The sequence below is a fragment of the Ixodes scapularis genome, unplaced genomic scaffold (assembly GCF_016920785.2).
Source record: "Ixodes scapularis isolate PalLabHiFi unplaced genomic scaffold, ASM1692078v2 PGA_scaffold1__304_contigs__length_218370807, whole genome shotgun sequence".
In the NCBI taxonomy this organism is placed as follows: domain Eukaryota; kingdom Metazoa; phylum Arthropoda; class Arachnida; order Ixodida; family Ixodidae; genus Ixodes; species Ixodes scapularis.
In genome coordinates this window covers 155,277,404-155,421,582 of record NW_024609846.1, presented here as the reverse complement: position 1 = coordinate 155,421,582, position 144,179 = coordinate 155,277,404, and the positions used below count along the sequence as shown (strand labels likewise).

Genomic DNA, 144,179 nt, shown 5'->3' with positions numbered 1-144,179 from the left:
CAGCCTCGCTATGGCACCTGGGCGCACCGTAGCCTCGGTGCGATTGCTGGATGCCATGAGACCAGAAACGGCGGAGCGGAAACGACGGAAGCGAAGCCATCGTTGACAGACTGTTCCCGCGTCCTCGTTGCGTATTCAAGAAAAAAACAGAAACGCCTAAAAAATCTCGTACTGATTTTAAATTATGTACGTGTTGCTTAACACGTGCTTCACAGCGAAAGCAATCGCGATGGTGGCTGAAACATGCGAAATCAATCCTCGCGATGAGCGTCAGTGTGCCGAATCTCGGACAAAAGCTAACGACAAAAGTTCGTTACCTTTTTCTGGTATCCGGACAAATAAACTCACCACTTTAGGAGTGTACCTGAACTAAGGCTTAGTGTGAGGAACGTCGTATTTTATCATTGATTTTGATATAAAGATCGAATTTTTGTTTCCAGGGACCGAAAAGTCAGATCAGAAATGTTTTGAGCTTTGACCTTTGATTGGTAGTTCCTATAAAAGATAACTGGAATGCAAAATTAGTGGTTGACTTCGAAAAGGTCACCTTAAAGGCCGACGACCAGACTCAAAATTCTGCAAGGCAGAAGATCCTCTTCACCATGGGGAAGGAGGAAACAGGCAAGTGTGGACAGGGTAGAAGGAGGGAGAGGAGGAAGCGGGGGAAAAGTGGAAAGCGCGAACTGGTCGTCGGTCTTTAAGAGCAGAAGCAATGACCCTACGACACCTGCGCGGTTTTATTATAAAATTGGTCGGCGCACGAACAAAAAAAAAAGAGTTAAAAATTTAAAAGTAAACATTTGACAGAGATCTGTCTGGTTGGGAGTAATTGGCCTTGAAACGTTGGGTCCCTACAGAAGGGCTTGGTTGGTGTTCGAATTTTTTAATATTAAAAAAAAGGGTAATTATATGGACCGCTACATTATGTTGAACTGTCACAATACCCAGCATAATGTTAATTTTATTTGGGGGACTTGACAAAGGCAACGTCACTGGGACAAGCTCAACGGCGCACGAAATTAGCCCAGCATTGAAAAGCCCGGTACCAAAAGGACCACGTACCAAAAGATTCAGAGCCTGAATATCCAACAAGTCAAAAGATCCACTAGTGGATATTCAGGATCGTTGGATATTCAGACACGTTGGACTTTCAGGCCGGGTTGGATCTTTCGTCTCGTTGGACATTCAGACTCGTTGGACATTCAGTCTCAATTGGATATTCCGTCTTAATGGATGTTCAGTCACGGTGGACATTCCGGCCTCGTTGGATCTTTCGTCTCGTTGGATATTCAGACCCGTTGGACACTCCACCTCAGTTGGACATTATTTTTCGATGGATATTCGTCTCGCCCGCAACGTAACCAAATGGACACCTGATTTGAGAAATGCGTTTCTTATTGTATGCGTATATCTAGCTAGTAGATCTTCAAATTTCTTTAAAAGAATGCTGGTTACTCTGGCAGATTCAGGTTGGTTAAACTTGGCTGTTAAGATCGACACATTTTTGATATTGCCTAACGGCTTATAAATGATTGTGCTTCTATTTAACTTGTTCACTCTTATGTGGACCATCCTATTTGAAGGGACCGCTGGCCATTGTTCGTTTTGGAGAGGGATGCGTGTGGCCTTCGCTGGCTTACGCGCGGCTCGGGGGGGGGGGGGGGGGGGGGGGTGCATGAAAGCACACAATCTTAAAAATCCCGTATCATATATGCCCTGCGACTAATGCCCCGGACTGTTTTCCCCGCTTTCAATAACCCCAGTTTCCGAAGCCCATGACGCGAATCCCCCGTGTAAGGTGGCCGGGTCCTCACCGCAAGGGCGGAGCATTCTGTCCTTAACTAAGAGACAGCAAGTGTGGTCGCGAGCTTGTGTAACAATTATGCTGTACCCGGGACTCAAGTAACGAATAATTAGATAAAGCTGCCCGTTCTTCAGGCGCACCCTTACACATCCACGTCTTGTAATGTTAAGAGTAAGCGAAATTGTTGTGTGTTTGTTTATACACCCGGAAGGTAGTCTGCCTCAGTGGGCTAAATTGCTCAGCTGTAGATGAACAATTTAGCCAGTGCGGTACAACCGCTAGCCTGGGGTCTTTAACGTGCACCACGCAGTAGTGATACACGACCGCACGACGGTACGATGGTCATCCAGATCGAAACGGGCAGGGGTGGGAATTAAACCCAGGATCCTGGATTCTGCAGCGCGATTACGAGTGAGAACAAACAGGAAATATCAGTGACTTGAAAAACATTTACAGTTAGAGTTTTTATGGATAAGCATTAAACCAAAGCTTTCGCTGACTCTGCAGCACACGCGGATTGACGGTTCCGACGTTTCTGTCAAAACTGTTAACCCGCAGCTTATGGCGCCGTACTTACTACACATACAGCACCAAACACCAATTCCACTCTTCCGTCGTGCTAAAAATATTTGTATCCATCTAAGTAGATTAAGTCTATAATTCTACGTCTGAGTATACTTCTATGACAGCAGGGCGCATCACTGGTTATGCAGATTTATTCAATTGGCCACTTGTAGTAGGTCATTCTAAGTTTTCCCGCGGTTCCTGATAACCTTATTTTCTTGTTTATTTCACATAAAAGATATTTTGTAGACCCTGAACTGATTAGGTAAACACATAGAACAATGCTGATTGAAGCGCGAAGAAGGTGGAACGGGGGCGGTGAGGACGGGGCTTTTGGCACTCGGGGAATACGGGATGGGGTAATTGAACGTGGCGTTTTCAAAACGTAGGGATAAGGGCGCCGGACTTTTGCGACAGGGATTCTCCACGAGAGGCAATCGTACGTGCTACACCCCTCGGGGGGCACACGGCTTTCTCCCGCCACGGTCTGCTTTTTGGGGTTATCGAAGGAATTCCGGTGGTCGTTGTTCCCCGGTGTCTCCTCTATGAACCCTTTTCAGCCTTTCCTGAGGCACCCTGGTTGGGTGCTTGGTTGAAACGGCGGCTGAGACTGCAGTGGGAGCTACGTACCTGCCGGACCAATCAACCGCCTCCCTATTATCACCTGAACTGGCTCTCTGCGTGGGTATGAGCAGAAGCGTGATGATGGGGTAAAAGAGGGGCGTAGGACATAGCTTCCACCGCAGTCTCAAGTTTGGGGTGGATAGAGTGTAGGGCCTAGACTGTACACTTCCCGGTTTAAACCGAAAAACACCGATATACATCCTCGGGTGTAAAAAATACAAACTCGGTTAAAACCGAAAATCCCCGCTTTCTTATATTTTTTCGAGCAAGCGCTGGTGTTTTCACCGGAAAGGTTCCGTAGATTTCACCGACAAACAGCGATAAACGTCCGCCGGTGACGGTAATAATAATCGTTCAAAACGAAAAAAAAAACACCGGTTTCTAAATATTTTGTGCTTGCAATGTTTCCTATTTTCACTGAAAAGGTCCTATGCGAATTTTAGTCAAAGGCATTATCTTGCCCGAGATTATGCACTTTGCATGTATTTATTTCTGACCTACGTCTAGGGTTTGAACCCACTAAGAAAGTGTTGTACCATTGTTATATCGAACCAAGAACAGGAGTGAACCTTTCTAACCTGGCAACTGATTTGAGGTCACTAGGATGCAAAACAACTTTGGTCCAAAACCGGAAAGGGAGTGACATGGGACGTGTATGTGTAGAAGATCAAGTTTTGAAGACCTCCTTGTTGTAGGCCTACTTTCTTTTGTTATTTTTAATCTTTATTATTTATTCATTTTGAGCCTGCGGCACCTGTATCAGTCATTATCACAAAAAGCAAAGAAACATAAAAAAAAAAAAAAATTCCCGCATTTGCGGCAGAAACAGTTTCAATAGGCAGCGCATTCCATTTCTTGGTCGACTAACAAAAAAAAAAAAAAAACTCTTTCCCCATTCTGTTTTAGCACGGAAATCACGTATCTTATGTGATTTTTACGTTGTCAATTATGATTTGGAGCATTCCAGCAAGCCCTTTTACATAGGATACAAAAATGTGCAACGGAAAAAAGGTCCTGGTTTAACATTATTTATTTGGGAGCAGTATGCTCCATAAATTACAGGAATAAAAGAAACATAACACATTCGATATCCAGCCTCAGTGGACATTTAGACCTGGTGGGGCGATTCACAGCCAGAATATCCAACGAGTCGAAAGGTCCAACGAGACGAAAGATCCACTAGTGGATATTTAGGCTCGTTGGATATTCAGACACGTTGGACATTCAGACCCAGTGGGATCTTTCGTCTCGTTGGACATTCAGACTCGTTGGACATTCAGTCCCAATTGGATATTGCGCCTCAATTGATGTTCAGTCACGGTGGACATTCCGGCCTGGTTGGATCTTCCGTCTCGTTGGATATTCAGACTCGTTAGACTTTGCGTCTCATGACTGGTAAGTGGATGGTTTAGTTTGTCTGCAGTCTGGGGTTTGAACCCACTCAGGAGATTTTGTACCATTCTTATATCAAACTAAGCACAAGAGTGAACCTTTCTAACCTGGCAAGTGATTTGAGGTCACTAGAATACAAAAGAACTTTTGTCCAAAACCGGAAAAGGGGTGACATGGGACATGTATGCGTAGGAGATAAAGTTTCGAAGACTCCTTTGTTGTACACCTACTTTTTGGTTTCGGAGCGATGAGTCGCTTTTATTTTCTAGACTCCATGTTGAACCTGTAACGGCAGAGCCAGTAACATGGTCTGGCAACTCAGCCACCCCATACAGGGACTCGAGGCACGAGCGCCCAATCCGTCAATAAAGGGTCGATGTTCGTGCGGTTCACAACGTCGTCTTGGTTCCTCGCTGGTTTCCGATACATGGTGAAGGAAGCACTGGGAAGCACGTTTGGTTGTGAGTGGTTTCACGATTTCATTTATGGAAGCCCCATAACCTTAGAAACGGACCACCAACCCCTTATCGCTATTGCAAAAAAGAATGTAGGGGACATGCCCCCTCGCCTCCAGCGATTTTTTCTCAGACTGATGAAGTATAACTACAAGTTTCAATTCGTTCCGGGCAAGCAGCTAGTACTTGCAGATGCGTTGTCACGCGCACCGGCCCCAAGAGACTCGCAACCAGTGCCTAAGGAACATGATGCCGAAGTGCCTGCGGTCGAAACACTATCAGACTTGGTGAGCGACACCACAATGACCAAGCTCGCTGCAGCGATAGCCCAGGAAAAGGTATTGTCGGAAGTCATCAACGGCCTCCAGGATCACCGACCGCTTCCTCGGTCATCCCACTACAGCTCATGCGCCGGAGAAATATCCGTCGTTCAAGGAGTGCTTCTTAAAGGACTAAAGGTGGTTATTCCGAAGAGCCTCAGAGGAGAGAGGCTTAAAAGGTTACATGATGGTCATTTGGGAGTGAACAAACGCAAAGCAAGAGCCCGTCTCCTAATGTTTTGGCCTGGAATTTCAGCGGACATTGCACAAATGGTTAACAACTGTTCAACGTGCAAGCATCATGCATATCAACAACCAGAAGAACCACTGTCGATGAGAGCAGCGCCACTTCGCCCATGGGCGCACGTTGGTGTGGACGTATTTCAGTATGGCGGGCAGACATACCTAGTTGCTTTTGATGCCTACTCGAATTTCCCGCAGGTTGAGCACCTTACACATACCACGACAGATGCAGTGGTCAATGCGTTGTCGGCGATCTTCGCAAGGCATGAACTACCAATCGAAGTGTGCTCCGACAATGGGCCCCAGTTTAGTTCTAGCGATTTTAAGGTTTTCGCGCTCAAATACGACTTTTGGCACGTCACTTCGAGTCCATACTTCCCGTGCTCAAAGGGTCTAGCCGAGAAAGGCGTTCAGATAGTCAAGAGGATCATGAAAAAATCAGAGCATGCACAAGAAGATTACTGGCTAGGACTTCTCAACTACAGATCTTCGCTTCTGGAAGACGGCCGATCACCAAGTGAACTTTTGATGGGAAGAAGAATCGGGTCACGCCTGCCCGACTTCACTGGACCGGCTCCAAATTCAGTGCACAAGCATCAGCAGAGCAGCTGGGGCAGAAGACCGCTTCAGCCACGTCCTCCAGGGAAGGTGGTCCGCCTCAGGGAAAAAGAATTCCTGGGCAACGAAGGCTAAAGTCCAGGACTCGGTGGCCCCAAGATCGTACCAGGTCATCCCGAAAGCGGGCAGAACACTGCGAAAAAACCGACGACACCTTCCTCCAACCCCGGAGGACTTTTTTACCTCTGAAGGGGAAGACAGCGAAGTGGAGGACTACACATGCTTGGCTCCAACAACCAGACCCTCATTTGGGGACCAGCCTACTGGGATGGACACGGCGTCTACAGCCCCAGGGCCAGCAACTCGGTCATCGGCCCCAGTGTCAACGACTGTGCCTCCAGCTCTAATGGGAGTTACTGTGCCGCCCGCGGACTAGTAGAAGGACGCTACGACGCCTGCGTCGTCCACCTCATAGGCTGACGTACGATGAAGCTTTTCGTCAACAGCCTTGACAATAGTGTTGTTGTTCTGCCCTAAGAGAAGGGGGGTGTAACGACAGAGCCAGCAACATGGTCTGGAAACTCAGCCACCCCATAATGGGACGCGAGGCACGAGCGCCCAATCCGCTATTAAAGGGTCGACGTTCGTTCGGTTCACACTGTCGTCTTGGTTCCTCGCTGGTTTCCGATACAGGACCCTGTTTAGAAAGTTCACCACGCTTCACTGCGTTGAAGGCTCTTTGTTTCTCGCATCCTTTTGGTTTCTGTCTCCATCGTTTTTTTTTTTATAAAATACTTTCTCGGTTGCATATGACTGCTAAGCTTCGGTGTTGACTTTGGTCGCTTTTGTTATTTTTAATATTTATTATTTATTTATTTTGAGCCTGCGGCGCCTATATCAGTAATTTTCGCAGAGGGCGAACAGACATTAAAAAAAAAAACATTTCCGCATTTGCGGCACAAACAATTTCACTAGACAGCGCATTCCAGTCCTTTATAATCTAAAAAAAAACACCTCTTTTCTTATTTTGTTTTGGCACGGAGATCACGTATCTTATGTGATCTTAACGTTGTTAAATATAATTTGGAGCATACCAGCAAGCCCTTTCACATATGATACAAAAATGTGCACTAAAAAAAAGGTCCTGGCTTATCATTATTTATTTGGGAGCAGTGTGCTCGATAAATTACAGGAATGAAATAAACATAATACATTGAATATCCAGCCTCAGCGGACATTTAAACCTGCTTGGATCTTCCGTCTCGTTGGACATTCGGACTCGTTGGACATTCCGTCCCAATTGGACATTTCGTCGCGATGGATATTCCGTCTCGCCTGTCACGTGACCAATTGGATCTTTCGACTCGTTTTTTATTCCGTCTCGATGAATATTCAGGCCGCAAGCCGTGCCAAAACGACCACCACAACTATCACTAATTAACTATTAAAAAAACTCCTAAGTTTTATGCAAGGTTCATTTCATGTCCTTTGGATCTTCCGTCTCGTTGTATATTTAGACGCGTTGGACATTCAATCTCGTTGGACATTTAGGCTTGTTGGATATTCCCAGTCGGTTGGATCTTTCGTCTCTTTGGACATTCAGGCACGTTGGACATTCCCTCTCGATTGGACCTTTCGTCCCCCTGGACATTGAGGCTCAATAAACATTCCGTTTCGATTGTATCTTTATTCTCGTTGGGCATTTAGGCTTGCCTGTCACGTGACCGATTGGACATTCAGGCTTGTTGGACATTCAGGCTCGTTGGACATTCAGTCTCGTTAGACATTCACGCTCGTTGGACATTCAGTCTCGCTAGACATTTAGGCTCGTTGGACATTCAGGCTCATTGGAGATTTCCTCTCGGTTTTATCTATCGTCTCGTTGGACATTCCGTCTCACCTGTCACATGACCGATTGGACATTCAGGATCGTTGGATATTCAGTCTCCCTAGTCATTCAGGCTCGTTGGACGTTCAGTCTCGCTGGACATCAGGTTTGTTGGACATTCCGTCTTGATGGAACCTTCGTTCTACTGGACATTGAGGATCGATGGACATTCCGTCTCGATTGGATCATTTGTCTCGTTGTGCACTAAGGCTAGCCTGTCACGTGACCGATTGGACATTCAAGCTCATTGGACATTTAGTCTCGTTGGATATTGAGGCTCGTTATACATTCCCTGTCGGTCGGATCTTTCGCCTCGTTGGACATTCAGGCACGTTGGACATTCCGTCTCTAATGGAACTTTCGTCCCGTTGGACATCGAGGCTCGATCGACATTCCGTCTCGAATGGATCTTTCGTCTGGTTGGACATTTAGGCTGCCTGTCACGTAATCGATTCGACATTCAGTCTTTTTAGACATTCAGGATCGTTGGGTATTCCCTCTCGGTTGAACCTTCCATTTCATTGGACATTGTGGATCGATGGACGTTCCGTCTCGATTGAATCTTTCGTCCCGTTGTACATTTTGGCTCGCCTGTCACATGACCGATTGAATATTCAGGCTTGTTGGACATTCACTCTCGTTGACTCAGGATTGTTGAACATTCCGTCTCGTCTCAGGATCGTTGCATCATTGGACATTCAGGCACGTTGGACATTCCGTCTGTATTGGTCCTTTTGTCCCGTTGGACATTGATGCTCGATGGACATTCCGTCTCGATTGAAACTTTCGTCTCGTTGGACATTTATGCTTGCTTGTTACGCGACGGATTGACATCCAGGCTTGTTAGACATTCAGTCTTGTTGGAAATTTAGTCTCGTTGGATATTCCCTCTTGGTTGGATCTTTCGTCTCGTTGGACATTCAGGCACGTTAGACATTCCGACTTCACTGGATCTTTAGTCTCGTTGTACATTCCGTCTTGTCTGTCACGTGACCGATTGGACATTGAGGCTCGTTGGACATTCAGGCTTGTTGGACACTATGTCTTGATTGGACCTTTCACCCCCGTTAGACATTGAAGCTCGATGGACATTCCGTCTCGATTAGATTTTTCGTGGCGTTGTACATTCCGTCTCGCCTGTCACGTGGCAGATTGGACATTCAGGTCCTTTGGACATTCAGTATCGTTGGACATTCAGGCTCACTGGACATTTAGGCTCGTTGGACATTCCGTCTCGATTGAATCTTTCGTCTCGATGTACATTCCGTCTCGCCTGTCACGTGACAGATTGGTCATTCAAGCTCGTTGAACATTCCGTCTCGATTTGATCTTTCGTTTTGTTGGATATTTAGGCTCGCCTGTCACGTGATCGATAGGACATTCAGGCTCGTTGAACATTGAGTCTCGTTGTACTTTTAGGCTCGTTGGACATTCTCTCTCAGTTGGATCTTTCGTCTCGTTGGACATTCAGGCGCGTTGGACATTCCGCCTCGATTGGACCTTACGTCCCGTTGGACAGTGATGCTGGATGGACAATCCGTCTCGATTGGATCTTTCGTCTAGTTGTACATTCCGTCTCGCCTGTCACGTGACCAATTGGACATTCAGGCTTCTTGGACATTCATTCTCATTGGAAATTCAAGTCATAAGCGCTTCGGGAACATTTTCGATATATGCGTGGAATCAGACGGTAAACTCAGTGCTTATGCCCTGAATATTCATCGAGACAGAAGATCCAAAGAGTCGAAATGTCCGATATGTCACGTGGCAGGTGACACAGCATATCCAGAGAGACGAAATGTTCAATTGAGACGGAATATCCAACGGGTTTTAATATCAAATAAGACGGAAAATCCATTCGAGCCTGAATGTCCAACGTGCCTGAATATCCATGGAGGTGGAAGATCCAACCAGGCCTGAATATTCACCGTGACTGAATAACCAACGAGACGGAAGGTCCAACCAGGTGCCAATGTCCACTGAGACTGGATACCCAATGCGGCAAACATGGAAACGAATGTGCTAAGCAATGTGACAAGGTAGAACCTAAAGTAACAGTATGGTAAAAAATAGGTTTACGATTCGCAGTTGAGTAGAATGTTTCTAATAGGACTTTTCTCTTTGTGAATAAAGGGGCGGCGAGGAAAATCATCCCTGAAACAGAGTTGAAAGCTGGGCTAGTAGGTGTAGGCACATCCTGTTTGATCCTTCCTTTCAGTATTTGTCGTTCTGCGCTGTTTTACCTACTTTATGTTCATCCTTGAAAGAAAGTTCACCTGAGCGATTCTCGCAATTTTAGGACGGATTTAAAATAAATGCCCCTGATGTGTTCGCCTCTCAAAGAAAATGAGTGGCTTCGGCAAATATATACAGGATGTCCCATATAAAACGAGCCTAACATCCAGCTTAATACACGAAAACGATGTGGTGTTGGGGCGAACAGCAGCAGATCGAGTTTGCAACTCTTTCTAAGGCTGTGACAGACAACGTGTGCCTGCATCTCCAAGACTTGAATTGTCCGTTCACTTTGCAAATCTACGCAAGCCATTACGACTTGGGGGCAGTTCTCTTACATGAATACGACACCCTCATTCGACCGGTAGCATTCGCCAGCCATACGCTTACCGGAGCAGAACGGAATTATTCTACCACCGAGAAAGGGTGTCCGGCGATTATCTTTTCCCTAAAGAAGTTTACATGTACTATCACGATCAATATAAGTGCGAACACCGCTCCGCGTGGCCCGCGGTACAATGAGTGCCCCCTGGCGATTTCTCTATGAAGCATAAGTGCACCTTATGGTCAAGACATATCGTTCCTAGCGATCGCGGCACCACTCTGCATTTCCGGGTCGTCTGCCAGCGAAAAACGGTCGGCGAAACTGCGAAACTGTTCACCAATGACAAAGCGCAATTTTCGCTAGCAATGTGCGCCAGGAGAAATTACTTATATAAATATTTTTAGCGTCATCTTTTTTATTATGAAGTTTTCGTTTTAGTTTTTAGTTATCGGAGTCATGACTCCGATACAATACCCGATACTTCGCCGACGCCTTTAAGCATATTGTCACGGGTGGTGAGTCGTGACCAATAAACAAGAAATAAACAAAAATAAATAAACGTTTAATGTGGCGAACTTGTGCCAAAAATAAAGAAGGAAACAGAAGAAAGCAGAGCGTCGCGGGCGTCGAAGTCGGCGTGTCAGCAGAATCGAGCGCTGGGGCGAGACTGACTCGACAAGGTCGCGGGCGGCCTCTTATCTAGAGTGCGTCGCTATCTCGAAGATTCGGCGAAAGCGGCTCGAGCGTCGCGTGATCGGGCGAGAATGAACACGCACTTTCTAGAAAACAAAAGCAGGAATAAATGATAGAAGTTACATGCGGTACATGAATAAACGAGAACTTTCTGGAGGTCCGTGACCGAGCGTTGCTTTCTCAGCCCTGGGCGCGGCAATATATTATTATCGGAGGTATCGAAACAATCAACTAAGACTGTCTATTATTTACTTCCCGTAAGTTTTACGACAGCAAAGGACCACCAATGCGCATAGGCAAGAAGTTAGCGTGGTGCCCGACCGTGGGTAATATCCTTCATCATAGAAAACAGCGCTATAAAAACTGAGGGGACGAAGACACACATGGACGTCCTTGTCGTTTTTTTCGCGCTGCTTTCTTTCGCTAGCAGACAACCCGGAAGTGCAGAGTGGTGCGGCGGTCGCTAGAGACGATGTGTCTAGACTGCAAGCTGCACTGATGCTTCAAATAGCAACCGCCAGGGGGCACTGATAGTACCGCGGGCCACGCGGAGCGGTGTTCGCACTCATATTGGTTGTGCTAGTACCTGGGTGGAGCGTCATTTTGTATTCAAACTGACCACATGGCTCTTTCTTGGCTGAAAGGACTTCAAAACCCAGCAGGCCGCCTCGCCCGATGAGCACTAACACTCCAGCGCTACAAGTACACCATCCAGTACAAGCGCGGTGTGACTAACCACGTGACAGATGCGCTTTCCCGTGCTCCCCTTCTCGGGCAGGAGATGCAGGTGGATTTCGACTTGGTGGCGGTGGCTATCTCCGTGCCTATCACCATGGATTCAAGATGGGAAACACTGGTGAGCAGAGAGGAGCTCCAGACGGCCCAGCGAGTCGTTTGGCTCTGCCAGCGGGTGACGCAGGCCAGGCAGAGCGGAGCCCAACCGACGCCCAGGGTCCTGGAGAGTTCGACTCGTACCTGCTGAGCAGCGACAATATCCTGCTGAGGTATATCCACCAGGAAGAAGACGAGGCCTGTGATTCGCCGTTCCGGTCCGTGATACCAAGCAAACTGCGTAAGTCCTCCATGAGATATATGCCTGACTCCGTATTGGCCGGACACAGCGGTGGGAGCAACACTTACGAAAAGTTAGCCCAAATTGCGACGTGGCATGGTATGAGACAGGACGTTATGAGGTACACGCACAGTTGTACGGCGTGCCAGAAGGCAAAACCCCGAGGGGAACAACCACCAGGCCTAATGAGATCGGTCGAAAGTAGATACTCTTGGGAATTCGTTGCATGCGACATGGTCGGAACTTTACCCCGTAGTCCGCAAGGAAACCAGTATTTGCTTGTAGTTACGGACCACTTCACAAAAGGGGTTGAACTGTTTCCTCTGTGCAAACTTGACTCCAGGAGAATCTGGGATTGCCTTCTCGAGACATTCACTTGGTTCGGCTTTCCTGCAACACTCATTGCGGACAACGCTTCTTATTTTATTAACAGGGTGTTCGTGGACGCATGCAAGGCATTGTGGGGATACGGCACAAAAAAATGTCGCCGTACCACCCACAGGCGAATATTACGGAAAGAGTAAACCGAAACCTCAAAATGATGCTGGTCACGCACACAAAGCAGCACAAGGATTGGGACACAAAACTGGCGGAAATGGCATTCGCCACACGCACAACAGTGAAGCGGTCTACGGGTTTAACCCCAGCCCTACTGAACTTTGGAAAAGAGCTCGTGTTTCCCCTGGAAAATGGTCGTTTTTGCACAGATCAAGCACGCGTGCAGCGCACCACTACGCAGTTCGCAGCAGATCTCCAGCAGCGCGTTTTTGGGAACCTATGTGAGGCTCGAGAGAACCTGGACATCTCGAGACTCCAGCAAGAGGACCAGTACAACGAAGGGAGACAGAATTTGAGGTTCAATGTAGGAGATATGGTGCTGAGGCGAACTCATCCGCTGAGTGACGCAGCTAGGGGCTTCACGGCATCCTTGGCCAATAGGTGGGAAGACCCCTACCGCATTAGTAAAGCACTATCCGACGTCACTTACAACCTGGTGCATTGCGAGTCCGGTGAAGTGTGCGGGTCCATTCATGTTACCCACATAAAACCTTTCAATAAGCCCGAAGAGTTAGAAGTGCTCCAGGATCCAGCTGAAAGTGATCCTGATTACTGCCCACAGGTTCCTACCCCACCCCGCCATGGTACGACATGAAGCGGCGGTGAGGACAGCGAAAGAAGGCATACAAGCTCCTACAGTTTTAGTGGGAGACCTTTTTACGTTAGGGAGGGGAGGAGCATAGAGAGGGGGCACCTTGCGGGAGGGTCCTTGCCGCTGCAGTTGGAAAGACACCATTATGTGGCGCGGCCACTTATTTCGGCTGAATAAGTTCTCATTGGGTTCTTAGAGGGCAAGGTGACGGGTAGGTTGCCTGTCAGTGTTCCGTCCTCGTAGACATATCTTCCATAACGGATAACATATCTCACTTCATTAGAGGCGAGGCGACGGGTAGGTCGCCTGTCAGTGTTCCGTCCTCGTACACATCTCTTCCCTAACGGATAACATATCTCACTTTATTAGAGGTGCCCGTATGACTTGTCTTGTCTCATATGGTTCAAAACTACCGCCGAAAAAACCCGCCAAACCAGCCTTCCCCCCCCCCCCCCCCCCCCCCCCCAAGGAGGCGCACAGCGGAGCAACAGGCAAAGCCAGGCGCCCCCGGCGCCCCGGACGGTAACGGCCTCCGTCCGTGCCGCGGGCATGGTGGTTCCTGGGACGGCGACCCGGGTCGTCTGGCCCAAACGTTCCGCAGGCCCCGTGGGCTATGTGTCGAGGGCTCCCTGGGTGGAGCAGCCTACGGCCGCTGGTGGGCGAGCCCTCCGATTCTACCCCTCCACCCCCCCCCCCCCCCCCCCCACCCCTCCATTCCGCGGACGGACCCTGGCGCAGCGCCATGACGACAACCCTCCGGCGCCCTTCACCGAGGAGGAGCGCGCCGCTCTCTGCTCGATGTGCAGCGTGCTAATTGTCCACTGGGAACACGCCCGACATGGCGCCCTGCACGCTGCGCGCCTAACGGTGAGAGACGCGGCCTTGGCCGCGGCGTTTCGCTCGCTTCCGGAGGACGACGCCGCGGCCGCGCTGGTTATTCTGCGCTGTATTCGCCCGGAGGCACTCCGGGGCGCGGAAAACGATCCGGACCCCGCGCTGCTCCTGGACCAGCTGGACCTGGGCCCCTGGGCCCGGGCTCCCTCTGAAGGAGGGAGGAGTGTGGTGGCTGCCGCCACACTATTCCGGCAGAGGGCAAGATGCCTGACGGCCCGCGACGGCAGGGCGTAGCTGGGGGCAGGCGCAGGGGCATTCGGGGTAGAGACGGAGAATAAACAAGACGTAAGAAACCCTTCCTTGTGACTACGTGTTCTTCCGGGGTGGACCGCACGGACGAGAACCCGGAGCTTCCAAGGTGTGAGCAGGGAAACCTACAACGTGAACCAGAAGTGTGCCGGGGCTACCCAATGATTAACTTCATTGGATTTGTTGATAAACAAAAAAAAAAGGCGAATTTCGCTCTACAGGCTTCGTCTCCGTAGTGGTTTTGTGCAAGCAGTTTGCCCAGTGTGCACCAATCACTCATTGTGGTATATGTTTTATATTTTATTCTTGAAGCCTAATTACTGCCCTAGCGTCTTTAGGTTTTGTCGAAATATTTAAAAATACGACAATAACCCACATAAAACTTCTTTTTAAAATAAATATTTGGTTTTGTGCAGTTAGGACTCCGCGAAGTTGTACGCATGTTTTAAAATAGTTTTCAACGACTGCAGATATCTCGCAAAATGAGAAAACTTTGACCTGTTTCCTAGAATTCAATTGAGCAACCAACATTATTTTTAATAAATTTGAAGATCTATCGGCTCGAAATACGTAAAACTTGCGAAACGCATTACTCAAATCAGGTAAGCCGCCTCGGTGGCTCCGAGGCGAGAGCGCTGGCCTACGGATCCCCATGTGGCGGGTTCGAATCCCGGCCGAGGTGCCCGCAATCTGACGGAGGCTTATTGCGGAGGAGGCGCCGTGTAACCGAACTTTCGGTTGCACGTCAAAAGATCCCCAGGTGGTCCGAATTAATCCTCAGCCCTCCACTGGGGCGTGCCAGATGCCCGTCGTTGGTTTGGCACGTAAAACCCCCAAATTTGACTTTTGACTCAAAGCAGGTAGCCAAAGGAATGATACTGTACGCCACTCCGCGTACAATCTCCACTTGGCATCATGGCAGGCGAGACGGAACATCCATCGAGAAAGGATATCCAATTTGTTACGTCGACGTACTGCACTGTCATACCACGATATCTGATTATTCGTGCGCATGTGTGCCGTCGCGTTTGCTCTGCCTAGACAAACCAGAGCAATGCCCCTGTTTGTTCGCTTCGTTCACTGCTTTTTTATCCTGATGATTGACTATGTGCCAATGAAGTACTAAGCTCTGCGGCCCGGCTGACGTCTGTTGTATTTGGCACCAAGTTATAACAATGGCGACGAAGATGTGGGACTGCAACTCAGTTTGGACATGCACCAGGGTCGTGTAATAGAGCGGCAAGACTTCTTAAAATTAATCCGCACCTACGAAGGACTACTAAATGGCGAGTTCAAGGCACCCAATTGCGACAATGACCAGCGAACAAGAGGCTAAGATGCAGAGCCGTTCTGTCTTCGGGCACCTTCAGGATTTATCTCCGGAAAAGGGCAATTTCTAAGTCTACGTGGAAGGCTTCACAGCATTCGCAGCCAAGATTGACAAGGATGCCAGGCAGCAGGTGTTCCTCACACTTATTGGAGACGCCGCGTACTACATTCCCTTCGGAATTTGTTATTTCCGAAGACACCCGCTGAAGCCAGCTACAACTCGTGAAGATCCTCTAAAAACACTTTGCTCCCAAACGTTCAGTGCTGGTAGAATTATACCAGTTCTACCGGAGGGATCAACGGCAAGGTGAAACCATCAGCGGCTTTGTCGTCAAAATCAAGATGTTTGCAGCTACCTGTGATTTCGGCACTTTTCTGAAAGACCCGCTGCAAGATCTTCTCATCGTGGGACTACAGAACGACGCCATCCGCTGCAAGCCACTTTCGACGTAAGATGGCAAAGACCTCAGCTTCGACCGGGCCTACACCTTATCCTTGGGAATGGAGACTGCGCAAGGACAAAGCAAGAAAGTGCGGTGCACAAATGAAGAGGTAGCCAGTACCAGTGTCCTGGCAGACGCCAACTGGCAGCGGAAGTCCGTACCGAGACAAGGTAAAAAGAACTTTCCTGCTTCAATGACCTATATTGCGTGTACTAGATGTGGTAGCGCACATGACCCAAAGAAGGGTCCACATTTCAAATGGTATATTAAATGTTCTAAAGTGGGTCACATTGCAAAAATGCGCGAAACTATTAAAGCCAAACCTTTAACAGCGGTAAAACAAGTTTTTGAAAACATTGTTTTTTTTTTCTTTTTGTGGGGGGGGGGGGGGGGGGGGTTCATAGTACGCCAAAGGCGAATGCTTACTTTCTGAACTTAAGGATTTACGACAAACAAGTCAAAATGCAGGTAGGCACAGGATCTGCTGTTCTGATATTCAGCGAAAGTTTTTAAAAAAGTTTTGAAATAAACACTGAAGAACAGACGTGAGGTTTAAAGCCTACAACGGAAGCTTAATTCCGGTGAAAGGACGCGTTGACGTTTGAGTAACGCGCAGAGGAAGACACTACACTTTGCCGTTGATCATTGTGCAGAACGCAAAAGGCATAGTCACGCCAAACCTGCTGGGCCGTGACCTGTTATCCAAAGTGCGTCTGAACGGGCAGCAGATAGTACCAGTAAACTCGGTCAATGCTGTAGTGTCACTGAAGCAAAAGCACAATGACGTGTTTGAAAAGGGATACGGCGTAATCAACGACTTCAAGGGAAGTTTGCTTCTCAAGACTGCGGCCAAGCCTATCTTTTGTAAAACGAGGCTCGTGCCTTACGTTCTTCGCAATAGCGTCGAAAAGGAGTTAAAGGCGTTGGAAGAAAACAAGACTATCTACCGAGTACAACACAGTAATTGGGTGACGCCTTTAGTTGTTGTTCCAAAAGAGGCAAAAGTGTGAGACTCTGTGGGCATTATCGTGTCAAGGTTAACCCGTATCTGAAGGTAGATCACTAAGGAGTTTCGTAGAACGTTTTTCCCCTCCGCTAAGCACTCCGCAGGGTTGCGGAGGGCGTTGCGGGGCGGCGAAAGCGATTTAGGTACGAAAACTCCCTATTATCTACCATTTTTGCATGAAGATGTTTTTGCAACGGTAGCGGGTGGGGAAGAAATCAATGTCTTTGACTTTTCGAAAGCCTATTTGCAACAACATCTCGAAGAGAATTCGCAACAGGTTCTAACTCTGAGTACACACATCGGATTGCTTCGGTTCAAACGACTTCCTATGGTGCGGCGAGCGTACCTGCTTTATTTCAGTCGATTATGGATCAAATCCTTCAAGAAATTCTGAGTACCATTTGTTACCTTGATGATTCTCTAATATCTGGTACAACACAAAAAGCGCGTGAAAAGAAGAAGTGTGTTTTAGAACTGCCACAAAAGCACGGAATTCAAGTTATTCTGAAAAGTGCAAGCTTTTTCAAAGCAGTGTCAGTTCTATCGTGCACGAGATAAGCAGGAAAAGACTGTAGCCGACTAAAGAAACAAATAAAGCCGCTTTGAACCAGAACAACAAAACGAGAAAGAACTAAGGGCTTTTTGGGGGTTACTGAACTTTTATGCAGTCTTGCCATGCCTAGCCTCAACACTAGAGCCAATGCACAGACTGCCAAGAAAAGAGGGAGCAGGGGCATGGTCACAAGATTGTAAAGAAAGTTTCGAGTGTTCCAAGAAGCTTCTCTGTAGCGACGTGGTACTTCGGTTCAACGTGTGAGACTGTGAGACTTGTGAGACTTCCTGATATGGCGTAGACGCCGTTATCTCTCATGTTGAAATGGAGAAGAGAAACCAGTTGCATACTTGTCAAGAACGTTAAGTGCCGCTGAGAGAAACTACGCAGACATCGAAAGACAAGCGCTAGGGTTTGGCATACAGGAATTTCACAAGTATATGTGTGTCTGTCTGTTTACCATCGTAACAGACCACCGATTACTCACGTACATCTCTGATCCAAAAAATGCATGCCGGTTCCATGACAGCAGCAGGAATGCACTGTGATCAAAGTCGCTTGTTAGTTACCAGTACACCACAGCATCAAAGGCGTCGGTCGATCGGAAATGCTGACGGGTTGTCAAGGTTGCCGTTACCTTGTTCGCGTAAGGAGAAATCCGTGCATTACATTTCAGCGATGCCAGACATGCTGATGACTGCTAATGAAGTTGAGAAAAAAAAAGACTGCAAAAGATGAGCAGCTGAGAGCAGTACGTGAGATGACTTAGCATGGTTGGCCCCAAGCCGTTGATAAAGAACTAGAGCCGTACTTTATCAGCCGATATGAACTTTCGTTTGACATGAACAGCCTACTGTGGAATGATCGTGTGGTGATTCCCAGTTCTTTGAGACAAAATTTGGTGTATAATCTACCGGGTGTCCCAAATAACGACCAGGCTCTTTAAATCGACCGCAAAATTCTATTTCTTAACCTATCGCGCTACAATTTTGTGAAGCGTTGCCCACAGGTAGTGAATTGTTTTTTTCTAAAATCTGCGAAGAACGATCTACCAAGGGAAAAAAAATGAAAGCCTGTTTACAACTCCCTGTAACGCCGAATTAGAGCGCAGCTCTTGAGGAAGAGTAGGGAAGGGTACCGAGGGGGGAGGGGGGTCACGTGACCTGGGGGGGTGTCACGTAACCTTGGGGGCATCATGTGACTAGGGGGTCATGTGACCTGGGGGGTCACGGAACCTGGGGGTCATGTAACCTGGGGGGTCCCGGGGCCTGGGGGTCACGTGACCTCGGGGGGGGGGGGGGGGGGTTGCGTGACCACGGGGGCATCACGTGACCTGGGGAGATCACGTGACTTCGGGGGGGGGGTCACGTGACCCCCTCCCCCGAGGTCACCGAAGGTACCCGAGGTCCTCCCGAAGGAACCCGAGGTCCTCCCGAGGTCCTCGGAAAGAGGTGGAGGCCGCGGTTACGCCGACGGCGACGGCGGCGGCAACGCCGCTCAAGCCGGAAACGAGCGCTTAAGAGCTGCGCTCTAAAAGTAAACAAAATATTAATGCGTATCTTCTATGGAAACGCAGCAAACCCACCGGTCTTCAAACAATAGTGCGCCCTATGGTTTGAAGGCCGGTGGCTTCGCTGCATTTTCATAGGAGTGAAGCCTTTTTCTTTCCTTAATTTTTCTCAAATAAATTCGCTCTTTGCAAATTTTACAAAAAAGCAATTCACCATCTGTGGGCAACGCTCCACAAAATCATAGCGCGATAAGTTAAGAAAGCGAATTTTGCGGTCGATTTAAAGAACTTGGCCTCTATTTGGAACCCCCGGTACTATGCGAAAAACATCCAGGCATTAACAAGATGAAAATGACAGCACGTGGGATTGTGTGCTGGCCTAATATTAAAAAAAGACCTCGAGGAGTTTGTCAAGAGATGTGGCATTTATGAGAGCGTACAATCGTCAGTGCCTGCAGCACAGCTAAAAGAATAAATGTGGCGTTCCAACAACTGGGGACGTAAGCACTTGAACTTCGCTGAAAAAGTATAACGTACGCTAAAGGCATTTAAGACTGCTTACGAGTAGGAATGCGAAAGCATTTCTACATGCAGCGCATTCCTACAAGCAGCGCGCCACGTCTCCCTTTGTCACACAGCGCTAAAGCTTTTACTTCGCGTTCCCCCACTGCGCAGGCGCGGCGAACTCCGCTGGATCCACGACTTTCGTGACGATGCTTCAGGATTATTGTGCTTTTGGCCATTGGGAATTTAGCTGCCATTTTGTTGCTACAGACGGTCACAGTCAACGCCGGCTTCACTCCATCGGGCAGTTAATGCTTTCGCATTAAAAGATGGCACGATCTTTCTGGTCATGGTCGAATCGCACTCAAAGTGGGTAGAAGTCAAACTGATGAAGAGCAGAACCGCAAGAGGAGAAAATTGAGGTTGCACGGTCGGTATTTGTATTCGGTGGACTACCAGTCGAATTCGTAGCGGACAATGGTCCAGACTTTTCTAGTCACGAGTTTCAGGGCTTTCTACGCAAAAACGCAGTCAAGCACACACTAACACCACCATGACATCGCAATCAAATGGGGCCACTGAACGTGCTGTTCAGACTGTAAAAACGGCTGTCCTAAAGTCACTCTTGACTGATCAAAAGACTGACTGCACAAGAAGTATGAATCACAAGGTTGACAATTTTCTTGTTTCGTACAGAATGACACCACATTCGTTCACGGCATAGACACCCAGTGAACTTTTTCTAGGGAGAAAACGTAGAACGCGCTAATCGCTTTTGAAGCCAAACATAACGCAATCAATGCAAACAAAAAAAAGGAAAACTAAATGTTGAACCTGAGCGAGAGGAGCTCGAACGAACGTCGTGGCATTGCTCGCCAGTTTTCGGTGGGGGATGCAGTAATGGTGAAATATGTCAGAAGCGAAATTATAGGGCTGGGCGTCGATTAAAAATTTTAACCCGATTAATCTCCACCCTTTAATCGATTAATTAATCGATTAATCGGTTGATTTTAGTAAACAGCAAAAGTAGACATTTTGTCATTACAATTTGTTTTATTTATAATAAACGGCGCATATATACAAACTTAATTGAGAATAAATGTTGATGTAACACACTCACAGATCACAACCCCAGCTGCGGAGGCAAAGAAGTTTGTTGACATTTTCCGGCAGGAGCGAGTTTCTTTGTCTGTTGACGATCATCCCTGCTGCGCTGAACAGACGCTCGCAGGGCGTTGAGGTGACTGGGACACACATCACACTCTTCACAAACGGCACAATTTGAGGAAACAGGGAGCCCTGAGCTCGCCACCACTGTAGTGGGTCCAGTTCATCGTCCGTCACTTCGGCCATCGATCGATAAAGCGACACTTGGCAGGAGATGGTGGGCTCTTCATTTTCCTCCGAGAAAACGTATTTTCTTTTTTTCCTGGGCGTGAGATCAGAAGAATCGTCCGAAGACGCACGTGTAAGCTGGGAAAGCCTTTCCCACACAAGTTAGCGGCGATCTTTTTCAATGCATGCGAGGCTCTTGAAACGAGGATCGAGACACGTTGCCAGTTCATAGTCGTTGTACCGCGGCCACGCGCGAAGCCTCTCATCGATAGAGTCCACCAGCTTGGCCTTGAAGCGGCAGATGAAGGCAGGGTCACAGTCATTTGTCTTCATTTTATTCTTAAGCAGTTTTAAGGCTAAAATAAGTACAGACCGAGTAACTTACTTGTCCCCTCTAAGGAGCTCTGTAATGTCGAGCAGGGGCTTCAAAACTTCCCGAAGCTGCTCTAACATGTCCCAATCGACGTCTGTGAGGCGGGGAATCGAAGATCTAATGGTACTGCTGTCCTCCATGGAGAGGCGCAAAGGCTCCTTCAGTTCAAGCAGGCTGGTTATCATTATGTACGTGCTGTTCCATCGTGTTGCGATGTCCTGCTGAAACTTCTTCTTAGGTGCTCCGAGTTGAGCGGCCTGTTTTGAAAGGACGGCCTGGTTGTTCGAACTGTGTTTAAAGTGACCCAAAGTACGACGACAGGCGGCTAGCAGTCGCTCCACGCCCGTCACGCTGAGCGCCTAGTGGATGCACAGCTGAAGCGTGTGAGCTGCGCACTTCAGACTCTGAAAGTTTGCTCTCTCCACCCCAAGGCAGATGTTACGGGCGTTATCGGTACAGACAGCTTCTACCTTTTCAACGATTCCCCAATCTGTAGCAGTCTCCAATACCTCACTGGCACATTGTTCTGCTGTATGGCGCTCAGGTACGTGTCTCACCTGAAATGTTGTCGATCGAAGCATCCAGTCGTCGTCGATCCAGTGCGCCGTTATCCCGAGGTAGGCGTCAATGGCGATGGAGGTCCAGATGTCCGCTATTAAGCTGATGAAGCTGGCTGCCCAGAGTTCGGCTTGAAGACCCTCCCGTTTCGAGGTATACAGGGCATCCACCTTGGCACTCACTGCATGACGGGACGGCGGCTGGTAAGACGGAGAATCCAAGGCAATCTGAAGAACTTTCGCTAGTCCGTGATCTTCCACAATGTTGAGAGGCCGGCTAGAAGAAACAAGCCAAGATGTAAGGGCTTGTGCAATAGTTTCTTCTTTCTTCAGAGAAAGGGGCCTCGAAGAGAAAACGTCGATGATCGTCTGCTTTTTTGCAGATGATTCTTGTTGCAGCGAGATGCTTGGGTGCTTAGCTCTGAGATGGTATTGAAGCGAGCTTACACTTCCGCTATATGCGAAAGCTTTCTTGCGGATGAGGCAGTGAACTTTCTTTAAGTCAAAAACTTCGCCCGCGGAGTTTACTTTAAACCCGAATTTTCCTCAAAGGTTGCCCTTCATACTCCTGTATTCGTCCATGCCTGCGCAGGGTGTTGTGATGAGATACTTCTCAAACAAGTGACTGCGGCGCGACATGAAGGGAAAGGGCAAGGGAGACGGGGATAATTGGGGAGCGTCGATCCGTCGAAAACGCCCCTGAAGGTGTTATAGCAGTTGTACACGAAGGACAAAAACAGGATGAAACATCCTCGTCGTTCATGTACCTTTACCAGCACGCTGTAATTCCACGACGTCCTTGAAGCTTTCAACAAACAGAAAATCCCCGGCGAAGGGAAGGCCCCTTTTTACGAGGAAAAGGGAAACGAGCCCATCCGGCTGCGCGCGGCGCCAACTCGTCAAAGACGACGAGAGAACGGGGGAACATCTGGGAGCACTTTGCCACGGGCAGTGCGGATCCGACTAGGTCGTTGCGTCAAGAGACAAAAGCGAAGTCGAGACAGAAATTCCAACCACACAGATAAAACACAGGGTCGAATACTGAAGCAAGCCACGACCACGGCCGGCTTTGCACCACGCTGAACGAGCGGAGAGACGAGCGAGGTCACGTTGTAGTGACCTCAAGGACGGAGCATAACCCGCAATGGGGACAAAGGCAGCCTTCGGAAGAGCTCTAGCTTTGTCGCTGCAAACCCGTAAGCCAACATGCTTGCGTGCCTTAAAAAAAAAACTGCTGCGTGTGCTCAAAAAGAGCGCGTAGCTATAACGTCCAAATTCATGACCGAGGTCACCGGACTTCCGTAAAGCCTGCTTTCATTCTGATTCTGTTTTCGCTTTTTTCTTCCAATCCCGCGTGACTCACGACGAATGATTTGTTTGTTGGGTGTTACCTACGAGTGAACAAGGAGCAAGTTTATATGTTCGTTTTAGACGGAACGGCAACAAGAGAAAGTAAAAAAAAACCGTATATTTACTCATTTTTGTTCGCCTCATTTTAACCGATTAACTGGTTAAAAAAATTGACCACGATTAAAGCATTAATCGATTAATCGGAAGGTTAATCGATCAATTGCCCAGCCCTAGAAATTATCAAATGGTTTCGTGGTAAAGTGATTAAAGTGTTGCGGAGTGTCGGATCTTTGGTACGCGTGCAACAGCGCATCAGATTTGTGCATGCAGTTGCTGGAACGTGTCGCAGTGTACTGGCCGGCTCTGCCTAATAGCGCTCCTACGAAGGACACGCGTGCGGAACCAGCCAGTGACACAGGTAGTGCAGAAACAAATCGGGCTTGTCCCGTGCGTTGAAACGTCTCGCCTCAACACAGCAGTCGTGCCAGAAAACCACCTGATAGACTGACGTATCACTGATTACAAAAGGGGTTGTAGAGTAATGATTGTTTTCTTGTTAATTGACTCTTTGCGTTTGTGCTTTGCAACTGCTTATAATTGTGCAACTGGGATGTACACTAAAAAGGGAAGGGATGTTGTATTGGCGTACTGCACTGTTACATCGCGATATATGATTGTTCTGGCTCATGGGCGCCTGTTTTTTATCGCTTGTGTTCTGTTTAGATACACCAGAGCACCGTCCCTGTTTGTTCACCTTGTTCACTGCTTTTGTGACCTTACGATTGACTATGTTTTAATAAAGCAATAAGCTCTGCAGCCCGGCTTACGTCTGTTGTATTTCGCACCAGGCTATAAAAAAATTGAGACGGAATGTCCAACCAGTCTGTATATCCAACCAGACGGAATATCCAGACAGGCCTGAATGTAAAACGAACGCGTCCGAGTATTTAACGAGCATGAATATCCACTAGTGTATCCTTCGACTCCTTGGATCTTTTGACTCGTTGGATCTTTCGACTCCTTCCCCACTGAAAAACCCAGTATAACTTTTTCTATCTGGATTATTGAACAGGAAATCTCTCTGGATTCTATATGAATAGAATCCAGATGGATTTTCATTTTTTCAGAAATTATTTCTTTGTCTGGGATCTACATTTCAGGTTTCCAAAAACAATTCCAGTTAGATTTGCATTTCCATAATCCAGATAGTGAAAATTTATATTGGGTTTTTGGGTAAGGTTGGATCTTTCGGCTCGTTGGATATTCAGGCTCTGAACCTAAACACAGCAACGAAAGACGCTTTCCAGACACCGTAGAGGAACTCCGGGGTTTTGAGGAGGTTTTTGAAATGAATCTTATTAACTCCTTAAAGTTGCAGCCCTAGTTTAGCTTGTGGGAGCCGGGGGTGAAAGACGAGGCAGAGGGCACGTGACAGGCGGTCGGCGGTGAAGGCACAAGCTGGGGCGAGACATTTGCGCGCTGAGCGAGGTTGGTAGCTGGACAAGGAACGTCGAAGCCAAGCTGCCTGGCCTAGGCCTGGCCTGGCCCATAACGAACCCCGGAGCGGTCCACCAGCGAGGTCTGGAGCAAGACCGGTGGAAACGGCGAGCCCGGGCCATATTGCCGCGCCCAGGGCTGAGAAAGCAACGCTCGGTCACGGACCTCCAGAAAGTTCTCGTTTATTCATGTACCGCTCGTAACTTCTATCATTTATTCCTGCTTTTGTTTTCTAGAAAGTGCGTGTTCATTCTCGCCCGATCACGCGACGCTCGAGCCGCTTTCGCCGAATCTTCGAGATAGCGACGCACTCTAGATAAGAGGCCGCCCGCGACCTTGTCGAGTCAGTTTCGCCCCAGCGTTCGACTCTGCTGACACGCCCACTTCGACGCCCGCGACGCTCTGCTTTCTTCTGTTTCCTTCTTTATTTTTGGCACAAGTTCGCCACATTAAACGTTTATTTATTTCTGTTTATTTTTTGTTTATTCGTCACCACCCGTGACATTCTGGTGGAGGTGCGGGGTAATCACATGTCCGTACGGCGCAGCCCTCCAAGTTCCCGCAGTACAAGTCCAAACCCCAGCTCCGGAGGACCCGACGAAGACCAGATCGAGACCCGGTCAAGTCGCCGCATCCGAGGTCTACCCCCGGAACACGGACTTCTGCCACCCACGACCAAGCCGAAGACGACGATGGCCAACCAGGCGCAGACCCCGGCCGCTTCTGCCGTTGTGTACCTGCCGATCGCACCCAGGACTCCAACGCCTTTCCACGGAGACGTCCACGAGGACGTTGAAGACTGGCTGCAACACTACGAACGTGTAGCCCGCCACAACGGATGGACGACTGAACAATGCCTCCACAATCTCTACTTCGCGCTTGAAGGAACTGCGAGGCATTGGTTTGAAAACCACGAAGCGTCCTTCACTACGTGGGAGTCCTGCGCCGCGGAGTTGAAGCGAACGTTCCTCAACCACCACCGTCGGCAGCGAGCGGAGGACCTTCTCCAAACAAGGGTGCAGGGCCCCAACGAAAGCGTGACCAGCTTCGTAGAGGATGTCATGCGCCTATTTGCCCGAGCCGATCCGGAGGCAGCCGATGAGAAGAAGCTTCGCGTCCTCATGCGTGGCGTGAAGGCTGAAATTTTTGGGGGCCTTGTCCGCCATCCCCCGACAACCGTCGACGGTTTTGTGGCTGAAGCCACTAACATCGAGCGAGCGCTGTCGGCCCGAGCAAGCCATAACCATCGACTCGCCGGCGTGCCTGCTCCTCGAACCGCCGCATCTTGCCGACTAGACCTGAACGCCACCGGTGTCGACGGCCTTCGGGAAATCGTCCGCCACATCGTCCGGGAGGAGCTCCACAAGCTGCTGCCTGCTGCCAACCAGCCGGCTGAGCTGTCGATCGCCGAATTGGTGCGCGAAGAAGTCCAGCGAGCAATTCAACCGGAGGCTCCTGCCTGCGTAGCACCACCCGAAGAGCCCGCCCTGACCTACGCCGCAGTGGCCCGACGGCCACCGCCTCCTCGCCGCACCTATGTCACGCCGCCCCGACGTCAGTCTCCTGCGCCGCAGCACGACCGACGCCACGACGACCAGGTCCAGTACGCCTGCCCGGAGCCTCGCGCACCCCGCAAGACCGACGTGTGGCGAACGCCCGACCGACGCCCTCTGTGCTTCCATTGCGGGGAAGCAGACCACACCTACCACCGATGCCCATACCGACGACTCGGGCTACGCGGGTTCCACCCGAACGACCCGCGCCCCCGTCATGGTGAACGCCCTATCGAGATCGACGAGTACCTGCGACGACCTCAGTCCCCCGAGCCTGCGTCCCGCCGAGAGTTCCGGTTGCCGTCACCGCGACGTCCAGCTTCGCCGATGCACCGACCGCGACGTGAAAGCCTGTCCCCCCTCGCTCCTCGCCGGGGAAACTAGGCGCGGCAACCCCTGGAGGTGGAGTTGCCGAAGACGACCGACGCCAAGATCCTCCACGAACGTCGGGGGGCCCCCACTCGAACGCTACCAGAGACCAAAACGACGCCGCTGCAGTGGTGTCCAATAACCTAAACGTCGTCATCGACGGCCACGACGCATCTGCACTCGTGGACACCGGAGCAGACTACTCAGTCTTGAGTGGGAGGCTCTCTCGCCGCCTTCGAAAAGTCATGACGCCGTGGGATGGACCACAAATAAGAACCGCCGGAGGACACCTGATTACACCAGTCGGGAGGTGCACCGCTCGTGTCGAGATTCACGGCGAAACATGCCCTGTGAAGTTCGTCGTTTTGCAAGACTGTTCGAGGGACGTCATTCTCGGAATGGACTTCCTGTGTGAATACGGCGCCATCATCGACCTTGCGGAGAACAAGCTGACGCTTCGGAAGCCTGCCCCATCGGTGGAAAATACCAAACCGACGTTAGCTGCAGTGCGAGTCCTCGCCAGCCACGTAAACCTGCCGCCGCTGTCGAGTGTCTTTGTGCCCGTCGGGACCGAAGGAGCCACCTGCGGTGTAGCACTGCTGGAAGGAAGCGTCCAACTTCTCCTCGGACGAGGGATTGGCATTGCAAGAGGCGTAACCGAGCTCCAGGACGGGCGTACAGTAGCCCTTGTCACCAATTTCCGGCAAGAGTCGCAGCACCTTACAAAGGGTACAACTGTGGGCTACGTCGAGGAAATTGAAGACTCAGCCGCGATCGCCGTGATCTCAGAAGACGCCTCTCCGACGCAGAACAAGACAATCACGTCCTTAGAGCTCGACATCGACCCATCCCTCCCAGCCCCACAACGACGACAACTTCGTGACCTTCTCGCCGAGTTCAGTGAGTGCTTCTCCACGTCGTCGAAAGTGCGCCAAACGACGGTTGCGAAACATCGGATAATTACTGATGACGACGCACTCCCTGTGCATCGGCCGCCGTACAGGGTCTCCGTGAAAGAAAGGGAAGCCATCCAGCAGCAGGTACAAGAAATGCTTGACGACGACATTATCCAGCCCTCAAGGAGTCCGTGGGCTTCGCCGGTAGTCCTGGTGAAAAAGGAAGACGGGACTCTTCGGTTCTGCGTGGACTATCGCCGACTGAACGCCGTAACAAAAAAGGACGTCTACCCACTGCCACGCATCGACGACACCCTGGACCGACTACGCCACGCCCGATACTTTTCGTCGATGGACTTGAAGAGCGGGTACTGGCAGATTGAGGTCGACGAACGAGATCGTGAGAAGACGGCCTTCGTCACGCCGGACGGACTGTATGAGTTTAAAGTAATGCCGTTCGGGCTGTGCGCAGCGCCGGCAACCTTCCAGCGCGTTATGGACACCGTCCTTGCCGGCTTGAAATGGCAAAGCTGTCTCGTCTACCTCGACGATGTTGTGGTCTTCGCAAGCGAATTCGACGAGCACCTGAGACGACTGCGAGCCGTGCTACAGGCCTTCAAAGCTGCTGGGCTGACCCTCAAGCCTTCCAAGTGTCGGTTCGCCTATGGTGAGCTCAAATTCTTGGGTCACGTCGTGAGTGCTCAGGGTGTAAGCCCTGATCCCGCCAAGACGTCCGCTGTCGCCGATTTCCCGAAGCCATCAGACAAGAAGACCGTTCGAAGATTCCTTGGGCTGTGCGCCTATTACAGACGTTTCGTTCGTGACTTTGCGCAAATTTCTGCACCGCTGACGCATCTGACGAAAGACGACGTGCAGTTCCAGTGGGGAGAGGAGCAAGAGCAAGCTTTCGACGAACTCAAGCGAAGGCTCCAGTCACCCCCTATCCTCGGACATTTTGACCAGTCGGCGGAGACTGAAATCCACACGGACGCCAGCAATACCGGTCTCAGTGCGGTACTCGTTCAGCGACAAGAAGGGGCAGAGAGAGTAATCGCTTACGCAAGCCGGGCGCTGTCTAAGGCAGAACAAAATTATTCAACGACCGACAAAGAATGTCTTGCTGTCGTCTGGGCGATAACCAAGTTCTGCCCGTACTTGTACGGGATCCCGTTTCGCGTGGTCACAGACCACCACGCCCTCTGCTGGCTCGCAAACCTCAAGGATCCGTCCGGACGCCTCGCCCGCTGGAGCCTTCGACTGCAGGAATTCGACGTAACCATTGTGCATAAGTCCGGCCGCAAGCATAATGACGCTGACTGTTTGTCTAGGGCTCCAGTCGAACCTCCAATCTCCGGCGCGGACGACGATGACGACGCCCGTTTTCTAGGCGCAGTTGACGCTACCGACATGAGGGCACTGCAACGCGACGACGCGGAACTTAGCTCCGTGATCGACAGCCTCGAAGGTCGAGGAGGCTCTGTCCCACGGGTCTTTTCTCGGGACCTACCGAGCTTTGTCCTGCGGCGAGGCGTGCTCTTCAGAAAGAATTTCGGAACCAGCGAAACCCCCTGGCTACTGGTTGTCCCCACCAGCCTCCGAGAAGAAATTTTTCAAGCGTGCCACGACGACCCAACGGCCGGACATCTCGGCTACAGCAGGACCCTTGCCCGGATTCGTGACAAGTACTACTGGCCAAAGCTTGCGAAGACCGTCCATCTCTACACACGATCGTGCCATGAGTGCCAGCGACGCAAGAAACCACCGTCAAAGCCAGCAGGTCTCCTTCAGCCGATTACCCCGCCAACCAAGCCCTTCCAGCAAATTGGAATGGATTTGCTGGGTCCTTTTCCACCGTCGACGATGGGGAACCGCTGGATAATCGTCGCCACCGATTATCTTACTCGTTACGCCGAGACAAAAGCCCTTCCTTCGGGGACTGCTGTCGAAGTCGCCAAGTTCTTCATCGAGTCCATCGTCCTCCGCCATGGCGCCCCCGAAGTACTGATCACAGACCGAGGGTCATCGTTTATGGCACAGTTGACCCAAGAGATTCTGCGTCTAAGCCACACGGAACACCGTCGAACAACGGCATACCATCCGCAGACCAACGGGTTGACGGAGCGGCTCAACAAAACAATCGCCGACATGGTCTCTATGTACGTCGACGTGGAGCACAAGACGGGGGACGAAGTGCTGCCCTACGTCACGTTCGCCTACAACACAGCAGTGCAAGAGACCACAGGAGTGACGCCCTTCCAGCTGGTGTATGGCCGGGCGGTGACGACTATGCTAGACTCTATGTTGCCGCACGAGTCAGTCAACGACGGGAGCGATGACGCCCAGGTGGTTGCTCAACGGGCAGAAGAGGTCCGCCAGCTAGTCAGACTACGAATTCAAGACCAGCAACATGTCGACGCTCGCCGGTATAATCTTCGTCGCCGCGACGTCCACTTCCAGCCCGGAGACAGAGTTTGGGTGTGGACGCCGATTCGTCGTCGCGGTCTCAGCGAAAAACTCCTGAAGCGCTACTTTGGGCCGTACAAGATCATCCGACGCCTCGGCGATCTGAACTACGAAGTTCTACCCGACGGAACGCGCCCATCTGCAAGACGTCAGCCGCGACCCGAGGTGGTGCATGTCGTCCGGCTGAAGCCGTATTACGAACGATAGGACTCTCCACTCTCGTCGACGAGTGAACTGTGGACTGTGAACTCCGGCTAGCAATTCTGCTGTCCTTTTGTTTTTTTGTTTTCCGTTTTTGTGCTGCATCGGGACGATGCACTTTTAAAGGGGGGGATAATGCCGCGCCCAGGGCTGAGAAAGCAACGCTCGGTCACGGACCTCCAGAAAGTTCTCGTTTATTCATGTACCGCTCGTAACTTCTATCATTTATTCCTGCTTTTGTTTTCTAGAAAGTGCGTGTTCATTCTCGCCCGATCACGCGACGCTCGAGCCGCTTTCGCCGAATCTTCGAGATAGCGACGCACTCTAGATAAGAGGCCGCCCGCGACCTTGTCGAGTCAGTTTCGCCCCAGCGTTCGACTCTGCTGACACGCCCACTTCGACGCCCGCGACGCTCTGCTTTCTTCTGTTTCCTTCTTTATTTTTGGCACAAGTTCGCCACATTAAACGTTTATTTATTTCTGTTTATTTCTTGTTTATTTGTCACCACCCGTGACAATATGACCTGGGCTATGACGATCCCGGGGCGGTTCCGCAGCGAGACTCGGGCATTGATAGCCCGGGACAGCCAGCCTACGCAGTGCTGGCGTGGGAAAGGCGATCCGCAGGCCTGGACACGGACCCCGACTGTGAGCTCTGATCGACGGGCGACAACAAGGGTCGACGGGCCCGGACTACCGGCTCTCGACGACGGGCAACCGAGAGGTATAGTAAACCCATTCGCTGTCTTCTCGTTGCAGTGTGTAACTCCCTGGGTGACGGGCGGAGCGCATACCGATCGGGCGACGATTATTAGTAGAGGGAGCTCCGAAAAGAAACCCACATTAAAATGGCACCCAACGTGGGGCCCGTTCGGTATGCCTCTGCTTCTAGTCGTCCCCAGAGAGTCCCATGGATTCGTTAGGCGGGTTGTTCACTAGCGCTAACGATGCCCGTTGAGACAAAGTATGTTGGAATTTTGGTGACTTGTCTCACAGCAGAGCTCAGCAGGTGTCTCCTGGAATCGAGTACTTAAAGGTCTCGAAGGTCGAGGTTGCGACGCGCTTTCTCGGGTACCCCAGAATAGTGGTTGGCAGAAGGTGACGCAACCGGGGGGAACACGAGGAGCGCGGTTAAGATGTAAGAAAGCCGTCTTCGGAGGCAGAGGAGAGGCACGGCAGGCTCGCTGGAAGGCAGGATAGCGACTGGCAGGAGGGAAAACAGGCAGGACTTATTGCGTATTTAGGATTTGGGCTTGGAGTGATGCGGTGAGCCAGTAAGCGCTTGTCGAGGCCCGGGGTGCAGATGGGTTTTTGTAAGTGGGTGTCGGAAAGATTGCGGGAATTGCAGTCGACACCGGGAACACTGGCGGACGAGACTGTCAGCGGGTGTTGGGTAAACTGGCGTAAATTGCAGTTGACACCGCGAAGGCTGGCAGGCGAGTTAGGGAGCAGGATGATTTGTAACCGCTGGGGCTAAGACGGGTAGTTGCTTCACGTCACTCCAAGAACCGACGAAGGGCAGAGGGACAACTCTCCCTTGACGGGGGTCGTTCCAAGAAAGCTATGAAATGTTTTAGAGCGCAGCTCTAAGGGGCCCGTTCCCGGCTTGAGCGGCGTCGGCGTCGCCGTCGGCGTAACCAAGGTCATCCCAAGGTCACTTGACCCCCAAGGTCATCCCAAGGTCACGTGACCCCTCCCCAAGGGTCGCCGGGGACCACGTGGCTCCCCAAGGTCACCCCAAGGTCACGTGACCCCTTCCCCAAGGTCACGTGGCTCCCCAAGTCACGTGGCTCCCCAAGTCACGTGACCCCCGGGGTCACGTGACCCCCGATGACGTCATCAGTGACGTCACTCATAACGTCACCGGCATCCGCATCGTCATCGTCATCGCCACTGATGACGTCACCGGCATCCGCATCGTCATTGTCATCATCACTGATGACGTCATCAGTGACGTCACTGGTGACGTCACTGGCATCCGCATCGTCATCGTCATCATCACTGATGACGTCACCGGCATTCGCATTGTCATCGTCATCATCGCTGATGACGTCATCAGTGACGTCACTGATGACGTCACCGGCATCCGCATCGTCATCGTTATCATCACTGATGACGTCATCAGTGACGTCACTGATGACGTCACCGGCATCCGCATCGTCATCATCCCTGATGACGTCACCGACATCCGCATCGTCATTGTCATCATCACTGATGACGTCATCGGTGACGTCACTGATGACGTCACCGGCATCCGCATCGTCATCGTCATCATCACTGATGACGTCACTGGCATTCGCATCGTCATCGTCATCATCGCTGATGACGTCATCAGTGACGTCACTGATGACGTCACCGGCATCCGCATCGTCATCGTCGCTGATGATGTCATCAGTGACGTCACTGATGACGTCACCGGCATCCGCATCGTAATCGTCATCATCACTGATGACGTCATCGGTATCCGCATCGTCATTGTCATCATCACTGATGACGTCATCGGTATCCGCATCGTCATCGTTACTGATGACGTCATCAGCATCGTCATCGTCACGTGACCCCCCTAGGTCACGCGACCCCCCCCCCCCAAGGTCACTTGATCCCCCCAGTACCCTTCCCTCCTCCTCCTCAAGAGCTGCGCTCTAATTCGGCGTTACAGGGAGTTGTAAACAGCTTTCACTTTTATAAGATACTTTTTCGGCTTCACTCTGGCCCGTCGTGGCAGTGACAGCAAGACTTTTAATAAGTTATGTCGCTTCACGACCTGGCCGGGGATGAGGCGGTAGACATTGGGGTGGCTTGCAGCTGTCTAGCTTGCCTTGAGGCGTGAACGATTCAAGTGGGCTTGTTCGCTGAGCTGCCGCCCCCTCCGAGGACCGAGCAGTCCCTAGAGCTCGTATGCACGTGGACGGAATGGGACGCTGACGCTTACATCGAGTAGCACATGGTATATCTAGCCGTTGCGGAATTGCGGGTATGGTATTTGGTCATCACGCCACAGGCTTTGGATCCCTTCGCTTGCGCAAAAGATGGACTAGGTTTACGCCATCGTTACCTGTTCTGAAGGAAACTCACGCTTTGAGCAACGCAGCTAGTGGTTTTGCCGCATCGCTTGCTCCGAGGTGAGAAGGGCACCCGAGGTATAAAGACGCGTGCGTCGTGTCTTACTTCTAGGCTTACTCGGCGAGATACAAACGAGGAGGCTTGCCCGGTTCACATCGCTGACTTAAAAGGATAGGACCGTTGTCGCGATGCGGAAGACGTATAACATGAGGTTGCGGTAGGACACAAGAAATCCCCTGTTCTTGGCGACCCTCGGGCGAGCTCTGGAATGCAGACTTGCTGAGTTGGCCGCATGGTACACGAACCCGTCGGAAAGCTATGTGGCGGTAGAGGCTATGGCCACTGCCACAATCTGCGGCAGAGTATTTGTTCGCTGTGTGTTGTTTTTACAATTTGTTCTGCGCAGAATAGCTTCTTGGAAAGACGGCCGTATACAGACGGCGTAACCCAGGAAGCCCACCGGGAGGGAAGACGGGACCATTCGTTTTCCCAAGTGCTCAGGGTGGCTGACAGTTGTTCGGCCGGACGAACGGTTCAGGCGGGCAGTTCTAAGCCCGCTGTGACCCCTAAGCGGAACGGGGCAAGTCCGTCTGCGTCGGCCGGACCAGCTTAGAACAAGCCCCCTGCTGCATCGCGGTGAGTGGGACAGCGAGCGACAGACAGGTCGGCATTGACTGCCGGCTTCGCTAGCCACCACCACCTACGCCGCTTTCGGACGCTGCAACGTGGCCACTCCGGCAACAGCAACAGCGGCCGCCCATGAAGCCTAGCGGCTCCCTGAGGCTCATGAAGTCCCCCGAAGTCCGGGCCTTGAGGGGGGGGGGGGGAGAGTGTGGGAGCCGGGGGTGAAAGACGAGGCAGAGGGAACGTGGCAGGCGGTCGGCGGTGAAGACACGAGCTGGGGCGAGACATTTGCGCGCTGAGCGAGGTTAGTAGCTGGACAAGAAACGTCGGAGCCAAGCTGCCTGGCCTAGGCCTGGCCTGGCCCATAACGAACCCCGGAGCGGTCCACCAGTGAGGTCTGGAGCAAGACCGGTGGAAACGGCGAGCCCGGGCCATATGACCTGGGCTATGACGATCCCGGGGCGGTTCCGCAGCGAGACTCGGGCATTGATAGCCCGGGACAGCCAGCCTACGCAGCGCTGGCGTGGGAAAGGCGATCCGCAGGCCTGTACACGGACCCCGACTGTGAGCTCTGATCGACGGGCGACAACAAGGGTCGACGGGCCCGGACTACCGGCTCTCGACGACGGGCAACCGAGAGGTACAGTAAACCCATTCGCTGTCTTCTCGTTGCAGTGTGTAACTCCCTGGGTGACGGGCGGAGCGCATACCGATAGGGCGACGATTATTAGTAGAGGGAGCTACGAAAAGAAACCCACAAGCTCAAGTGCTTGGCTTCTTGAAAACAATACCTTTGCATTAGGTAATAATTAAAAAAAAAACTGCTTTATAATTTTAAGTTGTTTTTGAAAATGTGATGAATGTTAAGACAGATTTAGAGCTAAAATCTCCGTACTTGGGGTTTTCAATTGTTCAACAAGCTGCGTATAGGGTCTAAGCTGCTCGCTTTGATGACTGTCACCAATACGTTTTCTTCAATGTATTCTATACTTGCTCAATACATTCTAGGATTACTATTAAAATGATAAGGCACTCCTCTCCGCAACTCTAAGTGTTGATAATATATGACTTAATTATACATTTTTGGAGATTTGAAACGCTCTGGCGTGAAGTAATATATTTTTACATGGGACAGAGAGGAACGCAGTGGTGTCGTTAAAACTACGTATATAAAAATATGGTGAGTGATCAAAATAAAAATAAACAGAAATAATCTTTTTCAATATTTTTCACTTGTACAGTGAGTGCTCGTAAGCAGTATAACGAACAAATAGCCACATATTTTACGGAACTTATATATCATAATGTGAAGCATTGTGCTTGCCTATTGGTTCTTGAAAGCAGCTTCATGACGGATGGGTAGTACTCTAGATCTTTAATTAGGATGTCCTCTTCTTCGCCGACCGTTATATTGACTCTTGAAAAGTCAGCATTGAGGAGCTTAGTCCAATTAATATTCTGGAACGTGAAACGTATAATTTATTAGAAAACCATTCCACAATGTTTTGAAGTTTTTTTTTTTTTAAAGACAGACTGCAAACACTTTTACTTAATCAGTTGTTGCATTTTCTTAAATGCCTATACTTGATGTACGTCGACTGTCCCCACTCATTCAAAAGCAGCGATGAAATGTGGGTGCACCTTATACATTTATTAATGTTGTTTGAGAGAAGACGACGAAGCTGAAAAAGGAGGACCAAGCTTCGCTCGCCTTTAGCTTGTGAACAACGATCTCGTCGCTCTTAAAGTAACTGGATCCTGGGAAAGTACTGCCATTGCCTTCCCTACCTGCTAGCCAGACAGAAATGGATGCTAACATACAGACGACCAAGCTGCCATAGAAATCACTCTCTCGGTCCATTCAAATCTTGGAAGCTTCCAGAGGGTCGTTCTAAACCAGTCGTACCAAGATCACCATGGTGCATCATCGTACTGGAAACGTTCATCGCCAGTATAAGCGTATTTGGCACTATGTATCCATTCAACCTATCAATCATGCCCATTTCCACGGATCTCTTATAATTATATTGTTCATCTGGCGCATTTCAAAACAGCAAAGTCATTTTTCAGTGCCTCCAAGCACCGACACAGCATGTGGTGGTGGTACGAAGATGTATGCTTGTTTCGCCGGTGTGCGGATAGAAAAATCTCGGTATACAAGAAGCGTCTCAATAAAGCTACCCGTCATCAAAACATTTAGATCGGCTCACTAAGAACGTAGGGGTCAAGAAGAATATGCCATTTCACGGACCAAGACCTCACGGGAAGCTTGGTGCTACTTTCCCAGGATCCAGTGACTTTAGTCGCTCTAAGACGTCAAACCGTTGCTCATTAAATTTCCCCTTTAACATCCTCGGAGGCAATGGAGGTCAGTACGTTTACCAAACTCTCGGCTGACCCTCATTCTGGAGTTGCGTAGAGCGCCCGCCACTAAAATCATGTCCCAAGGAGCGAATACTTAAAACGGCCCTACCACCTCGGGTCCCACTTCATCGCCACCGGCTGTCAAGAACCGGCAACGGGAACCTTCTATTTTCTCTGGCTGTCCTGAGGCCGACGCTCACGATTAAATGAAACGGTATGATTGCTCAAGCGACAACAACCGATGGGACGACAGCTTCAGGTTGGTTAACGTATAGTTCTTTCTGAAAGACGCTGCATTGCAATGGTTTGACAACCATGAGGAGGAAATCACTTCATGGGACGTCTCTACAGTCGCATTTTGAGAGGCGTTCTGAAAACCAGAACGACGTAAATAGCAAGCGAAAGACAAGCTGGCTCGCCGATTTCTTTAAGACACCGCTGAGTCTTCCATCAGCTAGATTAATCACGTCTATCATCTCTCCACCAGAGTGGATGCCGACAAGACTGAAGAATATTGTATGCGGCATTTGTTCATGGGGCTGTCCCAACACCTTTTCGCTGTTGTCGCAGCCAGGTCACCCACGAAAGTCTAGCAAATGGTCGGTAAGTGCAAAAAATACAATGAACTGCAAAAGTGCACGGATCTCCAAGGCACCTTTTGAACGCCTTTCAGAGTATATGTTGCATCTCTTGCCAGTGTTGACATTGCCGGAATCGATGCGCAGTATCATTCCCGAAGAGCTGCGTCACTTTCCTGATCAGTTCTGTCTACGCTCCTAACCGACCCTCAGGCAGAGTGTCCAGAAAGTTGTCCAGAACGAACTTCATTCTGCGCTTGAACCACTAATAACATCATAGCATCGACTCCGGCATATGCTTCACCACCTCCCGCACCACCGCCCTTCTGTATTATGCCACGTGGCGCGCAACACTTCTACCCGAGCTCTCGTTTCAATGAGCCACTCCCCCCCCCCCCCCCCTTCCCCCAGCGTCACGAACTTACGTGCTCCGCCGAAGAGGTCACATTTTGGTTCAAGAAGACCAGCGACCCATCTGTTTTAATTATTGTTTACCCGGTCACATCGCGCGCTAATGCCGCCGTCGCCTGAATCCCAGTGAGTCTCGCCGTTTCCCTCAACCTCATCCACGTCACTTCTTCGATGACGATAGAGGTCCCTTCGACCAACAGACCCCAGCTCTAATTTCACAGCGTGACAACCGCAGAGGCCTATGACTGTCTGCTTAGGCTCGACGCCAACGCTCCGTGTCGGCTCTCAACGTCTCCGCCGTCGCAAATCCAACATCAAATTGAAGCCCGCAGCCTACTTTGCTACAGGAGGCCAAATTGCACTAGGAAACTGCGATAGAAACCCTCCTGTATACGTCCCAACTATTGCTGTTTTAAAAATCGATGGATAAAAACTTAAAGCCCTCGGAGAGACCGGTACCGCCATATCACGTATTTCTGACAGTTTCCGACGGTGTTTGCGAAAAGTATTGACGCCAGCACCTCACCGATTTTTACGTATGGGAAATGGAGATTTGATTCGTCCTCTCTGCTGTTCAAAACTGCCACCTTGGGCTCCAATCGCTACGTTGTTGTCTTCACAGTCCTCTCGAACTCTCTGGCTGACGTGACCCTGGTGTGGGATTTCTTGTCGTGAACCGATGCCGTAATTGACTGCGGAGGACGTCAACTGCATTTAAACAATTTTAATACAAACAAACCACCCGATTGTGATCCTGTTGTCCTTTGCGCTAAAGCCGATTTATTTATCCGTCCAATAACGGCTGTCAAAGTAATACTGGAGCCTGACTTCAGCTTCCAAGGAGTTTACGGTCTTGTCGAGCCACTGCTTACCACATTCGTGCAAAAGGGCTTGCTTGTGCATACTCAACTGCTGCCGTAACAGCAAGCGATGTTAATTTATACGCCACCAACGCTTCTGCGCAGCCGCTTATATTACCTCTAAGAGCTGGTCTTGCAATCATCCGGTCGTGCGACCATGACATCCTAGCCCTTTTGGCTCAAAACGCGTGCCATGTCCACTTACCGCCAATTCCCCAAACCGGGTGTTCCACCAAATATACAACGCAGATAATCAATAGCAGTTTAACAACAGACCAATGGTAAGCTCTTTCCAGTCTTCTCGGAGCTTATAGAAACTTATTGGTATTCAACCGGTCCGACCTCCTACAGACCTCTGTGGTGCACCTCTAGATTAAACCCAAAAATGGAAGTCCGCTTAAGAGCGATCCTATCGTATTTCAGTTGAGGAAAGTAGTGATTCGAGGCAGGCCATGTGACCGATATGCTGAAGCACAATGTTATACAGCCGCCATCCAGCCCTTGGTCTTCGCCCGTGATTCTTGTAAAGAAAAAATACGGCTCGTGGAGTTTTTGCGTGAATTACCGGCGTCTCAACAGGGTAACTAAAAATACGTGTATCCGCTCCCTCGCTTCGATGACATGCTAAAGGAACCTCAAGGGTCATCTTTTTTTTCATCTGTTGACTTCCTTAGCGTCTTCTGGCAAATCCTTTTGCGATGGGGTCGAACCGAGAACTGCATTTGTCACTCCAGAGGGTTTCTTTCAGTTTAACCTGATGCCTTTTGGCGTGTGCAACGCACCCGTGAAGTCCGAGCGAATGATGGGCAGTGTTCTACGCGGGCTGACATGGAACATGTGCCTCTGCTATCTCGACGATGTCATTGCTTTTTCCTGCACCTTTGAAGATTATGTACAATGGCTCCAACAGGTTATGTATGCGAAGCACCATTTTGTCTGCTTATTTTGCATTTGTTGTGGTCAGAGAGCTGGCAGTAGTGATATTACTGTTATGAAATTACAGTCATAAAATTACTTTCTGGAGTAATGAGTAATGTAATGAATTACTTCTACAGGCTAGTTATTTATTAATGTAATAAATTACTTTCAGGCAGTAATTTTGGTAAAATTACTCATTACTTTTTAAATTACTTTTGTCCTAAATTAGAAAGTTCGTTCGCAAGCTCTGAAAAAGAAGAGAAAAATTATTTTGCATGGTGAGGTGTTGTGAAAGAACATCAAAGAAAATAATTCACGGAAACCTGAGCGCAAAGCCTTGTCCAAAAAGCTGAACAGGCGCACAAAGGAGGGCTGCAAAGGCAAATGAGAAAAGCTCACGTGTAGACATCGCCGGAAGGCAACGGCTTACGAACTCCAGGCACGACAGAGTCACGGCGTCGCGTCATCACGACGATACTATACTTCGTTCGTCCCTAAGCTGACAGTGCGGTGGGAGCTGCAAGCTAACCAGAATCAATCAAACACCTTCCTTTAGTCACCTGCCCCGTCCCTTTTTCTGCGCGTAAGTATGAACGAGAGCGTGGTTACGTGGCGAAAGATGACTGCTCCAACAAACACGTAGCTTCCACCGTTCATCCCTAAGGTGACAGTGCGTCAGCGTAGGGATGAACGGATCCTCGGCTACAAGGCGACGGGCACATCACCAGAGACTTAAACATAGTTTAAAACCTGAGAGGACAGGACAAACATACCTCCAGCCTTGTACTTTCGTCAAGCAATGTCAAACCGTAAGCTTCGACTATTGTGAACAGCGAACGACCGGAATAAGCACTCAATTCCAAATGCCTTGCCAAAGGACCAAAACGTTTCGTGTGTCCTCGAGCGAAGCAGGTTCCGCTCGCGATATGCCTCGCTGCCTTCCCTCGGGAAGTTTATTCGGGAATAAGCCTACAAGCAGATATCGCGCCCCCCGTTTTTTGGGAAAGTCCACAATTTAGGAATCTCGCGCCATTCCTTAACTGGCAACGCTTCTGCTTAGCAATTATCCGGGTCCTTTGTGTGGCAATGCGCAAAAACTTGGGCTCTTCGAGTGTTTGGGAAGAATGCTCCTTGAAAGGAATGACTGAGAATAGGTCAATTATACTCGGCGACAGTCTTTCTTGGCAATGCAGTGGAGGTTAGAGACACGTGTTCCGTCTCCCATTTTGAGCGCTGAATAGAGCTGTGCGCGGGCTCTCCTCCACTCCAATGCATTGGCAAGAAAAGTTCTCACCGAGTGTAGTGCTCTCGGGAAAACAGAATTAGATTACGTCCGAGGCGAAAGGGAAACGTTTCACGTGACAACTCCTTGTAAGAAAGAGCTGCCATTGCCCGATTTAACAAGCTGACACGGACTAGAACTTTTATATCAGGAAGACGGAAACATATCACCCTTTTACTAAGAACCTTCACCGTTGAGTGAACAGTGTTACCGGTGAGTCGACTGTGTTTCTGATTCACATCTAAAGAAGCTATTCGTCATGTTTAGGGGCCCTGCAATCATATTTAAGTGTCTATTTTTTTGCGGTTCCCCGTCTTTTGCGGTTCGAGCAAGCCAGCGGACACAGAGAGAGTAACTAAATATTAGTGCGTCATATTTTAACCGGACGACGCGGAAACCTCCTCCACCTACGGGGGTGACCCGCGGTGCAGAAAGCGCGCGATATGTGACGTCTTTGGTCCTGGGCTTACTCCTGGTCAGAGCTGGTAAAAGCTTCTTTTTAGTCAAAATACGAAATATAGGTGGCGCAATCCGTTTCAATTATCTATAAAGGTAGTTTGTTTTCAGTATTATAGATCAGAAAAGAAACAAATGCAGTTTAGAAAGTACGGAAACAAGAAATGACCCGTCGACATACCTGCCACCAAGCGGTGGAAAAGGCGGCGCATACTCGAAAGGTGTAGTGGGATCAGGCACCGAGGAGCGGCGAGCGTAGAATGGTCCCGGATGTACGCGGCGGCGCTGCAGTCTTATGGACTGGAGGATCCGACCGGTTCCGAGCATTCGGAAGGCTTTCGGCGAGCAGCTTTGTCTTGCGGTTTGGCCTTTTGGCAGTATGGCAGCGCGAAGTGGCTCCCGCTCTGAACTGATCTTTACCCCCCGTTTGCTATCGTTTGTGGCCAATGAAGTGTCATGCCGATTTAGTGTTTAATCACGCAGCAAATGCAGTACGAGTCGCCGTGAATGCCGGCCGCATACCGCCTATCCAGAACATGCTTTAGTGGCGCCCTCTCGAGCCGTCGACACGGAGTGCGGCAGCCGTGAGCACTCGCCTAGCTCACTACCACTCCTCTAGTTCACGGCCACTCAAGCGACCAAGGACGTCACGAAGCAGGTTATTTTTTGCTTGTTTTTGAAATTTCATTTGCCCATATCTTTTAAAATAAAGCGGAATTCGAGTAAAGAAAAGTTCCATTAAGTTACTACGTTCAGTCCACTCAGGTTGGGTGCAAATAAAAACCAGTAAAATGTCCTTGCAAGGCCTCTTTAACTGTTAAGTCGTGTGCGCCAGCAAAATCACTGGCCAGTATGGTTCACTTTGAGGCACAGAAGGTTGTTGCGGTGTGAACAGGAAGATCTGAGTTTTGGTACATATAGAACAACTCAGCTCTTTGACGTCACATCTTTGCGGTGGCGCTTCTGTTGGCACTGCGCTTGCGCAGCGCCTCGTTTCTCCCGTAATGTTTTCCGTGTATCCCTAACTCACTACCCTTATGCCGAATTCAATACCTCTAAACTTTCTGGGTTGGCTTTGAACTTCACGTAAACTAGCAAAAGATCTTTCCTCATTCTGCCACCATGATGAAAATGGGTGCGCACACAGAGGCATCCGAAGCCGGAAAAGATTCTTTAGATGTGGTGCAATTACAGGCAGCAGTGTGGTTGTTAAAGCCGCTCAAAGGCGAGAAACAGTCAATGACATTCTTGCCAGCGAAGGGGTGTGGTTTGGGCGGTGGGGCTTCGTATTGTATTATTAAAACACGTTTCATAGACACCTGTTTTGCCAGCACTGCCGTTTTGTTGAAACTTACATCGTGAACCCCAGGTCGATTTACTTCGCTTGTTGCCATGGTTGTGCCTGTGATTGGGGGTTCTCGCGGCCGTGAGTTACATCTTTGAAGCGCCCATGGATCGCGGCGCTCGTCCTAGACCAGAACCGCGGATGTTCTAAGTTCGGCTTACAGCAGAGCGCCGTTACCCCTTACTTCGCCACGCTCGGAAAGTTTTATTATAACATCGCGCTCCAGCTTATAGGAAACAGTCGAAACCCTCAGAGTTCGGCAAGCGATCATTTGGAAAAAGGGAGTTGATGAAACGTCGCAGGGTTTCTGGCTGGAAGACATTGTTTTCTCCTGTCTACGTTAAATGCAGAACAACCTTACACCTTTAGAAATTCCTAGTGTGGTCCAAATAGACGTGCTTTCAATTATTTCAACTCACATTTACACAAGGAGCAGACTCGGCGACGGGCAGTATGTTACTTGCCCCAGTCGTCGCTCGCTCTTCACGGAGTAGTATGTTGTGACCTTGGGGTGAGTATGGTTATCTTAGGGCACCCCAAAAAGAACTTCCGTAGTTTCTTTCGCGCACGCCGAAACTACTATGGTGGCGGTTTAGGCCTAGGCAATAATGACTACCATAGTGTTTATGACGGAGCAGTTGGATCAGCGTTATACACCTAGAAGGTTAGCGTTTGGGTTATCTCGTAACCAGTAGCTTTTAGGACTAAACACAATAAACTAGAAGTCAGGTTTTGTGTCTATACTTCGTATAACCTGACGTCTAGAGCACCCGACGCTACGAGCCGATGGAACCAATCAGAAAGCACCAAAATCGCATTATCATGGTGTTTCTTCTGTACGTACACTGCTTGATTGGTTCATCCGAGCACATTTCTCATGTTTCTGTTTTTCAGAACAAAAATAGGTAAAAATGACCCAGGCTGGTTCTATTCTATCTTAAGGCAGCAAGTCCGTGCAGATTATAAACAACAAACCCAATTTAGGGGCCCGCAATTAAAGCACATTTTTAGAAAATGTTAATAATTTAGTAAAGCAAAAGACAGCATTAATATCGCCCTACTGATTATACAAAGTATACACTATTCAGAACGGACAACCAGCTAGAATGCATGATCACTATAAACATTAAAGTTTATTTCGCTGCCTACAAAAATATTTGAAGGCACCTGGTGAACCGCTGCGTGATTCTGATGGCGCGATTGTCCATAGAATGGACCGCATAAATGGGCATTTAAAAAATTCCGATGAAATTTAACGCAGATGTGTAATTATATGCTGCATTTTTAGTCAAAGACCAAGCAATGAGTTCACCCGAGTAAAAAATGGCAAATAAAAAACTTGTTTTATTAAGAGACAAACAAAACATATAATCTACGTGAAACAATGAAATGGAACAATGGGCCTCTGTGGCGGTTATTTTAAAAAATAAAGGGGAAAATCGAAAGCCCATTTTATTTACTTCTTGTACCCGTCTTTCTGTGCAGCTCATATCTAAATTCTTCCGTATATTCAATGCACCACCTAGGGGTGCCTCTCAAATAAAGCTAAAGCGATATCTTAAAAAAGAACTGATTTCGGCGGTCTGTTCAAAAGACCTGCATAAATGGCGCCACCAGAATCATGCTGTAGAATAGAAAAGAAAAATAAACTCAGAATGCAAGCCTTCGGTCTAGCTAAATAGAACTATTTTCTATTGCCAGCACATAAACGCAAAATACAAAATTGTGCTTATGGCTAAACATACATCACTGTTAAGGCATCCGATATTTGATCTGCCCTGAGTCTTGCGTGCTGCAGACGGTGGTACTACTACGGTCATGTTTGTGCCGTCGAATTAGGACAACTTTCTTCCTAATATGTGATATGCAAAATATTATTGAGGATCAATAAATGCCAAGGAATTACGTTGGTCTAGAGTGTATTAATGATTTCTGGTCAAGTGATTCCTACAGGAATCGTAACAAATCGCAATTTTTTGGTTGTGAACAGGAAAACCGAAAGCTAACTTTCCCGACCAATGATTCCTGGAGTATTGGAGTACTAAACTTGGTCACTAGATGGCGCCATTAGTGGGCCGTTCTCGTTCAGTAGCACATCCATCCGCAAGTATGCGTTTGCATGAATTTGGGTCCACGTGGAGTGGAGAACTTTTCGACCTCACTGCAAAGGTAAGCGACATCGCAGAGATCTGTAAAATTACAAGCTTACGTTTAACCTATTTAAGATACAGTATGTACTCTAAAAATATTTAGAACAAATATTGCGCTACACAGGCTGTATTGTTTCAATGATTCCTGCAGGAATCATGGGCCTTCGCCATGGTGGACTCGACCACGTTTTGTGGCTCGGCACCAAGACTGAGTTCGTTGAGATTTATCGAGACAAACGTTGACAACATCTTTACCGCCGATACTTCAGATGATGAGCCAGACGACTCTGAACCTTCAAAAGCCCAAGCCTTGTTACGAGATACTCATCATCACTCCGAATCCGACAGTGATGATGAAAATTTCCTTCCAAGCGCTGCTAGCGACGAGGAGACTGGCCTCGGCGATTTATCCGACTGTTCTGACAGACCAAGATCAACTCGAGATGTACAAGTAGAGAGGACAGCAGGCCACAAGAGGACGAAAAGAACATCTACAAGGAAACTAAAAAAGAGGGCACGACAATTCTTGTGGCAGAAGAGGTTAATCTCTGATGTTGAAACTTAGTGGAAAAGTTCGCTTCCACACCCACCACCCGAGGTACTGACTCCCTTTCAGTATTTCAGACAGTTCTTTGATCGGGAGATGCTTGAGGACTTGGCCAGAGCAGACTAACCTCTGCTCTGTGAAGAAGAGTGGGAAGTCTACGAACACAGACGCAGATGAGATGGAGCAATTTGTCGGGATATTTTTGATGACAGGACTGATTCCCTTCCCGCAGTACAACTTCTGTTAGAGTGGGAAGCTGCAGTTTACACTGGTGTCTCAGACGATGTCAAATAACAGACAACAGGAAGATCTTGCCAAAAGGAGACCCTGGCTTTGACAGTCTTTTCAAGCTGCGTCCTTTTCTGGATGCACCGCAGAGAAAATGCTTGGCTGTGGCAGCAGAAGAAGCGCAAAGTGTTGGTGAACAGATGGTACCATTCAAGGGAAGATCAAGCCTTCGCCAGTATATAAAATATAAACCCCATAAGTGGAATTTAATATTTTTGTTCGGGCTGGTATTTCAGGTATTGTATACTAGTTTTAGATGTACACTGGATCAGACACTCTGAAAAAAACAAAAAAACAAAAAAAAACAAGACCATCAGCTCGGCTTTAGTGGCAATATCGTCAAAGCATTGTGTGATGGCTTGCCTAACGCCAGCAACTTCAAGGTAACCTTTGATAACTGGTTTTGTTCTATTGCGCTTATCGAAGCTTTGAAGAGAAGAGGGATCTTTCCCTGTGGTAGAATCCGTGCCAGTCGAATGAGGAACTGCGTTTTGGAGTCCGAAAAAGACCTCCAAAAGAGAGGAAGAGGCTCCTTCGACTATGAAATCGGGAACTCGGAGAATGTTGCTGGTGGTTCGATAGCTACACAATAAAGCTGTCCAGCTTGCATCCTCCTACACATGAGTTGAGCCGGAAGATCAAGTCAAAAGGTGGAGTGTTTCGGAAAAGAAGCACACCCTGGTTGCTCGCCCAGCAATTGTGAAGACCTACAACGAAACAATGGGGGCGTTAACCTTGGAGATCAGCTGATCGAACACTACAAGATACCAACACGTTTTTCAAAATGGTACATGAAGCTGTTTGTGCATTTCCTCAACTTGATTGCCGTCAATTCGTGGCTCGTCTACAGGCGACACGCGCAGCAACTTCAGCTCTCGAAGCAGATGACACTGTTTGAGTTCATCTTGGATGTGTCAGACGCCCTTCGACGGTCAGGGAAGACAGAAGGAAAAGAGGAAGGCCTATCAGTAGTACTGGGAACCTTTAAAAAAGAAACTGGACGACCAGCAACCCCCGCCCATCGATTGACACGAGGTATGACCAAACAGTTCCAGAATCAAAAGCAGCGTTGCAAAAACTGCATCCCCTCCTACATGAAGTGGACCTGCACAAAATGCAACGTCAGGATCTGCCTCAGCAACAACAAGAACTGCTTTGTCAACGTTCACAGAAGTAGAAGACTACTCGAGGTTGACCACAACCGTCCAACGATTCCTGTGGGAGTCATAACCTTCCCCAGCTAAAATGTCGCAAAATAATGCATGAATAATTTTTGCTTTATTTTTCGCCTTTTCGTACACAGAAATGCACAAATAAAAATTATGTAGTGCGAATTGGAAAGTTTTGAGCAGAAAGGGTTAACAGCAACTCTTTAAAAATAGAATACCTTATTGGGCTATTATTATGAAAAAAATATAAACATAAAAAAACCGATATTAAAAAGCCACACAAAAGTGACGTACTTAGCGTCAGGTGACCACGGTGGTCTCGTGACTAACGTCTGACTTATTTGGCGGGCGATATTTCGATCGCCAACTTTAGTAGACATGCTTGACTCGGGGCATCTCGAACTTTTGTGGCCATTGCGTGTCAACACTGTAGCACAGCTTCCTAGCGAGTGGCGCCTCACTCCTATTGGCTGAAGTTTGGAGTCGGCTATCATGGGTCCATAGCGACAACCAATTGCGTTCTTATCAGAATTCGCGGTATGAGCCGTAGTACATAAGGGAGTGGACCGAAATTTACCTTCCCAAAAACGTATCATGACTTTGTCACGTATCGAAAAGGAGCACGCCGGCGGCGTCTGTTCTGTCGCCTATTGTTCCATTAGAGCCCAGATTGTAGGGAGGGTCCAACTCAAACCATGGGGAGCGTTTTCAGTTTAATGGCGCACGCCTTCAACGGAGATTGGTCACAGTGCGCATGCGCTGCCTTATCGCGTGGTTAGGAGGAATGCGGGCGGAAAGGCGGAGACGCTTGCGGATGATCGACACGTTCGTCTCCTGTAGCTCGTATTGTAAACACGGCCCATACACCCCGTGACCTCGATCGAGCAGTTGGAAATGCTCTGTAACAGAGGCTCTCTAATTGTTCGCTGCCACCTAGCGGTTGTCGCCGCCTACTCGTAGGGAAGCAAATGTGACGAATTGCGCGGGCCTTGTGTGCCCTTCATTATTACGACAAGATTTAATGTTCCTACAAATTCCGCAAGCTTTTTCCATGGCGCAAACCTTGAGCGAACCCAATCTGCATGTACCGACTAAAAAGGACGTACCGATGAAAATTATATTGAAATAATTGTCAAAACGCAGGCGAGCTGGTGAACCATCATAATTAAGAATTAAAATCTTCAAACAAGGAAACAAAAAGGGGATGTACACACCACCGCCTCAAAATGACGGTGGTGTGTATGTTCCCTTCCTGCTTCCTTGTCTGAAGGCTTTAATTGTTAATTATGAAAATGATATGTTTGCCACTAGGGGTGCCCTAGTCAGGGCTTGAGTTATGCCCGCTCCTTTCTCATGACCAAAATACTGGCGCAACGTTTTACGTTAAAAATGTTAATCTAGCACAGACTTGGTAATTTCCACCGCAATAAACTACTAATCTAATTGTTTGAAACTTTCTATAACATGTGCATTTATAATAAAACCTTTCGAAATTCATTATGGCATCTTTGATTACTATCATAATCTCAGTGAATGGCATCTATGCTAAACTAATGCGAAATCATGCACGTAGCCAGGGTGCGGGGCATGACGCCCCCCCCCCCCCCCCCCCCAAATATTCAATTTCGCTGGGGCCTCGTCTCCCCCCTCCCCCTCATACAGCCTTTGCCATGTGCAGAATCTTCCCCCCGAAACAAAATCTTGGCTACGTGCCTGGGCGAAATTGTTGAGGCCGAAGAAGAAAGAAGTTGAGCACCCTACCAAGTAAGATATAGTCGAACCCGGATATATCGAATTCAAAGGTGATCGTAAAATAGTTCGATATATCGATAATTGATATACAAGAATATGTTACCTTAAGCTCGAGTTGAAATTTCCGCGCGTCTCTGCTAATACCGAAGGCTGCAACAAATGGGACTTTACCAAATAGAGCACCTAAGAGCCTCTAAATGCAGTAGATCTTAGTTGATGAAGATCACAAACACCGCGTTTACGCGACACTGGGGAATTGTATAGACCGTTTCCGCTGCCTGCTAAGGCCCCGGATAGCGCTCCGTAATCCACCACAAAACCTCGAACTATGCAGACAAGGCTGGAGGCGCGCATGCGCAGCTGCGGCGTTTTCTTCACGGATACCGTAGCGGAGGAGAAAAACGGTCTACTACAATTCCCTATTGTTTGTGACTTCCACACAGTCCCGGCAACAAAACGCGAAAATAATAAAAAAAAAAAAATAGAAAAACGGAAAAAGCGAACCGCTTAAAAAATCTCTCCATCCATAGAATACAGTTAAGCAAGCAACAAAAAAGAAACCTCACTAAATTCAGGGAGCAAAAAAAAGAAAATAACGGGCAAAGCAAATATGGCGAAAAAAAGGTAAGCAAAGATAAGGCGTTCAAAGTGCGATTGCTCAACAACAGTTGAGCAATCGCACTCGACTTGAAAAAGATTTTTTTTTATTTGCTTATTTTATTTTGGGTAGGGGTGTGCGAGCATTGAAATTTTCGAATGCGAATCGAATACGAATAAGATAAAGAACAGGCTTCGAATATCGAATCGAATATCGACTACGTGTCTAGTAATAAAAACTTGCAAAACAAGAGGTAAAAGCAGGTTTTATTGCCTTTTTTAAATAAATCAATGCACCTGCATTTTACTGTGCAGCAGCAGGCTAAAGATACTTCTAGTAATGCACTCATTACAAATCATCCTGTAGGATAATTAACTGCTCAACGTGTTCAGAAAGCAAGCGCTTCCTACGCGCCGTGACAACGTTTCCGCCAGTAGAAAGACCCTTTCACTCGGAAAACCTGCGAAATTTCACGAAAGTTCGCAAAAGTTTGACTTGTGGACAGTGTTGCCCGGCTGCTACACGAATATTTCGAATTTCGGGAAACCAAAAATTTCGAAAGTAGTTTATTTTATATTTATAAAATGGTTACCAATGTTTACGACATATAAAAGCGAAAATATGCGCTTTTAACGCTTTCATTAGTTATTAATGTGAACCAGTGATGCCAATAAAGCCAACAATTATTGCATTTTTCCTCCGCCAGTTAAAGTCAACTAGTTCTTTTTTTTTTAATTTCTGCGCATGCTCACAAATGTCGAACTATAGTCGAACATTTTTTGAACATCACGTTGAAAGTTCGAAAAAGTCGAACTTAATCGAACTCGAACCCGGTTAGGTTTGCGACATCCCTAGTTTTGACAGCGCGGGAGTGGCAAGAGTTGTTTTCAATGGCGCTGCAAAGTTCTGCTCGCACCTAGCTTTTCTTTCTCTTTTTTTAGTTAGAAACATTTGTATTAGTTAACACACTGGAGATTTATTTTATATTTATATTGCACTCTCGACGTCAATTTTATTGTATCAGAATATTGAACCCGCAATTACATCAATATCGCTATAAAAGTGCCACACAGCAAAGGACTTGGTGAAAAATAAACCCCAACTGATCCTGTGTTGCTGCCATCGGACAGCTAGAAACGGAGCAGACCGATAACACACGCATCACACACCTTTCTCAGTGAATAAACATATTCATAGGGGAATGCGTGGCAGGCAGATTATTCGTTACTTGCTCGAATATTCGCAGTTTGTGCGAATATTCGTACAAACTGCGAATTGCATATTTGGATGTTTGTGCGAATATTCGCACAAACATCCGAATATGAATTTTTCGAATCGAATACATTTCGAATAAGGAAAATAATTTATTCGTATTTGAAATTTCGAATATTCGCACACCCCTAATTTTGGGGCTAAGGAGTTGCGCAGTGACAGGGGTGCTCGGGGAAAGAGCGCATGCTACCATTCCAACACCGGGCGTTCCTTGGCCTCCGTACCCGCGCGCGTGGCCTTCCTTTAGCTTTTGCCATCCTCCACTGTTTCTACTTTTTTTTTTACAATTGCTCTACTGCTTTTTTGCTGCGTATCCCCGTGCGCGTTGCTGGCTTGGTGGTCTGCCAGCCCCGCAACGCTCGCCGCCGGCGCAATTTGACCGCGGGAGAAGCGACCGGCGGCCGTTTTAGCTCGCTATATCGAGTGTCCCCGCCGTGGGAGTTCGATAGAGAACAAAAACACTAATATACAAGTACATGTGATTTTCAAGGGGATGTTTCGACTGCTTGATACAAAGAATAATTCGAAATACCCAGGTGTGATATTGCCATGCGTGTTGGCGAGCGAGCGTGTGCGTGACCGAGTGGTTACCGCGCTTGACTGTCGCGCGGAAGGTGTAGGTTCGATTCCAGTTAGGCGGACTGTCCTTTTATTTATTCTTTCAACTTCGCCTTCTTGTATGTCCGAGGACATTCTTGTCTGATCGAGTTCGAATGTTCTACGCACCGAAAGTTCTTAGCCGAACGACCCAGAAACCCACGAGGGTACATAAGGGACTCCGCAAGGCAAGCGGAGTCAGTGTCGCCCCAGCGTTCGACTCTGCTGTCACGCCGATTTCGACGTCCGCGACGCTTTGCTTTCTTCTGTTCCCTTTTTATTTTTGGGTACAAGTTCGCCCCATTAAACGTTTAGTTTCTTCAGTTATAATCGCCTCATCAGTTGTCATTCGTGACAATATAACCGGGCTCGACTCTATATAAGGCCTGCACGTTCAAGATATTAGTACAACACAATGCGCAAATTGAAAAAATTAGATACCACGACTGCCTAAGCGTCTATTTCAGACTGTGGTCCAATGAATCTCGAGGCACAAGCTGGACGGTATAGCCTGTTGATAGCGGAATTTTAAGAAAGGGCTTATGGGTCCTTGATTTCTACTAGTTGCTTATTGTGTTTATACAATCGTAACTGAAACAACTCTAAAAAAAAAAACGATGAGGTAATCAAAGAACTCCTTCTCATCTGCCATTGTCATACAAATGTGACGGTGCCTGATGAAATAATTTCATGGCTGCCATTAGTTTGTCAGAAGTAAAAATGATCTTTAAGCCCTTGATGGCATTTAATTAAAAAAAAATTACACTTCATCGGAAAAAAAAGCTTAAATTCGCCTGTTACGTGTGCGGCTGCACGCATTTCCCAGCGGCTAAGGTTCTATTAGTTCTATAAATAACTGCTTTAGACCCAACATCAAATTCAAAGTAAATGTCAAGGGCGAAGTAAAATATTGTTTTTACAAATGATGTCAGTCATACAATACCTACATAGGCGGAGAATATCCAACGTTTGAAAACCAACTCTTCGCAGAAACAGAATAACGAAATTATGAGATACCGCGGTTCTCTTATAAACATAAACATTGCTTACCACGTCGTGACTTGTGAGATTTCCGAGTTTCCATAAGTTATGGCTCCGGTGACTTGTCGCGCGAAGTTCTTTCGAAGATTTTGTTAACTAGAATTTTTTTTATTACAAAAGAAACATTTGTTTATTGAAAATACTTCAAACACTTCAACACGCCTCACCGTTACTGGCTTAAAACACCAACGGTTAGGGCTGAGTAAAAAGAATCATAAAGCGCAATAGCTTACCTTTGCAATTTCTACATTCAAATTATACAGGTCATTGGATAATTGTAGAGCAATATCTTCTGTAATATTCTTTCTAAAGAGCATCATATATTTCACTAGCAAAGATTTGTAGAAGTTGGTGTTGTTGACAAAAGAAGGATCAGTTGTGTCAATGAGCTCATCTCGGTCCAGGAATCCAAGGTTCGGTTGATGCATCTGAAACATGCATGGTTAGTTGTGCAGTGCATTTTTAATATCAAGTCTTAGCAAAATCATGCACAGCGACCGTTGACCCGGAAAAGAGAGAGGTTGCGTTGAAGGAGGACTCTCACATGGCATAACACGGATCATTTTAATATTATCTTTTAATGCGAAAGCCTTAACTGCCCATCGAGTGAATTGACGTCAACAGCTTTGAAGCCGCGCCAAACGGCACCTAAACTGCCCTGTCCCAATAAAGCGAAGTGAAGCGTGATCTAACAGACTCCCATTGGCTGGCGCGCGTCATCAAGGAACGAGGCTCCCATTGGCTCGCGCACGGCGTAGTTAAAAAAAAACAAAAAACAAAAAAAACATAAACGTTTTCTCCATGGAGGTGCAGCGTACGCAGCGGCCCGGCCGGCAGTAAGAGTTGCTAGCCTGGCCGCACAGCCCGCTCGGGAAAACTCCGGAGATGCTGCTCGGCCGAGCTCAGCGCGACACAAACACTTCACGAGAGCGTGCGCTCGACCGTCGACTGCTACCTCGACATTAGCGAAACATGGCCGTCCACGCTACTACGCGCAGACGAACTAAGGGAGCAGAAGAACGCCATTCATGCTTTCGCATCCACAACTGTTAAGAAGTGCTTAGGTGACCTTGAACTGTTTTATTTACATTGAAAGCAGTCGCGAAGTGGCGACAAATGACGTCAAAGAAGCCGCCGTGCTATGTTGTCCGATGTCGGAATCCTGGCGGTTGGTACTAGAAGTTGTATTTTTTTTTTGTACATGTGATTCTTGCCTGAATCTGGTATGCTTGATCAATCACGTTTGATGTTGAGTTATGTAGTTTTATTTCTGCAAAACATTTGTATGTGGCTAATAGTGTTAATAAATAAATAAGGAAATTCATCTATAAAAACAACGAGACAGCCAGCTCCTTCGAGTTGCCTACACGGATTATTCAAGCAACACTTCCAGGACTTCTAAGAAAATACACTCAGAACAATTTTTTTTTACTAAAAAGGGTGGGTATTTTTAGCAATATCTTGTCGAAGGGTTTAATGCGTAAGCATTAGACCGCTCGTTCTGACGAAAACCCGGAGGTGTTTTGGTTTGTCAGTTGCCGAGTGCGATGGTCCTGTTGGTGCGAAGCGCTAACGTGAGCACGCGTCAACCTCTCCCTCTTCCCGCGCCGCTGACAAACTGACAGACACCGCCGGGTTTTCGTCAAAACGAACCCCTTCGTTTTGGGCAAAGTCAAGCGCAAAGCTGGCGCGGAGCCAGAGAGGAGGAGTCGCCGCGCAAGACCTCCTATACAACAAAGGCATAGTGCTGAATTAGATGGCTTAATCAGGGAAGGCCAACGCTCGACACAGATTGGAAACGAGTGCTCCATCAGCGCTAGACTTTGAGTCAAGTTTGAGCCGTACGTTGACGCAATCGTCGTGTCCAATCTGTGCCCAGCGTTGGCCTCCTCTTATCACGCCATCTCATTCACCACTACGGCTTTGTTATTTAGGGAGGTATTGCGCCGCGGCGCGGTGGAATGCGGGCGAGCTCAGTGGCCGCTCTACTGTCGCCGATTGTTCTTAGCTTTAAGCTTCCGTAGTTGCGGTGCGCGGGCTGTGATGTGTGTGTGCAGTTAAGACGATAGAGTGATATGGATGTGGTTCCTTCCACGAGTTGCATGGATGTAGTTCTTTTCACGATTGATCTGGATGGCCGTATCCTGTCAGAGTACGTCGACGTACTCTGACAGGCAGAGTAGAAAAACAGGGGTGAAAGCAAATACAGGAAGATGCTTTGGTGAATTCTTGGGAAATTTGTTAGCATGACCCTAGGAAAATGCCATACTCGTTTCCCTTTGGGAAACGGTAATACTGATTCCTCAACGAGGGCAAAAAGGTTCAGCGAAAATAGAGGAAGCAAAAGAGAATGCCAAAAGAAAGGAGTGAAGGGGTCAGCGTTAGCGTTTTTCTAAGGTGGTGTGTGTGGTGTTTCTAAGGTTCATGCTAACGCATACCCGAAGAATCCACCAATGATTTTTTCAAGTAATTTACAGGCATTTAAATCTAAAAATAGCGGAGCACAGATAACAAGCGAAACAACATTACTGCGCTGTTCTCCGCTTTATTAGAACCTAAAATGACTGCCGTGTGACGACTAATTGCTGTAGATTGTTCTCGGGAAGCTGAGCACCATCCAACAAAAGCTTTCATTATGAAAAAAAGAAAAAGAAGAAAGAAATGCAGTTGTACTTTTTAAGACAGCAATTCATGACTGCTTGCGTCCGAATATTATCTCGCCAAGTAAATATTTTTTCGCCTGTATACTTTATGTCGGCGCAGTTACGGAATGTATCGGTAGATTGAAGTTACGGGTTTAAGTTGAGCTAGTTGTTACATACTGTGGGCGATAGGGTCAGCTGAACACAAAAAAACGAGAACGCTGAAAAGGACTGGACAAACGCACCGCTGACTAACAGCTAGCTGACGTCTACCTCATACTGTTCCCAGCCTAGGAACATTCTTCTTCCTCCTACGGCGCATTAAACACAATTCAAAAAAATTACACCATCTTCCCGAGGGGAACCATGGGTGATGGAGAGCATCTTTCCATCACGTTCATCGGAAGAACGGAGTAAAGTGGAGTCAACAGCGGTGAACTGAACGCGCAAAGAAATTGATTTGCTCTTTATGTTTATACAGCCTTGATGGAGATGCGCCTCAACGGGTAATCGGTCTCTTAGCTGTAGATTAGATATTTAGCCAGTGCAGTACAACCGCTAACCTGGGATTTTTAACGTGCATCACGCAGTAGTGATCACACGAACGCGTGCCGGTACGAAACTCATCCAGATCGAAACGGGCGGGGGCGGCGGGGACTCGAACCTAGGAGGTTCCCAGCGCAAGCTTCCGCTCCACGCTCCGAGCTGAGACACGTTAGCCCACTCGGCAACTGCCTCCTTTTCTTTCTTTATTGCGTGTTTGGCGTTTTTCAGCATAGTTACAAAAAGAAGACTAAAAACACATCAGCCCCAGTTTGCTGACGTGAGTACATTAAAATTCCTTCAAGGAAACACACTCGTCCAAAAGCGACATCCATTCGGGAGGCTCTGGCCGTTGGCGGTACACTTCGCGAATGTACGCGACACTTTCAATAAAATTTTCTCGGACAGGACGAACATTCGCTTCCGCATGGCGGACACCCATTCTCGTCTTCCAGATGCTATGTAAGCTTAGAACCATAAACATGTCATATGGCACTCTACCTTCATTTTCGACTGACAGGAATCGAATGCCGCGCAGGTTTATAGGGAGGGTTTTCTTTATAGTGCGCTGGAGTATGTCCCAGTGGAAAACCGCGTCCCAGCACTCAATAAACACATGCTCTATCGTTTCTGGTTGTTTGCACAGTAAACAATTTACCGACGATGGTACGTATATCCCTTTCGCCGCCAACCATGGTTTCACAGGCAAAGTACCTGAATGCAGCTTGAAAAAAAAGGATTTAATGGAGGGTTTAACTGGCATTCTCTTAACACTCTTTAGGACGTCAAGACCAGGGTCCTCAATGTATAATGTTCTGTACAGAGGTACCGGCATTAAAACATCCACCAAATCGTTGTATAGTTTTTTTCGTCGGACAGTACTTAGATAGCCTAAAGAAAAACGAACACTCAATATTCGGAAGGAAAGCAAAACTTCTCGCAAATAGCCTCGCGGCCCTGCACAAATAACATCACTGGAAGACACGACAAAATTCGGTAAAACATTACGCAAACGAACCTGCATAACTGTACGTAAAAATAGTGATTCTGATCTCTCAGAAACATAAACCGAGACACAATTTGCCTTATAAACAAGTGAGACAGACCTAACCCACCACTGCGAACAGAACGGAACAAATTGGTTCGGGCACATCTTTCCCATACTGAGCCCCAGATGAACACCGCGAATACTCGGTGGAGCCTCTGCACATTAATTCGCGTCATGGACAGCACTTGTAAAACATACCACACTTTTGCTATTAAAAAAAGGTTACAAACCGTGGCTCGTGCAAACATGGACGAATCTCGGCCCCTCCATCCCTCCGTTTTCATCCTGACCCTTTCAGTCTCCTCCTTCCAATACTCCGTGCTGTCTGGATAGTGCTCCAGCTGCACGCCAAGGTACCTAGGTGGCAAGGCTGTCCACCGAACATTTAGAAACACTTCTGGAGTGGTGGCCCAGTTGCCATGCCAGAACCCAGCAGATTTGTCCCAGTTGACAACACTGCCCGTTTTCTTGCAAAAAGAAGTTGCCACGCTGACTACTTCCCGAACACCATTCTGGTCAGAGCAAAAAACGGCGACATCATCTGCATAAGCAAGCACCTTGACCTCGCAGGCTTCTAACTTAAAACCATGAATTCTTTCATTGTGAATAAGTCTGAAACAAAAGGGCTCTAAATACAATGCGAAAAGCAAGGGTGATAATGGACAGCCTTGCCTTACTGAAGACCGTACATTGATATTTTCAGAAACGGACTTATTTTTAAACATGTGGTACAATCTGCGTAAGCGCCCCCCCCCCCCCCCCCCCCATTTTTAGTCCTTCCAAAATAATCGAACCGACATTTACGTATTCCAAGATATTAAAAAGAACCTTATGGGACACCCGGTCAAATGCCTTCTCGAGGTCGAGTTGCAACATTGCCACTCGGCCTTCAAAAGCGTCGCAGCATTCAAGGACAGTTCTAGCAACGTGTATATTGGTGCAAATAGTGCGGCCTTTTATCCCGCATGTTTGGTGCGGCCCTACAAGGGACTTGATCACGTTCTGCAGTCGTCGAGCAAGAACTTTATCATGTATATTTTGTAATCGACGTTTGTTAAACTTATCGGCCTGTACGAAGAAACGGAAAGAAGCTTTACAGAATCATCCGATTTCGGGATGAGCACTGTATGCGTTCGCGAGAAGGACGGCGGCAACCTTTTGTTCTGATAAGCTTCAGTCAGGACTTGATAAAGCACATGCGCTGACTGACTTTTAAATGATTTGTAAAAGTCGGCACCCAGGCCGTCTGGCACCGGTGTCTTGCCGCTACTTAGCTCGTCAATGGCCTTTTCCAATTCCCAAACGCTGAATGGCTCTTCTAATCGGCTACAGACGTTCTTTTCCAGCTGCGGCATCAGTGCCAAAAATTAAATATCAAATCCTTCGTCTATCGGTGCTAATCGCTCAAGGAGATCCCGATAGTGATCGACAAAAGCCCGCCCGACTGTTTTCTTATCCCGCGTGACGTTGTTCTTATAGCAGATTTCCTTAATCTGCTAGTTGGAAGTCTTCGTTGTCCGTCCCCCCTTTCTATGTATCCTCCTCATGTCTAATTCCTTAATCTCGTTACGTTGTGCAAACCCCTTTTCTTCGCTTAGAGCGCGTTTTGTCGGTTGTTCGCCCAGCCAAAGTTTTTCACTTCGTGCAATAGTTTTTCACTATTGCCCCCCGGTGTCTTTCACAATCTATAACTTCCAGCTGGTTTTTAATGTCCCTTATTTCCTGAGTAAACACGCCAGGTTTCGAACTTTCTTCGGTCAAAAATGTGGTTAGCTGGCACCGCAATGTTTTTTCTTTCTTCTGTTTCTGATGCTTGAGGATGCTGCTTCTTTCCACCGCGACCATCTTTACGTCCTCTTTGACATATTCCCACCTTACCCACCTTACCCCCCATAACTGCTCTTCGCTTTCCTGCAGTTTGCAAAACAATTCACTGACCTTCGAACAAAAAAACTTATCTTTGATTAAACTACTGATCATCTTCCACAGCGCCCAATTCCAACTTGGTTTCTTGGCTTTGCTGCCAAGGGTGAACATAACCATTGCGTGGTCGCTGAATGACACTGGTTGAACTGTGTAATCGTGGCAGGAAGGAATAAGCTCGAGCGACATGTAGGCTCGGTCCAGGCGAGCGTGACTACGGCCCTGAAAATGTGTGAACCTGACGCTGCCTGCGGACGCACAGATTGCCACATCCTCTAAGCCTTTTTCTGCAACCATCTTGTTTAAATAAAATGCGCTTTGATCACGAAGATGAGCCCGATTTACCCGATCCTCAGGTACACAAACACAATTAAAATCACCCAGCACAATAACAACCCTTTCACAGTCTAGATAAGCACTCAATTCTTCAAAAAACAACCTACGTTCACTCTCCCGGTTCGGGGCATAAACACATGTAACCCGCCACTCTCTGTTTGAAAAAGAAAAGTCACACAAAACAAACCGACCAGAGGCACACGTACGTACTGCTGTCTCCACAATACCGGTCGACCGACGGATAAATAAACAACAGCCACCGGACGTTCCCACCGCGTGTGACACGCAAACAATAAACAAAGACCTAAAGGGTAACACCATACGGTCCGTCGCTACCTGGCTTTCGACTTTGGTTTTTTGGACGGCTATAATGCCCAGCTCATTTCCAGCAAAAAGTCTGCTCAGCTGATACTGTCGCCGTCTCGCTGCCAAGCCACGCACTTTTATCGTGGCTACACGTAAAGCACTTTCTAGCGTTACTGCCATGCAAGGACCGTATGGAGCTTACCTCGATCAGGGCGGGTCTGACCGCCCGTCACTCGGCTGTGGCATGCCCACTTTAACGTCATCCCACGGAATTTTCTGTTTGGAAGGAAACTTGGTCCTCCTGATGGGTGCTGCCTTCAGAGGCGGCTCCTCCTGTCTTGGTACCCTGGTGTCCTCGCCGACGTCACGGATTCGTTTCATGGCGGGGCCACTGGCCGGGACTTCATCGGCGTCCGTGGGAGCTTCGTCACCCTCCTTAGCAACGACGTTGGAAGCGACGGCTTCCGCGATGTTCCCTTCGGTGTTCCCACCTGATGGAGGCTCACGTGACTCGGCCCGTTGCGTCGCCTCCTTAACCGGTGTCGGGTCTTGTGGGACCGGCTACACGTCGGGCTCAGGCACGGGCTGAACTGTCACAGCAGCGCTTTCCTTCGCCTTGAACGCCCCGGCGGCTTCTTCGGAGTCCGCCTCGTCCATGAGAAGCTCCGACCTCTCGTCGCCTCTCACAGGTGCTGCGGCCACCGCGTAGGTCCTGACACAGTCGGCGCTGACATGCCCGAACCGCCGGCAGACCCCACACTTGGGAACGCGGCACTGCTTACGGATGTGGCCGGTCTGCTGACATCGTAGGCACAGGGGAGCCCTGCCCGGCACAACGACGAGGGCCAACTCGCCGGCGACACGCAGCTGGAGCGGAATGTCAGCCGGAGTCACGCCCCCCTTGAGACGCAGCACCGCCGTTCGCGTCATGGTACCGACGCTTTGACAGCCGTCGACGCGCCACAAAAATTAAAAAACGTAAAATGTTTTTTACATAAGACTTATGTAAAAAAATTTTTACGTTTTTTTTAATTTTTACGTTTTTTTAATTTTTGGTTTTTAGTGTTTTTAATTTCCAATTTTTATGGTGACTTCCTCATAATGAGGCAGAATACCCCTCCATTTTTTTTCTGAACAAAACAAAAAAGGAAAAATAAAGGGGGCTCAAGTGCAGGCCCCGAAGACGAACAGACAAGTCCCCGAAGACGAACAGAGCCGCCACGAGATGGCCCAGCAAGAGTGTACCATGCCGGCGCAGCATTGGGAACATTCTTCCATTACGCCACGGTGACCGACCGCAATGTTCCGTCGCTTCCACAAGACGAAGCCTGTGGCGACGAACAAAAAAACCGCGCTTCAATGGTGCGCACGAAAGTCTCGATGCAAAGGTAGCACAAAAATCCTGCTCACAATAAGGGTCCACATGTGTGCGGGTCAGCTCACATTCAAACACGGCATGGATGTTTATTACGAGTTGGCCGCAACCGAGGCACAGGTTAGAGGCACTGACCCCTACCGCGCCAAGCGGTCCCGGGTCGGCAGGACCCACCACCCCAAGCGCCAATGCAAATCTGCTACCCTCACGGGTAGTTACGGAGATAGGGCACACGCCCAGTCGGCCGCACGGCTCTGAACCTGGAGAGAGAGGTAGACTTCAGGTGCGCAGACTGCCAGGAGCTCGTGTGGATCTGAATCGGGGGCCACGGCCACCAGTCTCTGATGCACCCGTACTGCCACTTCATAAAATGCCAACGGCGGCTGAGCCGCAGGACATACGTTCCCCAGACCGCGGTGCATTAGGAATCTCCGATGATTGCTGAGACAAGAAAGAATCCGGCTGCTGCAGGCATAATTAGTGTCGTCAAGTGAGTCTAGCACACCCCGCAGGGCGAGGAGCTGACTGAAGGTGGCGAGACAGGGGAGGCTCAATGCACTATTAGAACGACGAAGTCGGAGAGCCGGCCACGTGACCAGCTCCGTTTTTCCCTCTCAGAAGAACGTGAAAATCACCGAGTTGAGTCGAGGAACAACGGAGGGGGGCGGAAGGGCGACCCTTGACGTAAACCAAAGTCGGACACACAACACGGACTTAGCGATGTATGCCCGCTCACGCAGTGGCAACGAGAAGCTAGACGCCACTGCAGCTTTGTGCTCGGTGTCCGCAAGGATGCTGGTCCACGTGGCGGACGACGCGCCGTTGCTGGTGAAGAGGACACCGAAGAATTGAAGCACCTCCGTCGTTATGATGCCACCGGGGAGCGGGTCGGCAAACCCACCGAACAGCAGCGTTCTTGTCTTATAGAACCATGGAGCCTAGCCCCCGAGTGGACCGAAACCAGGCTCCCAGTGTCATTCAGAAAATGTAAAACATCGTCTGCTTAGGCAGACGCATCGACGGACCCCAGGCCGGGGAACTGAAAGCCACGCACCGAAGGCTGGTCGTTAATTCGACGAAGGAGGGATCATGACATCGTCACAAAAACAAACACAAGGACGACGGAGCGCAGCCCTGATTAACTCCTCGTGAGATGGAAAAGCACGGTATGACCTGGTCATTGATGACGACGTCGCTGACGGAATCCACGTACAAAACTTCAAAAAGACGAACAAATCGTCAGAAAAGCATAATGCGCGGAACACAGAAAAAAGGAAGCGGTGCTCTAAGCGACGAAACGGCCTCTCTTGGTCTAATTAAACAAAATCACCTCGAAAGCCGCGCGACGCGGCATAGCTAAAACCGTCTCGGGTGAGGCTCAGGGACAAGAAACTCGGCCTGCGAGGAACGGGGCGTGTCTGAAGCCGAGGCGCCAGCCGCAGCAGCAGGTCGCAGAGACGCCTCGCCAAGGCGGACGGCAAAAGTTTGTAATCCAAGTTGAGCAGCGTAAATGGGCGCCAGGACTGCAGCAGAGAGAGATCTCCGGTCTCCTTCGGAATGAGGACGATGCGGCCCCGTCTAAAAAAAATCCGGAGGGTTGCCGGCCGCTCAGAAAAGCGTTGATAACGCCGACCAGTGCTGCTCCCATCTTGAGGACAGAACTCCGTCTTGTGCCGAGCCGCGATTTGTCCGTCCGGTGCCGAGCAGGATTTCATGCTTCGCACGGTTTCGTAGATCTTGAAAGCAGTGGCTGGGCGACAGAGAACCTTTTGCTCGTGCGACGGAGCCTGGTGGAGGTCACCGCAAGACTCCCGGACAAGGGGGTTCAACGGGCCGCAGAAAGTGGCCTTCTCCGACCGGAACAACGCCGAAAAGTGTTCGTAGAAAACAAGTTCAACGTCAACCGGCAAAGACGATCGGGAGTCGTCCGCCAGGACGGCTAACAAGATACAACCCGACCGGCCGCCACAAACATGGGAGGCCCGGAGGTACTGAAGGACCTCCGAATTAGACAGGGGTTCGGTCGCAAAGTTGCTCTGCAGCCGTTCCCGAGTTATCCCGAAGGAGGCGAGAGTAATGAGCCGTAAGCAAATACAAATACTTGGTCATTAGAGGGGTGAGGGTGCCGCCTCACTTAACGATGCGAATGCAACGGAGAACCTCCTTGAGCCTCACAGACAGCTGTCCCCTGCCTTACTTGCCCTCGCGGACCCAAAGGAAGCGCCATAAAATCTTGATGTTGTCCCAGCGCGCTGAGTCTGAACCCATATCTCGGAGCGCATCGGTCAGAGCCTGGCGGTGCACCTGGGAAACCTCTCGATCGCGAAAAAGACGAACATCGAACCGCCACATGGTATAGCGAGGAACGCCTCTGCCGGTGACTGCCGAACAAACCAGAATTTGCTGATGATCCGGGACGCAGCCCGCAGCAGGAGGAAACAAAAGGAGGTTGCACCGAGAAACGTAGGACGCGATTTTCGCCGAGAGATTCACGCGGTCAAGCCTACTGCTAGATATCCCGCGCGACCACGTGGAAGCGAAAGACGGGCCATTCACCTGTCGAACTGTTCGATGAGGCACCGGAGCTCACGAGCATTCCCTGGCCCATCCCCCGAACAGCGCGATAGGAATCGAGAAGACAGTTAAATGCACACACACACAAAAAGAGAAGGATGTGGGTTCAAAAGAAACATGTCTAACTTTCGCAAAATTATTCGGCAGAGACACTTAAGACTGCTTACGTGGGAATGCGAAAGAATTATTGTTCCTTTGGTAAAATGCTTTCGACTGATGTTTTCGATATGCATTGAAGTTTTTTCTGCTGATTCAGTGCGTGTGTGCTTGCGTATACGTTGGCCACAGAAAAAAAACATTCGGACCATTTTGCTGCAAAACGATGCATTTCATTGTGTTCCCTTGCTTCTTCTTTTGAGGCGTACTTCCGTGGGCGACGACGATTCACAGCTGCTGTTGAGGTAGGCACTTCAAAGTTCATCTCAGTAGAGACAGCACCGATGAAAATCCGAAGAGCAAATGACACTCGGGAAGCAGCGCGCTCATTGTATACACTCACGACATGGCGCTACCTCCTCCCCATTGGCTGCATCGTCACATGACCAATGACGCACGCACTAGGCACACCTTTAGTCAGCCAGACGGCTGCGACGTGACATGTGCAATGGCGCACTAACTAGGCACACCTTTAACAGCCATAACAGTGGAACCGCCGAGGCGTCGGGGAAGCGTGCTCGTCTCGCACCCTGGGGCCCGAGTTCGATTCCCATCCAGCCGAAATGTACCAAATTTTCTTTTCAAAGCCATTACTTTACTTTGTTCAAAAAAAAGCTCTCTGAGAAATTTGACGTCAATCCGAGCATTTCTGGTGTGTCTTTACTCTTTACGCCGTCGGCCATTTTTGGTACCATAGCTCGGTCACGCCGCCGCCGACGCCGGATTTTCGCGTGTTGGGACACATAAACATAATGCTTTTACATAAAAGAAAAATCTCTTTGATAACAACATTTGTGCAAGCGCATGCACGTTAAAAACTCGCAAACGCTGCTGCCTGAAAAAAAAAAAAAAACGCAATAATGTGTTTGGGCATGATCGAAAACGCAGCTACAACCATTACGGAGTGCATTTCTGAAGATAACAATGCCGATGCCGCGACCGACGCGCGTCTACAAAATATGTAAAACATTGGACTCCGAAGCGCTCTTTAAAAGCCGCGATATTGCGCATGGCAAAAAAAAAAAAAAAAAAAAAAAATTGTTTCCTGCAGGAATATGAGGTGCGGTGCGATCGACCGCGCTAATTATTGCAACTAGAGTCGGACAGGCCTCTGCTGGCGTTAGACGAACAGAGAGCAGAAGCAAGAAAAGAAAAGTCTGCTGAGATGCCCCGGCACGTGGGTACGGGGAAAAACCGGGGGAAAAAAAGAGGAACGACAAGGATGAACGTGTACGATCGAATGTTTTGGCCTTGCAAGCTTTCAAATGTCGATGTATTATTATCAGCGGTGTAAATAATAAAGTTTTGCTCGTTGTGCGGAAATGGAACGAATACTGTGACGACCCGCAGCGACTGCAACAAAAATTTGGTGCCGAAAACCCGGGATTGACATCGTTGCGGATACTTCGAAGCTGGAACGTGAGTGACTCTTTATGTACAATGGAAGTCTTCAAGAAAAAGGGCAAGGCCATCTGGTCACAGTTCACCCGACTGGTAAACGACGCGGAAGGGTTGCTAAGGGGCCCAGGACTGAACATAGCTGAGCTAGAGATGCTCATCGAATGTCTGAAACTAGCTCAGGGCCAACTTAACGACTTCGACTCCGCCATCGAACCACTTGTTTCGGAACAAGACGGAGATGCGGAATTCGCGCAAGTCTTTCAGTACGCAGACAAGATCGTCATATACTTAACCAAGCTGAAAAAACAGTTAAGGCCCTCCACGGGATCGGGGCATTCCGCCAGTGACAGTCAGTTGAACGAAAACGGAGACAGACTGGCAGCATCAGCATCAAGAAAGGTCAGACTTCGAAAGCTGGAACTGATCAAGTTCAACGGACAGCTGAAAAACCGGCTGCCTTTCTGGAACCAGTTTGAAGCCGCAATCCCCCGGAACCCTAACTTGACACCATGCGACAAGTTTAACTACTTAAAGGCGGCACTAACAGGGGATGGAGCGGCAGCCATCGATGGACTGCAGCCCACAGCAGAGTGCTACGCGGATGCCATCGATCTCCTACAGCGGCGGTTCGGGTATCAAGAATCAAGGATCACATGGAGAGCCTCATGGACATACAACGTGTTCGACCTTAGCGTAACATCAGAATCCTGCGGCGATTGTATGATAGTCTTCAAGCTCGCATCCGGGGTCTTAAGGCGCTGGGCGTGAGCGAAGAATCCTACTGATCAATGCTTTACCCACTGCTCCTTCGAGCGCTCCCAAAAGAAATGACCATCGAATACCACCGAAAGACGCTACAGTGGGAAGCCAAGAGTGCCACCACCAGTTGATCTGGACCAGCGTCAGGGATAGGTTTGGAACCTACCACAAATCGCACACATCTGAGAGCACTTCGGACTCTCCCCGAGTTCCTGCACATCAAGGTGGAGAGCCGGGAAACGGCATCAAAAGAACAGCCAGACGACGTTGGTGGTAAATCTACACCCCATTTCACCAAGCGCGAGGCGCAGAAGAAGTCTACAAATCCCGACAAGACACGAACCTCTACTGCTACTGCTTTGCATGGTGTTGTAGAAGGCCTCGAATGTGTCTTCTGCAAGTCAAAAGAGCATGGAACACCCGACTGCAACTCAAAGATTACGCTAGCTGAAAAGAAGCGCAGACTACAGAACGCCCAGAGATGCTTTCCGTGCACGAAAGTGGGGCACACGGTAAGGATGTGTCGAGGTACACCCTACTGCGGCAAGTGCCGAGGCAGACGTACATCCAGCATGTGCGACCCAGATTATACTCCGAGACGATCTGCCAACGGATTGAACGCAAAGCAATACAAAACCAAGCACCAGTTAGCCCGCACGTAAACGAGGAAAACAAGCCGACAGTACTCTTACACCCGGTTACCGCGTGGGTGGAAGGCAAAAACAGGAAAAAAAAGCCGTTTACAACTCCCTGTAACACCGAATTAGAGCGCAGCTCTTGAGGAGGAGGAGGGAAGGGTACTGGGGGGGTCAGGTGACCTGGGGGGTGGGTCACGTGACCTTGGGGGGTCACGTGACGATGCCAATAATGCCATCAGTGACGTCACTGATGACGTCATCAGTGACGATGACGATGCGGATGTCAGTGACGTCATCAGTGCATCCGTGATGATGACGATGACGATGTGGATGCCGGTGACGTCATCAGTGACGTCACCGATGACGTCATCAGTGATGATGACGATGACGATGCGGATGCCGGTGACGTCGTCAGTGACGTCACTGGTGACGTCAGTAGTGATGATAGTGATGACGATGCGGATGCCTGTGACGTCATCAGTGAAGATGACGTCATCGGGGAGGTCACATGAACCTGGGGGGCTCACGTGACCTCGGGGGGGAGGGGTCACGTGACCTCGGAAGGGGGGTCACGTGACCTTGGGATGACCTTGAAGGGTCACGTGACCTTGGGGTGACCCTGGTTACGCCGACGCCGACGCCGCTCAAGCCGGGAACGGGCCCCTAAGAGCTGCGCTCTAAAACGAGCTCGGATTCTTTTTGACAGTGGTAGCCACCACTCCTTCATCACGGAAGATATATTGAGGAGTCTCGGTGGCAAACTGCTCGGGACCGTGATTCTGACTGTCGGAGTGTTCGGAGGCATTTAGGGAACTAACGTACCGCAGAGTCCAAGTGATTCTGCGCAACCAACACAGTGGCAAGAAATACAAGATCGACGCCCTCGAGACACATTTCATCTCCGAGCAAGAACTCCCTAGCCATGAAAAGGACGCTATTGGAAAAATGGAAGAACTTGGGCTTACTTCTGGTGGCGACCTGAACGGACTGGACTGTGGTGGAGTAGCAATACTACTGGGATGGGAACATTACTGGGAATATATAACAGGAAGGATCCAACGACTGAGCTACAGCCTCACCGCAGTGGAAACCGCTTTTGGCTGGGCAATACATAAATCGACACAGTTGACTTCCGATTCTGCCAGCTGTTCTCAGGTGATAGTGCTCATATCTGCTGTAGACAAACAAGAGCCATCAATCTTGAGGAGATTCTGGGAGCTTGAAAGTGTGGGAGTAGTCGAAGAGGCGGACCGAGATCGGTCAGATAATGACATCATGCAACGCTTTGAGGCAAGCATAACCAAGACGAAGAAAAGGTACGAGGTTGGCCTCCCTTGGAAAACAGACGTGCACGTAGAATGCAACCGAGATGTGGCATGGAAGCGCCTCGAAAGTCTACGAAGGAAGCTAAGCTGAAAAACCCAGACATCATGCAAAGGCATGACTAGGCTATCCGGTTGTACTCAGATAACGACCGGAATGGCGGAGGAGGTTGAACAGATAAACGGTTTCGAAGGGCGTGTTTATTGTATGCCACATCAAGCGGTTCTACGAGAGGAGCCGCACGACAATAATGATGATCGTGTTCGACGCCTCTTCGCAAGGACCGAATTCCAGATTATTGAATGACAAACTTGAAGGCCGTCCGAACCTGAATCCAGACCTGGTGGCACTACTCCTGATGTTTAGGCAACATCTTCTAGCACTAATTGCAGTCGTCGAGAAAGCCTTCCTTCGGATTGGTCTACACAAGGAAGAGCCTGACGCATTGCGGTTTCTCTGGTATAAAGAGCCGCCTCACCAAGACCAACCTACCCCAGAAGTCGAGGTCTGGCGTATGACAAGGGTAACCTTTGGTACCGCGTGCAGTCCTTTCATATTGGGAGCAACCCTACAGCACCATTAAAAAGTTATGGAAAGCGAGTTCCCACAAACTGCAGAAAAACTGAAAAAAACTCAGTATATGTTGACGACCTCTCGAACGGCACAGAAAGGGAGGAGGCGGCCCAGAAGTTCTACACCGAGGCGACCGAAATATCCGGAGCAGCTGGGATGAAGCTTCATAAGTGGGGCTCCAAGAGCGCGGTCCTAAGGAAAATGCTGGAGGACAATGGCTCCAAAGAGAGAGTCTTTGGACAGCTGACGGGAGTTGTGAAAGTGCTGGGTATAACGTGGGAGTCGAACTAAGACAAACTGTCTTTTACAACAGCAAAGGTGGTCAAGTTTACAAGCCACCGCAGAAACACCGAGCGATTTGTGTTCCAGACCACGGCGCGACTCTACGACCCACTCGGTTTCCTCTCTCCTTTCATGGTGCGAGCCAAGATTTTGTTTCAAGAGATCTAGAAGCGGAACCTGCGTTGAGATGATGCACTGCCGGGTGAACTGATGGGACACTGGGAGAGCTGGTGCGACGAGCTCTCCAAACTGGGTCAGATCAACCTGCTCAGGTACTACGACAGCGGACTGAGCGACACCATAATACACAGAGCGTTGCATGTGCTCTTGGACGCCAGCTCTTCCCCCGCCTACGGATCGATTATTTTTCTCTGTTTAACTGACGACAGCGGAACCAAGAAGGCGACAACATTGCTCGCTAAGTGCCGCGTCGCACCCCTGAAGGAAATTTTCTTGGCGAGACTGGAGCTCATGGAAAACTTGATCGGATCGAGAATACTGAAGTATGTCAAGACATGCCTCGAAATCCAGGTGGACCAGGTTCATTTTTATACGGACTCGATGATCACTTTGCACTGGATAAGAGGAAAAGCCTCCAGACGGAAAATGTTTGTGAAAAACCGAGTACTGGAGATACAAGGAAACTCAGGGACGCAAAGTGGCACTACTGCCCGGGTAAGGAAAATCCCGCAGATTTGATGACCCGAGGGTTGAAAGGTGATTGACTACTTTCTGCTTCTCTCTGGTCTGGACCAAGTTGGTTAAAGCTTCCAGCAACTGAATGGCCCGAAAAAAAGTTTTCGGGTGCTTTCTCACGACTAACTCGAGGAGAAAGCTTCGAGAGCTGCAGCCGCTTTAGTACCTGCAGACACGTCCGTGGAGTTCACCGACATCTCGAGATTCAGTTCGGCTGTGAGACTACACCGAAAAACAGCCTGGGTACTTCGATTTGTCCATAACCTTCGATCAGCAATCAAAACTACTGGATCGCTGAGCGCCGAGGTGATCCTAGCAGCACAAACCATTTGGATAAAGAAGGCACAAAGTTCGGCGTTTGCCTCCTAGATTCGTTGTGCCGGTGGAAAAAAGCAGCGCCTTTAGGTTCAGCAGTGCGAAATTTCTAAACATTCGTCGACCAAGAGGGAGTGCTCCGGATCAAAGGCGGTATCCGATCAGCAAACCTGACTCGGGATGAACGTGAACCCATCGTGCTGTCCAACGAACATCCGTATTCCACCTTGCTGACAATCGAAGCTCACCGGCAGGCAACGCACGGGGGCCCACGAGACACTCTCATGCAGCTTCGCGAGATGTACTGGATCATCCCGGAAAGACAATTGGTGAAGAAGGTAGTGCATGCTTCCGTTACCTGCCAGAGGTTCAGTGCCACTCCTGCCACTGCTCCAACGGGACCTTTGCCGGAAACGAGTACCACGCAGGCAGATCTTTTTGAGGTGGTCGGCATAGACTTTGCGGGGCCGATGTACGTGCGAGAAAATGAACTTACGCATAAGTCATACATTGCCTTGTTTACTTGTGCCGTCACGCGCGCTGTGCACTTGGAGCTCGTGCCGGACGTCTCGACAAAAAGCTTCTTGCTTGCGTTCCGTAGGTTTGTGTCGCGAAGGGGTTTGTGTCGCACCGTGTACTCGGACAATGCGCTGTCCTTCAAGAGGGAATCCAAAAACTTGACCAAACTCTGGAAGACGCTCCGACACCCAGAGGTTGTGGACCACTTCGCCTACGCGAATATTGAGTGGCGCTAAATTTTTGATCAAGCGCCATGCTGGGGAGGCTTCTACGAGCGACAAGTTCGATCGGTAAAAGTTGGGCTTAGAAAGTGATCGGTAAGAAATGTTTGGACTCGGAAGAATTACACACAGTTCTGTGCGAGATTGAAGCCGTGATAAATGCACAGCCTTTCACATTTGTCTACAACGAGATCGACGAGGGCGAGTCGCTCACTCCTGCAAGCTTGCTCACGGGACGAAGGCTGACGGCGCTTCCCGCGACGGAAAAAAAAAGACTTCGCTTCGTCACCTGAGGTGCTCAGCCATCTTTGGAGACGCAGGAAGGAGTTTCTTAAGAAATTTTGGGAGACGTGGCAATCGGGGTATCTGAGAGAGCTCCGATCCGCCTATGAAAAACAGCAACGGAAATCCACACCCCTTGAAGTTGGACAGCTTGTCCTGCTCAGGGAGCGGCTTCCGGGTTTGCTGTGGAAGCTGGGCAGGATTGAAGAAGTGTTTTGGGGTCGGGATGGAAAGATTCGTTCATGTGTCGTACGTTTAAACAGGGGATTGTTGCTGAAACGACCGGTACAATTGTTTTATCCAATAGAAGTAACTAAACTTTGGAATGAATTCGAACCCATTTAGTGGGGAGTGTGTTGCAACTAGCGTCGGATAGACCTCTGTTTGCGTTAGACGAACAGGGAGTAGAAGCAAGAAAAGAAAGAAGTCTGCTAAGATGCCCCGGCACGTGGGTACAGGGAAAAACCGGGGAAGAAAAAGAGGAACGACGACGATGAACGTGAACGATCGAACGTTTTGGCCTTGCAAGCTTTTAAATGTCGATGTATTATTCTCTACGACGTAAATAGTAAAGTGTTGCTCGTTGTGTGAAAATGGAACAATTAATGTGACGACCCACAGCGACTGCAACACTAATTGCACGATCTCACACTGTTTGTCGGGGTTTGAAAGCCCCGAACACGAAGGGTGAGGACTTGCAGGAACATAAAAATAAAAGAGTAAAAGAGAGAGTTTAAAATATAAAAGGGTCATTGTTCTCAGAATTATACAGGCGATCCGCCCCTAGACGCTTTTTTTAAGCGTAGAAAAGCCGGGGTCGTCGAAGCCGCTGCTGGTGCTTGGGAGGCCATGCTTGGTCTCCAGACGATCACAACACATCGCGTCTTTCTCGTCGGACACAGATTCCGCTGTCTCGTCGCCAGACGGCAGCGGTGCCAATCCGTCAGTGGAGCGTGCAACAGCGGCCGGAGCTGGTGCCCAGGGAGGGTTCTCCTGGCCCGGTTTGGGGTCAGGCTCCTCGAAGGCAGCTAGATGGACGACCGTGGAATCCCGGTTGACTGCATCGTTGTCTTGACAACTCCGAGAAGGGGTCTGAGGATTCACGTTGGCTTGTCACCTACGAGTTGTCGCCGATTACCAGGCGGCCGGAACCAAAGCTCAGACTGCCCGTGTCTCCCACTGTGAGGCCTGGAGGCGACGGCGGACGGCGGGGGTTCTGCGGCATCCGGGACAGGCGGTGACTTGGAGGTTTCACTCGTGGCTGCAGCGTCCATCTGTGGCGGCGTGTCACCCTCTTTCTGTGCTGATGTTTCCGGGCAGGCGGAGTAGTTTGTGCCGACCGCGGGCGCCTCTGACGCCAGGGGTGCCTCAGTTGCTGATCCTCGTGACGGCTGGGTGACGGCTGCGTAGGATTACGTCTGTGTGCAGTCCGCGGTCGCGTGGCCGTGGTCGCTCCGCAAGCAGGGCGCCTTGCAGCCCGTAATCTAATGGCCAAAGACTGCACACCGTGCGCAGTGCGGCGTCTTGCATGGGGCCCGATATGACCCTCCTACCCCCACCGCCTGCACACACGGATCAAACCGCGATAGTCCACCATCACACGATGACTTTGCACATCAATAAAGTTCGGCACGGGCTGGGTCACTTCCATCTTGACGACCTGGGTGCCGGTAGGTACGTCAGGGTGGTCACGGAAGATGGCATGGGTGACAGCTTTCACCTTTCCGTACCGGTTTAACGCTTGAACCAAGACGTCTTCCGTTACGTAGGGCGGGATGCGATACACAGGCACGCAGACGACGTGGGACCCCACCGGTTCCAAGGGGATTTCGACGCCGCAACAAAGCAAGCTTCCTCTTGTTGCCATTTGTTGCGCCGGAGCCATGGTATTGACTGCCACCAAGAACCTGATACAACCATGGTGCTGCAGGTACTGCTAGGACGTTCTTATATGCTACTAAAGTTGCACAGGCCGAATCACATAGGCAAGAACCATTATTCCTGGAATAGGTACAAACACCGAACACATTTCAGAGTTGATTGATGAACACATTAAAAGTACGGCAGCTAACGCCCCGTCACACGTAAAAGTTTATTCCAATTTTCTTAATTTAAATATTGATATGGAAATAAACTTGTTTCCAAACAAAGTATAACTAGTAACAGTGGAGGCAGTCTGGTTATAAACCAGTATACAACATGATGAAGGAGTACGAACAATATTTATCGCCTGTTATCTTTAAAATACTGGGGCGAATGTCGCCGAGCTCCAGGTTCTAGTTTATATATAAGAGACTATTCAGTAAGCAATGATTGATTTAAATATACTTCTTTTCCTAGAGCCATGAGAGATTGAAAGAGACTGCCGAATGACACTGTGACTTCAACATCTTCTGTGGCCTTCATTGAAGAGAAACTGAAGGGGTTCTGTATTTCAAGAAAAACACTTATATAGTCTTCATTTGGCCTCCATGATCACGAATATCAAGATTATATTTCAATTTAGAGCACGAAGGTTGCAGGAAATCATATTTAAAGTACGGCTGAAGCCCCTCTTTATCGAAGCGTAACTTCATATCCATGCAGAGTTATCGGAATCGGCTTCTTGCTCATCTTCATCACCGATCAAAGCTATGCACGCGCACACTTTCGATTTTCAAAAAGGTCAGAAGAAGACACCGCGACTGGTGTCAGTGCGGGGAATATAGTTGGCAAGCTTGCAATTGCACGCGCTGCCCATACGAGCGACACGTGCTTGGCGGCCGAACGATCTGTGTATGACGTAAGAAGTGGTCCGAGGTTTTTCGTGTTTTCTCGCGATCTACACCAAACATTAAAGCAATTCCTACGGCTCTGGTGTATAGTATAAAACAAAGCGCCTCATCACCATTCTGACATGAAGCATGCAAGTGATGAAACCGCTAACATTTCAGCAGAAAAAAAATCGGGTTAAAGGTTCACAAAGAAAGGTAATTACATAAGTACTACTGATCCACACAATAACAATTACACGAAATAAACTTGTATTATATAAAAGAAAGTGGAACATCACCTGTCCCCAGCATCCCTCTCCAATGATTTTTGAAGCTATAAAACGACTGATCAGGGTGTATCCTTACATCTGTTCTGTTAAGAATTTTGTTGTTTGGAAAGATAAGGCTTTTCGACCATAATTTGTTCTTATACATGGCATTTTTCGCTTTGAATCTCGAAATGTGTATGGAATCCTTCTGTATATTGATGTGGAGTGAAGTCTGTCTCTATGTAAACATTGAAAGAGTTTCAGTCCTGTAACAGCTCTGTGATAGGACTAACAGAATCAATGATTACTAATAAAATAATCCTGTAGCACAACTCTTAGAGCCATATTCAGTGCCTCTAATCTAATCAACCATGGTGAATCTCGCAAATTTCTCGTGGAATCATGTAGTTAAATTCTTTAATTAGGTGTTTTAATAATTTTTCGCCATATATACATGGTCCTGGTGGAGGCGCATTTCACCCAGAAAACTCGTAGGTTCGCTTTCGTGGAACGTGATTCTCTCTAAGTAGCCACTTTCAGTCCTTCTTATCTCAAGAATTATGACGTATCTCGCAAGGTTTTCAGAAAATCATCTAATCAAAGTTTCTGAGTAGATGTTTCCATTTTTTAACATCCCGGATAGCGATACGTTGGCTGTTCACAAAATTCTTGCCACACTACAGAGGGGCTGTGAGGTCTTCCGTTTTTTGCACCTCAGTGAGTTATGAGTCAAAAATATATTTGAAAACCAAAGATTTTACCAGAGTGGCAAAATAATAAGCCCGCAAAAATGTTGTTTACATAAATGTAATAGCGGAAATATAAAGTGCTCTTTCTTGTAACATTTGTCATGATGCAAGAAAGATACATATGCAGGGCACAAGTTGAAGATTTAGAAAAAATTGTCTCCCGGAAAACCTACCCGAATTCAGTTATTGAATTCGAAATTTGATAGCGTACAGTATCTATTATATACTTTTACGGGAACTTTGTAAAACACCTAAAGGTTGTTTCATAAATTTGGTGGAACTAAGGACCGTTCAGAAGTTTCTATAAAAGGTATTGGAGGCTAGTCGCATTTTTTCTCCAGGAACCTACAAAAAAGTCATAGTGTAATGCAACTTCTGGACTAATAAATATAACTTGTCTTAATAAACAAAATGTAAGGGCGCAAACGAGCTGGTGTACATTGCACATGTACACCAGCTCGTCTGCGCCCTTACGGTTTTTTTTTCAACCATGCCCTAATATATTAGGGTAAATAAGTTACTTGATTTTTATCGGATATATTTTACCGTTATTCGGCTGTTTGCGCGCATCTATCAAGAGATGCGCATCTATCAAGAGATGCGCAAGTAGCCGATGTCCCGGATTCCTGAGGATGGGAGCAACATGCGGCAGAACAGGCAAATGCAACGTGTACTACCTCTTCTTTGACGACACCAGGGTCACGGCCGCCGGAAACATCACACATTTAGGACGCCAGGAGGTGGAAATCGGTGGACCATTTTTTAGGAAGTGGTAAACACCAGTTATAGACTTGCACCAGACACCATAATGAAATCATTAAAACAAATCTCGGAATTGATCCAAGCCATTTGTTATTAACGTTAATGTAGGCTTACCGTTAAAACATGGCGGAAGTTGTTCTTCGGGTCGGGCTGTATGTCAATATTTACGATGCTTTTCCAACCAAGTCTAGCAAATAATGTCTCAACTGTTTCTGTGGGGCTCAACTCCACCGGAAGGCTTGGCCACATTGTGATACCTTTTTTCGTTATTATTTTGTTTACAATGCGTTGCTTTTCCGTAAAGTTCACTGTAACATACAAAGCAAAAGATAAAACACAATGCATAATGAACTCTTTGTATGATTACGTGTAACCCTTAAGTGGATGAAAATCGCCGATCTGACAGTGTCCTGATGTCGAATGTAGGCGTCAACGGACACTACTTATGCAGTCACCTTTTTAATAGGTATTATTAAGCGAGAACAACAATATTCTGTTGAACACCAGCAGTGCATATTATGCCTGCTTCATTAATTCATTTACTCTGATCGCACTATTGTTACAGATAGCTTACGAAACGCAGGGCCTTGCTTATGGTGTTCATGCTTCTTGCTTGTAATTCATTCTCAGGTGTAGTTATCTTGGGTCCCTCGAAAACAGTTGAATATTCTCGCACTCCTTTTTTTATTACTTTTAGCGGTCCTCCATATCCATCGAGCCGGCAATGTACGCGTGCTAGTAAGCTACTGCATCAATAAAAAGTGACAACCACATGACACAAAAGTCACCGCTGTCCCGATGGGCACCCTGAGATTGCTAATTTATTTAATTCTGCCACTTACAGACTGCTGCAGCGTAAAAGGTGTGCCCTACACTCCAAACTGCTAAGGCCGTGTTTGTAATTATACAAATACCGCCTTAAGAACTCTGGAGAATCTGCTCTCTCCCGAAGCACTTGGAAGAGCAAAGCGCTACAATCTAGGGAGGGAGTTCGGCGAATTACGAGGCTGAAAACATATTTAGACCACCTGCGCTGTCGGACTGGGTAAAGTAAAGAAGGAGTGGGGAGTAAGGAAGCTAAACATCTTAATTGAATTATATTCTCCGGACACTCGGTGCTTAGTTACTCGCAAATGGGTTCGTCGCAATTTATTAGCCGAATATAACCTTGATATAAGACAAAAAGTGCTATCAAATTTTGAAGTAATCTGTTGCAAAACAATGCAGGAACACAGTAAAAACGTATTATCACGTTTTTAAACGTGATAATATTTATGAGCGATCTCTACGCACATACGAGTCCATGACTCGGTTTGTGACCATAGAAGCAGGTGTCATCTGTTATACACCTACTTCAAATTGCATACACATGGTTGCTGAAACTTGCATCAGGCGCTTCTAGTTACGTTATTTATTCACACGTGGCGTGGCTTTCATTTCTTAAAGTTTGGGCCCCCCCACCTCGAAAGAAATGTTTTTTTTTTAGAACAACCAAGTCCCCGATTAAGGGTGGAATATAAAATTAAGGCCCAGGAGCACATCCTGGTACTATCGCAAGATACTTCAAATTGAGTGCTTTCTAAGATTGGTCTCAAAATATGAATGGTCACTTTATGTCAAACTTTCTTTTCTTGCTGGCGTGCGTGGAAATAGGGGTTATTAATTAAATGTATACATAACGATATACGTTTCAAATTACATTTCTTGACGCATGGACAATAAGTACACAAGAACAATTAACCCTCTCTAGCAACTTAATACACCGCAATGTTTTCCTTCTTTACGTTAAAAATAGTCTTTTTCTTAATAGGAAAAACAAAAACAACAACATTAACGAAGATATGCTGAAAACAATTATGTATAATGAGAAAGTTCAAGTGTCATGAGGGTTTTCTTTTTCGCGGAGCACGCAGTTTGCCAATCACCGCAACCGACAGCATGATTCGAGCTCTTTAGAGTACAGAGATATCGTCTTCGTGCAAAGATACCATCTGCGAAGATTGCATTTGTATGGAGAATCATGTATTCGATCTGGTTTTTCGCTATGTTATTTATGCGCAACGCAATGATTGGCTCTATATGTGTTCTGTGGGGAAGTAGACGTAAGGGCCTTGTTCATAAATAGTGAGGCTATTACTCGAGTATTAACGGTACCTCCATTTAAAATTAAGCTTTACTGCTAGTTTATTGATATCAGTAGCATAATAGTTGAACTGATTCTTAACACCTGGCTAAACGAGGACGAACGCACCTGATTAGGCAGATTAGTCTCACAAACCCGAGCAAATAATTTCTACAAAAAAATTAATTTCATGTTATTTTTTTTTTAGAATTACTTTACTTGAATGGTAAATCCTGTATTTTCATGAGTTTTTAAATTGTGTAATTATAAACTTGGCTGATCGTCTTAAATATGCATGAGCTGCCTTCGAAATTTGTTTTTTATGGAGGTGAAGAGACCTTAGAAATTAGATAACTTGCTGTTATATTAGGAAGAGATTCTATTTAAAATAAAAAAAATTATATCGAGTTGTTTATATCTAAGAATAAATTGTACACTCCGATTAACTCAAATACTATCCTTGGTAGCAATACCTTGAACAGTTTAATTATTCACTGAGGAGCTTGCACTTTATACGCTGTTATCTTTATAGTTTGGCACAAGAATTGCGGTATACCATATATTAGAGGACTAGCAGAGCAAATTGTTCAAACCGCGACGTTAGGGTGCGGTTGCCATATTTTTATATTAAATTTATGGGATATTGTGGGAGCGCTGCCATATTTCACTAGGCGATGGCGCAAACATGCGATTTGGCAGATTTTTGGGGATAAAAGCAACGCACCCAGTACAGTGGTATGGAATACGAGCTTCTGAACGAGAAAATACCGTTACCCAGGGTGTTAATATTTATTTATTTATTTTTATTCTACGTGCCCGAAAACAACCATGCAGGTCTCTTCACTTTGGTGCACAAATATACAGATATGAACAGAAAAGAAGAAAAACACAATTGCAGGTTTTAAACACAGCAGCAAACACACAACATTTAAAGTTCGGCTACAAGCACTTTCACTCGATTCCTGAGCGCCTTAATGTCACTGTACATATACAGTTAGGCATTTTCAATATTGATTAACCGAGATTGTATCCGTGACAGAGGATATGGTTTACAAACGGTGTGAATACTGAAAGTAATGCGGGTCCTAGTGGAACGAGGAGGAACATTGATGTATACATCACGTAAAAGCGAAGCACTGTCAAATACGGTATTTACAATTTCGTACAGAAAAACTAAGTCGCGCTCTGCTCTTCTATTGGTCAATGGCATCAACGAAATCTCATTAAGCAGAAAAATGTGATCAAAATAGAAATGTGGTTGGAAGTAGCAATCATGAACAATACGTATTATGGTAATAAAAACCCGAGACACGTTAACACAAAAGGGGACGAACACAGCACAACGTCCCCCTCTATGTTCCTGTGTCCCGGGTTTTTATTAGCATGAATCATCACCAGCTCGCTTGTTTTTTTAAGTATTATTGCAATACGTATTAGTTTGCGTTGCACATTTTCGGTGGTCATTGCTTGTGTTCTCGATAACGAATTTCCGGCTACAGAACCGGACTCAAGCCCAGAACTTACTAGGGCACGAAAGAAACCAATCATGGAGGCCGGGTTCTTGAATGGCTGAGTAATGCGGCATATAATACCCAACATTCTCATCGTCCTTCCAACAATAAACGACACGTGAGCAGTAAACTTGAATGCATTATCGAGTTACACGCCAAGGTCTTTCACAACAGAGGCACGCTTGATTGTCACTCCGTCTATAATGTAATCATAGTGTACTATACAGCGACGCATGTAGAAAGTCAATACGTTTGTTTTCAGGGGATTCAGTGATAAGCTATTTGCTGAACACCACTGGACAACACATAATACGTCATGTTGCAGAACGTCGCAGTCAACAAGATACTTTACACTCGTAAAAAGCTTGATGTTATCAGCAAACATCAGTAACTCAGCACTATCCACAAGGCCGCTAGGCCGTTGACGAAGATTAAGAACAAAAGGGGGCCAAGAATAGATCCTTGAGGGACACTATATGTTAAGAAGGAAAGGTAGGAATAACTGTTATGAGTACGAACACTGTTTGGACGAAATGATAAGTAACTTTTGAACCAGTTACACAGCTCTGAACAACAACTGTATGACAATATGTTGTGTATCAACAATTCATGAATTACTTTATCGAAAACTTTCGACACGTCAAGTGATATACAATCAACTTCGTCTCTGTTTATAACTATGGGGTTAGAATAGTTTAAACAGCAAGAATGGGTTTCGACCGACCGTCATTTCAGAAAACCATGCTGACAAACTTTTGGTGGAAATAAAAAAGAATTCGGGAATGCACAACCCGTTCAAAAATTTTAGAAAGACCGGACAATAAAGATATGGGGCGATAATTACTTGTGACAGAGCTATCGCCTCCTTTTAAAATAGGTACCACAACCGCTTTCTGCCATAGTGATGAGAAGGCACCGGAATGCAGAGAGAGGTTAAAAATGTGCAGCAGAACCGGTATGAAAATGTCACTGCAGCCCTTTATAATAAACGATGGAATACAGTCAGCGCCTGTAGATAACTTTGGTTTTAACTGTTTAATTGATTCTGCGATTTCTGTCGTATTTACTCTTATACCGGTCAAGATGTCATGGCAGTCCGTTTCAACTTCCTGAGGCGGAGCAATACCCTGGCTGGTTAAGTTAATACACTCGCAACTTTTAAAGGAGATGTAACATAATTCGCATCGTTATCTGTACGCAAACAAATGCTTTGATTAGAATTGCGAGTGTGCTTTTTTGCAAATCGCCAAATGGTTTTTGGCTGCCAGTTTAAGCTACTCTCTACATGGTCAAGGTGTAGGCGCTTGTCACTTGAATATACTCTTAGGCGCCTGTTTCCGGCTTGAGCGGCGTCGGCGTCGGCGTAATCGCGCGGTGCATTATGGGAAAGGTCCCATAATGCACCGCGCCGAAACGTCACGCGACGACGCGCGTTTCACGCGTGAAAGAAGGAGGGGGTATCAGAAGCAACACCTCCCAGAAATAAGACTGTGACGCTCTTCTCGTGACGTCGCAAAGGAAGGCCATCGGGGGCGCGTGTCGAAGCGAAGGCAACGCGCGTGTATCGACCGTCGTAACGCGCTTTTCGTGACATACGCGTGTTTTATTAGATAAAATGAAAGCTGCACATTGCAACGGTCTAAGAAACACTTTATGACTCGAGAAAAACATTACGCCGCTAAATAATCTATGCGAAATGGTACGAGGTATGCGTAGAAGACGTCTATAGAAAAATGTGAATGTTTTAAGTAGAAAATATTGAGTCACGCTATTATTGCTGTAGGAATGCATATTTTATACAGAAATATTTCGACAAAATGGCGAGACACGCAGTGATTGGACACAGCAATACAGATCAGTTAAAAATCAGGTAGACGTAGCCAGCGCGGACACGGCTCGAAAAGTGTCACTTACGATCTTGTAAGCAATGTTATCGCGTGCAGTCACTGAATTAAAAAAATGTAATTTCGATCGAATGAAAATATGGAGCCGACAAATCAGCTTGCGACACTCATATAATCACTCAAAACAACAAGCTGATTAAATCCCGCATTATTTAATCAAAATATATTAACTTCTCCGTGTGGCCGGGGTACTAAACTTAGTATTTACAGTTAACTAATTTAATTCTCCCTATGATCTCGAGGTGCCTAAGAACGAAACATAACCTATTTTGTATACATTAATACTATTGCCTTAATACAGTTAAGATTCTAGTATAAACGCCGTAAAGGGAACAAGCTAACATTATAATAAATAAGCACATAAGCACAAGCAACGCACTTTTAGTGATCACTCAAACATGTTATTTACCTTCCAGTAAAAACTAGAATATTACCACGCATAGCAGACGGATAGGGACGAAAAACAAAACTCCATCCTATCACGATATTTAAAAAAAATCGACTGCAGCACTGCATGACCAAAAAAGCCCGTAAATAAGTTGTTCATCATCTGTCGATCGTATCCATACGTCCCACACGATCCATCACGAAAAAATTTGAACACGAACTTCTAGAAGTCTCTCTCTGTCGAGAGAGAGGTCATCGGCCAGTGTCATCGTTGACTAGCTGCCACACACGTCACTCAAACCGTAGCAGGACTTGTTTCGCGAATCCACGTAAATGCAGTAGTATCAAGCGAACACACACAAAAAAAAAATCTATCCGAGACTGCGGTGACGACAAAAAAACGACGGGTAGGAGGATCAAAACCACACGCACACACACACACGAGAGCAGCACCAGCAGTGGGGGACGAGAGGCTTAACATTGTCGACCCATCCCTTGCTCGTGTGCGCTCCCTCCCTGCAGCGATGACTGGATTTTTTTTTTTTTCGGTTCCTTTCCCTTCTGAAATATCTCAGCGTACCTTTGCAGGCAGTCAGCAGCTCACACACAACGTAAATTTTCCAGAATCAGAGCCCGTACGGGGGAAGATGTCGCATCGAAAATTCGGAACCGGTCCATTCGATGGGGAGCTGCGGGACTGTGCGCAGTCCCGCGGTTACGGGGATAATCAGAAATATAAATTTGGTACTTTCAACCGTGGTAACGCTTTGTATATTACGTGTATAATATATGTATAATAGATTGTACAAGACTGCGCTTTTAAAGCGTGTATTAATGTCGGATAAACGCGCACGAACATTACTGCGCCAACACCCGACGACAGCGGCATTTTCTCACGTAGTTGCGCCATGGCCTTCCTTCCTCCGCCATTTTGACGTGCCCACTCGGAGCGCTACGGCCTGATTTCTAGGAGGTGTGAGAAGACCATACGGATGAGGAGTAGGGGCATACCTCCCCTCAGTACCCTCCCCTCCTCCTCCGCAGCACCTACGCTCTACATCGGTGTTACAGGAAATTGTAAACGTCTTTCATTTTGTTTTTGTCACTGAGGCCCTGTTACGCTAAACTAAGTGTAATATAAGTGTTTGTCTCAAAAGTCTACAAAAGTGGTCTTTCTTCCGCATGTACATTTTCAACTCTCTAGAAAACCACTCAGAATTTATTGAAGCTTTTGCAATGCTCTGCGGCACAAATATATTAATTTAGATTAATTCCGCCTTTAACCATCAAAGAAAATGTTTCGATCACCAGTTCGACATCGGACAGAGTGAGCAGGCCGCTCCAGTAGCAGTTTGTGAAGTACTTATACATAATCTAGTAAGCGCCTTTATAGTAACAGTTAAGTAGATTAGGGATACGTTGCTGGCTTCTTACGAGAAAGACAGAACTCAACAGTGAATGGAGGGTGGAAAACATCCATCTGCACTAAAGGGGCAAAACTAGGAGTTACAGAGTCAACCGATACGCTGGACAGAAGAAGGTCAAGGACATTTGCAGCGCGATTCCCGGTTCGTTTAAGTTGATCTAAGCCACAGAACTTCATAAAGCCCAATAAAAATGAAGCCTTATTTTTTTTTTGTTATGAGGCTGCTGCCATACATCGCCATACAGCTGTTCTTTGTACCTGCTGAAATCAATGTTTTTAAGTGCCTCGAGATGCTCAGCGATGATAACCTGATCAAACAGTGGTGGAAAGTAGTAACTTCCAAATAGGGATATTTACATATATGTTTATTTATGCAAATAAGGTAAGAAAAAAACACATTCAAAGTGCATTAATTCTACAATAAAAGTTATTGGTTGCGGAAAGTACACATATCAGAAAATTATGTGAAATCGTTTTAAATATCATAAATGGCTACATGGACGTGGAGAAAATGTATTCTGTATTCCTGCAACTTCCAGAGCAGTTCCTAAGAAACTTAATAGATATGTAATTAAAAAAAATGTTTATGCACTACGAGGTAGTGCAACGATTTAGGCAATTTGTTTTCAATATTTGTTTGTTAAACTGCTAAAGTAATTTATCTACGTAGTAGCGGTCATGTGTGCTTTTAAAGGCTTGATCCCGGTCTTACCTTCTCGCAGACAAGACTTGTAAAAGATAATAGCTTTGTCCGTGGCGTTCTGGTTCTTGTACTTGAAAATCGTTGTGTTGAGTATAGCTGAAAAACCGATGCAAAATGTTTTAGGTGAAGGCCTGATCTAAAGCTTGCATGTACATTTTTAAGTTTTCGGCAGTTTAGATTTGTCGTATATATGTATAACGTATCGAAATAAAGGCGTAAAATAGTACAGTGGAATGTAAAGTTAAGTAGGGTATATGAAATAAACAATTCAACTTATTGATAAGAAATAATTATTCTTAGGATCCTCAAACTACATTTTTATTTATAGTCGCACTAGGCCATACATGAAAAAGAGGGAGAGAAAATATGTCATTGTGCTATTCATAATTCTGCATAATTCTCCCAGACTTCGGCATCGCTAAATAGCATCGCCGTCCAAGCCGGCCATTAATTGTTCTTTTTGTTCGGCTTTCAATCAGTTGAAATCTTGAAAAGCAAAAGGCCAATAGGGGAGTGTAAGTCGCAAACCAGCCAATAGCACCTGGCACGCTCCAGCAAAGAAGTGAGGATTAATTTTGACCACCGGGGGATCTTTTTACGTGCAACTAATCTTTCGGTTATACGGAGCCTGCTCTGTCCTATTGAGGTGTTGAGTAATTCCAGTGTTCATAAATTAAGGTCTCAGCGTTCATAAATCGCACCACGTGCTCTGCGAAAGTTAAGGTACCATTTAATATTTTCACCTATGTGTGATGTTGAATTTGATATTGATTTAGTTTTATTACTTATGATGGCCCGTTTCGTAAATGGCACAATTGCCTAGTTTTGGAAAACAAAAAAAATATATATTTTTGTCTACCGGTAATTCACAATTAAGACACGTGCCGAGTCAAGCTGAATATGCATGAGTTTATCTGTATTTGTTTTCTAAAAAGGAAAGCTCGATTTAATATTTAGAATGTTCCCTTCACATTCTTACCTCCAATGTCGTTGGTGACACGTTCCGCACTTTTATGGAGAGAACTGATACTTTGTTGGTCGTCGGGAATGGGGTTGCGCAACAACCATTTGCCGCAGACAAACCCGTAAAAATCTTGGCATGGGTCCACGGTGTTGTTAATGGCCGATAAGATTAGGTCCGCTGCAATAGAACATAACAAACACGATTCCAAGATCGAAAAGACTCAGTCGGCCGACGGGCTATTTTGGAGGCACCACATAAACGAAATGAATAAAACGTCTCTTGTAATGTTAAAAGAGTAGTACAACGAGTTTTGTAAGTTGACAATATGCTGCGTCAAATTAATCTTCGACGGTTATAACTTACAAGAAACGCGTTCGTTTTTCTCTCTACGCAGTGGCAATCACACACACACACACAAAAAAAGAGCAGCGTTGACCTCATTATTTGCAATCTGAACAAGAGGACACATGATCTGGGAATGAATGTATGACACAAAGGCTTATTATAGCCAACACGCGCCGGAGTTAGAAAAGCACAGGGCATGTGGTGAGCTCCAGGCATTGTTAGGATTCGGGTCTTCCCGTTACCGCAGCTATTTTACACAATCCACTAGCGGAATGCTCATTGAATGCTCTTCGTGAAAAAATCCCAGGACTGTGACAACAATGCGATCGCCGTTACCACTGCGTTATGCTTTGCGAAGGAGAGACTGAAGAAAAAAGTCCGCATTTATAATATTTGATATTATAACGTAACAAAGAAACTTTTCTTGTTGGTGGCGTTGAAGGAGAGTGTATTTGAGTCACTGTAGTGCCAGTAAGCTAGTGCAGAGTGAGAGACGTTTTAACTCAATATTGTTGTACTGGCCCTTTAATATTGCAAAAAAATGATTTTTTTTAAATACTTCGATGTGACACGTATGTAAAAAAAAATCCACAAAAAAAAAAAAAAAGTTAGAAAAATATTTATGCTGCGATACGCTCTAGGCTTCGCCCTCATAACGGTAACCCCGCCCATTACAACTGCATTGGCTTGGCTGCTCGGCCTAGCACGCACGAAAGCCTAAAGTCTCTCCGTCACGACGTCCTGTGCCGTCTGATACAGTTTGCCGTCTGATACCATCTGCTAGTCGTTCGAGCAGACGCGCGGCAGCGTAGGGTATCGTTTGCTATTAGAACACTCCCTACGACCGTCTGTAATGATCTGCAACGTCCGCAACACGCGCCAATAAAAGCGGCGCGTTAGCCTCCACCATCGCTTGCGTTTGTCTGCTAATCCGCCACCGTCTAAAACCGTCCATTCTCTCCCAAGACGCGACCATAAAAACGGCGTTCTAAAGTTCCATGAATCACGAGCCACGCTTCAATACGAGTGTATTGTAGCGTCTGTCGATGTGCAGTGAAAAACGACCCAAAAATCTACAAAATAAATATGCAGTGCTTTAGTGTTTGTGTTCTTGTTGTGGTCTTGCATAGCGCCCGCCAGCAAGGTGGATGAGCGTCATGACTGGAGTTGGGATTTTTGGTACATGTTCCGATTTCGAAAAGTGTGCCGATAACGGTACCAGTACATATCTATTAAGCAATTTCCATGTTGTCCCGAATTGTCCCGATTTTACGTTGAGCGTCCCGAAAGATTCAATATTGTCCCGATTGTCCCAATTTTTTTAAAGGAATGTCCAGTTACTAAACTTAAACGCCCATATAAAATGTGCCTGTCATTGAGAATATTTTTGTACCGGCAACGAGCCAGCGTGGCATTCTTGCGCCAACGGCTCTAACGGCCTTCAAGCCGTATGCACTGCCTTATATGAGCCGGCTGCCTTCCCCACCTTCTAAAGCGCTGGATGTTCTATACTACCGACTGATAGTGTCTCGCACACTCCTAATGGTTGTTGCTGACGAATCGCCTTAAATCAGCATGTCCACAGAGTCGCACGCGCTCTAATAAGTCTGCGATGACTTCCGGCGACGCGCCGCCGTTTCCGCGCGTGCTCCTCTTGGTATATCGTTGCTGGACGGCTCTGCAGAAAACATACTTTGTAAATTGTATGACAAAAAAAAATTGGGGCTCCAATCCACGTTGTGAAGCTGGTTGGTCAGCGAAGCTGTGGTATCACCTGCAACGATTGCCTACTGCACTATACAAAAGCCGCCGCCGTTCGCAGCACGCTGCGGCTGTTCGTGTTGCCGTTTTTTTTTCCCTTTGTGGCTCCTAGTATTTACTCTGCTCCTCGGGAGACCTTACTATGCTTGGCCTATTCATCGCGGTGCTGCAGCAACAATGAAATCGGTTTCTATACTCCGTTTCATCTTACGTTTAAGCGCAGCGGATGTTACGAGCCATCGGAGCCAATCGGAGGCCGTGTGAGTGTCACGTGACTTTAGAGAGGGGGCGCAGCGACGCGCGGAAAACGTATCACGGGCCACGCCCACAGAACGGGATTGGGCAAGATAGTTCGTAGGGGCGTAGCAAGATAGCTCGTAGATGCTGCGTTCGGACGTAAAATGAAACGGGGTAAAGGCGTGTTCTTCTTTTATATATGAAAGGCTAGTGACGTCACTTCCCACGTCGCAAGCTGCCGTCGCCGCGGCAGCTAATGACGTCAACCCCTTTCGAAGCAGCTGCAAACCTAATCTTTACCAGAACGCGTGAGAGGGTGTTCCTATGGTTCAAACGCGCCTTATCATCCATCATGTGGTTTTGATGCTTATTTTGTTGATGCTTGTTTTGTGGCTTTCTTTATTGAAACGGATACTGAGCTTTATGCTCTATGCCTGATTTCAAAAGAGATATGCTGTTTTGCATTCAATTGTTCCCCGGAAGTTTCTTGCTTACAACACCGACACGAAAATTTCCTTGTCTGGTAGGGGTATACACCTTCGCTGTAAAACTCTGACATAGAGTGGGCACGTTCACCAAAAGTTCCAAATGGCGTTTATGACTTTGATGCCAAACAAGCCCTCCGGTTTTTGCCGCTTGTCTTTGCGGAAGTGAAGTGTTCGTTCTCCTACTATAATAATTTGTTTGCAGAGAAAAGGCACACCCTAAGCAAACAAACACTGAAGACGTTCACCAATTCCCTCAACCTTAGAGAGTAGAGCGTGTGTTTTTAAATAATGAAACACATGAATAAATAAATATAATATTTCAACGCTAATAAACACTCTGATCGTACTCAGAGAAATGCACATCATACCGAAGAATGTCCCGATGTTTTGGCATTTCCTGTTCGAAGTTTCTCCAGATTTAAGCAGTCATTTCGTCCCTGAGATCCCAGCTCTAGTCATCACGCGCAATTAAAACGCGACCTAAAACTATTCGCTTTATTCAGCCAAGTTCACCACTCAGAAGTTCACGGATACAGGTCTTCCGAAGCAAAATGACTGAAACATGCCTGGACGAACCTGATGGGAGGCGAACACGCAATTGCATTTAGCCAATGATGTCTAGCAAAATTTTACTTGTGTAGGTTACTTCTCTGTACCAAAACCATGGTCGGAATCACGACGGTTGCACTCAAATCCCGAAAATAAACAAATCAAGCCTCATAAAGCAAATTAGCTGAAGTGGGACGCTATGCTTACGTGGTAATAAAACCTGAGACTCAGGAACACAGAAGGGGACGTCCCCTTCTGTGTTCCTGAGTCTCGGGTTTTATTACCATGAATCATCACCAGCTCGCTTGTTTGTTAAGTATTATTGCAGCTATGCTTACGTCAGTTCCGCTACGAAAACAAACATTCGAACGGCACTTCCAAAGGCGTGTGGTTGCGATGCTTGTTTGCTGCAAACTACGTCGGTTAAGGTCTTCATCTGAACATCTCGGCGAACGTGAAACAACTCGCACTCATAAAGATAGATCAACTCAACTAGTTAGATGATGTAGGAAACTTCTCATCCGGAAACACCGGTAGCCATGTTTGTTATCATTCGAAACCAGAATGGAGAAGACGATCTCGGGATATTTTATAAAACAACAGTGATAATTTATGTTGTTTGTTTCTGAAATATAGAAGTATATCGAATGAAAGACTACCACAGCAGAGAGACACAATTTTACAAGAAAACATTTCACACGCCAATCATCTCTCCAACCAATGAGAGCCTAGATACAGAGCGTAGCCAGCCTGCCCGCCTACTATATAAGTTACACTATGTCTATCGGCTTCTCTCCAAGAGGTGTTCAGGCTAATGTTCCATCTCATGGCATGCCTGTAGAAAGCCTGTATTCCAGAGAGGGTCCAACTGCTCGATTAAGGCTACGTAGTCTATGAGCAGCGTTGCCAATACGAGCTTCGTGGAGGTCTAGAAAGCTTTGATCGTCTTCAAACGTCTCCGCCTCCCGTCTGTTTTCCTCCTCGGCACGCGAAAGCGCGGAGCATGTGCACTTGCGACCAAGATCCGGAGGATTCGTCTGCCATTGAATTGAAAACGCTCCCCATGGTCTGAGAGAGACCCTCCTTTCAATACGGGCTCTCTACATGCATGTACGGGTAGGTAGCGCCGCAACGCGGCCGTTTATTTTTATTTTTCTAGCGCCTAATATTTACATTATTATTGAATATTAATGGTATATTTAAATCTCTCTCTCTATATATGTGTATGTATGTATGTATGTATGTGTGTGTGTGCTTGGCGTGCGTGCGCGCGCGCGTATGTGTGTGTGTGTGTGTGTGTGTGTGTGTGTGTGTGTGTGTGTGTGTGTGTGTGTGTGTTTCCTTCAACAACACGTGTAGCGCTCTTTTGAGAGTGACCACCTCGATTCAAAAGAGAGTCGGTGAGACAAAATGCCGGAACTAGCGAAACCAAAGCAAGAATGGCTAGCTGGTGCTTGTGCATCGCGAACGGGGCGAAAGCTTTGTGTTCTGCTCCGGCTGGAATTTGGTGTTTTGACACTGTTTTGACGGTTATCGAGAACCGCACGCTCAGAAATAGCTGGTGCCAACTCGTCTGCGGGTGAATGATAAAAAGAAAGAATAGAAATAATGCTCCGATGAAAACAACGAACTATACAGAGATTTAGTACGTGATTGATGTTTGGGGCAACATCATGGAGTGTCCTACGGAGGGGGTGGTTGGCTTCTTTAGACGGGAGGTTTTCTGACCGCCTAGCTGGCTCCACCCCACGGAAGCCACACCCTACTATTTGCTCTCTCCGTTCCCCTTGGTACTGCTCGGAGCCGACAGGAAATGTGTAACATATTGGAAGCGCTGAGCTAGCTAAACACCTTGAGCAGAGCTAACTGCACCAGTGGCGTAGGCAGGAAATGTTTTTTGGAGGGTTACTGAAGTGCCTATTTTTTTCGGGGGGTGGGGGGGGGGGGGTGTTGAGGTGCCTGCGATATTCATGACTTGGCGGGGGGAGGGGACGGGGGGGGGGGGCAAAATACATGTGTATTTTGCCATCGATCGGCTGGATTTAGGGGGGAGGGTTGAAGCCTCATAAGTTCCTCCCCCCCCCCCTTTTTATGCTCTTCTGAGTCCTCCACCTAATAGACCCTACCGAAATTGTGAAATGACGCATAGATTATGAGGAGCCGCCATTAGTTGGTCTCATCAGTTCCGTCGGGAAGCCCGTGATTGGTTCCGAGTTTGGGCCGAGCACTGACGCAGCACTCGTATGGGATGCGTTTCGATCCGAGTACACTCCTAATCCTAAAGAAGCGCTCGCGTCCAATGCGTGCTCATTGTGCATGACCAATTAATGGCGGCCGCACATAATCTATGCACCGTTTCGAAAATTTTGATATGTGTCTATTGCGACCGGCAACGTAAATATTGCGGCCAAAAATGTTTCGTGCAAGTTATTTTGTTGGGTTTAACTTTGTTTTTAATAAAGAATATTCTTTATTTCAGTTTTTGTTTAAATGACGAGGACGAAGTTCTTTGTATTAATATTAATTGGGCCAACTATTCTAATAGTTCAGAATGAGTCAATGACAAGACACTGAAAAATACACATGAACATGCCCATAACCTACGAATAGTTTATGATACCATTACCTTCATGTTGGCACACGTCTGTGTCGCACACATTTTTACGTGGCTTCTCCACTTGAGGAAGTGACTTCGGTACTAGAATAAAAGAAGATATTCTTTGATCAGTCAGCACACTTTCAGCAGGCGTGAATTAACACGGATGTAGCATTTTCCGAAAATTTACGAAGCGATCGCTCGCTTCTCCCAGTGACTAGAGAGCGGTCCCACGCTTCAAGCCTAATTAGATGTGTCACAATTACCTAGGTACCATCTGTAAGCGGAAAGTGGCAGCACGACGGCTAAAAACAGTTAATACTTTTGAAATATATATAAAAATAAGCGGCCGTGTTCACATTTACGCCTGAACAAATCCACTGCAGAGATGATAAAATGCTCAATGTGCCCATTTTTCTTCCAGCAAGGCCTTTTTATTTTCAGAATTAGAGCGCGTTGGTAAAATTACGGGGATAAATGAAAGCAAAATGAAGGCAAAAAGGACGAAAACTGGACGAAAATAGGACAGGAAAGGACAGCAGTTGGAAATATGTTTTGTCCTCTCCTCGTCCTTTTTGCCGTTCATGTTGCTGTCCTTTATCCCCTTCTTTTCAGCACGTCCCCCTTTACTACCTTGAAGTACAAGGATGTGCTGCTTCCGGCATACCGCTTTTGCTGAGGTTTGTGGGAATGAGTCACGGGACCGCTCTCGCTCGTGCGATTATCATATCTAAGTTTCAAGCCCACCATATCTAAGCGCGTAGCCCTGTTCTCTTGACTCATTTTTGTTTTTATTAACGTTGATTTTACCATGAACGCTATACCAGCATACCCAACTTTCCATTCACGTATTAAGGCTTTCATACAGGTTAGCACAATATGCGTGGCAAGCATTTCCCCTTAGATACAGGATTAAAAAAGAACAAAGCGTCTTGGAGGTACCGAAAATGCAACTTTGGAACTTTGTCTCAATGGATTCCCATCTGAATATACATCTGCGTGAAATTGATTTGTCTGAGAATTAGCTTATTGGTGCCCTAAAAATGCGTAAAAAAACGTTGTGAAGAGTCGACGTGCTTTCTTTCCCCGCCCCCCCCCCCCCCCCCCCCAAACAACAAAACATAAACAAGAAGTTTTTTTTATATATATTGGAAACAATGGTTCTCCGGCACCTTCGAAATAAGCAAGTGGAACCTAATAAACACATTTTAAAATGTCAGACAAGTCACCATAAAATATCTACGCCGAGATGCTAGCCGTTTCAACAAGGTTGAACGCTTCTCAACGACCGAATGCGTTTGGTTCTGGAGCAGTGCCAGGTCTTGAAAAATTGTTTCTGACGCAAGCTGCGACTTTTGTACAGCCAGGTATCTATATACCGTGACTAAATTAGCGAGAAAAAGCAACCCGGCATTCGATCAAGGGAAATTTAAAGGAAATTTAAAAATTTCTTTAGATGCGGGTATTCTTTTCCCTGTTGTGACTTTCCCCTAGGATTCCTTTGAGCCAAAGGTGAGCTGTACATTGAAAAAAAGTTTCTGGAAACGATTTTTATTGAGGTTTTCAGAAGTTATCTTGAGTGCAATGTACCCTAATAAGCGTAGGGTGCAGGTTTTATGCAGAGTTTGTTTTGAAATACGTTTTATTTTAGCATGGTAATCGTCATCTCACGATGAATTTTTCGAAGCTGAGAAAGATTCATAGGTTAGATTTTGCCAGAGAACTGGAAATTTATTTCCTTTGAGCAGTTTAAAAAATGTTAACTTATTCTTAGAGAGAAATAAATACTGATAAAGACAAAGTCGAATGACTCGAGAGGCCGAGGAGCGGGTGCGGCAAAATACCCGAGAGGCAGAGGAGCGAAGAGATCGAGAAATAGACGCGGCTCGTCAGACCGCAGAACAAGAAAGGCAAGCGGACCTTAAATTAAAAAAAAACAAAAAAACTAACTGTTAAGAGATGCGAAATAGAGAGTGTGGCATCAGGCACGAATGTTATTCATGATGGCGGCGGCATTGGGTTCTTTCAGATGAGTGAGGTAATGCAGCCATTTAAAATTAAAAACGTCATTGATTTTTTTTTTTTTTTTTTAAATTTTGATTGAGTTTGCAAACATGTCTTTTTGAAAGGAGTCCTGGCCCTTTCGTCCTCTAGTACTGTTTCCTTGAAAAGTTTCAGAAGGTATTGCTAGTCTCACAAATGAGCAATTTTGATACTGTGATCGTGCGAAGGCGAGGCTGCTTATAAGTTACAGATTTTTCGCAGAGCCCTTCGAGATGAAGTTCAGAAATAGATAAAAAAAAAACGCCAAGGCAGTCAGTCCTATGCTGACTTCCTTTACACGTTCCGAGTCAACATGGTGGAATAGCAGTTAACGTGTTACGCAACGCTCTTAAGGTTTGGCGCTGACCGACGATCATATTAGGTGGTTGATGAGAAAGCGCTGTCGTTTGGAAACATTTTAATAATGATAATTATATTCTCAACATTATGTAGAATACTAATTTTTGATAATAAAATTTGTGAGGGGCATAGCAGGAACTAACCGAAGGCATGGCGGCTGTTTGGGGTTAGAGTCTGGGATATGCGTCCCCTGCGGTCTCGGTCTCTGTTCTTTCACTTGTACGGGGTGCCCGTCAGCGTTCCTAAGTTCTTTTCATCAGCCAGTTAGTTGCAGAACCCAGGGATCCTGGGTTCAATTCCCACCTCTGCCCACTTCGATCCGGATGAGCATCGTACCGGCGTGCGGTCATATATCACTACTGCGTTATGCACGTTAGAGACCCCAGGCTAGAGGTTCTACTGCACTGGCTACATTTCTTATCTACAGCTGAGAGACATGTCGCCTTTTGAGACAGACTAACTTCAGGTTGTAGAAACACACCCGCAAAACATTTTTTTTTATTAGCCTGTTGAAAGTTTGTACTGCTGAAAGAGTCCATCCTGCCACCGGGAAAGTTGTGGCGTTCCTAAACCCGGCGAGACCGTACTCCAACTACGGCACGCTTACAGAGCCGATCCGCAACATCATCGCTCCACGGAGACCCTCTCGAACACGCGGAATCAAGGATTTTGAATATCTGCCGAAGTAACCTACGTCAAATGGGTCTTAGTCTTCATCTTTCTCTGACGTCGAGAGAAGCTGCTGCTACGAAGACATAAACCTCTGAGCCAGTGACAGGGGTCGTTGGACCTCATTTTCATCGATGCCTACAGTCAGCTCGAATCACACACGGATCCCGCCGGTGACGCAATATCGCAAGACGAAGCCATGTGCTGTCGCAGCGATGGTGAGCTGCGAGAGCACACCGTGGCTGCAACACTCGGGAAACTACGGTAGCATTGACAACGTATCAAAGAATCTTTGACGCGGAGATTTTGTTTATAGGTACATTGTCCTTATGACGCCAGTCATGTGACCAGAAAATCCTTATTGCGGGGATTTTAGCCGCCGGGGAGAGATACACGCATCACCAGAAACCGTACCGCCCCTGGAGCAGAAATGAACTCGTGCCATCGTTGTGGCAGCTATTTCATGCCCCGCCAGAAGCCCTTGTTGTGACAATTACGCCTGGACGACTGCTCACAACTTCAGGCATGTACGTGTTTTAAATGCGTTAGAATTTTAAGTGCTACTGACTATGTCGAAACGCTATCACCAACACACATACAGTAAGAGAAATCTTGCAGCCCCTGATGTGCTTGCACTGGGAATTCTTTATGCGCCAGTTAATTTATTTGGTCTACAGCAGCTGAATAACTTGGGATTTTTGAAAAAGCAAGGAATGTTAATCGCAGCGAACGTGAATAGCACACGACCACAATTTCTTCTCGCGTTCGATCTCACTTGCCCCCAACAGTCGGTTCGTACCAGAGGATCCACTTATTCTTTTAGGTTTGTTAGAAGACGTTGTACGGTATTTTCCTGTTTATTTGCCTCTCCGAATGACACTTTGTAGTAGGCAAGACCCGTTCTTCGCTAGCGCTAGCAAGCGAACCATGTGCGGACGGTTTGTGAACTCGCTCCGGTAGAAGAAAGCTATTACTCGCTCTCGCGGTGATGAAAATCGGACCCCGGAGGAAGGCGAACTAAGCAGCCAGGAACATCACCGCAGCAGATGAAATTTTGCTTTGTTCCCAGCAGATCAACATCGCATCACTGACCACTCATCATCCCTACCGTCACGAGCAGTGCAGCCGCCACCCCTGCTTCCGGCAACGCCAATATTCGGCATCAATCATCAAAACCAAGACAACATTGGCTGTCCCGGGCATAGTGAGGCGATCTAAGCAGCGAGTAACATCACTGCAGCAGCTGATATTTTTTTTCGCTCCCAACAGGTATGTTAAGTACGTTAAGCCGTTTATTTTCTACAAATACGCTTTCTCAGCTGCTTAGATATCCTCCGTAGTTGTCTGTGCTGTCGTGCAATATGCCTACCAATCAAGAGCTGGCAAGAGGAATTCAGGACTTAAAAGGAAACTACGCCGATTTTTCGAGCTACCTAATCCAAAGGCATCATCTGAATGTGGATGGCTTCCTGATTCCAAAATGCTATCTTGTTCTCCCAGATGCACTCTAGTCAATTAAAAAAGTGATATTTTGTTTGCTGCCGAAACCGAAACATTGTACTCTCTAGTTTTTCCCCAGTTTTCCCCGCCACCCAAGCTTGACGTCACCGGTGGGCAGCTAGGCGCGGCCGGCAATCGGGTACGCTTGCGCCCGCCTTTCTCGCGTGTAACTGCGAGAAAACCTTGGCGTTCGTGGTATTTGATGTGGATAATAATCGATATTTGCACAAAGTAGGACCGTGGCCTACGTGCTTAACCATGAGGAAGTAAAAAAATAAAGGTGAAACGGGAGCAATTGTAATTTTGATAAAACCCTTTTTGCAGCTCGGTACGCTGAAGCCGCGACTAGCTAGTTTCCTGAAATCGCTTGTAAATCCAGTCTCTTTTTATTAGAAGATGGTTGGTGAAGAAAGTTTGAAGAGTCATTTAATAAATTTTCTGACAAATTGCCAAAGCACCACGGAAAATGCTCAGACTAGGCGTACAGGTGCCCCACACGTTCGTATAACCTGAAGGAACGTGCCATTTGTTTTAGATTTTCTTTAGACAAGTTACTGTTGCAGGCGCCAGCACGTGTAACTACTCTTGTGGCATTAATATGCTCCTTGGTGCTTAAGTAATTTAGCAAAAGATCTATACACCATTTCTGAAAAGCGGTTCTGGTCAATGCCATTTTCACCGTTCGTGCGTGTGGTGCGTATACTTTGCTCGCCTTTTAAAGCGACGAACATGTGCGTGCTGGGCTGGGACCCAACAGAATGTAGACTGCGATTCTCGTAAACAATGAAATGTATACCATGGAATGAACTGCATTCGTGTTGATCAGATGGCAGGTTACTGGTCATGAAGGTCGTGTTGAAATGGCAATTAAAAGAAGTGCGTAAACACCAAGCCAAACATCAAATTGCAATGGAACGCGTATAAAATACACAAATACACTGTTCATCTTCAAATAAAGAATATTTGCTTGAAGATACAACAGTTCGTAAGGTACAGAAAGACGTCATAAAACTTTTAATTCAGAATGAGTTACCAAAAGTTACTATCAATAGTGTACGCGTATTTTGTTTGTGTACTTTTGGAGTAGTATGCAACGAGTTCAAACGCCCACCCACAAGAGCACATGGGACGGGAGTAATTTTATATAAGATTTTTTTTAAATTAAGTTTTGGTTTAGCACAGTGTTTCATCAGCTATAAATTTGCATGCCTCCCCTCAACGAAATTAATACCTTCATGATTTAAAAAAAGAGCTTTTCTGCCCTATAAAACATTTTTCCTAAATAGAATAAATTCGACGTTTTCAACACTTCTTCTGCAGAGAATATTGCGCGCCAACCATTTGACAAACCAGGCAAAGGCTCTATGGTATATTAATGGAGCTCAACACCTGCACCATAAAGCTCTGTAATAGCAGGCAGGAATAGCAATATGTCGAAAGTCTTCTCCAAATTCAGACTTAAACTCTGTTTAGACGTTTCACTTTTCGTCTTTAACATATCGGCCTCGCGAGTGGAACTCCGAGAGTAGCCCGCGCTAGATTCAACGTCTGAAACAAATATAGTGTTTATAAAAAAAAAAAAAAAAAAACTCAAATAATTGCGAACAACAAATGTTACTGTGCAAAATGTCGACCATAGCGCTAGATTGTGTACTATTTCTCTCGATATTATTAGCGCTCTTTTTTTGGTCACAGCCGGCTTGAGTTTGCGCTGGGCGCTCTTGAAGCTGTTCCAGCTGCTGAAGGATACTCAACTCGCAGCGCGTGGCTATAAAGTATTCCGAGCGTAAATGAAAATGTTTCACATGACACTAGTTCTTTCGGCACACAGCTCGCGCAAAAGCACCTTGACGTGGCTGGCCTCCATTGCCTGCCGGGGAACGAATTTTTTTTCTTTCACGAAAACAATTGTAAAAAGGAAGCTTTTTCCCGACACTGTTCCTACAATATATCGCGGAGCACAGATTGCTACCCAATGCAAAGAAACTTTCAACCTTGAAGCTGCGAAAAAAATAATCTCGATCCTTGGCGCCCGGAAAGCCACTTCGCGGCTGCCCGAGTCGCTCGTCTGCCTGCCCACCGCTGACGCACGCGGGTAGAGAAAAGTTGGGATTTTTCATTGTTGCCAGTAGAGAGTCCCCCCCTGGAACCCTCGCGGCTGGCGTAGCTTGAAAATTCAATAACTTCACGCCAAAGTTTTATTTTATTAAATATTTTGGCTATAAGTTAAAAAAGGGGTATTGACGCGGTCTGCCGATTCTCAGCCAGATCGAAGTCTACCAGAAGATCGGCAGAGTTCCCCTTGAATAAATATTTAACTAAAATATCAGAATGTTGGATTTTTATAAAAAAAAAGCCAGGAAAACAGCTTTGAAGCAGCAAACTATGAACATTTCTGCACACCGGGGAACAAAGTTCACGCTGCGCAAAAATAGTTTGAAGGCTCGTTTAGATATCTGCAACGAGCGCGTTAGCTACGACTGCGTCTATTGTGACCAGAGCGACCCGTACGACCGCTGTGCGCCGCGGGTACACACTCCTGCAAGCCCTGCAGCAAGCCCAGCAGGTCATCAGCACAGCTGCGCTTCTCCTATTTCAGCTATTTCCTTGGTGCCTGTAAAAAGAAGGGGACGCTTTGCCACTGACAGGTGTTACAAACAATGGACAGAGAGTTTTTATACCCTCAAGTTTTATTAATTTTTATGTTTCCAGGATAGGCTCTCAAAACCGAGTGGATGAAAAAAAAAGAAAAAAAAAAAAGATGCGGTTCGCCGTTTTGGACGATGGCGACTCTAACACACGACTATAGCAATAGTGCAAATTTCGCCACACAATTTTTCTACGATTACAGGAAACCATGTAATTTTAGCAGTGATATAGCAACGCAGAGGTATGATTTAGTGATCATATAGACGCTCGGAGCGTTCAAGAATGCTAAAACTACTCATTTTCTCGGGTGATGAAAAAGCATGAAAATTCGTATCCTTCATACAAGCCTTTAAGTACAGTAGGCACCAGCAACACCTTGAACTTGAGGCCACGCATGTAGTTCGAAAAATATGAAATCCGGGCGATGTTCGAGGGCACATACTAAAAAAAGGACCACTGTACCAACACCTCTTAGACAGCAAAACCTGCGCGTTACGTCACATGACGTCACGTCCGGGGTCCCGCAATGGCACTGATTGGCTGCGAGTGCCGCGTCAGCGCTAGCCGTGGGGCTCGTTTCCTATCATAGTCCCGCGCGAACGCTGACGCGACACTCGCATCAAATCAGCGCCCGTGCGGGACCCCCGAACGTGACGTCATGTGATGTAACGCGCAGGCTTTAAAGCTGTCTTGGAGGTGTTGACTGCACTCGAGGTAAACAAACACGACAGCACGAGCGTTTCTGCTGTCTTTCTCGAGGATGCCGCCACGACATTGCCGCACCTGTGAATGGATCTATTATTCTAGGACTTGCTGGTTTATGATCACAACGCACCACGGGAATTTACAGTCAAGAATAGTGCTCTATGCGGAACTATAGGGAGTATTCACTGGACGCCATATTTGGGGGTACTGTTTAGAGCGCATGCTCAAAACGAGCTCACATCAATAGGCTGATAAGACCGGCACTCTTGATGGTGTGGAATGCACGTCGCAAAAGAACAGTGGAGCATTCGCGCACACAGCTATGGCCGCTTGTGAATACTCCCTATTAAAGCTCCTTAATGTTTCAAATGTAGCACATGATGCGCCGATGCACGATGCACGTGCAACGTGCAGCCCTTGAGAAGATCATGGCGGCAGAGCACAGCGCCGAGCTTGATTTCAGACGCCACGTTCTTCCCAGAAGTGACGCGCGGCGTGTCTCGAGCATTTCCACAACAATGAATGTCGTCACGTTTCTCAGGACAGAGGGGCTTTAGGAACTGTGAGCTCTCACCACGCCGACCACATCGACGATTGCCACCGACGCCATGTTTTTCAGCAGATGCCACGACCGGCATGCAACGCGCGCGGCCAAACTCTCCTCGACCTAAGACTGGTCTGTCGTTGTGGTCGCTCTGCGTTTTCCCAAACGTAGGGAAAACTTTCAGCACGCATGAACTTCTCGCGTCGTGAACAAATAGGAACAAAACAGCCGTTTCTAGCTTCGTTGCCAAGGAAACTAGTCGTTCGAACCGGTTGCAATTGTTCGTAGTCGTAGCGGTCGCTCTGAACGCAAGTGTGTGAACGTGCCTTTACCTTTATGAGCAAAGATGTCAAAGAACTAAAATCAAAGTGCGGAAGCCTGATAAAGGACAACACTCAATAAAAGAGAACAGTCAACAGTTGGTAACGAACAACAGATTTCTTAAAAACACAAATGGCTCAACTGGAACAGTAGTCACGTCCAAACAACGTCGAGATCAGCGGAGTGACCATCGCCCGAGCTAAAATTTCGGAGGGCTTCTAAATAACGTTAGAATTCATTAACTCTCCAATCGCTCAGATAGACATTTACACTTTCCATCGCCCCCCCCCCCCTTTCCTCCTAAGATATCGGAACATCACGAGGGATGTTCTGACGAGCCGCAAAAGACGACTCGTGCGGCTCGTACGAGCTCCGGTGCCGCACGTGCGAGCACAAGGAAAAGGAATAAAAATAAAAATAAAAAGTAAGTTCTGCATGGAATCTCGGAGGTTGACGTGTGTTTCCTGAGCCTATTTTTCTTGACGATCACAACAAATCGTCACATATGGCGTGCGAACGGGGACCCGGGTGTTCAAAAAATTCACGCTAACAGCCTATGTGGGGACGGCACTCACTTCGAGCAGGTCTTCACCAACCACTGTCGCCTGGACGGCCAAGGTTTCAAGGTAACTCTAAGATGGCCCAACGTTTAATCGAAGCTTTCCGAAGGCTGGATGACGACGCAAGAGACGCCGCATATTAATCACTCGTCAGCGACACGGAGATCATGAAAGCCGAGGTGGATCAGCTACGCCTACAGCTAACAGAGCTCAAGAACGCGACCTCTGCGCAATCGATCGACCGGCTGGAGGACATATCGCGTCCTTGCGACGTCGCCACCAACAGACAGATACAGGCAACAGAGAATTTGATCTGCGGACTGCTGGCACCTGTCGTGGATCGTCTTGATCAGCTCGAGGCAAATATAAGGACGACATCGTCGGCAGAATCGCTGTGCAGCGCGATCTGTATCGAGGACGTTTCGGAGAGCAAGTCCGCCAAGAAAAGAAGGCCCAAGGCACACAGGAAAAAAAGCTCCTGTTCAAGCTGAGTCAGCCGCAGACACTGCAGTCACATCAGACCGGCCGACAAAGTCGCTGACCAACGTGGCTGTGAGCTTGGTTCCTCAGCTAGGCAAGGATATCATAGCCTGTTTTCACCAGATGGATTTCTGGACACAGACATTTAAAGTGGCACCAAGTGAGGCCATTCCGTTGATTGTATCCAAGCTGCCATCAAAGGACTTCGTTTGGTAAGGTACCACCTGAAGACAATCAAGAAAATGACGTGGGAGCCAATCAAGACCGCTTTCCGTCGTCGTTACAACCTGGACAGGTTGTAACGACGACAGTTGCAGCGAAATAGATGATGTTCGGCGCAAGTCAGCTTTCGGCAGAGTCCTGCACAGACTTCACCTTCCGCAAGCTGGAGCTGATCGACGAGTGCAACTACCCGGAGACGGAGGCGGAGAAATGCAGGGTTATCCTGGCAACACGTTCTGACAAACCACGAAAGCACTACTTCGATTGACTCTTTGCTTCGTTGGATGAGTTGCTGGACTCATTCCTCCGCTTCGACCAGGTAGTCTTCAGCCAACCAAAGACACCGGCATTGACGGTAGCTGCAGAGCTAGCTCAAGCCGCGATGGTAACTGTAGCGTTCCTAGCTGTCCTCACCGCGTTCGGGTCAAGTAACAGGTCAAAACAGTCGAGAAACGTAACTAAACATATTACTTAACTGCAAGAGTCTAAATATGGGACCGGCGCTAGTTAGCTCCCTAGCTCGTGGATGCCGTCGTTCCTTCTGTGCTCGGGCCCCCCGTTTCTCTCGTGCCCGAGTTGGTTCTTCTTCTTCTTCTTCTTTTCCTAACTGATAGCCTCTCGGTTTTTTTAGTGTTCGTAAACTTCAGATGAACACGCTTGGTAAAAACCTCTGGCGGCCAGTATATACAGCGCCAAAAAAAATGACAGGACAAAGACGAGAGTAAACAGGACGAGCCGCACTCGCAACTAAAGTTTATTTAGGAAAAAACACTTAATATATAGGCCGTTAAAAACGCCTATTCATCCCATCAATCCAGAAGACCTCTTGATAAAATCAAGCCCTTTCCCTGAGAGGGCAAGGGAAGCCTCGCTAACGCATTCATCTCCCTTTGTTCTAATCTCAAACGCCTCGTGCACTTCTCGGCATATTTTATCTTTATATTTCGCCAGAACCTTGACATCATGCAAAACTGGTTAGCACGGGCAGCGACTACAATGAATAGCTATATTCCCAAACGGGCTTGCTCTCATAGCTGCCGCATGCTCCCGTGCACGATCACTGACACGTCTGCCAGTCTGGCCGATGTACACGGAGCCGTAAGTCAGCGGACTTTCGTAAACCACTCCGACGGCACACTCAGCATATTTGGTTTTGTGTTTCGTGCCGCACTGTTTCATGACTGTCTGAATATTATTGATTCTACGGCACAGGCGAGCCATCTTTTCCGGAGCTGAAAATACTACGGGTACTCTAAACCGCTGTGCAACTTTCTTTAAATTATGGGGCATGGCATGCAAGTACGGAATAATTACCGGTCTTGTTTTTGGCTTCTCTCTTGCCCTATTAGTTGCCCCTTTGAATTTTTTTAACAATCTTTCCGCAACCTCAGTCAGGCATCCTTGTGGGAAACCTGCCTTCTGCAGGCGTGAAATCTGTAGATTAAAGCTGTGTCTTGTACACAATGTTCACAAGATCGTTTTAGGGCCATCTCCAAACACGTGCTAGCAATGCCCCTTTTTACTAATTTTGAATGGGCAGACTCGTACGGCAGGATGCGTTTCTTAGATCTTGGCTCGTACGCCCAGCATATGTGGCTCTCCAGAAAGCGTAGTTTTAGGTCAAGAAACTGTAGTGTCCCTTCTACCGGCTCCTCGTGCGTAAACCTCAGACCTCCAGAACACGAGGAAAACACATCGGGCATCTGGGTTACAACGCCATCCAGCGATCGCTCTACCCATTCAAAATATAACATATGTTGGGCGTACGAGCCAAGATCTAAGAAACGCATCCTGCCGTACGAGTCTGCCCATTCAAGATTAGTAAAAAGGGGCATTGCTAGCACGTGTTCGGAGATGGCCCTAAAACGATCTTGTGCACATTCTGTGCAAGACAGCTTTAATCTACAGATTTCACGCCTGCAGAAGGGAGGTTTCCCACAAGGATGTCTGGCTGAGGTTGCGGAAGGATTGTTAAAAAAAATTCAAAGGGGCAACTAATCGGGCAAGAGAGAAGCCAAAAACAAGACCGGTAATTATTCCGTACTTGCATGCCATGTCCCATAATTTAAAGAAAGTTGCACAGCGGTTTAGAGTACCCGTAGTATTTTCAGCTCCAAAAAAGATGGCACGCTTGTGCCGTAGAATCAATAACCCTCAGACAGACAAGAAGCAGTGCGGCACAAAACACAAAACCAAATATGCTGAGTGTGCCGTCGGAGTGGTTTACGAAATTCCGCTGACTTGCGGCTCCGTGTACATCGGCCAGACTGGCAGATGTGTCAATGATCGTGCACGGGAACATGCGGCAGCTATGAGAGCAAGCCCGTCTGGCAATATAGCTGTTCATTGTAGTCGCTGCCTGTGCTCACCAGTTTTTGCATGATGTGAAGGTTCTGGCGAAATATAAAGATAAAATATGCCGAGAAGTGCACGAGGCGTTTGAGGTTAGAACAAAGGGAGATGAATGCGTTAGCGAGCCTTCCCTTGCCCTCTCAGGGAAAGAGTTTGATTTTATCAAGAAGTCTTCTGGATTGATGGGATGAATAGGCGTTTTTAACGGCGCATATGTTATGTGTTTTTTCCTAAATAAACTTTAGTTGCGAGTGCGCCTCGTCCGGTTTATTCTCGTCTTTGTCCTGTCGTTTTTTTTGGCGCTGTATATACTGATCATGCACCAACTAGCCCAAATTTCTACTTTGATCTGGCGGTCCCACCGGGAACGCACCGCTACGTACTCCCCTCCAGTGGGGAAACGAACGATTCTTCAGCGACGTCCCATGACTGTGTGGGGAAAATTTCTGGGTGATGTACAACGGCGAGTAGTGGCTTGCGTTGTAAGGTCTTCGCTGTCGAAACGATTGGCCAGTAAACGTGTCGTCCCGACCGTATCTTAATATGTGGTTGTAGTGGTTTCAAGAAAGTGGCGAATGAACGGTCGACCGAAGATTTAAAAGATGGGTGGTCCTGTGAGGTCGACGTAGTTATTGACGACGTTCCCGGTTGGTCGAAGTCCACCACCTTTGGGGATGGATCAGGTGGAGCAAGGTCTAAGTGAGCTGGCTTCACCCAATTCAAAATTACAATCTCGTGCCTTCCGCAAGTGTTCAAAGTCATGGTCTTCGACATTCTTCGCAGAACCTTGTACGGGCCATCGTAGGGTGGTTGAAGACGCTTCCTCGCTGCGTCATATCGCAGGAAGACATGAGTGCCGGTCGCCAAATCGTCGCTGATGAAAGTAGACGGGCTCGAGCTTGGCGAGGTGCCGTGACGCTGAGCTGCTTCATGGCCTCTCGTAGTTTGGTGGCGCAACTCCCGGGGTCCGGACAGGTAACGGCTGGTGTCAATACAAAATATTCACCTGGCAGCCGGAGCGTGGTTTTGTAAACCAGCTCAGCTACGCTGCAACCGATGTCACTTTTAAGTGCCGTGCGTATGCCGAGAAGCACGAGTGGCTGGACCGCCACCCGGTCCAGACACTGGTGTGCTTTGAGGGCCGCCTTGAGTTGGCGGTGGAAACGCTCCACCATGCCGTTGCTGGCGGGGTGATACGCGGTCGTTCGGATTCTTCTTGATCCCAACATGGTCATGGGGCTGGTGAAGAGATTAGATTCGGACTGCCGTCCCCTGTCAGTTGTGATTGTGGAGGGCGTGCCGAATCTTGAAATCCAGTGCGGAACGACCGCGCGTGCCACTGTGTTCGCAGTAATGTCGGGTGGCGGAATTGCTTCTGGCAAGCGTGTGTGCCGATCGGCACTCGTTAATAGATATGCTTGTCCCTGGGATTGTGGCAGCGGTCATACGATGTCTATGTGTATGTTGTCGAAACGGGCGCCACGCAGATCAAACGAGCCAATGGTGTTACTGTGTGTCGATGGACCTTAGAGCGCTGACACTGTAACAGGTGCGTGCCCACTGGTGTACGTCCTTTTTGATATTAGGCTACACAAAACGGGATTTTAAAAGGTGTTGTGTGGCCTTGATGCCGGGATGTGACAATCCGTGAAAGGAGCCAAAAATCTGGCAACGAAACTGTGCGGGCACGAATGGGCACGGCGGTTCCGTCGAAGTGTCGCAGATGAGGTTCACAGGATACATGGGAAAGGGAACCTCTCAGAAGACGAGCCTACCGTGTGATGCTTGGAGTTCCCGCAGTTGTGCATCACCGCGTTGTATCTGGGCCAATATTTTGAAGTCGATGGCTGCCAGAGAATCAACGGTGCAAAAACCTATCCGTGACAGAGTGTCCGCGACGACGTTGTCGGCACCCTGGATGTGACGGATGTCTGCGGTATATTCGGAAATGCAGGACATTTGCCGAAGTTCCCTCTGAAAGTGACTGCCACCGTAGGGTCTCAGAGATTTAAAAGCGTGGACAAGGGGCTTGTGATCTGTCAGCACAAAAAATTGGCGACCTTGCACGAAATGTTTGATATGACGTAAAGCCAGGTACACACCGAGTAGGTCACCGCCGAAGGTGCTGTGCCGTTTTTCGGTGGGCGTTAGTTTGCGAGAAAAAAATGCAAGTGGTTGCCACTCTCCGTTCACTTTCTGTTGTAACACCAGGCCGACAGCGATATCCGACGCGTCGGTGACCACAGAAAGTGGGGCGTCCTTGGTGTGCGCAAGCGTGGTGCTGTTGGCAAGTAGCTGTCGGGCGGGGTCAAATGCTGATGTAGTGGCCTCATCCCACGTTAGCTCCGTTATGGAGCCACTCACGCCCGAGAGCACCTCCAGAGTGGCTGGAGGTTCTCGGCCCAACCCGGGAGAAAACGACGATAAACGTTTACCATACCAGGAAACTCCCGGAGTTGCTTCTTTGTTTTGGGCTTCGGGAATTCTTGAGTGGCTTGTACCTTAATGTTGAGAAGGCGGCTACCCAAAGAGTTGATTGTGTGTCCCAGGAAGTCGAGCTCAAACCTGCCAAACACGCGCTTGGCCGCACTTATAATGATTCTATACTCAGCCAGGCGAGTAAGCACTGTTCGGATGTGTTCGATGTGTTCGTCTGTAGATGAACTTGCCACGAGTACTGTATATCGTCGATGAAGACGAAACAATATGGCAGGCCCCGTAACACTTGGTTCATAACACGTTGGAATGTTTGTGCACCATCGTTAAGTCCGAACGGCATACGCACGAACTCGAAAAAAACGAAGGGCGTTGTTATCGCCGTCTTCAGAATGTCTGAGGGCTCCACTGGAATTTGATGGTAGGTGCGTACCAAGTCGATCTTAGAGAAAATGGTAGCGCCGTCGAGTGATGCCGTAAAATCGTGAATATGTGGTATCGGGTACTGGTCTTCAGATGTGATCCGGTTGAGGGCTCTGTAATCTCCACACGGGCGCCAGTCCCCAGGTGTGGACTTTGGGGACCATGTGAAGGGGTGTCGACAAGAAGCTCTCGGACTATCGGACAAAGCCCAGCTCAACCATATGCTCAAACTCCTGTCGGACGATGCGTAGCTTGTCTGGTGGCAGTCGGTGTGGACGTGCGTGAACCGGGGCGCCCGGCGTCTCGATGTGGTGCGTCACGGTATGTTTGATGGGGCGCTCGTCGGGTCCAACACGCGTCAGCTCCGGAAACTCGCCGAGCAGCTTGGCGTACTTTGATTCATCAGGTGGAAACGCGAACGTGGTGCTGATGGACTGCAGGGATGATGCGATGCCTTGTATTGACATACTTGTCACTACGTCTCGAAGACGTCTTCCCTTGAGGTCCACCAACAACCCGAACCGCGTCAGAAAATCGGCTCTGATTATGGCGTGTGGGACCGCCGCACAAACAAACACCCGGCGGAAGGTTCGCCGCAGTCTGAGATCGAGAGTCAGTGAACGCTCACCGTACGTTAAGATGGCCATGTCGCTGATGGCCCGGAGCTGCGACGTGCAGGGATGCCGGCGATCTTCAGCGGTTGCTGGAACCACACTACCCTCTGCACCCGTTTCCACAAGGAAGCGTTCACCGGTGGTGCGGCCCGCTACAAAAAAACAATGATCGACGGCTGTCTTCATTGCCTAGAGCGCTTGCCGCCGTTAGTGCTCCGCCCTCGGGTTTTCCGATTTCGAGCATGGAGGTTCACACCTGCGAGCTGCAACGCCGAACCGTTGAGGATACCAGCACTCGCCTGACCTCGCGCGTGACGAGGAGCGAGACTGGTGTCGACGGCGTCTTCGTGATGCGCTGCGGCCGCGGGAAGCTTGCATTTGTGCCATCATGTCGGCGAGGCGAGAAACCTCTGCCCGGAGTTAACGCACCTCTTCCGAGATGCTTTGGGCATGAACTGTTCATACGTGCAGTGATGGTGCCGAGATCTCCATGATGCTATCGGCGGGCTCGACAGTCCGGACAAGGTCGATGTCTCCTGCCGATGCAATTACCGTTCGCACGTTCTTTGGCAACCGCTGCAGAAATAGCTCCCGGAGAAGCGAAGCGTCGATGGTGGTCGCCTTGTCCCAGAGGAGCTGTTCCATTCGACGCAGCAGTTGCGTAGGCGTCCGGTCACCGAGTTCTTCGACGGTAAACAGTTGCTGGAGACGTTTTGTGTTCCGAGGCGCCTGTCCGGCGGATAGGTTGAGCCTTAGTTTGTCATACGCGTTCTCTACTGGTGGTTGTAGTGGAGGTCCCGCACCTCTGTGGCGATGTCAGGCGACAGGCTGGACACCACATGATGAAACGTGGTCGTGTCTGATGTAATACGCCAAGTCGCAAACTGGAACTTGACCTGCACGCTGGCTCAGCTGTGGGTCCGCCAGCCAGAAGGCTGGCAGCTTGAGCGTGACTGCCCAGATGCCGCTGTTGGATGAGGAACCGTCGGTGTGCGACATGATGGGGCTTGAGTCTGTTGCGTTTTCTTCAAAACCGGGTCACCACTGTAGCGTCCCTAGCTGTTCTCACCACGTACGGGTCAAGTAACCGGTCAAAACAATCGAGAAACGTAACTAAACATTTTACTTAACAGCAAGGATCTAATTCTGGGACCGGCGCTGGTTAGCTCCCTAGCTCGTGGATGCCGTCGTTCCTTCTGTGCTCAAGCCCCCCGTTTCTCTCGTGCCCGAGGTGGTCCTTCTCCTTTTCTTCCAAACTGATAGCCTCTCGGTTTTCCCGGTGTTCGTAAACTTCAGATGAACACGCCTGGTAAAAGCCTCTGACGGTCCCACTGGGAACGCACCGGTACATAACCAAGAAAGCGTCCTCCCTCCCGCTCTCGAAGAAGAAGAAGAAGAAACTTAGGTGTTTAATGGCACAGCGGCAACTAAGGCCATAGTGTGCCAAACACAAGGTAACTTAAAGGCAATACTGAAAAGACCTATAGTAGGTAGTTCCATCTTAAAACTATGGAAACTAAATGATTAAAACCTTACAAGATACAGGCCTATTAAAGCCTCCAGAAATTTTAACGAATGCTCCACTAACCAGAGGCACTCTAAAGGAATTTCATTCACGCAAGGAAGTATGGAAAATGTGCCGACGATACAAAATCGCCGGCTCTCTGCCACCACTAATTTTCAGGTAAACGTAATAGAAAAGAAAACAAACTAAATTTCATAGCCGATGCAGGATGCCAATGCTATCTAGAAACTTAAAGACTTGACGGAGCGGCACAAGAGGTTCATCACCCAATAATAATGCCGGGTGGAACGGGACGCGATTCCGGAAAAAGGTAGAGAAAAAAGTGGTGCGTTCGTGATGGTACTTAGGACATACGATAAGAATATGCAAGACACTCAAAGACTCGTTACAGTGTTAACATTTCGGAGCTGCCTCTGCTCGTAGGAGGTACCCATACGTGAGATGGGTGTGTCCCAGTCTCAGACGGCAGAGCACAACCTCAAAGAAGCGCTCCCTGTGTCGGCAACTTGCCCATTCCCGCAGGGTAGGTTTCACACAATGAAGCTTGTTGTGTATTTCCGTGTCCCATTCTAACTGCCACTTTTTCTGGATTGCTTTTTTAAACTGTGTTTGTAATCAGTGTACGGAATGTCCTTGATATCCACTTGCCTCTCAATGCACGTACTGGCAGCTCTATCAGCATCCTCATTTCCCTGAATACCGACATGACTAGGCACCCAACAGAAATTGATGTGTAAATCTGATTTTGCTACAGTGTGCACAATGTTCCGGAGCCTAGTAACGAAGGTATTCTTTGGTACTTCCAAAGAAGCAAGTGCCTTTAAAGCGCTGAGAGAATCAGAGTAGATAACAGAATGCTCGATAGCGTTTTCTATAATGAATTCAACAGCTAAAATTAAAGCATATAATTCTGCAGTAAATATTGAGGCTCTGGCATCAAGACGCCTAACAACCTTCCATGTCTCGCTTATAACAGCACAACCAACAGCAGAGTCACTCTTAGTACCATCTGTGAAGAAACTCCTACAGTCACTGTACGTATAAGCAACCTGGGAAAACTCCTGCTGCAGGGCAGCAACAGGAGTTTGCCGCTTATTATATTTGATCAGAGTAAAACTGATTGTGGGTGCTACGCACTCCCAAGGAGCAACTGCCAGTGGAAGTTGGGCAACTAGGCTGAAACTGTCAAGGTTGTAAGCCTGTGAATATGTTTTAATTCTCTGCGTAAAAGGGGGTACGACAGATGGCTTGTTCTGGAATGTAGTTTCATAGCGAAAATCCTGAATTGCTTCCTGGATCGGATGAGAAGGGACAGAGCGAATTCTTAATGCATACTGGAAGCCTAAATAAAACCGTCTTTTTTCAAGTGAATATTCATTACTCTCAGCATATAGGTTAGGAATAGGGGACGTCCGAAAAGCACCAGTGGAAAGCCTCAGACCTTGATGGTGGATCGGGTCCAACACCTGAAGGGTAGATTGACGTGCGGATCCATACACTATGCATCCATAATCCAATTTTGAAAGAACCAAGCAGTGATAGAGACGAAGGAGACATTCCCGATCGCTACCCCAAGACTTGTGTGAAAGCACCTTTAGGAGGTTCATTGACCTTGAGCATTTCTGTTTCAGGTAAAGTACATGACTACGGAAATTCAACTTTTTATCAAATATCACTCCTAGAAACTTGTGTTCATTACGAACAGGAATTGCCTGCCCCCTTAAGGTCAGACTAGGCTCTAGGATCATGCCCCTACGTAAAGAAAAGTTGACACATACTGACTTCTCTGGTGAAAAACTAAACCCATTGGCATCAGCCCACCTCATCAGACTATTAATTCCCAGCTGAAGTTGTCTCTCGCAGACCGAAATGTTACACGAACAGCAAGAGATCTGCAAGTCATCCACGTAAAGAGAATAGGAAAGTGATTGTGGGATAGACTTTCCAATAGAGTTCATTTTTATTAAAAATAGTGTTACGCTAAGAACACCACCTTGTGGAACTCCATTCTCTTGGACGAAACTACGAGAGAAGGTTGTACCAAGCTTGACATGAAAGTATCTGTCTTCCAAAAAGCTTTTGATGAGTGAGAGCATTCGGCCACGAATTCCGTACGAGACAAGATCGTTCAAAATTCCATACCTCCATGTTGTCTCATAAGCCTTCTCTATATCAAAGAAGACAGAAACACAATGCTGTCTATTGACAAAAGCCTCACGAATAGTTTTCTCAAGTCGTACGAGGTGGTCCACCGTTGATCTGTGGGCACGGAAACCACACTGAAACTTGTCGAGGAGGTTATTTTCCTCTAAAAAATGGACCAATCTTGAGTTTACCATTCGTTCAAAGGTTTTCCCTAAGGAACTTGTGAGGGCTATGGGCCGGTAACTTGAGGGTAATGAAGGATCTTTTCCTTGCTTGAGGAGCGGGATAACCTCAGCTCTTTTCCAAGAATCTGGGAAGACCTCTTCTTTCCAGATCTGGTTAAAAAAGCTTAAAAGCGCCTGCAGGGTATTGGAATGCAAATGCTTGAGCATACAGTAGTGAATTCGATCTGGTCCCGGGGACGTATTTTTACTTTTATTTAATGCTGCCTGTAACTCTCGAAAAGTAAAAGGTCTATTATAGGGTTCTCGTAGTCCTCCAGAGCAATTTATTCTTTTCTTCTCTATAATACTTTTATGCTTAAAAAATGCAGCCGAGTAATGCGATGAACCCGATACTGATGCGAAGTGCTCCCCTAGAATATTGGCCTGCTGCTCAAGACTAGGCAGTACACCACCTGGCAGAACAAAAAGCGGTAAGGAGAAGGCTCGATAATCCTCATTAATCTTGTGCACTTTTTCCCAGACAACTTTTACACTGGTGTGACTATTAACGGAGGAGGTGTATTTCTTCCATGTCGTCTTTTTTGATTGACGACGGACATATCGAGCCTTCGCCCGAGCCTGTTTGAAGGCTAAAACATTTGGAGGGGTCGGGTACCGGCGTAGTACATCCCATGAACAATTTTGTTTTTTTCGAGTCTCACTGCACTCCTTAGTCCACCAAGGTTTTGGCTTAGCAGGAAGGCGTGTAGAAGACTGCGGAATAGCTTTATGAGCTGCCTCAATTATAGAGGCAGTAAGGCATTTGCAGGCATCATTTACATCCAAGCCAACTAAAGTTTCAGGGTTAATCTCAGATGCACTTTCAAACATGGCCCAGTCTGCGTGGTCTACTTTCCAGCGTGGTGAACGTGTCATGAGAGAGCATGAAGGAGCAGTGCACTTTAAAATAATGGGGAAATGGTCGCTACCATATGGGTTAAGATGCACATGCCATGAGAAGTTAGGGAAAACTGTGGCAGTCCCAATGGAGAGATCAATGCATGATGAAGAAAGGTGTTGACAGCTAAAAAAGGTAGGCTCACCAGTGTTAAAAAGACAAAGTGTTCGAGAGAATAACACAGACTCAATAATTTTTCCTCGGATGTCACGACGTGTACTCCCCCATAGAGGGTTGTGACAATTAAAATCACCCATCAAAAGGAATGGCTCAGGAAGCTGGTCTAAAAACGAATTAAAATCTGAGGATTTCAAAGTAAAGGATGGTGGTAGATACAAAGAGCACACTGTCAGAGCTTTGTGAAGCATGAAGCGTACAGCCACTGCTTCCAGTGAGGTAGACAGTGGGACCTGTACGCAGGGCACTTCTCTCGGGAGAACCACCGCAACTCCTCCAGAAGAACTGACAGAACACGGACGATCCTTTCGGAATACCTGGTACCGTCTGAGGAAGTTGGTATGGCTGGGATTTAGATGAGTCTCCTGTAAGCAAAGCACATGTGGCTTGTGTTCCTCCAGCAAAAACTCCACACCATCCAGGTTATGTAGTAGCCCTCGACAGTTCCACTGCATTAGCGCTGAAACCATTATTAAGATATGAAATTATAAGCACACAGATGAACAGTAAAAAAAAAAATCATCCCTTCGGAGGTATCACAGGTTTTTTAGTTTTTTGCTTGGTTTTCGGATTCTGCCACTGCATCTCCTCCTGGTCAGACTCAGGGGTAGATGGGGAGGTGGATAGGGCAGGAGCACCGCTCTCCTGAGCTCCGCAAGCAGGCTTGCCTGCCGACTTGGGAGGGTCGGAGCTGCGAGATCCTAACCTGCGGCCACGACCAAAACCTGACGGGAGGGTGGCAGATGTACTGGGGAGGGATTCAACCCCGTCCATCTTCTCCACCTCCTTCTGTGTTACAGAAGCTGCATGAGGGCCATGCAGCTCCTTGGTTGCAGGCAGTCTCTCCAGGGAGTGAGGCCGAGGGCCTCGCTTTTTCTCCCTGGTAGGAGACCGTGCAGACTGTACAGGCGCAGCAGGCGCTTGCCTGTCTTGGGATGTGGGAGCAGCCCGCGAACCCTCTCCGCGAAGAAAGGGAGCCAGCTGCCCCTGGGTAGGCTTTGGGGTCCTGAGGGCGGCAGCCAGGTCTTCAAGCAAGACCTGGGTTGCCCTCGACTCCATACGCGGCGCAGGACCCCGGCGCGCCACGTCGGTATACGAGCCTTGTGCAAGGAATGACCAGCGTTTCTTGGCCTCAAGGTATGTAATGTTCTCTTTAGCCTTTAAACACAGTATCTCCTTTTCCTGCTTCCACAGGGGACAGGCACGGGAGTATGCTGCATGGGTGCCTTTGCAGTTGGAGCAGCACACAGTGCTTTCACAGACGTCTGCGACATGTTCGTTGCTGCCACACTTGGCGCAGATCTCTCTTCCACGGCAGCTCCTGGACCCATGCCCAAACGTTTGGCACCTGAAACACCTTTGGGGGTTCGGCACATAAGGACGGAGACGGCAATTCAGATAGCCTGCCTTTACTGTTGCTGGGAGACAGTGCCGTTCAAAAGAAAGAATAAGATGTTTTGAGGGAATCTCCTGACCCTCGCGGCGAAGTATAATCCGCTTTACTGCAATGACGCCCGAGTTTCGTAGGCCTTCAAGGATCTCATCCTCACTTACATCTAGCAGGTCCTCTTCGGAGATGACACCACGCACAGTGTTCAAAGTCCTGTGCGGTGTTACCGTGACTGAGGTCTCCACGATGCTCTTCATCTTCTGAATGGCCACACTTTGCTCTTGTGTGGTGACCTCAACCAGGAGGTCCCCAGAATGCAACTTTTTTGCTTGGTAGGAGTGTCCGATCAAATGCTCAAGAACCTTGGCAACAATGAACGGAGACAGCTTGGCGGCAGGGCGTTGATTGTCTTCAGAGTGAACTACAAAAAACTTAACAAAGTGTTCTGTTTCTGGTGCTTTGGCGATGACTTGTTCCGGACAGGGCCGTTTGGATGCCTGCCTGGAACCGGGTTTAGAGAGAGAGGGAGCCATAAGAGGCGGAAAGTGTTCAGAACCTGTGGTGTGCCGGCCACCACGGAGCCAAACAAGGGAATAGTTAACGGACCATAACAAAAAGGGCTTCTCTGGAACCGTTAGACTATTAGCACTGCCCAGGTACTATAACCAAGTGTGGTTTTGGACGAGGAGTCTGTCGCCACCCAAGGTTAGCCCTTGCCGCCAAAGGAGTTGAAAAAGGAAAGAAGAGAAAATGAGAAGAGTGAAAAGAAGGAAAAGACAAAGGTAAAAGAAGGGATGGAATAGTAGAAGTGGCGACTAGGCTGAATCATCCTGGTCGGGCCAAGCCAGGACTCCCGTCTACGGGAAGCGGGGGCCGAAGTGGTGTATTGCCTCGCCCGGGGGGCCCCGAAGGGTCCAAACCTACCCCGGGCTCGGCTCAACCACCAGGATGCCCTTTTCCCCGGACACGGGAAAGCCACGCACAGCCAGACGTGGGCGGGCGAACCCGCATGGCTCGGGGTCCGTGGAGACGCCACTCTCCAAACACCTGCTTTCACAGGTGCCCCCTGCGGGGCCCGCTCTCGAAGCAGGACCGGTCGCCGCCTCGTCAGAACGCGGACGACGGCCATTGTCAGCAGCCACTTTCTCTACGCAGGAAGCAAAAGAAACAGCACGCGTCGCCTAAACGCACATCAAAATCTTCGCAGGATTATCGGCGTTCTTCGTTTCGACACCCGGAAGTTCGTCCGCTGTGCCTCAATTTTAAGAAGAGTGGCCACCTTGTCAGGTGGTGTCGGCAGGAACTCACACCAGAAGTTTTTGAGTGGCAACTGCGCTTCGAGTCCACTGCAGCACCGACGCAGGAAAACGAAAAGATGATGCTTCTGACGCCTACTAACGCCTACGAGAGGTCATCAGTAGTTCGGCGAGTACCATCTGGCGCAGCAGTGGGCACAAAAACGATTCAGGTTCAGCTGAACGGACAGCCTCTGACAGGTTTCTTGGATTCGGGGGCAATGAGAAGTATCATCAACGTTTCCATCGCCGACCAGTTGCACCTTCTGATTCAACCTTCGTCCATCCGTCTCCAGGGTGCAAGTGGTCAATCGCTCACATACCTCGGCGAGGCTACTGCCACAGCGACAGCTGACGGACAGACGCTGAACCAGGCATTCATCGTGATCCCACATCTGGAAGAAGAAAAGTTGCTCCTTGGTGACGAGAGAAGATTTTGGGGGTTTATGGCGCAATAGCTACGAGGCCATCTGCGCCAAACAAATTTTAGTCTTCATTGTACTATAAAACGGGTTTTACAAACGGATAACCAAGAAGCTAAAATCGGTGTAAAAGGCCAACACTACCAAGAAATTCTATTACTCGTTTAAAAGAGATCAGAGGATTCTCTCCCTGAAGGAGAGCAGGGTGAAATGAGGTATGATATTGAAAAAAATTCAGGGAAATGAATGCGGCGCTTGGGCTCAAGGCCGGGGCACAACCACAAGATATGCAAGACAGTGAGCCTATCACCACACTGATCGCAGACTAATGGATCTTCTCCCGAAAGCAGATACCTATGGGTTATAAATGAGTGTCCGATTCTCAGACGGCACAACAACGTTTCATGAAGTCGGCTCTTGCATGAAGAGCTTTCCCAAACACCCAAAGCCGGTTTGGTAACATGAAGCTTGTTATCGCTCTCCATGCCCCATTCCAATTGCCAAGAATGAAGAATCGAGGACCTCACCAAGGGCTTGATATCTTGATAGGGTAAACAGGACAGAGATTGTGGAAGGTTACAGGCAGACCCTGCAAGCTTATCGGCTTCTTCATTGCCTTGTATGCCAATGTGACTGGGTACCCAACAGAATTTTATATTTTGACCTCCATGCAAAGCAGAGCTAAGTTTATATCGAATCTGTAGTACAAGCATATTTTTAGTATATTTAAGAAAGCAAACTGCAAGAATCACACTTTGAGAGTCAACAAACAGGACCGCCCTCAGTATTTTTCTATTGATAATGCATTCGATCGCCATTGATACCGCATAGAGCTCTGCAGTAAAAATGCTGGCAATACAATCAACTCGTTGAACCTTGGAGAAGCTTTCACAATACACAGCGCAACCGACAAAAGAGGAGGTCTTGGCACCATCTGTATAAACATGAAGATAACCATCATACTTAGTTTGCAGTCCACCAAACTCTTGTTTAGTTACAGCATGGGAAATGCCATGCTTGTAGAACTTCGCGAGAGACCAGTCGGATTCAACTCGCTCTGTTGACTTTCCGTTCAGACCGACCTGGTCCAGAGGAAGGTGCAGAGAAGTGCGAAGATGTTCAATACGGAAGCTTAACGGTGTCACAAATCTTGGTTTATTTTAAGAAAGGCGAAAGAACCTTGACCTTGTAAGCGGAGAGTACGTCGGATGCTGGGGGTCGGCCAGAATGTTGTAAGCATATGTTAGACTAAGATATTGCCGCGCGCGCAGCTTCAGACTCCGAAGAGGCTACGACGGCTTCTTCGGAGTCCGAAGAAGCCGTCGTACCAGAGGTCAGTCCACTGAATTGGGTCTGCTGCCGGACAAGCCCATGCCGAAGAAGACGACGATGGCCAACCAGTCGCAAGCCCCCGCCGCTTCTCCCGTCATCTACATGCTCGTCGCACCGCGGACGGCTGCCCCTTTCCACGGTGGACTCTACGAAAACGTCGAAGACTGGATTGACCAGTATGAACACGTTGCCCGCCATAATAGCTGGACCGACGAGCAGCGTCTGCACAACGTCTATTTTTCGCTTGAGGGGACCGCCAAGCAATGGTACGAGAACCATGAGTCCTCTTTGACGCCGTGAGACATTTTCAAGACAGATCTGAAGGCTACATTCGTCAACCACCACCGCCGAGAGAGAGCCGAGGACCTACTGCAAGCCAGGACCCAGGACCCCAACGAGAGCGTCACCGGCTTCGTAGAGGACGTTCTGCACCTGAGCACCCGCGCCAACCCTCGGGCTACAGACGAGAAGAAGCTACAAATCCTCATGCGCGGGGTGAGAGACGACATCTTCAGAGGCCTCGTCCGCAACCCGGCAGGCAACCGTCGACGCCTTCATCACGGAGACGACAATCATCGAGCGCGCCCTCCAAGCGCGCGCTTCCCACTACCAGCGCCATCCAAGCGTCACTGCAACCGCGCTGCTTAGCGGCGAAAACGCTCCTGTACGGACATCCGCGAAATTATCCGAGAGGTCGTCCGGGAGGAACTGCGAAGGTTGCTGCCAACCACCAGCCGTCCACCAACCCTTTCCATCGCCGAGGCTGTCCAAGAAGAAGTGCATCGGGCGCTCCAACCAGAGGTACCGTCACACCGGTGGCACCGGAGGAACCGACGTTGAGCTAGGCTGTCATGGCCCGACGACCGCCGCAAGCTCCCCGCCAAGCCACGGCGCCACCCCGAAGAGACACCCCAACGCCGCAGTACTCCCGACGACAGGAAGATCAGGCGCACGTTCACGTTCACCCAGACCGACCTGCGTCGAGGAAGACAGACGTCCGGAGGACGGCCGACCGACGCCCCCTGTGTTACCACTGCGGGAAAGCTGACCACGTGTACTGCCGATCCCCATACCGACGACTCGGGCTGCGCGGACTCCACCCAAACGACCCGCGCCCCCGGTATGGTGAACGCCCTCGGGAGATCGACGATTACCTGCGACGACATCAGTCCCACGAGCCTGCGTCCCGCCGAGAGTTCCGGTCGCCTTCGCCCCGACGTCCAGCTTCGCCGATGCACCAACCCCGACGTGCAAGCCTGTCGCCCTTCGCTCCACGCCGGGGCAACTAGGCGCGGCAACCCCTGGAGGCGGGGTTCCCGAAGACGACCGACGCCAAGATCCTCCACGAACGTCGGAAAAGACGCTCTTGTCACGGTGTCCAACAACTTAAACGTCGTCATCGACGGCCACGACGCATCAGCAGTCGTAGACACCTGAGCAGACTACTCAGTCTTGGGTGGGAGGCTCTCCCGCTGCCTTCGAAAAGTCACCACGCCGTGGGATGGACCTTAAATACGAATTGCCGGAGGGCACCTCATCACACCAGTCGGGAGATGCACTGCTCGGGTCAAGATCCACGGTGAGACGTGCCCTCCCTACTGAAAAAAACCATTTGCCGCCCATATGAAAATAAACGGGTCCATACCGGTAACAGTTTAACCATACCGGTCACCAGTTTGTCAAAGGGGTCGCCCGTATGGCTCAAAGGGGTCCCCCGTATGAGCCATAACCGCTCATTCACACTGGAAGCGGATCCGCGTTCGCAAAGCGGTTGCGAACGCGGTTGTATAAGGATTCAGTACAATTGCACGCGCACTTGATGTCATCGAGCGCGCGTGCAATTGCACTGGATCTTTATACAACCGCGTTCGCAACCGCTTTGCGAACGCGGATCCGCTTCCAGTGTGAATGAGCGGTAAGGGTCACCTATTTGGACAAACAGGTCACTCCTTTGGCAAACGGGTCGCTCGTCTGGGCAAATGGGTCGCTCGTCTGGGCAAATGGGTGACTCATTTGGGCAAAGTTGTCGCACGTTTGCTTAAACCGGCGACCATGTTGCAAACTGTACCGGTTTCATCAACGGCTCTCCTTAGCCCGTTTGACACTGGACGTACAGATCGGCGGCGTGGGCACGCCTAGCGTTTCAGCCGTGGCAGCCAATGTTTCCGGAAGGCTGGGAGCGCCGGTTCATCGATTTCAGATCGTCCGCGTAATGCAAATAATTATATTTATATTTCAGTATCGCTGATGTTCGCTTATACTGCAACTAAAGCTAACACCTTTTTTTGTTGTTGTTTTACGTAAACGCGCGACGTTGGTGAGCCGATATTTTTCACATAACTTTAAAACTTTGTCCATCTTTGTTGCCTCAATGTACTTATTCAGCTCGAATTTCTCTCGCAGAAGACGCGACCGCGTGAAAGAATGTACGTCTAGACTCCGTTTCACTGTAATCGAAGACGCAGCGAAGGTAGCCCGCGTACACGCGGCTGCAAGAGCATCGAGCATTGCGAGAGCACGCCCGCCGTTGCAGTAGTCAAACTACGAGCTCGCGCTGAGTACTTTCTTCGCTCGGGTGCAAGCCGAGCTTCCGGCCGCCCCGCCGCCATTTCAAAGGTTCGAACGTACCAAAATGGACGCGCGCGCGCGCGAGCGCGCGTTTTTTTTTTTTTTTTTAGGTTACAAAAACACATTTCACTGGAATGCCTGGCGAGAGAAAGAGGGGCTGTCCCTGTGGTCCTCGCCCCCTCCCTCCTCTTTTGTCACCCGTCACGTGACCTGCAGCCGCGCGCGAGCTACACGCTGATAAGGATCGAGATCCGAAAGGGTGCGCCTAGCAGCCGCTTTTTTTTTTTTTTGTCTGCTTGTTGTCAGTTTTAGCTCGAACTTCGCGCATCCACCTGCTTCGATCTGTCGCCTAACCCTGCGGTCTTATTAGGATGTCTCTCGACAACGTATTGGATGTGCACCACAGCTATCCGTGTTCGAAAAGTCCTACGTCTATACCGGCAACAAGCGAATCTTCAAAGAAGTCAGGAATTCTTGCGGTTTGTTTGTATTTCGGCAACTGACAGCTTGTGCGCCACATCGTGTTGAAACTTCCAAGAAGCCGTTCCCTCTCATTTGTGTTTGTGTGGTTGTCCTGCTTTGACCGTGTCGACAAATATCACGGATTACATCTTTCAAGTCCGCTATTTTTGTGGTAAGTGCACTGCAACCTACTTATGCAGCCACTATTCTCGCGGCAGCCGGGCGAATAATTTCCCGAAAGTCTACCTTCATGGTCTAGAATTACCTCGGTTCTTGTTTGGTTTGCTATCTTCTCAATTCTATAAAAGCTTAGAGTGCCTCTCACATTTCACAGGTCGCTTGCACGTTTGTACTTGTCTACAGAAGACGTAATAAACTTTGAGGAGAATTGAAAACAATCTTTTGTGTCTTTTTTCCTGTCCATTTGCAAGCACCTACGTGAGCACATTTGTTCTACGTGTTTCCTCCGTGTTATAAATACGTTTATGAGCTTCGGAACGTCTTAAATAAGTTTAAGATAACCAACCTACCAGACGATCCCCGTTTAGGGCTAGCGCATAATTTCCCGATTCGAATGGCACGTTTAAACGTCTGGTCACGTGCAAGGTCGAACGGGCACCCGTATCAAACGGGCACCTGTACCAAATGGGTACCGTTCCGAGCGGGTACCGTTTCAAACGGCTACCCGCATCCCATAATCACGTTTGCTCCAAACGGGTCGACAAGTTTGCACCCGTTTGATTTACCAGTTTGCCACCCGTTTGAGTTTGAAATGGTTTTTTTCAGTAGGGCTGTGAAGTTCGTCGTTCTGCGGGACTGTTCGAGGGACGATATCCTCGGAGTGGACTTTCTCTGCGAGCACGGCGCCGCCATCGACCTCGTGGCAAATCAGTTGACGCTGCAAAAGCCTGTCCTGCCGCCGGCTGAGACCAACACGACGTCAACCGCGATCCGAGTTATCGCCGACCATGTGAACCTACCGCAGCGGTCGAGTGTTTTCGTCCCCGTCATAACCGACGCAGCCATGAACGGTGAAGCTCTTCTGGAAGGCAGCGTCTAACTGCTCCTCGAAAAAGGAATCGGTGCCGCACGAGGCGTGACGGATATCCAAAAAGGACGTACAACTGTTCTTGTGACCAACTTTCGGGAGGAGCCGCAGCACCTAACAAAGGGTACCAACGTGGGCCACGTCGAGGAGCTTCAGGCGCCAGCCGTGGTCACCGCAATCTCCGAGGAAACCTCGTCGGCACAGCAGAAGTGCACGACACCGCCGCCGCTCGACATCGACCCCGAGCTCCCAGCTCCGAAGCGCCGGCAACTGGTTGATCTCCTCGCCAAATACAGTGACTGTTTTGCCACGACATCGAAAGTTCGCCAAACACCAATGGCGAAACATCGCATTATTACCGTCGAAGACGCACTCCCTGTCCACCAGTCGCCGTATGGAGTCTCCTTAAAGGAAAGGAAAGTGATTCAAGATCAAGTTCAGGACATGCTCGACGACGACATCATTCAACCTTCAAGAAGTCCATGGGCGTCCCCGGTCGTACTTGTAAAGAAGAAGGACGGAACCCTGCGGTTCTGCGTGGACTATCGTCGACTGAACGCTGTAACGGATAGAAGGACGTCTATCCGCTCCCCCGCATCGACGATACGCTAGACCGATTGCGCCACTTTCGATGTTTTTCGTCGATGGACCTGAAGAGTGGTTACTGGCAGATTGAAGTCGACGAACGTGACCAGGAGAAAACTGCCTTCGTCACTCCCGACGGACTGTACGAATTCAAAGTGATGCCGTTTAGACTTTGTACAGCACCAGCCACCTTCCAGCGCGTTCATGGACACCGTGCTGGCAGGTCTGAAATGGCAGAGCTGCCTCGTCTACCTGGGCGATGTCGGGGTATTCTCACGAGATTTCGACGAACACCTCAGACGACTTAGAGCCGTGCTTCAAGCCAACAAGACCGCCGACCTGTCACTCAAGCCAACAAAGTGTCGGTTCGCCTATGGGGAACTAAGGTTCCTTGGCCACGTCGTGAACAACGAAGGTGTTCTACCTGACCCCAAGAAGACCCGCGCCGTAGCTGCATTTACGCCGCCGGCTGACAAGAAGGCCGTGAGAAGATTTCTCGGACTCTGTGCCTACTACACGCGCTTTGTTCGAAACTTCGCCAAGCTGCCCGCACCGTCGACACACCTCACGAAGGACGCCGTCAAGTTCGAGTGGACAGAAGAACACCAGAGGTCATTCGACGAGCATACGCCCCCGATTCTTGGCCATTTCGACCAGTTTGCTGAAACCGAGGTTCACACCGACGCCAGTAACACCGGACTGGGTGCGGTACTAGTCAAAATGCAGGACGGCGCACAGCCAGTCATCGCATACGCAAGTCGGATGCTGTCTAACGCGGAGAGGAACTATTCAACTACTGAAAAGGGGTCCCTCGCTGTCGTCAGGGCCATAACAAAGTTTCGCCCATATTTGTATGGAAGTCCTTTTTGCGTGGTCACAGACTACCACTCCCTCTGCTGGCTGGCAAATCTGAAGGACCCCTTCCTTCAGATTCGCCAGGTCCGATTGTTCTACGCGCCTAACTTTCTATGCCAATTATTCCAGAAGCCTACGCATGTACATAAGGGGATCCGCGAGGCTAACCGGAGTTAGTCTCGCCCCAGCGTTCGACTCTGCTGTTACGCCGACTTCGACGCCCGCGACACTCTGTTATTATCTTTTGTACCCTTTCATTTTTGGCACAAGTTCGCCACATTAAACGTTTATTTCTTTCTGTTTATTTATTGTTCTTTTGGTTGTTGTTGTTGAAGCGATGTTTATTAGGAAATCGACGTTGTTGTTAGTTACGCTCTGGGCGCACTTGTCACTGTCGATGGGAAAGGGAATTAAGGGAAAAAAGAGATAGAGGAGGAGAGAGGGGGAAGGGGGAAGGATATTTCTTCAGAGTATTGACTCGCGACTCCTGGAACTCCCAAAAACCTCTGGATGTAAGATCTCCAAGAGCCCGAGGAGCCGCAAGCAACCCAGATCTCTTGGAAGTCCTAGAGGATCTCGAGGAGTTCCGCGCTCCTCAGGAAGCTGACTACACTCTTGAGTGCCTTGTCCGTAGTAGCTCGTGAGGCTCTTGGACGCAGGAGTTCTTCCAAGTTGGTACTAGGTAGCCCTAGGCGGGAAAAAGCATTACGGAGGTTGGTGCGCTCCTCTTCGTGATCACTGCAGTGCAGGAGGAGATGTTCGGCGTCGGCCGTTTCCTCGCAGGTCTGGCATATGGGGTCAACACTGAGTCTGAAGCGACTTATCCACGCCGGGGTGAAGGCGCTTATTGTCCGTAATCTGTGCATTACTGCGGCAGTTTGGCGGTCGAAGCCGCGCGGTATTCGAGCTGGGAAGGCACCCGCCACCACTACGGGGTCCGGGTGCTGTAGGGCGATGGCTCTTCTCACAAGGAGCTTTGCGTCTGAGAAGCGGGGAACGGTTGAAAGCGGGCACTCGGGGTCCTTGTGAGCCCGCACCGCTAGAAAATCAACGACTTCATTGCCTCTAATGCCACAGTGGCTCGGGAGCCATTGGAAGGCAATGTTGTTGCCTTCTTGCTGAAGCTCGACCGCATCCTGCGCGATTGAACGGGCCAGGGGCGTTGCCCGTTCGAGCCTAAATAGCAGCTCGAGGGCTGATCTTGAGTCGCTCAGGATAACCCAGCGTAAAGCCTGTGTGCAGCCTGTCCGAATACCCCAGAGGGAGAGCCGTATGGCTGCTAGCTCTGCCGTGGTGGAGGATGCCTGGTGATCCAGGCGCTCACTGGTACCCACAGCTGCTGCCTCGAAGAAAGCCGCTGCTGTTGCTGTGCCTCCGGAGGGGTCCACCGATCCGTCGGTGTACACTCGGGTCCACCCATCGTACTGGGTAACTAAGTGGTCTTCCGTGAGCTGCCTTGCTACGACCAGTGCTACGTTCTTCTTGAACCGCAGTCCAGGGATATGTAGGCTGATCCGCAGGGGGTGGGGATCTTTGTGCAGCTCTGGGAGTGGAGCGAGTGGTCCTGGTGTGCCAGCTATGTCACCAAGAGTGCAGAGGTGCGCTCCTAGTCTTGATTCAGCGCGCTCGGCGATCCTCAATAGGAGCGTGATGGTCGAGTCGCAGTTGCTCATTCGAGTCAGATGACCCAGCGCCCGTTCTTGCATGATGTTCCCTTCAGAGTTAATCCTGGATTCTGTGAGCGTATGTCTAGACGAGGCTGTGCGGGGAACTCCGCGCGTTGCGCTTGTTCAAGGTTTTTGAGCTGGTTGGCACTCAGTGTGGCGAAAGGTAGGGCGTACAATGGGCGGGCCAGTATGAGCCCCCTATACAGTTGCAGCATCATGTGAGATGAGGTTCCCCAAGTAGTTCCGCCGAGCATCCGGAGGATGTTTGTATGGGTTCGCATCTTTTGAAGAACTTCCCTCATTGCTGGGCCCCAACGTGACGCCAAGATATGTGGCCGTTTTCGCCAGTTTCACTGGAGTGTTCCCAATGCATAGTGTGGGCATGAACTTGCTTGGCCTCTTTGGAGCGTAGCACAGCGCAATCGTTTTTTCGGCTGATATTGCCAAGTCCAGTTGGTGGAGACGATACACTGCATTTGTCAGGGCTCGCTGGAGAGCGCATACCATACGTTGCCTTCTGTAGCTGGGGGCAGTGGACCAGAGTGCCACGTCGTCTGCATAGACGGCCATGCTGATAGGGTACGCCGGCTCTTCTCCAACCCTTGCCGCCGCTGGGAGTGACGCGATGGCCAAAGCAAAGAGTAGCGGGCTAACAACTCTCCCTTGGGGAACTCCTAGGATGATGTTCCGGGGGTTGCTCACCGCGTTGCCTGCCTTTACACACATGGTGCGTTCACTAAGAAACGCACAAATGTATTTCAGTGGACGTCCGTTCAACCCGAAACGGCGTAGAGCTGATATGACGGCCTTGTGGGGGAGGGCATCAAAGGCTTTGCGGACGTCCAGAAAGACGGCCACCGCCGACCAACCCTGCGCTTTTGCCTCTTCCAGTAAGCTGACGATATCTCCCATTGCATCTACTGTGCTTCGATGGTGACGGAATCCCGAAAAACAGTACGGTAAAGCCCTTGCCCCTTCTAGGTGGTAAACAAGACGGCGTAGCACCATACGCTCCATCCCTTTCCCGAGGCATGATGCCAAGGAGATAGGCCTGTATGAGCTTAGCTGGTCTTGGGGCTTGCCGGGCTTCAGCAGTGGTATCGTTGTTGCTACCCTCCAGGGGTCTGGCAGCTTAGCTGTCCTCCAGACTTTGTTGATGAGAGCTAGCATCGCTGGGAGTGCCGACTCGTTGACGTTTCTCAGGGCCTGGTTGGTGACTCCATCTGGTTCTGGTGACGCGCGGTTTCTGGGAAGAGAATCAAGGACGTACTGCAGCTCGTGCAGAGTAAAGTCGGTGTCCGGTTGTTGCATCAGAGGTGCCGTGGGATGACGGAACTTGTCCCAATTTTGGGGGGGGTGGTCCCACTGTCTGTACCAACGGAACTTTAGTGAAAGTATCCGCGAGGAGTTCTACCATGTCCGTTGGCCGGAGGTTCATGGCCACGGCCATTCCTAGGACTGGGTTTCGGGGAATCGGGCGGCCCGCCAGTGTTCTCGACATCCTCCAAGCCCGGCTTCCTCCGGATGGCCTGTCTAGAGTACTACACTTGAGACGCCATTGTCGGCGCGCCAGTTTCTTTTCGTGTTTCCTGAATCTGGCATCCAGTCGCCTATAGGCCAGGATATCCTCCGGTTTTCCGGTGACCCATGACTTTCGCTGGGCTCGCCGTCTTCTCGCTCGGAATTTAAGCCATTCGAGGTCAGGGTTAGGACGTGTTAATGACACGCTAACTTCACGGGTGGCTTCTTTGAGGACGCGCGACAGTGTTTCTGAATTGAAGGGAAATCCCCCCTCTAGTGCTTCTCCAAGCAGTGTCCTGTAGTGGTCCCAGTCGACTATCTGGCAAGTCCTAAGGGGGACTTTCGGCGGTCTTCCAATGACAATTGGAAGGTGATCACTCCCCCAGCTGTCCGCCTGAGGGGTTGCACTGAGCCTCAGGGACCAAGTTGTGAAGGTGAGATCAATCACGCTTCCCGTCACTCCAGGGCGGATAAACGTCTGGCTCCCACTTGTGATGTTCCTCAGGTCAAGTGCTTCGACCGTTGCCTGTAGCTCCCGTCCCCGTGGGGAGTCTTGCTTGTCTCCCCAAGACTGCGAGTGCGCATTGAAGTCTCCGGCTACTATAAGGTCTCCCTTGGCTCGGACTCGAATGTCCGCAAGTACATGGGTGTCCCAGGGTGCGTTAGGGGCCACGTATACCGAGACGATGGTGAGTGGACGTCTTCCCCATTCCACCGTCACCACCACGAACTCCGCACTCTCAGTGCATAAATCATTGAGGTCCACCTCACTTTGTGGCAACTCTCGACGCACTAGTAGTGCTGCCCGCGGAAACCCTCTTGCCACATGTGGTTTGCTGGCGTACACTACATGATCCGCAATGCGCATGTCGCCGGCTGATATTCTTGGTTCTTGGAGAGCTACTGCATTGTAGGCGTTGTCCGATAGGTGTTTGCGGAGCTCAGGGAGTCGCGTTCTCAATCCGTAACAGTTCCATTGAAAAACTGAGTAGGAGAGAGGTTAAAGATGCTTGGTGGTCATCTTATTAATGTCTCCCATCGTGGATGAGTTGGTGTGGGCAGGCGAATGGTGGAAAATTGCTGTCCTGCAGCATTGAGATCTGTGATTCATACTGGTGTATGAGGTGTTTGTGCCTTAAATTATCTGATGAGAGCGTTTTACAAAGCGTATACCACATAAATTTGTAGTGGGCTTGTGATGAACAGGGTTCCTTCCACTCCATTGCAACAGACTCAGTTTCAATATGATCAGACTCATCTGTTCGATGCCATTTAGCTTTTGAGTTACAGTGAAGAAAATATCTGTACTGACAAGTGAGGCTTTCTTGGAAACGCTCTAGCATAGCATTGCAATAATGGGTTTTAATGTGAGGACGGCTTTGATCACTTGATGAAGTGTTGATGTCTGCGACGTTGTGGCCAGTATCTTGCGAAGAGCAGTGAACATAAGTGGGATTATGGCTTTAAACACAGAGTCAGTCTTTGTTCCACTTTCTTGGTTAGGTCCCGTCATGTGCACGTTGGAGGTCTTATGTGAAGTGATGTTTTTGATGTGTGGTTTGTCCCAAAACGAAGGTTTCCTAGAAACTGGTACTGTAGTTGTTGCGGTACATTTATCGGTGACCAGATTTGCAGGCGTGCTCTCTACGTCTTCAAGAGGTGGAAAGTCTTGAGCAGTCAGAGGCAGAGTATTGTTGGCGGAGGCGCTAGATTCTTGTATGTTGTTTGAATCCGTTGTTTTGTTTGCCTGTCTTTTTGCATGCACAGCACTTTTTTCCTCACGAAATGTGGTGTTATGCTCTAACTTGTACCTCTCTACTTCTGCCTCCCTTGCCCTCACTGGGCACTCAGGTGCGTTGGAGGCGTGATTTCCATGACAGTTGACGCAGCAGGGGTTGGCTTCGCACTTGTCTTTGTGGCATTGTCCACACCGAGAACATAACTGGGTTTCTTCTGCGCAGGCAGCTGCGATGTGGCCGAATTTGTGACACCTGTAGCATTGCAAGGGGCGTGCTCGGTAGGGAATTACTTCCGTTCTTACAAGGCCGACATTGACATGTTGAGGAGCTACTTTTGTTGCGAACGACACTCGCACAACGGGTGATGTCTTGCCAAGGCGTTTCACTTCCGTTATGGAGGCGGTTGACTGTAGTCGCGCTTTTATGTCGGTCTCTGTGCAGTCAGGGTCGATGTCTCGAAGGACGCCATAGCAATTTGTGCGGTCGCTAGGTAGAAAAGCACGCACCGGCAGTGCGCATAGCTTGGTTAGCTTCAGGAGTTCGGCTTTGAGTGCAGGCCTTTTAACGTCAACCGCAGCGATATTACGAGCTTTGTTGATACGAACTACACTAACCATGTCTGGTGCGACGTTGTTCAGGTAGTCAGTCAGTTTAAATTTGCTGAGCTATGCAACCTTGCTGGTGTCAGTTGGCATGTACAGTACTGTAAATCCGACTTGTAGGTTGGTCTTCTCTTTAGAATGCGATGCTGAGCTCTGGCTTGTCTTTCGTCTTTTCTTGCCATGAACGACCTCGTAGTCACCGTCGTCGGAGTGCAACTCGTCGTTAGTAGACACAATTGTCGATGAGGAACTGCTCATTGTGTCAGCGGCGCAGTGTATGGGTGGAATCTCATAGCCGTCTTTGATGATCGTCGATGTGCTTGCCTGTGCTTCATCCATGTCAATGGACATGAGAGCGTTCGATGACTCGATGTCCGAGGTCATATTTGTTGACGTCCTGGCCTCCCCTCAGGAGGTCCTTTGCTCACGAAGATCCTATGTCGTTCGGTTAGTTGTTAACCGCCGAATGTACTGTTTAAACACGCAATTTATCGGCTACGTAAGGAAAATTCAGAGACAGGAAAAGGGTTACCAGCAGCAGTGTCGTCGTCGTCTTCTTTTCGTTCTTTTGGTCAGCACCCGTGACAATATATATGTCGTTTGTTCAGGGACAGCTCATTGGATTCTGTATACAAACTGAGGACGGGCGACGTCCGGAAGGCTCCTGTTGCCAGTAGCAAGCCAAGATGGTGAACCAGGTCCAACATTTTAAGGGTAGAGGGCCGAGCCGATCCATGCACTACTGCACCGTAGTCAAGACGGGATCGTACAAAGGCGTTGTATAACTGCAGGATACATTTTCTATCAGACCCCCAAGACTTGTGAGATAACACTTTCAAAAGATTTGTGGACTGAAGGCATTTTTGCTTCAGCGCTTTAAGGTAGAAAATAAAGTTAAGCTTTTTATCAAATATTGCACCAAGAAATCGGTGCTCCTTTCTAACTGGGATAAGGGCTCCATTGAAATCCAGGGATGGATCCAAAGACAACCCGCGGCAAAAAAGAAAGAGGCACACAGACCGTTTTTGAAGCAGAGAATCTGAACCCATTTTCGTCAGCCCACTTTGGCAGTTTGTTTATGGCTAACTGCAACTAACGCTCACAACTGGAAAGGTTACAAGAGGATGATGAAATCTGTATATCATCAGCATAAAGAGAATATGTAATTGAAGGTGGCAGCAGTCGTGTAAGTTAATTCATTGCTAGTAAAAATAAAGTCACACTTAAAACACCCTCTTGAGGGACTCCGTTTTCTTGAACAAAGAAATCAGATAGGACTGAACCGAGACGAACTTGAAAAGTCCTGTCCATCAGATATTCCTTTATGCATCTCAGCATATGGCCACGGATATTACAGGCATACAGGTTTTGGAGAATCCCATACCTCCACGCTGTGCCATATGCCCTTTCTAAGTCGAAAAAAACTGCAACACAGTGCTGCCTGTTTACAAATGTTTCGCGAGTCACAGTTTCCAGGCGCACTCAGTGGTCAAGGGTAGATCGACCTTGGCGGCATCCACACTCATTATTATCAAAGACCCTCTGGCTTTCTAACATGTATACCAGTCGCCTGTCAGGTCGACAGTTTCTAAGACCCCGGCATGTGACGAGCCGCAAAAGACGACTCGTGTGGCTCGTGCGAGCTCCGGTGCCGCGCGTCCGAGCGCGAGGAAAAGGAACAAAATATAAAAATAGGAAAGAAGTTCTGCATAAAATCTCGGAGCTTGACGTGTCTTTCCTGAGGTTGGAGCCCATTTCTATTGACGACCACAACGAATCGTGACAGATGTCAAGAATGAGTTTTAAAAGAAAGTACGCTGTGCACGCCTAATGACCGAGTACTTGAACCCGCTCAACCAACAACGTAAAGTTCAAGTCCCTTGATAATTTTTTAGAAGTCGAAACAACCGATAGAATTGACAAAACACATTCCCTAGAACAAAAATTGCGTCATTCACTTCTGTCTTCTGCTGTGCACCGCCATTCGCTTCCTAAAAGCTGCACCGTCACGCAGTCGACGCTTCAAAAAATGTCACTACTTATATGAAGCCGTAATCTAGGAATTTTATTGCCAGCTAAAGTTTCTAGATAGGAGCTTCCTACAAGTAGCGACATTCTTTGAAACACTAACTGCGTGACGGTGCCGGTTTTAGAAAACGAATGGTGGCGCATAGCAGAACACTCAACTGAATGACTCCATTTTGTTCCAGGGAAATGTGCTTTGTCATTTGAATTGGTTTTCGTTACTTGTAAAAAAGTATCAAGGGACGTTACTGCTGGCAAGTAAAGGCATTCCATCTTGCGTTTGATGATAATTAAACATTACGCAATATCCAGGTCTATTAAAGTTGTCATTCGTGTTCTTGCTAAGCCATGTTTCAGAAAGTGGGACCGAGTCGGAATGATGCTGTCGGGTAGATAATAAACAATCTAGATCGTAGAAATCACTGCGCAAGCTTCCGAGGCCAGAATCACAAAACAAGCTTATGACAAGAAGTGCGTACGGTAAAACATACGCCCACATCCGTATTCACGAAGCGAAATGTTCGTAAGTTAAGCCAGAATCCAACGATAGCTCTAGAGGTGTCTTGTAATGCGATAGCATTAGAACGCTCGTTTTGACAAAAACCCAGCGGTGCCTCTCGTTTGCCAACGCGGGACAGGGAGGGATAAGGAGGAGGCGACGGTTACCGGTGTGTGGGGATGTTTTTTGGTCTACACACATGCGACGCTCCATTTGGTGCGAAGCTCTGGTGTCAGCACACGCCAACCTCTCCCTCTCTCTCCGGCGCTGACAAATTGACAGACATCGGGTTTTTGTCAAAACGACCGTCTTTGTCTTCATAAAAGCGGCGTAGTCATGGAGTAATATAGTAAACGCAAAGAAAGGACACAGAAGCCGATTTGCGGCCCATATAGGTGCGTCTAATGCCGTACGCGCAGCGGCGCTTCTGTATAAGATATTTTGAACTTATGCAGGTTGTGCGAATAAATACTTCGTCCGAAAATTGAGATGTTTAAAGACCATTTTGGGTAATTAATATTTTTAAATAACTTTTATATTTTTCGTGACATAGGCCACGATATTTATGGCGCCGACCCGCCGGCCGGCGGCGAGCGTCCTCGGGTCACGCCGGTCCCGCGTGGTCGCACGCAGTCGCTTTGTACGCAACGGCCGCTTCATGAGCAGCTAGATGGTGAACGCCGGCACGTAGATCGGCTCGCTGCTGGAATAAGTTTTCTGCGCGGTAGCTTCGGTCAAAGCAGGTGGCCTTCCTTGAACAGAAGGTAAGTTTACTGGTTCGTACCATTTCGTCGAAGTATACTTCATGAAAACACCAAAACACGATCCGCACTTTTACTACACCCGTTTCGTCGACACTGTGTTGTTTCGTGGGAACTTGTATCAGTAAATACGTGCTGCTGCGATGTATTTTGTTTTACCAAGTGCGTAACTCAATAGAAGCCATCCCCCACCCCCATCTAATCCAGGAGAGACTAAAAATGTTTGTTACAAGGACAGCAGCGTTGTGCTCTACAAAACGTCAAAAGGTATGAAAGTGCGTGGTGGAAGCTAACGCGGGCAGTTTTTCAACGAAACGAATTGTCGATGAAACGTCGCATGCAAACGAAACGATCCGTGGATACGACGAACTGATTTCCACCGCTCTCTTGTATTCGCTACAGTGCATTATGGTGATATTTTGTCCGCCGCTCATTTTGGACGCTTTTGCAATGTACCAAGGGAGCGCGTTGTTGATGATCCAATTGATGTCTCTTGTTCTTCTCTCGCGTGACCAGGTGATGTCCTACGGAAGCTACTGATGTCTTCTCTGGTGCCCCGACAATGGGAAAACATACAAAAAGCCAAGCACCAAGTTCTGTATTGAATTCCAAGTGACCCAATTTATGTAACTCGAAGCAAGCACCCAGTGGAGCGTGGAGCTAAAAAAAAGAATATTCGTGAGGACATTGTTTCCTCAAAATTAACTCGACAGCTTCCATCACCGTTATAAATTATCTACTACCGGCCCCTATAAGAACTGCCAGTTCTTTCCTAGTTAGAAAGTGCAACTTCAGTTAAATAGGACGAAACAGGATTTAAGTGTTATATTATTGTTGTCTACAAGTGAAAATTCGCCGTCATGATTCGCAAGGCAAACCTGTTGAAATGTTGACAAGAGATCCAATGCATATTTTTTTCGATGCCACTTAAGTTTGTGCTATCCCATTCAAGCCAAGTCAAAATGCCCAGTTTTTTATTTTTTACTCTGCGATTAAAATGGCATTGTAAGGTTACCTCGACAAGGGATGGATAATTTGCAATGTTTTAGTGGGCTCAGATGACATGAACACTTTGTTTAGGCATATCGCCCTGCTCAGCAGTAAGTAGAAAATCCACGTCAAGGCGAAACATTTAACATTTCGCCTAGCAATGCAAAATCAAATATATAAAAATCTGAAAAAACACATTGAAGTTTCCTTTTCCGCTTCATCTTCAGTATGCATAATGATTGCGATAAAAAGAATATGGTTCGCAGGTCAAAGGCATGGATATGCTATGGTAGGCTTCTGCGGAACGCTTGTTGTTTCTTATTTGCGAACTTGACTTTGATTCGTCATCATGAACGACTCGCATCATGAACAATATTTTTGTTGAATGTAGGTGTCAATGTTAACGAGACATGACTGTATATGACATAAGAATCTTGATGACACCAAGCCCTTACACCTTATTATTTATTGATTTATTTATGCACTGATTCAATGCTGCTCCCTCCTATTTAGGACACTGCGTACCTGTGTCTAGCTTTCGTTCGACAAATTTCAGAGTGATGTGTTGTGTACCATGTATGGAAAACTAGCTATTTTATGTCGCAATGCCGTTTTGCTTTTTCACGAGCTAAAATATGTTTTTTTTTATGCTACTTTACCTTCGAAATCTGCTTTCGTTGTGCCTGTCAATGAATACTGCATTAGACAGACTACTTTTCCTGCAGAAATGTATTTCGGGGAATGCTTAGGAATGTTGAATCCTGTCGGACTCCCATTAGAATTTTCATTGTTTGTTTATGGCTCGCCCACAGTGAGTTTCAGGCTATGCCAATTCATGTGCTTTATACTTGACGGACATTGGAAATTTTTTTTTCTTCCGACATGTCTTTCGCACTCTAATATATCTATTGCTATATCACGGCCACTCGATCCCCCTGTTGGTGCGGCTTGCCGATGTCCTTCTGAAAACAAAAGGGCGCGCTGAGAGGAGAACTTCTCCCATTTTCCGTGGGGGCGCTGCACATCGGTGAGCGGTCTTGTGAGCTGAAAGCTACACTGTTTCACCTGATGTTGTACCGCAGGAAAGGCTGTAAGCGCGAGCTACTTGCTCTGGGGCAGATCTCGGCGGCGCAAGCTCTCGTGCAGTAAGGGCAGCTGTCAACGCTATGAGCTCGCGCTTCCAGCCTTCGCTGCGGTACAACATAAGCTGAAACGGAGTATAGAGAAGGCGCCCAAGCTCTTGCTCCGCTACCCAGATAAAATAGGGGGTTTTCGTAGATCGTTCTCGCCGTCCCGCAAGGCCCTCCGCAACCCGCTACGATAACGGGAACTTAAAAAGTGAAGGCTATCGGCGCTCAGGCGCAGTAGCAACTTCTTCGTTGTGGAACGCTTAGCAGAGGGGGCAGCGCGGTCTAATATCTGCCTGTCATTGGCTTCGCCGATACCGAGGCGCTGCCGCGGTTGCAGAAGGCAGCAAAACTCGCTTTCCTCCCACCTATGCACCGCTGTGCTCGGCGAAAATATCGTAGTGTCACTCTGCGCTTGCGTGTGTGGTTTGTGTTGGCATTTTGGAAGCTGCCGGAGATATAAATGCCCGTTCTAGTTCCGAGTGCCAGACGGCGATTAAATGTGAAAAACTCCACTCGCGAAACAGGAAATCCGGCAGTTGATGAAGTACAATAAAGTCTCTTCCGAACTTGAGTTCGCACCGCTGACTTACATGGCTGGCTACTTGGTCTTCGTTTGCGAACAAAAGGTGGCCACTTTTTTTTTGTAGAAATTGTCGTAATTTCAAAGTAATTAGCTGAAACATTCAACCTTGCAAAGCAATAAGAATTTCTCAGTGAAAGCAAGGAAGGCTAATGTGTAGAACCCGCTAAACTTTGCAGGTGACGTGTCCTGAATGCAAGCGCAACTTAAGGGAAATGCATCACATGACGGAGCATATCAGTCCATGGTTAGCCTTGACCAAGGAGGACTCAGCTATCCACCACCTGAAGCTATCTGGCTGTGCAAGCTTGTCTGCACGTTTGTCGAGAGGGCTCTACAGTCGGCAGAGATTCGTGGTTGTGGAAGGATTTGCAAGGTCCTCTCTAGCGCTGTGCTTCCACACCTTATGGACTCCCCGCTGATATGGTATGTTAACTGCCGAGACCCCTACCCCAGCGAAGAGCTGTGCGAGCTCTTTCTCAGAAAACTCCTCATATATTTTTGGCAAACTGGGCTGGTGACCTAAAGAGCTCACTTTCGCGAAAGCCTTTTTCCCGAAAGGTACTCCGCTTGTGAACTAAATGACTCCCTTGGTCTGTTTTTTTTTGTTAACAATGAAGTTTATAATGCTGAAGTTATGCACGCGGAATCCGATTTTATATTGTCCGTCACAGATGAATAATGGCACAGCTCGCGCGTGCTCGAGCGTCGGTTAAAACGGGAAATCACACGGCCTAGCTATATCCAACTATAACTCCTATATTAAAGCGGTAATAGGAACGGGGCAACACTTACGGGAACAAGAAAACGGCAATTCGCTCATACTGCCAGCAGAATGGAGCTTTAACGCGCAGCCTGCTGCTGAGTGACCTTTTCGTAGAAAGAATCATGTGCTTTTATTCTACACAAATTTGTCACATCATTCATGCAATCTGGGACTCGTTTCAATTGAGACTTGCGGCTTCAAGAAAAAAAAATCTAAATCGCCACACCGGGCCGGGCCGGGCGTACTGCTCCTCTCTCACTATATTTTGTCTTACCTTAGCATGGACTAACCGCGAACGCTGTGCTAGCGCGAGCGGCTAGCCTTTACTGCCCCGAATGGAGCACTGGCCGCACGAGCGCTCATGCAGCTGCCGAGGATTCCTTCGAAGCAACTATCTCGCGCTTTTAGCACGCAGGGCTAACAAGTACATACTCACGTGAAACGAAGTATAGAGTTCCTCGATATGCTCCCCCGACCGAAAGGAACTCTATCTCTCACCGATAACGAGGGCCACGGCTGGCGCTGCGGGGTAAAGTAGAACTATCGCTCTCACCGGCGGAGTGAGGCGTACGGCAGGCCGCTCCCAAGGGGAGTCCTAATCGAGTGGCCGTGGCTATATTACCCAAGCATCAAGGAGAATGCAGAGATTGGTGTTCCACACTCTACAGGCACACGCCTTCCCCTTATAAATGATCCGAAGTAAATAGCCAAAATAAAGCCTTGACGAACGCGCGTGCAGGAGGCCATTTGTTTGAGGTATTTGCTTTAGAAAAGTTACTACTGCTGAGGCCAGCACGCGCGGCGCGTGGAACACCAATCTCTGCATCCTCCATGACGCTTGGTAATATAGCAATAGGCCTATTATTCTCTTATGATTGGTAATGATAGCGATGTCTTATTTATTTCTGCTCTTACTTTTCCTGTAACACCGAATTCAAGCGCAGCTCTTGACGAGGAGGGAAAGGCACTGAGGGGAGGGTATACCCCTCCTCCCTCCTCTTCACCTCGATATCCTGCCTGTTACTGGTCCTTCCCCTCCTTCTCCTTCACCTCCTCCTCCTCTCTTCGTCCTTCGACCTCCTTTCGTCGTCTCCTCCTCCCCCCTCCTCCCCCTCAAGGAAGGGGGGGTCACCTGACTTGGGGGTCACGTGACCTCGGGGGGAGGGGGGGGGGGGGGTCAACTGACCAAGAGTTTCGCGTGACCTGGGGGGTCACGTGACATAGGGGGAGTGGGGGCGGGGGTCACGTGACCTCACGGTTACGGCGACGCCGACGCCGCTCAAGCCGGAAACGGGCGCCTAAGAGCTGCGCTCTACAAAAAAATACATGTTTCATTGTTGCTTCATTTATACTCATATTTCGCACAGATTACCTATTTATGGACTAACATACAAAACACCACTCAAACCTATAAAAAATAAACTGCCCACAATACAGCCCTTCGAGCAATGTCTTTTATCAATGAGGCTCGAAAGCGCTAAGTTTTCATAATTTTTTCTAAACATTTTAACAATTCCTCAGTGTCGCGACTACCGTATACAGGCTAAGCTCATTATATCAAATCTTGATTTTGACCAAAATTTCAGTCTGTTGTAAAAGGGGTATGTTATAAGCAGATATGAAGTTGATTCAATGGTATGTAGAGGAAAACCGATTGAACTTCACAAATCGATATGTTATATCCAAATGTATGTTGTAAAGAGGTCTGTTGTAATGAGCTTAGACTGTATTCTTGTTAACCTTTAAACTTGTAATTAACCAGGGAACATGTTCATCGAATCAATTTATGCATACAAAACGTCATGTATCTTTTGCGTTCTTATTCTGAAGCGTCCCATCGGTACCATGCATAATGACTGACTCAGGCGCATCGCAACAAAAAGCATGAAACTCCATTGCACAATGACTAACTGCCGTACAATCTTTCTATTCCTTCAAAACAGCTATACGTGTATAGAGACGGTCTGTATAACTCTTCAACATGCTTTGTGTCTATCGGTCCTGCTCTTTTTCGACACACTTTATCATCCTTCCTATGCAAATATCCTTATAGGCATACCGGACATAAATAGCAACTCTCTTCTTCCTTAGCTTCTCGTTGTCTCGTTTTGTCTTCTTAATAGTTTAAAATTTTTATATTGAGAGGTTTTTGTTCCGCCTCTGACTCTGCATAGGCATTGTATAATGTTATTTTTTACTTTAATTAAATTTGATTTTGTTTTCTTTATTTGTCATATATACCACAATTGGTCCTTCACTTTGTGAAACTTTGTTTTAGTTTATTTACATTGTTGTTTCTTTGATTGTTGTTAATTGCTAGGGTAACTTTGGACGGCTAACTGACCCCTTTATTGCTATCGGGGTCCCTTGAACAGTTTTTATTTTCTTTTTTTTTTTTTGAAGTTGGGACTCCGGCTTATTTATTTGTTATATAAATTAACAACTTGTTCTAAAATAAAAACACATCTTGACTTAATATATATCAAGAAAGTGCTTTATCTCGACCTCTATGTGTCCTGGAGCTGCAGCCCTTTTATAAGGCGGAAATTAGGAATGTGCACCTCTCGTAGCTTGGGCATACCGGCTAGTATGATTGCGTTTAATTTAATATCAAAGTCATGGTAGGATACCTATATCATCTCAGACGCTGTTATCTACATAGAGCCAATGCCACCTCACACATACTGTGGGAGACTGCCCGTTCCGCGTGGATCTGCATGGACCCGATTTATTCTGACCTCGCGTTTTTGGCACGTATTTTCGAAAGAGGATCTTACACTGTTTCGATTCCATCTTTCAGAGTTTTTATTCTGTTTTGCATTATATTAGGACGCAGCAGTGGGTCGGCATCTCACAGAGTAAGCACACCAACGCAGGATTCTTTATCACGTTTCTTCGTATACGATGGACCGCAGAGGCCGGTTCCAGCCATCACAGCCAACCCAATGCCGTGTGACTGTCACGTGTTCTTCGAGGAATGCGCAGCAAGACGTGAGGCGCGTAGACACGTGATGCGTTTACGGCGCCGCTGAATTGACTGGGATTTCTCGAAACGTGAGTGGTGGTACACTCTTAATCTGGGGCCGTGAAACGTCACGGCCAGAGCCGTGACGTTCAAAGTTTTCAGGACTTAGCCACGAACTGATCCGGCCCCGTCAAAATAGCCGTGTACAACGGCTATTTTGGTGTTCGCACCTTCCCCTCTTTGATGGTGCGAATGACTATATAGTAGGCTCCGTAGGCAGCCCTGTAATTTTTGGCGGCCCGTTTGTGCAGGGCCGGCAAAAACGGGCCGACTATGCGCATAATAGTGGGAAGAAAACACTCTGCTCTCCACTAGATGGCGGCAGTTGGGCCGCCCAGCGTTCCCCGCGGGCGCAGCCAGCGGGCACGCATGCGCATGACGATCATTTCTTGGTGTGCAAGGACGATGAATTTCGAACGTACGAAGTACGAATCTAATCAGAAGGATCTGCCCGTGACATTTGTTTTCTTATCATGTTGATGTAAGCCTATGTTAGAGAATGCACCGAAGCCGCGGGACAGTGAGTTAGTTCTTCAGGATGCTCACGTCGAAGAATATTAAAGGAACTCGACGCGGGCGGTGTAACCATGAGGAAACATGCGAATGCGACGGGTTCACACGGCCCGCTGATCTGGCGGCACGACGAGCACGACCACCACTACTGAGCCAACTTGGCTGGTGCCGTTACTGCGGGCACAATCCTCTACGGCATAACCGACTAGGTAATTATGTAGCTCACTGGCTAATAACGGAATAGAGTCCATTGCTGAAAAAGTTCCTGACTAGTAACTTTTGTTCTCGCCAACAGAGGACAAGTCGGACCCTGTCCTGGACGATGCAGGTATCTCTACACAATATTTTTGTATTCTAAAAAGCACGTTTGGAATCGCCACTTTGCATATTATTCGGATATCGGCTAACGTCGCTGGTGGCAAGCGGATAATAGGTTTACTTCGTTTCACCTTAGCATGGACCAGCGTGTAAGATAGACAGGTGGGGAAACGAGAGCCAAATGAGCGACCGGATTGTGTCCCCCTCGGTTTTTTCTTTTTCTGTGGCGCCATCTATGTGGAGCACCGCGAACTCTAACTCCGGGTGGGCGACCGGTGGCGACCGACTAAACTGACGGAGATGATTTCTCTTGGATTTTCAATGAAGGAATGTTGTGATCTCGGTTTATTTTACGCGCTCTCCCATAAAGTTCCATGCAAATTCAATTCCAATTTTTTTCCTCTCGCCGCAGCGCCATCTGTTGCAAATCGGCGGTACCCGCATGCAGACGAGTACAAAATCCGGTCACGGCGCTGCGGTAGGCTTCTATGGGCCGTTTCCCCACCTGTCTATCTTACACCCTGGCATGGACTTACCACAATGGCTACAAACGCGGACTCTTCGTGTTTGACGCCGGCTCGGCTGTGCACAAGCATTCGTGGTGGGTGACAATTTTTAAAGCTACCGGTTCACAGTCGCAGCCCTTACGATTTGCCTACGGTAATGTGAGGCGAAGAAATCTAGCCGGCTATGCCTCGACGATGGCCACCAGCATTTTACAGCGACAAGGTGTAAATAGTTTAGAGGGGGTATTTTTCTCTTTGCCAAACTGTCCACCGATAGAGCACGGCGTATACGGCGCACTCATCAGCTTGCCCTCCGAGGTATATAGTCGCGCGTCTCTGCCGGCGTCGACGATCGCGTTGAGCAAAGGAGGACGGCCGCACAAGGAAAATTTATACTAAAATTGACGGTGAATGTAACATCTAGAATACACTAAGTTTGCCCTTGTGTGTGCACCCTCGTTTGCTCACGCGACGATCTACGTCGGCCGAAACGTTATTTTTGTGTGAATGAGTTTATGAACTTTTATTAGGCTAACTGAATTTAAGAAATGTATTGTATTAAGCAATATTTTTTAAACAAAAAAAAGTCAAACACTCTGTTTTACAGTATTTGACGCAGTTTAGCAAGGTCTTTACTCTGACCTGACCATACTTTTAAATTTAGTATTTACAGAAAGTTATTTATTCAAAATATTTGACACCATAACTATTTGAACGTCAAACTATATGAATTTTCATATTAAACAAAATTAGCTTTTTGTGTAGTTTTTGAACAACGATTTAGTCGGCGTTTCATGACGCAGCCTGTATGATATAGCCGTGGACCTCTAGATCCTGGGAAGTGGACAACCTCAGCTCCCCTGCCTCGTAGAGTCAAAATTTCCTGTTTTGTTCCCACTCTTCAAACTGCCACCAAAGCTATAGGGTCTATCCATATGCCGTCAGACTGCTTTTTAATGTCGAGTAACTACACACAAGCGTGGCCGCCGAAAGCAAATACAGTTATCTAATCGGCGAATTTCTTTTGCTTTCTTTGGTTTTCCGTAGAGCATATGAATAAACGTGATGTTAGAGGCCATGTTTGTGACCGATGACTCAGCATTTGAATAGACTCTAACGTCCAGCAAGCTACTTTCTAAAAAAAAGACAGCTGTTTGATAAATTTTGGAACGTAATTAAGATACAAGACATGTTCTCTCTCCCTTATTCTCTCACAATAAAATGCTGAAAATTCTTAATCACAGCAGCATCATGCCTTGGCGACAGAGGCAACTAACCTTCGGACGTGCCACGGAGACCCGTGTTGTGGCACAAAGTTCCGGCTGACTGCAACACACTTGGCTCGGGGAGCGCACCTTCAACTGCGGCGGGTCCTCGATCGCCAAGTGTGTCAAGTGAAAGCAACGACCATGCTTCCACCAATGTTTCAGCAAGTGACACAAGTTTTCATATAACTTTCTATTTTATTGTTTGAATATGCTATTTATTACAAGAAAGCAACACCTGTATCTTCAGCTGTGCATCTAATTTAAATATAAAAATAGATTCTTTACTTGCGGAGCCACGGTTCTTTTAAACGTTGAGAAACCATCGACCTTGTTCTTCAACCAATCCCTGCATATTTACTTTCCCCTAGAGCACTCGGGAATTCAATCTCTAAAGTATGCAAATTGAGCTTGGCATTGCTTTTCCCATATATATTTGCGACTCAAAAATGAAGTTGCGACGTGACTATGTGCATGAAGTCTCACAAGAAGACGTCAGGTTCTGTGCCACGTCACAGCTTTAATTTTTACGATGAAAGTTCCCTGTACTTCTCAATCCCCTGGCTTTCTTAGTGGATCACAGTCCTGGACCCTCCGAAATATCCTGCGGGGGAGTGGACGACGGGACATTTTAATAACCAGCAGAAAACGGGCCAGCTAGGAAACGGGTCAGCTAGAAAACGGGCCAGCTATAAAACGGGCCAGCTAAAAAACTGGCCGGAAAGATCCAACTTGTCACGGCAATTTTTGGGGCCACCTAAAAAGAGACGGCAAACGGGCTGGCAATTTTAGGTGGCCCCAAAATTTGCCGTGACAAGCTCGATCTCAATTGTCACGGCTATAGGTGGCTCCCTAGGTGGCTCCAGATTAAGAGTGTACGTTGTAAGAGGAACCGAATATTGAACAACGAAGAGAAGCAGTGATGGCGGATTTTGTGAAGTTTGTGCTGATAGCCACACAGGTGTCGACTTTTGAGAAAGGTCTATAGCGGGTAGCTTGTGCTTCTTATTTCCCCACCCCCAGCTGTCTTTTCTGATTTACATATAGATCAAAATGTCTTACACGTAGCGAGTGAGCACTCGGTCTGGCTCGTGACGATCATAATTATGCTCACGGCAAGCAGGCAAAACATTGAGGTAGGCAATTCCTTTTTGAGTAAAAATCGACACCACTTCTGAAACGAAAATTATGATTTGCAATAAATTTTTGCTATTTTTGTTTCTGGGTGCAGCCGCAACGTGTTTACTAATTTGCATATTGTTGTTTGGGTTGAAATAGAATTTACGGTACATCAGTCTTGGGTAAGTTACTTTTAAAAAGTAATTCGTTACAGTTACAGTTACTTTCAGAAAAATGTAGCGAGGTTACCGTTATACTCACCGCACCATAAGAGTAACTCGTTACAGTTACAGTTACTTTTAAAAAGTAACGACGTTACTTTTCAGTTACTTTTCTATAACAGGAAAAATTTGGGAAATACTCGAAAACGCCCCTCACTGAGTTTTATTTAATAAAAGTAAAAATGTACGCTTTTTACTTCATATTGTATCATAGCAGCAGTTGCTTCTCAAAATTAGTGACTGGAAGTTCCCCTCGTTTGATGGCGAACACGTCCCGGCCCTTGCTGAACGGACCCCGCGCAACAAGAGCAACGAGCAAACCCCGCGCAAACAGCAGTAAATTTTGCCTCGACTGTTGACACCATGTCGGAGTGGCGCAAATCAAAATACGAAACATGCGCAGTGCGGAGCAGTGGCGCTAACCAAAATACGAAACATTCGCAGTGCCCTTTGTGTGTATTGTTGTTTCATGGTTGATTCACCCGATTAATAAGCGTTTGCGCAGAAAAAAGGACAACCACAGCATAGATAGTGCTTCAAGATACTAAGATGTAAGTGTTCAGCCAGAAAGTACACGCGCGTACGTAAAGATAACTAGATTTTTTTTCATCACATCAACACGTTCGGGTCGTGACTCGCAAGAAAGAACGTATTCAAAAGTTTGTGCATGACCAACTTGACACTCGAAATGTCTGAACAGACAATTTGGAAAGTTAAAGAATAGCGAGATTGTACTCGTTCAATCATATGTTATTCATAAAAAACTGGAAAGTAACGACCAAAGTAACCTCGTTACTTTCATCGTTACCTCAGAAAAAAGTAATGGAACTACAGTTACCAGTTACATTTTTAAAAAAGTAACTCGTTATAGTTACAAGTTACCTAAAAAGTAACAAAGTTACAGTAACGCGTTACTACCCGAGACTGCGGTACATGAAGCAAGTTCGAAAGTAGCGAACTTACCCGCCGCCAGACAAGTGACACAACAGATTCCAAGAACCTTCGAGCCAAGTACAATATTTTAACGACTAACGCCTCCCTACTTCGTTTACCATTTGAAGCTAAACAAAAGGGGACATTCTAAACACGTTCCCGTTCTCAACTTGCCGTATGCGTTACACAAAGCCCTCAAACAGCTGTCGAGCGTTATTAAAACTGGTTTCTCGGATTTCGTAATTCTCATGATACGACTGCGGAAGTTTAGAAAGAGAGCAATGTGGTTTAATTTTAGAGGTGAAAACAAATCACCTGATTTGTGAAGATGGGTTGTAGAACCAGTGTTGGAACGAACTCGTTACAAGTAACGATAGTAACGTAGTAACGTACCCGCTAGAATCCCAAATGAGTAACGAGTGAAGTAATGTCGTTATTATTTTACGGTATCTGCTATGAAATTACGCTAGCCGTTACTCGTTACTTTCAATTAAAAATGGCAGCATGATAGTTTGAAAGCAAAATAATTTTATTCTCCGCGCTACAAAAACTGGCAAAGAAACCCCAACAAAGCTTTGTATAAGCTACGTCATTTCAAACTCCCTCAGAAAACACTTACAACGTTTTTACAACCAGAACCAAAAGACGCAAGATTATCGCCTTGCGGAATTCCTGACCGTCCTTGGTGCAGTGTTTGTATGGAAGCTACTAAGGCCACCGTCGCCGTGCCCTGAAGGAGCAGCCGTCTCGCTGGAAAGAGACATCCGCTCAGAAGGCAACAGTCTGCCGCCGCTCGAAAGATTCTGCCTACTCGCCCCTACCTACTCCAGCTGGTCAAGTCCATCCCTTCAAAATAGATAAATTCTCGTTCTGTCAACAACAGAGGGATAAACTCTAAATTTCGAAGGATTGACGTTCCCATGCTTTGAACCAAAACAAGTTGCAAGGTTATCGCAGGATTGAAAGGCGTCCGTCACCAGAAAGGCGTCACCATCTTTTAGAATCCCTGCCGCCCTGGTACAAAGGCGCGTTCTCCCGTTGGGTCATGAGTCCCGTTCAGGAGGTCGCCTAACACTAAATCATCTGGTCATCTTTTCACCCATAGCGCCTCAAAAATTAGATGAAAGACTGCGTAACCACCACGGGCGGCTCCTTCTATGTATCGCTGTTAGCCTCCAACTCCCTGGCATTCAAAGACCGAATTATCCGATTGCTGGACGCTGCGCCCGCATAATCTTTCTAGCAATTCCTGGTTGTGTGTGAAGGCTACTAAACCATTCTTCTAGAGAGACATATTCGTAGCAGTAATAGTGATGGCTTTCATCTACTTCGCCCTTGCTTTGCTGCTACCGGCGTAAAAAGAAAAAAAAAAAAGCAAAAAAAAAAAAAAGGTTTTTGGACGTAAAAGACAAACTAAGGCCCGTTAACACTCTTGCGACCTCAGAGGAATGGGTTCATTGAAACCTCTTACAATGAGAGGACACACTGACGCCATCTATTGGGTAGCAGTGTAAGCATTGCGGACTGGCATATTTTATATTTCTCTCGCGCATTATCCTTTTTTTGGCTCAAAAAACTTTTGTCAACGTTATAAACGAGCCATTTTAATAGGTATTACGCACATTTGACCTCGGAAATACCGCAAAACATTCGCTTTTGTTAAATGCAGTTCCATGGTCACCGCATAGATGGCGCCAGCGTGGCAGTGTGTTTTCTCGTCCTAAGAAATTTTAACAGGTTTTAACAAGTGTCGTTAAAATAAAAAAATAAATACCAGAAAAAAGTACTAACCTGATATGCACCTATGAAGTCTTGTTTTGGCTAACAGTGACCGGCCCTGGTTAGCAATGACTCCTGGTCCCCAGGATTGAAATGATGGTTAAGTAACGTCCACCCCTTATGCACTTTTTGGTACAACTGGAAGAGACAAAACATCTTGTTAAAAATTACCAATCCTTTTCACGTGCGAATTTTGCAGTTCATGCTTCCTGAAAGTCATTTCCCACAATAGTGTTAAATTACAACAATGAGAGCAAAGTTGTTTCAGTAAAGGGCCCCTGAAAAGAAAAACAAATGTTTTTTTAAACAGACTTGTTGGGACACATGTGTCAAATAATTAATTTTATGTGAAAAAAAAAATTGGTCAGAGCAATATTGACGGCGCGAGACGCCATTTAGTCGGTAGTCACCTCCTTTCCACCTGTTTCCTCTGGGCACTTCGAGCGAGTAGAGGAGAGGGAGATCAGCTTCGCCTTCGTGTTGAGGTGGCGAGAGCGAATGACCATTCCAGGACGTCATGGACTTTGCGCGCAGAATTTAAAATAAATCTCTTGCCGTCAATATTGCTCTAAAAAATTAATTATTTTCGCATAAAATTTATTTTTTGGCACGAGTGTCCTTATCAGACTGTTCAAAAAACTTTTTTTTTTCCAGGGGCCCTTTAAGAGGTGTTTGCCTGATATGCATCAGTGGAATCAGGTATTGACTAGCAATGACTTATTGCCCCCAGGACTGAAGTGCTGTTTCAGTAAAGTGCCGTTCACACTCTTGTGACCGAGTAAGACCGAGAGAGACCAGACCGGTTTTTAAGCCTTTTGCGAATTCTTAGGACGGGATGCGCCAGAACGCAGCTGGTCCTAAGAGATTGCAAGTGGCTTGAAAACCGGACTTGTCTCTCACGGTCGTACTCGGTTGCAAGAGTGTGAACGGGCCTTAATGCTTCCTGCACAAAAAATTCAAATGTAAGAACACAAGCCCCAAAATGTTTGTGCCATTCTCCTCCCCCTACTTTTCTGTGCATTTTTTTTTATCCCTTGGCAAATCCTAAAGAATTCAAAATGCTTATCCTACATCCTTCCGTTAGACTGAGTGGGAAACCTGGAGAATTCATTGTTTGTGAGAACACTTTTCCATTCACCCCATGCTGTTCTTGAAAGCAGAAACTCCTCTCTCTTAACCACAGACATTAAGCACTTTTCATAGACCATGCACACAAGGTTGGCAATGCCAGCACAAGCTCATGTCTTCACTTTGAGCATGGATTAAGCATATATAACTAAATATGAGACACCGGAAGAAGGAAAAAGGAGGACACAAAAAAGAGGACGACACACATAATGTCTCGAACACAGCTGCAGGTTCATACTAAAACCACACCATTTTATAGGGGTACACCGCAGTCAATGCCAAGAACCCTCACACTAAGTCACACCCCCAGAGTGTCAGCAAAGGGGAAAAAAGAACTGCCCTCAACGTTCCCACACTTGATAAAGTCAACCCACCGACTAAGAAGTAAAAAAAAAAATGCAGCTATGGTTGTCCGTGTTTGATGTTCTCTTTTTCGCGTCCTTCTTCCGGCGTCTCAGGTTTAGTTATGTATGCAATTCACCACCCTTGCCTGTACTTTTACTCTTCTCTCAATTAAGCATACGCCTGCAATTCGTAATATCTGATCTATGGAAAGTCTCTGATCCACCAAGCCTTTTCCATTATGAGCAGGCATTATTTATAAAAACCTCCTTTCATTACATTGTTTCAGAGAACAATTGTTCTTTCTTAATTAGGATCAACTGATCATATTAGGATAATTGCCAAATAATGGCAAATTCACATGATACATCGAATTGCAATTTTCATCCGTGCACCATTTGTCAAGTTACCATCATGTAGGCTATTCCTGAGATTTGTCCCTCGTCCGCGGACACCCATACTGAAAGGGCAGAGTGCCTTCTTAATCGCAGATTGTTGGCAAGTGAGTAACTCGAAAAGCGTTTTTATGGTAAGAGTAGCAACAGCTCACGAATATTTTTGTTTTCAAATCAGTCAAACAAAGGGAGTGGATCATTGCTTTGTCGCGCCACTCTTAAATCTCCACGCGTGAAAGAAGCTGCAAGAACTTTGCCCGGCTGACACGCCACAGATCCTGGTACTCCTCCGGGTTGGTGTCAAGAAGCTTGTCAAAACTCGCCTAGCATGCTGCGATCTGTCCTGCCGATCCACCCAGTTTTCCATCCAGCAAGACCTTTCTTATGGCTTGTG

The 144,179-nt window shown here is 47.9% G+C and overlaps 1 protein-coding gene across 1 annotated transcript; it reads right to left on the bottom strand.

Moving 5' to 3' along the window:
• Positions 1-82,176: 82,176 nt before the first annotated feature.
• LOC115310062 (neprilysin-2-like) lies at positions 82,177-139,000 on the bottom strand. The gene is made up of 5 exons (XM_042290386.1): positions 138,931-139,000; positions 132,884-132,901; positions 89,188-89,238; positions 83,197-83,358; positions 82,177-82,313 (listed from the first exon to the last, which is right to left on the bottom strand). Exons 1-5 carry the CDS (start codon positions 138,998-139,000, stop codon positions 82,177-82,179), a joined length of 438 nt encoding a protein of 145 aa, XP_042146320.1.
• Positions 139,001-144,179: the final 5,179 nt, after the last annotated feature.

What these genes read in the sequence shown, in the direction of transcription:
- LOC115310062 (XM_042290386.1), bottom strand. Translation starts at nt 139,000, where the DNA reads ATGTTTTGCCTGCTTGCCGTGAGCATAATTATGATCGTCACGAGCCAG. An exon ending in AGACGTGTGCCAACATGAAG is followed by an intron (nt 83,359 to 89,187) that starts GTAATGGTATCA and finishes GTTCTATTGCAG; the next exon opens with CGGACCTAATCTTATCGGCC. An exon ending in TGTCACCAACGACATTGGAG is followed by an intron (nt 82,314 to 83,196) that starts GTAAGAATGTGA and finishes TCGGTTTTTCAG; the next exon opens with CTATACTCAACACAACGATT.